Source organism: Hyaena hyaena, unplaced genomic scaffold, assembly GCF_003009895.1.
Source record: "Hyaena hyaena isolate Hyena2069 unplaced genomic scaffold, ASM300989v1 scaffold_82, whole genome shotgun sequence".
NCBI lineage: Eukaryota > Metazoa > Chordata > Mammalia > Carnivora > Hyaenidae > Hyaena > Hyaena hyaena.
In genome coordinates, this window is record NW_024080713.1 from 1,506,571 (window position 1) to 1,650,749 (window position 144,179).

At 40.3% G+C, this 144,179-nt stretch overlaps 4 protein-coding genes and 1 non-coding gene across 10 annotated transcripts in view; 4 read left to right on the forward strand and 1 right to left on the reverse strand.

Annotated features, from left to right (window-relative positions):
* Nucleotides 1-18,875, forward strand: part of UBN2 (ubinuclein 2) — a 66,982-nt gene extending 48,107 nt beyond the window's left edge. For both annotated transcript variants that reach the window (XM_039234039.1, XM_039234040.1), the window contains exons 12-17: nucleotides 217-267; nucleotides 2,397-2,439; nucleotides 6,823-8,373; nucleotides 14,422-14,653; nucleotides 15,091-15,180; nucleotides 18,407-18,875. In XM_039234039.1, coding sequence (XP_039089970.1) covers nucleotides 217-267; nucleotides 2,397-2,439; nucleotides 6,823-8,373; nucleotides 14,422-14,653; nucleotides 15,091-15,180; nucleotides 18,407-18,456 — 2,017 coding nt within the window. In that variant the 3' untranslated portion in view covers nucleotides 18,457-18,875. The remainder of the gene's footprint in view (nucleotides 1-216; nucleotides 268-2,396; nucleotides 2,440-6,822; nucleotides 8,374-14,421; nucleotides 14,654-15,090; nucleotides 15,181-18,406) is intronic.
* A 26,831-nt stretch (nucleotides 18,876-45,706) lies between these two features.
* Nucleotides 45,707-45,779, forward strand: TRNAR-CCU. Its single transcript has one exon. It is a non-coding gene; the product is annotated as a tRNA-Arg (tRNA).
* A 530-nt stretch (nucleotides 45,780-46,309) lies between these two features.
* FMC1 (formation of mitochondrial complex V assembly factor 1 homolog) lies at nucleotides 46,310-49,834 on the forward strand. The gene is made up of 2 exons (XM_039234013.1): nucleotides 46,310-46,515; nucleotides 49,544-49,834. Exons 1-2 carry the CDS (start codon nucleotides 46,378-46,380, stop codon nucleotides 49,745-49,747), a joined length of 342 nt encoding a protein of 113 aa, XP_039089944.1. The 5' UTR covers nucleotides 46,310-46,377; the 3' UTR covers nucleotides 49,748-49,834.
* Nucleotides 49,835-57,055: 7,221 nt separating this feature from the next.
* LOC120232966 (putative RNA-binding protein Luc7-like 2) lies at nucleotides 57,056-114,629 on the forward strand. 5 transcript variants are annotated; one of them, XM_039234008.1, is made up of 12 exons: nucleotides 57,527-57,608; nucleotides 60,578-60,661; nucleotides 70,433-70,503; nucleotides 72,090-72,184; nucleotides 91,201-91,299; nucleotides 92,301-92,411; nucleotides 96,420-96,563; nucleotides 101,705-101,881; nucleotides 103,392-103,483; nucleotides 106,369-106,398; nucleotides 110,002-110,193; nucleotides 113,734-114,629. In XM_039234008.1, the coding sequence occupies exons 2-12, from the start codon at nucleotides 60,624-60,626 to the stop codon at nucleotides 113,909-113,911; spliced, it is 1,227 nt and encodes a 408-aa protein (XP_039089939.1). In that variant the 5' UTR covers nucleotides 57,527-57,608; nucleotides 60,578-60,623; the 3' UTR covers nucleotides 113,912-114,629. The 5 variants fall into 5 exon arrangements, with proteins under 5 accessions (XP_039089940.1, XP_039089939.1, XP_039089942.1 ...); XM_039234010.1 differs by lacking the exons at nucleotides 57,527-57,608; nucleotides 60,578-60,661 and adding an exon at nucleotides 67,495-67,653; XM_039234009.1 differs by lacking the exons at nucleotides 60,578-60,661; nucleotides 70,433-70,503 and having other exon boundaries at nucleotides 57,056-57,608.
* Nucleotides 114,630-133,605: 18,976 nt separating this feature from the next.
* KLRG2 (killer cell lectin like receptor G2) overlaps nucleotides 133,606-144,179 on the reverse strand; it is a 14,624-nt gene continuing 4,050 nt past the window's right edge. Inside the window, exons 2-5 of the mRNA XM_039234041.1 lie at nucleotides 141,115-141,216; nucleotides 140,546-140,691; nucleotides 134,549-134,652; nucleotides 133,606-134,048 (exon numbers count right to left, since the gene is read on the reverse strand). Coding sequence (XP_039089972.1) covers nucleotides 133,928-134,048; nucleotides 134,549-134,652; nucleotides 140,546-140,691; nucleotides 141,115-141,216 — 473 coding nt within the window. The 3' untranslated portion in view covers nucleotides 133,606-133,927. The remainder of the gene's footprint in view (nucleotides 134,049-134,548; nucleotides 134,653-140,545; nucleotides 140,692-141,114; nucleotides 141,217-144,179) is intronic.

The window sequence follows — 144,179 nt, forward strand, 5'->3', positions numbered from 1 at the left end:
TTAAATCAGCAGAAAACATCTGTTGATCTGTTAAAAGATTTAAAGAAATATTCTATAAAACACCCCGTAAGACAGATTAGGGAATTTACTCTGTGCCGTTATAACTTTCATTTGATAAATAAGCAAGTAATACACTGTTGAAAACCATGTGAGTTAAACAAGAAAGTGCCTTTTATCTGTTATACAAAAATAATCGTGTCCTTTTAACTTTTGCAGAATGCTTTTTAAGGAAAGCCGGAGTGTACATAATCATCTTACTTCTGCTCCGTGAGTAAAACAGACTCCGTATTTCTTCACTTACTTTTACTCACATTATGTGCTTTAGTAAACAAAAGTATTAGTTATTAAATGCGAGGTGAAATAGTGTGCTTAAGTGTACATTTAGGCAGTCTCCATTTTACTACTGCCTTTTTAAAAAAAAGAATCCTTTTACTGTTGACTGTGTAGACCTGAGAACACATTTATCTGTTAAATAGTTCTCAGGCTAGCCTCCAGACACCTGAATGTGGGCTGGCCTGAGGTCTGGCAGTTAGGAGCCACGTGGACAGGAAGCCTCTGATGGTTCCCTTTGTTCCTGGGCCTTCTTCCCGCCAGTTCTTTTGTGTCCTTTTTCTTTCCTGCTTAATGACGATCAGCATAGCCAACCTATAGCTTTATGCCTTGGGAGACAGCTGTTGGTACATACCTACCCTGCCTCGTCTTGCAGAGTGCTTCATTCCACAAAATTAACTTATTTTCCATGCCCTGCCCTTCTGTTCAAAACTGGATATTTCCCTAGTGGTGTGATTACTAAAGAAAGGCCTCTTGTTATCCTGATAGGCAGTAGTAAAAAGCTGTTTTTTTTGTGGTTATATTTTGGGTAATTATTGGTTGACTTGACAAGAATTTTATTTTTACCTACAACTAAGAGCTATTTCTCTGCACCATAGAAGTGTAATAATAAGTTGAAAAAATATATAAAATTAGCAAGTTACTGAGACTTTATGGACCACTGTAATTCAGTATTCTACATGGTCTGGTCTGGATAACGTTACAAAACTCTCCGTCCCCGTGTATCCAATTTTAGTGGAATTTTTTTACAGCTCTTAGAAAGGACATTTTGTTAGTCTACTATCAGCGTTATGTTGAGTTGATTGTGGTTTTCAGTTCTTGCTATTCTTATTTTTTGAATAGAAATGTGGGATAAGTTTGGTTTCATACACATAGGTTTACTTTGTTGCTGGTGGTTTAATTATCCTGGGGTCCGGGAGATATCGATATGCATATATGTATTGGTATCAATAATATTTCTGGCCTTTAATTTCCCAGTAGTTCTAAAATCACAACTGTATTACAATTTAGGTGTAAATAATTCATCCCTTTAAATCTAAAGCAGATATTTACATAGATCCTCTCTCAGTTTTTTTATGTAGCTTTATTATTATGACTAACTTTGTGTTTTGTTTGATCTTGTTTTATGTCAGAAAGCACAAATTGAAGGGATGTTTGGGCCTGACATTTTTTTGCCCCAATGGTCTTTATAAAAAAAACTTTGAAAATTACTGTTACCTTAATGAAGTTGTAGATTGGTAGTTTTAATCAAGATATTTGTTAATTTAATGGATGACATTTCAACTTAATGAAGTGGAAATACTCAGTGTGAGGTATTTTAGCTTGTTAATCCTTTAGTCATTCAACAGACATTTAGGTACTTTATCCTACTATGGAACCTGTAAGGTTTCTTGTCTTCAGACTTTTTCACACTGGTTCCCAAAGGTTCCAGAGTTCTTGCCTTTTTTTTTCTGTCATTTTGACATTTTTTATTTGATTTTTCATAGTAACATAATTTCTTTAAATACGAGGGTTTGTTTTTTTAAATAATATCTTATTTACAAGTTCTTGGCAATGGTTTTTCTTAAATTATGGTTTAATTTGAACTTGAACTTTCTTGAAGATCTGTTTTCCTGTAAATAATTATTAATTCTTACCAGTTCTTTGAAATGAGTCTTCTTAGGCAGCTTTGTTACCCTGTCTTCAGTTATTTACATTTAATTTTTTAAAACCCATTATCATCTACAATTCATATTTTGCTAATAGTTTGGCCTTTCTTCCAGTTAATCGAAATTGGAGGAAATGTTATTGTATATGCATATGTAAACTGTGTGTGTGGGTGTGTGTGGGGGCGTGTATATATATATATATATGCATGTATGTGTGTATGTATACAAATATATGTGTGTATATGTATATATGCATATATGTGTGTATGTATACAAATATATGTATATATATATAGTTCTTTTGTAGAATTTTTCCAAATAGCATAAGAAATTATTTACCCATGTAACGAAAAGATAAGAATTTCCTGATGAGTGACCTGTTACTGAAATGACCTCCTGTTTAATCTGTTGTCTTAGGGCAAAGAAAAAGGTGATTCCTGCACCTAAACCCAAAGTGAAGGTAAGTATTGAACCAAATCTTTAATTGATCATAATTGGGAAATGTTGAAATAAATTCATAAGATGAAAAGGATATATGGTATTTGGCATAGATCAGTAGGTACTATATACTCTTAAGAAGAGTGTTTTTAAACTTTGTAAAAATCCTAGGACCACTGTATTTCAGAGAATAAATGTGTGGCAGTGGGAAATTTGAACACATTAATTCAATTGTAAGATTTAACCTCATTCAAGTTAGAAACTCTCTATAAAATATAACAAATATCCTTTAAAAGCATAGCTGAGATTGCAGATAAAATAAGAGAAATCCCAAGGGCCCAAAGCAAAGAAGAAGCTGTCAGAGTGTTACTGCGTCTTTGAAACTTTGGTTGCCTATAGGGGCATTTGCTGATTTTCATCCATCACTTAATGGTTTATTTTCTAATTTCTTCTCAAAGCACAAGAGATAGGGTTTTCTGGGGCTTATCTAGGTTAAGAATTAGACTGAAACTCATCATAAACCCAGACCTTCAAAGGGTAACCTCTTTGGTAAAAGAAAGGACTAGAAAAATTCACTCACCAGCACCAGCAGAAAGTAAGAAACGTGCATGTCTTGACCCGAGTCCTAGATTAGGGGAAGGAAGTTCTCCCTAGAATTTAAGGAGTTTAGGAGTTTAATTTACACTACCTGTAAGATCTGGGAAATCCTCAAGCTTTGAAATAACTTAAAGGTATTAGATTAGTATTAACCCAAGGCAATTGGCAAATCAAATTCTCGCTTCAAAGGCTTCCCTCATAGATACCCTATCAAACATGAGCTTACAATCTGAAAATACAGAATACACAAGGAAATAAATTACTGTGAGTGAGAGTCAGCAGAAACATCTGATAGATCCCTGAGAGAGGCAAGAGATAGACTTATTGGGTTTCGAACATAAAGGGATTTAACTTGTTTAATATTCAAAGAATGAGAAGACAGGATAAAAAATATCACAATAGACAAAGCAGAGTTGAAAAGAACCAAGTACAACCTCTAGAAGTGAAAACTATAATCATTTGAAAGTAAAATTATAAAGAAATACCACACGCTTTATTTAGGTTTTAGACTTTCCCCATGGACTTCATCTCTTTGAATGGATGTTTCTTTACTTAAGAGATATGGCCAGAAGGTCATCCTTCTCTGTGGCCTTCTTAACTTTTAATATTAGAGGCTCTGTGAGTACAGAGTAAATAGTCCTCTTTTTCTTAGATACCTCACTTATCTTCTAATCCAAATAATATTGAGCCAGTATTTCATCACATCTGTTGAATTCGTGCTTTGTTTTGGCACTTTATTTTTGAACTCCTAATGCTTTTCATGAAGTGTTTGTTAAATTTTGATACATCTATTCAAACATATGATTAATTTATCAGAATTCTAATAATCACAAGGATGGCATAGGGAATTACCTGTTTTTGCTTGTTTGTGGCTTTGTGATTAAATTACTTTTTCCTTTTCCCCAAATGGAAAAACTATATAGCCGATTTGTGTTTTTCCTACCCTACTGTCCCTCAAATATGTATTTTTGTTATAAAGATAATGTAAGGAAATACAGTAGAAATGTGGGGGTGCCTTGCTGGCTTAGTTGGTGGAGCATGTGACTCTTGATTTCAGGGTTGTGAGTTCAAGCCCCACATTGGGCATGAAGCCTACTTTAAAAAAAGAAAGAAAATGCAAACAATATGGAAAAGTAAGAAAGAGAAAAGTATAAGTATCTAGAAAAAAAAACTCTTACTTTGTGGTACAAACCTACCCTCCCTTTCTTGCCACCTTTTCTTCCTTCCATCCAAGCACCCGTTCATTTATTCATATGATTTAACATTTTATAAATGGGATAGCTTGCATTTTTTACTCAAATATATGCCAGGAACAACTATCTTTGCCAGTACAAATAATTTGGGGGCAGCTGGCTGGCTCAGAAGAGCATGCGACCCTTGATCTCAGGGCTCTGTGTTCAAGCTCCACATTTGCCCTAGAGCTTAACTTTAAAAATAAATAAATAGGGACACCTGGGTGGCTCAGTCGGTTAAGCCTTGGCTCTTAATTTTGGCTCAGGTCATGATCTCATGGCTTGTGGAGATCAAGCCCCACTTGGGATTCTCTCTCTGTCTTCCCTTTCCCCGCTGGTGCAGACACTCTCTCGCTCTCTCTTATGCGTGCAAGTTCTCAAAATGAATAAAAACTTAAAAAAATAAGTAGGTAAAAATACAACCAATTTATTCATTTTTTAAAAAAGTTACTTAAGGGGCGCCTGGGTGGCTTAGTCGGTTAAGCGTCCGACTTTCGCCTAGGTCATGATCTCGCGGTTCGTGGTTTCGAGCTCCGCGTCGGGCTCTGTGCTGACTGCCAGCTCGGAGCCTGGAGCCTGTTTCAGTCTGTGACTCCATCTCTCTCTGACCCTCCCCTGCTCATGCTGTCTCTCTCTCTCTCTCTCCTAGAAATAAATAAAAACATTAAAAAAAAATAAATAAATAAAATAAAAAGTTACTTAAAAAAGTAGTTTTATATTGGTAACACTGCCAGAATTATTCCAATACATTCTCCCCTCATCAGTTTCTATACATTTTTATAAAATGAAATTTTCACTAATGATAATTAGATGGATGGCATGTCAAAGCAAACGTGTTTTATATGCATTACCCATTCATATCTTAACAAGTTTGACCTTAATGCAGTTACGCTACAGAATTCTGAGTTACAGAATTCTGAGAGGCAGTGGGGTTTTCAATCAGGGCTTTTGGAGTAGCAGCTCAGGAAAATTGCTGTAGAAGTTAGAGTTTAACAGCATTTTTAACAGCTGCTTTACAGTAATACTGTAGACGGGGATTGATGGTAGAGACATTTCCTCTCCATTCTTTCCCCGCTGTAGTTAAGGTAAGTTGTTGTGGTGATATAAATTGATACACAGTTTAAGACTTTGGGTTTAGGTTTATTTGGGTTTGTTTTAAAGAAACTAATCGAAGAAACTTGGAAATGATTTTTATGTAATAGCTTTATTTCTTTTAAAAATTTTTTATGTTTATTTTTATTTTTGAGAGAGAGAGACAGACAGCATGAGCAGGGGAGGGGCAGAGAGAGAGAGAGAGGGAAACACAGCCTGAAGCAGGCTTTAGGCTCTGAACTGTCAGCACAGAGTCCCACATGGGGCTTGAACCCACAAACTCTGAGATCATGACCTGAGCCGAAGTTGGACACTTAACCAACTGAGCCACCCAGGCGCCCCAGTTTTATTTCTTCTTAATCTTAAAAATGACATGAGTCAAATACTTTATATTTCTTTTTTAAGGGAAACAAATTCTCTTATTTGTCTTTTTAATTCTTTTTAATTCTCTTGCTCTTTGAATATTTTACACTGTGCCATATGGGGTGACTGGGTGGCTCAGAAGGTTAAGCGGTTACGTGTCTGACTCTTGATTTCGGCTCAGGTCATGATCTCATGGTTCATGAGTTCGAGCCCCAAGTCAGACTCTGTGCTGTTAGCACGGAGCCTGCTTTGGATTCTCTCTCTCCCTCCCTCTCTACCCTTCGCCTGCACACGCGCATGCTCTCTCAAAGTAAACTAAAAAAAAATAATAATAATAAACTGTGCTCTAATTCTCTTTTCTCTTACTTGAATTTTAAGAAGGTTAATTTTTTTTTGAAAAAACAGACAATATTCTCTTAGGTATTCAGAATTTTAATTCCTAATAACCCTGTTTTCTTAGTATATGGCCTTGCTCATAGTAGACATTTAGTAAATATATGTTGAATAAATTACAAAAGATTTCTACCATAGTTAATAGAAGACATAATTTAGTGTGCTTGGATTCCAAGTCTTGGTTTGATGTGCCACTTCCTCTGTGTACTGGCTCTGGGTGGCTACAGCACAGGGCATGCAGAGGCAGAAGTACAAGGAAGCAGAAAGTGAGAGTCTGTATCCTAGTAAACCGTTCTAGAGACAAGGGTGGAGTCTGAGGATAAATGCAGAATTTCTTCTAGGTACAAGGAAAATAAAAAGAGAATAGTCTCTGAACACATGGATTTGGAATAGTATGTGAAGACCTGATGCCGGAGGGCAGGGTTGGGCGGCGGGGGGGGGGGGGGGTGGTTCACCAGTAACATAACTAGTATATGAATGTTCTTTGGCTTGGTTTTCAGTCTTCTCAGAAGAGCTAACTAAGGTATGACAGCTGTGTGCAGTGTATCAGATGCTTTGGTTTATGAGCACAGTTCGGTCAGGAGCTCTGTCCTCAGAAATGTTTTGGTTTTCACAATCTATAAAGATTTCCAGTAGAATTTTAATCATCGTGAGAATCTCTTAGTCCTTTAAAAACTGATACTTAATAATTCATTTAATTTTTTCCAACATAATGCTGTTTCTGGTAGGAGTGTAGTCCAAAAAAGGACCAGAAAACTACTGCATCCTTGGTGGCTTCAGTTGGTGGTCCTTCAACAAGCTCTAGCACATCTGCCGTGGCCTCTACCAGTTCTAGCTCTACACCAGCCCAGGAGACCATCTGCCTTGATGACTCCCTAGATGAAGACCTTTCTTTCCATCCACCTGCACTGGATCTTGTTTCTGAAGCTTTAGCCGTTATCAACAATGGGAACAAGGGCCCCCCAGCTGGCTCAAGGATAAGCATGCCAACTGCAAAGCCTCGCCCAGGACTGAGAGAAGAAAAATTAGCAAGTATCATGAGTAAGCTGCCACTGGCTACTCCTAAAAAACTAGATTCTTCTCAGACTGCACATTCATCAAGTCTTATTGCTGGTCACACGGGGCCAGTACCAAAGAAACCCCAGGATTTAGCTCATACTGGCATTTCTTCAGGCCTTATTGCTGGTTCTTCAATTCAGAACCCTAAAGTCTCCTTGGAACCGTTGCCAGCCAGGCTGCTTCAGCAAGGACTACAGAGGTCGAGTCAGATTCACGCTTCTTCCTCCTCACAGACCCATGTTTCCTCTTCTTCCCAAGCCCAAGTTGCTGCCTCCTCTCACGCTCTGGGAACTTCAGAGGCCCAAGACGCTTCTTCATTAACACAAGTAACAAAGGTGCACCAGCATTCAGCTGTCCAACAAAACTATGTGTCTCCATTACAAGCAACCATTAGTAAATCACAGACCAACCCAGTGGTGAAATTAAGTAATAATCCCCAACTTTCCTGTTCATCCCCGCTTATTAAGACTTCAGATAAGCCACTTATGTACCGCCTTCCCTTATCTACTCCCTCACCTGGAAATGGTTCTCAAGGGTCCCACCCCCTGGTTTCTAGGACAGTACCTAGCACCACTACCTCCAGTAACTATTTAGCCAAGGCTATGGTGTCACAGATGTCCACGCAGGGTTTCAAATCTCCCTTCTCAATGGCTGCGTCCCCCAAACTTGCCGCCTCTCCAAAACCTGCCACATCTCCTAAACCCTTGCCCTCACCTAAGCCTTCTGCCTCACCCAAGCCCTCTCTGTCCGCTAAGCCTTCAGTATCAACTAAACTTGTTTCTAAATCCAACCCAACCCCCAAGCCTCCGGTACCCCCAAGCTCTTCCAGTCCAAATGCACTAGTAGCCCAGAGCAGCCACTCCAGCAGTAACAACCCAGTCCATAAACAGCCCAGTGGGATAAACCTCAGCAGACAGTCTCCCACCTTGAATTTGCTGCCCTCCAATCGTACTTCAGGCCTTCCATCCACAAAAAATCTTCAGGCCCCTTCAAAGCTAACAAATTCTTCACCCACTGGAACTGTTGGGAAGAATAGCTTGAGTGGAATTGCAGTGAATGTACCTGCCAGCAGAGGTAGCAACCTTAACTCAAGCGGAGCGAATAGGACTAGTCTCTCTGGGGGAACAGGAAGTGGAACACAGGGTGCTACTAAACCGTTGTCTACTCCACATAGACCATCCTCTGCCTCAGGGTCTTCAGTGGTAACCGCCAGTGTGCAGGTATGTATGTTCCGTGTTTTTCATGTGATAAAATGTAAGCTTGTTTGGTCGTTCTCATGAGTCAGCTTAATAGCCATATAGAGAGAGAAGTTGCTTATGAGAGCTTCTTACCGCTTATGGCCAAGGCATGTTCCTGATGTTGACATCCCAGTAATGGGGATACTTGGATGAGGTTTCTCTTGGGGTGTGGATTTCCCCCACGCCCCGCCGCCCCCCCCCTGCCCCCCGGGTAAAGTAGCACATGCATACTTTCACAGTTTTTGAAAAAACACATAGAATGAATGTTTAAAAGTGTATGTTGTCAAAGTCGAGAACAAAGCAGTAACTAATGAGTTTAATATGCCCTCATTTGTCTCCCTTCTCCCTCTTTTTAGTCCCCCCCCCGCTAACTTTCTGATTTTTTTAATTTAATCAGATTTATACATTCATGGGTTTTTCTCCCCTTTAACCATTTGTCTTTTCAAGTAAAATTTTTATTTTGCATGAAACTTGTAGTTATTCATACATAATTCTCTCTGTCAAATTACTGTCAGTCACCCTTTTATATACCAGTTTTCCCATTCATGAGTTTTTCATTTAAATTTATCGTGCAGTTAGCAGAGTACCTTACTCAAGAAAAGAGGCTTTTCAAGAAGGCTAGCATGAAACCTAGTTTCCCTTAGCTCTAGCGTCCCTTATCATTTCTGTACCATCACACTTGAGGATATATAGACCTCTTGGGTCACTGTCTCCCTTCCGATGTTATAAATACTGTTCCACTGACCTTTGCTTAGCATTTAGGATTATGGAGAAGTCTGAGAGCATCCTGAGTTTTTGTTCCCTTATATGTATATTCTTTGCCTAAATAATAGTAAGATTTTCTCTTTTTACTTGAAATTCAGGTATTCTTGAATTATGACTAGATTTATTTACAAGTTTTTGTTAACTTTGTACCTAAAACATGGTGACTTCTTTCAGTCTTATACCTAGTGACTTTTTCAGCTCAAGAATATTTTGTTCTATTATGTGTTTCATTATGATTTCTGATCCATTTGGCCTAGGCTTTGTGAGAACTCTTTATCACTCATATATTTCATCTCTCTCCTTTCTGTATCATATTCTCTGTCATTGTTTTCATCTTTCTGCCACCTCTTGTATTCTGAGACTTTTTCAGATTTGTCCTTCATGTGACCAGTTTGATTTCTTTAGTATTCTTTCTCCCCGTCCCCTGTCCCTAAAAGTAATACAAGTATTCACTGTAGGCAAATTCAGAAAAAAGAAAAATCACTATCATCTCACCATTGTTTATATTTTCTGGGTACTTTTTTAGATTCTTGTCAAGAAAATGGGTTTTACATAATCTGTTTCATAACAAGCTTTGAAAAATACTTATATTTTATGATGTGTTCTTGGGTTCTTAAATGGTTTTTGAAAATATGACTTTTATTGATTTGTGGAATTCTGTTGTCTAAAAGTAAGCACTGCTTCCTGTTTGTGTGGAATAGGAACATCTAATGAAAGTATGTTTATGTTAGTGTTTGTAAATTTTTCTGCTATTCAGTACAAGCTAAGCAATGGCATTCATAAATTAATGAAACCCAAATCCTCACTCTGCCTTCACTGTAGGCTTAGGAATGAATTCATTCCAGAATTCTAATAAAAATAAAATTCAGTGAACTGATACTTAATTAGTTGGAAATCTTAGACTCACTGATGTTTTATCTATTAATTTTGCTTTTATCAGAAAATAACAAACATTGATTAGGGATTGATTGCATGTTAAAATTTAAGTTATAACTAAGGTCTGGGGAGTTAGTTCACATTCCTATTACATTTATTAAAATATTGACTGTTTTTGATATTAATCCTTAATTTGAGTAAAGGAGTAAATTATGACAGAAATACCAGTTCCCTGCCAAATGGGTCTTCCTTCTAGTATCAATTACCTTTAATTCTCCTAGCATTCTTTTGTGTTTTTAAGTATGAAAAATTGGATAAAGACACTTTATTCATTTTAGTATTAACTTTTTACTTCTTGTCATAATAAGGCTTTTAGCTCACTTTATACTTTGCTATTCTCCTAAAAGAGTTAAATTATAACCTTTGACAATGTAAAATATTGTGTCTGTTGAGCTAACTCATAAACTGTGGTTTCATTTGCTTTATTACATGTTTTTGGCTTTTTTTCTGAAGTTGAAAATAACCTTTTTTCCCCTTCACTTACGAATTTAAGGCTAAATCTTTCCCCATCCTTGGTCATCTCCAGTGTCTATCAGTTCTGTTCCCCACCCCACTCCCTCATCCTTCTCGTATTTGATTATTTATCCCAAGAGAAGCTAGATACTTGGCATACCAATTGGTTTGTCATTAGGGAACTGTGTGGCAGAATTTGTGTTTCCAAAAAATGACTGCTTCCTTCTGGTTGTCTTCCTTTCCGAAATGACTTTATGATTTGAAGACCTCGGTGTTCCTGCCTTCAGACCTGATCCTTTTTGTTCTGTCTTACTGGTTTGACTGAAGAAAAGGTCAATAATTGAATAAGGTTGTTTTAAGTTTGGGAGAACCGATGGCTTTTTGTTTTTAACGTAGCTTCTCATTGAAACCTTGTGACCTCTAGATCCTGTTTCTCTAGCTCTCTGATTCTAAAGAGAGACTCCCTCTCTGTGCCTGTAAAACACTGAGTTCCTGTCTGAAAGGCCTCTCCACCAGCTGTTTATCTGCAGAGTGAAAAGGACAGGTCCTGAGTTCAACAGAAGTTAAAATCTTTCTGGGTTCAGATTATTACCTCTACCTTCTTTCTGTTTTAATAACTTTCTACTCAAGGCTTTCCTCTTCTTTCTTACCCTTCAGCTTATTGATTTTCTATGAATCCTGTCTTTGCCACTTTATAATTCCCAAAATAATTTATTCCTTAAGCAAATGTTTATGAGGTGTTTAATATGTGCCAGGCACTTTTCTAGGTGCTGGGGAAATAGAGTGAACACCATACTCAAGGTTTCTCTTCTCATGGGACGTATATTCCAGGTAGAGACAAACAAAACACAGATTTTTAAAATATATGTTAAGTGCTCTGAAAAATTAAAACAATTATATGAAAAAGTGTGATTGCTGCTAACACAGATAAGGGAGTTGGGAAAAGCTTCTTCCAAGAGACAACATTTGAGCAGAGAATTGAATAAGCAGGCCAGTCATTTGGATATAGGTGGGAACGAACAGTCCGAGCCAGAGTGCAGACACTGAGATAGCAAGGAGCCTGATGCGTAGGCAAGCACGTCTAGACTAGGGAGAGATGGATAGGTGATAAGATCTGAGATCAACCAGATCCATGTGATGGAGGACCTTGTAGGCCACGATAAGAAGTTGGGGTTTTAATCTGTGTTCAGTGGGAAGCTTTTGAGGGTCTTCATCGGGGGAGTGGTATGGTTTGATTGATATTCCAAAAGATTAGGCTGGGCATTGTGGAGAATGGGGGGCCAATGCACTTACCAAAATAAAAACATGTGGTTAAAAAAATTTATATATATTTAATGCCCACCACAGGAAGAGTAAGGTTTTCCTTTATATTTTCCCCTGGAAATAAAGTGTGGGAGTCATGGCAGTGTTTCTGATCATGGAGCATCATCTTGAACTTCGCCTGTTTACATTTGCCTGTTTTATGTTGACAACTTCTCCTGTGTGATTCCGAACGATATCAGCAATAGGATACCCGACTTTTGGAATGTCTCCATCTTATGAGAGAAAGAGATTTATAAATGCCATGTAACACTTAGATAATCTGATGTTTCATTTTAGTTTTATAAACAGAAGTGGATATGGAAGTTTTTTGAAAGTACAAAATGTTATGGCATGGTATCATTTTCTGTTGCTCAGTTACTTAATTTGGGAAGTTGCCCTAATTTACATTTTCCAGCTATTTTAATACTTCAGTTAGCCTCCTCCAGAAAAGCTTGAGTTCTCCTTATTACCAGTATCTAATGTTCCTTACCTGGGGGGTTACTTGGAGCAAACAGTATTGGAGTATGTAGACCGTATTATCCTGAGATTACAATAGAATTATGATTAGAAAATAACTCTTATTAATTCTTAAATTGATGCAGGATCCTTTCTATCCAGATTGCTTCAAAGCATTATTTCTAACTTAGTAATTCTTCCAAATGTATCTGCTTTGTATATCATGGTTGGCTCAGTAAGGGAAAGACTAGAAAATAAGAAAAGTAGCCAAGTCTAAGCAAAAGTGATGAAGATTTGTACTTGTTTTGGAGGAAGTGGTGGTTAAAAAAAAATTTTTTTTTTAAGAAGACAGAATGAGTATGTTGACAATGAATTCATCTTGTGTTGTTATTTTATGGTGCCTAAAAACTAAGGTTTTAAGCCTGAGTGTTTGGAAAGAAAGAGACTGTTAATAATAGCAGTTAGCAAATGAGGTCGGGTCACGTGATTGGAGGAGCTGATGAGTTCAGTTGTGATTGATGAGTGTTCCATATCCAAGTGACATTCCTCACTGAGCTTTTAGATTCACAAGACTGAAACTGTGACAAAGTCAGAAGTATGGATGTAAATTTGAGAGCTAACAAAGAAGATAAGGGAAGGGAAGGCTATTGGAGAAGGAGTTGAAAAACTGGAATTGAAGCCTTCTTGAGGATATTCTTCATTTTTTGTTTAGCAGTTGCATGGACCCTTTGGTGTATAAATATATGTAATTGGCATATATGTATGGGAAGATCACTTACATTTTTCCATGGATTAAACTAAGAAATAAAATGATCAGCCCCTTTATTAATTATGTTTACTGGAAGAGTAACATTGTTTCCTGACTATAGTTAACATTGATTACTGACTAAAAAATATTCAAAGAATTCAGTTTTCTTGACTAAATTTAGAACTGTAAAATTTTTGGCCAGGAAAACTTAGAATTGGTAAAGATAAGACTACAAAAGAAAATTCACAGTTGCAGAAACTATAATTGCTAGTATCTAATACTGAAAAAATTTTATAGTAATTTTTGTTGATAAGTACATCTAGAAAAGAAAATCAAAATGGGGAAAGATTATTGCTGAATAGAAAATTGCTCAAAGAATTAAAGAGCTTAGTGAACTATATTTAAATAATTTCTCAGTGAAAGCTAATTAATGTCAGTGTATTTCAGATTTAAATGTAGTTTTTATAAACATGGCATCAAAACCAAGGTAGAGAAGTGTTAAAACACCTTTTTACCTTAAGGAGTCTTAAGTTGAGAAAAGTAGTGAAAATGGAAACCAGCTTTCAGGGGTTAAGGAGAAACAAAATAATGTGGAAGACGGAGGGTATCATTTAGTAAATTTGATAACAAAAGGAGTACAAGTAAGTCAGGTTGTGTCTAGGGGTGAGGAAGAGCCAGAGATAACTGTGGTTGTTAAAAAAAAAAAAAAAAAAAAAGAGGACTCTGTATGTGACAAGACAGAGGAAACATAGGAAAAGATACAATAATAATACTAGGTATTTGTAACAGAACGTTCTGCATAGGTGGGATTCATGGCATAGGTCAGATGGTTAGTCTTAGAGAAGAGACAGATAAGGCTAATGATGAGGAAGAACATCTGGAATGCCCTCATTTCTTTAGGGCTTTATGATGAAAGCAGAGGGTATTGCATTAGGGGCTCTGAGAGAGTCCTAGTCTGGAACAGTAACCATGGGGATTGTGTCAGGAAGGTGGTAAAACAAACAATGAAATTTCCAGGCATTTTCAAAGATCATATATTAATTGAATTAATGACTCGTGGCTCAGATCTAGGGTCTAGAAGCAAAAGTGGATAAGTGAAAGTCTGAGGTGAGGAAGAAGTGTTAATATAGGGCATTAAAATAAGGAGTCTAAACTGGTGATGAAGAGCAGAGTAGAAAATTACTTCCAAAACCAATATGGGTAGCTCTTAGAAATAGACTTTTCACCTCAGTCTTCATTTTCTGTCTCATGAAGTTTCTGTTAGAGTGGAGTTAGGACACAGTCTTGTGCCCATGAGGATATTAAATACAATAAATCAATTCAGGTTAAAGACTTGATTTCTTATGTATTTTGACCCCTGGTTTCTGCAGTCCACAGCAGGAGCATCATTATTGGCTAATGCCTCACCTCTGACTCTCATGACATCACCTTTGTCTGTAACAAATCAAAATGTGACTCCTTTTGGGATGCTGGGTGGCCTTGTTCCAGTGACCATGCCCTTCCAGTTTCCCTTGGAGCTACTTGGCTTTGGAACGGACACAGCTGGAGTGACAACCACCTCGGGATCTACCTCAGCCGCTTTCCACCATAGCCTAACTCAGAGTAAGTGGGGCTCTTGTAGTTACTGGCCTGCCTAGTTTGACAGAACGGGAAACCTCATGAATTTATACTCATTGAGAGTAGTCCACGTGGAGTTAGTGAAGATGACAGAACTGTTTTCAAGAAATGCAGTTTGATTTCATTTATATATAATAAATCAAATTGGTGGATTCAGAATTTATTTACAGTTCTTAAATGAACCATCTATACCACATTTCTATCTGAATGAAATTTATAATAAGAGGAGGTCCAATTTGCGGGGTTATTTGCATACATATTTATATATGTACATTTTTACAATGTATGTACTCTAAGAAGGACTTTGAAAGGAGGGGCTATGCTTTATAACATTAGATAAATTAAACTATTTTCATTTTTTATCTAAAAGGGCTTAAATCTTAGATTGAAGAAGATCACTAACAATTCTGTTTTTCTGTCAGATTTACTAAAGGGTTTACAGCCAGGAGCTCAGCATGCAGCAACACTTTCCCACTCACCTCTGCCTGCACATTTACAGCAAACGTTCAATGGTAAGAAAGCCACCTATTTTTCCATCTCATAATATTTATATAGATTTATAGATTGGATTATAAATCTCTGGAAATTGAATGGGATGACAAATTTGGAAAAAACAGATTTTCACATGACCAAATCCTCATTAGCAATAAACTTCTTGTTGGTGAAAAGAAATAGGTAAAGAGATCTTTTGTTAGATGTCAAGAAGTCTTTTTAGTTGTTGTTGACAGTGGAACAGCACGAGTGAAGGAGGGGAACAGAGAGGGGGACAGAGAGAATCTTAAGCAGTTCCACACCCTGCATGGGGACCCAACATGGGACTTGATCTCATGAACATGAGATCATGACTTGAACAGAAGCCAAGAGTCAGATACTAAACCAACCGAGCCCGCCAGGCACCCCTGAAGAAAACATTTTGAAGGCATTTGTTATATTGAAATGATGATGAAGAACAGGATTCAGAAAACAGTGTACAAAAGTCATGTCCAGTAGTTGTAATAGTACACATGTTTTGAAGGTTTACTAAGTAAGTGCCAGTTAGTCTTGTGACTACTTACATGTATTAGCTAATTTAATCCTTACAACACCTGAGTGAGCTAATAACGCTCCCCATTTTTATAGGTCAGGAAACTGAATTAGAGATAAGCACCTTGCCCAAGATGATGCAGTACTAAGTGATCTGAGATAGAAGCTGGGGCGCCTGGGTGGCTTAGTCGGTTAAGCGTCCGACTTTCGCTTAGGTCATGATCTCGCGGTTCGTGGGTTCGAGCCCCACGTCCGGCTCTGTGCTGACTGCCAGCTCGGAGCCTGGAGCCTGTTTCAGTCTGTGACTCCCTCTCTCTCTGACCCTCCCCTGCTCACACTGTCTCTTTCTCTCTCCTAGAAATAAATAAAAATATTAGGAAAAAAAAAAAAAGAAATCTGGGAAGTCTGACTTGGTAACTTTTCTGCCTTTTAGCAGTGCTTCAGTTAATGTATGCATTATCCAAACTGTATGCATTGTACACTTGCAGCCCAGCTAGATCACTCTGAAATTAGTGGACATTGGACATAACATATTGGCCTCTAGGTTACTGCTTTCAACAGCAGTTGACCTCAGTAGACTGCTGATACTATTGTTGAAGGCCATTTTCAGGATCTTTTGAAGAGAAAGAAGTGTTCAGCTGTTAACTTGGAGGTTACCTGGGATTTCACTATTGTTTCGGCCACTGCATTTAAAATGATCTTTGAGGGGGCACTGGGTGGCTCAGTCAGTTAAGCATCCAACTTGAGCTTAGGTCATGATCTCACTCACATTTTATGAGTTTGAGCCCTGTGTTGGGCTCTCAGCTGTCAGCACAGAGCCTGCTTCAGATCATCTCTCCCCCTCTGTCTCTGCCCCTTCTCAGCTCATTCTCTAAACAAACAAACTTTAAAAAATAAATAAAAATCAAATGATCTTTGAGGGGCACCTGTGTGGCTCAGTTGGTTAAACGTCTAGCTCTTGATTTTGCCTCAGGTCATGATCTCACGCTCATAAGATCAAGCTCCTTGAGAGAATGAATATAACTTCTATACTTTTTCTGTAAAGGCCTCAGTAGTAAATATTTTCGGCTTTGCAGGCCATATACTCTCTATCACAACTACTCAACTCTGCTATTCTACTGTGAAAACAGCCATAGATAAATATGGAGCATGAATGTGGCTAGGTTCCAATAAAACTTTTTGAAGTAGTGCTTGGCCACATTTTGTCCTTGGGCCAAACCTTGGTCTAGAGAATCTCACAGTCCAGTTAATATGAGTATTTTATTTTGTAGTTTATCAAAACTGCTTTGAGCACAATCCTACCTTGCCATTTTATGAATTTAATCATACCTTAGGTCAAATCATTCTACAAACACAAGCACGTAATATCTCATTATAAATGGAAAAGCCAACTCCTTAGATGTTGTCACCAAAATTACTTTAATAGTGTTCTATTTATACAGCTTTTGAAACAATCATCCTCTCTCATTGATATATCTTTTTTCTTCAATAGAGGCAGATTTTTGTTTTGTTTATGTTTTACCAATTTAGATATCATGTGAATGAACCTGGCAGTTGACTTGTGGTCTCTTCTGGCCTTAAGGTTGATCTTGTCATACAGCAGTTTGTTCCTTTTCACCTGTGTGTTTCTACCATTCGTGCCTCCCCCTGCCTTTTTCTCTCAGGCCTAGGAGTAGGAAGCTTCATCCTCCTTGCTAACCTGTTAAAACTTTCTGTATATTTTGTTGGCTCTTAAGGTCACTGGGTTCTAGTCTTGTCCATTTTAAATAATCAACTAACTAAAATTTAATAGATAAAAATTTAAAAGAAAGAAAGAAGGAAAGAAAGAAAGAAAGAAAGAAAGAAAGAAAGAAAGAAAGAAAGAAAGAAAGAAAGAAAGAAAGAGAAAGAAAGAATAATCAACATTTTCCCAATTTAAAAAAGCATATGTAAGGGGCGCCTGGGTGGCTCAGTTGGTTGAGCGTCCAACTTCGGCTCAGGTCATGATCTCACAGTTCGCGAGTTCAAGCCCTGTGTTGGGTTCTATGCTGACAGCTGAGAGCCTGGAGCCTACTTTGGATTCAGTGTCTGCATTTCTCTCTGCCCCTCCCCTACTCTTTCTCTCTCAAAAATTAATAAACATTTAAAAAAAATTCTTTTAAACATGTAAAACTAGAAACCATTGTTCCCAGTAGCTGACTTTTCTATCACTTATAGCTTCTGCCAGGTTAGGACCAAAACAAAGACTCAGCTGGATTTTTCACCACCAGTGTGTCCCATTTATTTACATAATAAATAATTGAGGATTAATTATCAAATTCTATGCCATGGCAAGGAATTTAATTTCACTAGCAAGAAAATGAAATTGACTTTGTCTTCTAAAGGGATGGAAAGATGTGGTAGGCGGGGATTATGTCTTCATGTTCCTTTATGATCCTCACAGCATTTGACACAGTGGCTCTGAGGTAGATAATAAATACTTGCTGAAATAGTATTTCAGCTGGAAATTAATTAAACCGCAGTCATTTGAGTTAAGAGGATCTTTTTTGTTGAGTTCTCTTTTATGTTTCTCAACCTCTATAATGCTGCACATAGCATGTAGTTATTAAAGGTTGTCTTTTTAGCAGTGTCATTCACATGGAAATTAAAAGTTAATTGTTCTCTTTGCTTTGTTTGCTTTTAATCTATACTTTTACAGTACACCAACACAGCCCAATTAAACATCTCTTTTCTCAGATGGAGGCCAAAGTAAAGGGGACACTAAATTACCACGGAAATCTCAGTGACTTCCCAGTGAGCAATGGAGATGAGACACTCAGCTGGCTGATGGAATCTACCTGAAGGGAAAGTACTCATGTGGTCATAGGGCTGCTGTTCTGTCGATGTTTACATTCTCTCGTCCCAAGCACTGTGGTGAGGAGGAAAAAAGAAAAAACATTACTTGAGTCAAGCCAGGTGCAGGAGGAAGAAATGGCTTTCGTGCAAAGTTAGTGACCCGTGGTCTCCTCTAAAGAAAGACAAAGTGACCATATTAACTGACTTGAAAGAGACTCAGTTGTCAAACCCACAGAAGTACAAATTTTGATTTTTTTTCCCTGGGGGAGGAAGAAGGAATCTGAGGATTTGGGTAAACTCCATCCATCCTGGGGGTTGGATCTGAACACTTGTAGACATAATCGCATAATAAAAGGCAGTCTATCTGGAATTAGGCCAGTTTGTCAGGAGTAACAATCATGTTTATCTAAGTGGACTATGCAGCAAATTTGCCACACAACAAAATTAATGACCCTGTGTTTGATCGAGACAGTAGCTGAGGAAATACTGTACTCTCACAAGTCCTGAACAAACTTGAATCTTCTCCAGTGTGTAGCAACCCCCCCATGTAAATCAGTGGACTAAAGATGTTTCAGGAAAGTTATTTTAGCACAGCGACATATATTATTAAATCATCAAGATTTTTAAAAGTGAAGAAATTGAGCCTGTTGCTCTTAACAGATAAAACTTAGATGTCCCCTTTTTGTAAAAGGGTCAATTTCATCTTCCATTCAGAAGCAGGTACTTAACTCTTCTTCAGGTGATTTGTGCATCTGGTATTGACTGGTTAATTCTTATTTCCATTCTTGATGTTAAAATGTGACTCTTCAGAAACGGGGATCTTTGACGTAGGGCTGCGACTTCGGTGCTCCTAGCGCTGCAGGCCCGACGCCCTGAACTGTCAACTTCCCAGCTTCACCTCGGTTCACAGTTGCTCCTGGTCTTGTAGATAGCGGGACTTAGGTGGCGCTCCATTGTTGACAGAGACAGGTGCAGGTGCGTACTGCACATGCCGCTTCGTTGGTCATTCAAATGGCATATCTATATTTTTGGAATTTTTAAGATAGTATTTTAAAGGGAGGAATTACATTAGGATCATTATGTGTATAAGGGATTATTTTTTATAACAGTCACAGTGTATTTTTACTCCCTGTATCCAGTGTAGTGAAATTGATTTGGAGCATTTGGGATCTTAAAGCTTTATTAATATTTACTGAGAATATTGATATGTGAGTAAACCTGCAGATAACAAAACTGCTTAGTTATTATAGTTTCCTTCTGCAAATACATGCTCAACAAAGGATGTTAAGGGAGGAATTTATGGTTCTTTTTGGATACATTTGATTTGAGGTTTTTTTTTTTTTTGTTTTTTGGCCTCACCTTTGGTCTTCTCTCTCTTTTTCTCCCCGTTTAGGCTTCTGAGTGTTTTCAAATTATACCCAAGATTGGTTAAGCTTGATCCATTTATAACAACAGACTAACCTAAAAGACAGCATGAGATTGGTAGTAACAAGATTTGCATCTGTTTTCATTACAAGTCATCCTATACCCTTAAATTTCCTCAAATAAGTGTATTAACCTGGCCCTTTTTTCCTTTTACAAGCACAAGTCCCAAATAGCCTATAGGACTGTGAATAAATTACCACAGATCTGTTCAGATCTGTATACCTATATTTTGACTCAAAGTCACATTGGCTTGCTTCATAGCAAAAAGTTAATAAGTAACTGAAAACTTTAGTTCCAAGAACTTGTTACAGCAAGGGGAAAGGATTATTTCAAAGCGACCATTGATATAATTACTTGCCTCTAAGAATTTAGTTTACCAGTAAAACAAATAAGAATGTTATATCAACCCCAGTAGATATTTTGGGAGGATGTTGGGATGTTGCAGAGAGGTTTGACTTGAATTGAATGTGTTTAATTAAAGGTTGTTTGGTTTTTTTAATTAGGGAAGCTTACCCAATTCTTGAGTTATTCCAGTGTAGTATATCTATTGGAAAGAGAAGTCTTTGCTAATACTCTATGGGAGATTTCCTTTGGGAAGTTTTACTTCCCACACCAGGAGAGAAGTCAGAGCGTATACTAATCTCTCTTCCTGCTGATGACTGTGCACGTGTGCATCTGTTTGTATGCATACGAAGATTTATTTATTTATAAATTGATTACTAATATAAGTCAGGGAATAATTTCAATTTCCCAAATCCATTAGTTCCGAATCATGCTACGTGAAGATCCCTGACAGTTCTTTGTTGTCGTTAGAGAACAGGATTATCAATTCTTCCCCCATGTATTATTTTATAACCATTAAAATCATCTGAAGGCTCTTGGCTCTGGAAAGGCCATATATATGGAGATGATATTCTATTCTCGTCACTCTTGATTCCTTGAGGACTGCTGCCAGATCCCTCCCTCTGCCCCCTACCACATTTTCACTAACTTACGTCCATTTCAGTCAAGATTACCCTTTTATGTTGTACAAATGAAACAAACATCCTCATATTTCTTAATAGATAAGTAAAATAGATGTAAATACAGAACTGTTTCTTTTCTAGATCATAGCATTGAAAATGGTGTCCATACTTGATGGGCACCTGTCTTTACAGTTTTTCTTACTAAATACAACCATATAAATTGGTTATTTTTTAGCAGAGACTTGTGACTCATACTGTATTTTTGCACTTAAAAGTCAAATCGTGTTATTTTTTAAAATGGTGAGTAATTGGAAAGGATATAGAGCAATGTGTATTTCTGAAGAGCATTAGCAACATCCCAATGCAAAAATAATCAGCACACTTAATTATGTCCCACTCAGCGGGATTCTTGATTCAGGAAAATTAAGCTGTTTTGTTTTCAACTGTCTTGTATTTTAAATTGCCTTCACTGATGTATAAGCTGTTACTGTACATACAAGTTACTCCTCAGTATTCACAAGCAATAACGGTCAGCAGGGTTGTCTTCACAGATAGCAGTGCTGAGCCTCAGTTGGAGACTGTTTGGGAGCAAAGTGTCAAGCTCATTCAGAGCCTCCAAAGTCAATGCAAGCAATAATTCCACTATAACTCAATTCTAATTCTTTCTCACCTGCTTCTCAAATCCGAGAGTAAAAGAAATCATGGTTTTAAAACAGCCTGAAGAAAAACGTTTTGGAAAAAGAATGAAGTTAATCCGAAGTCACAAAATCCTGATATTCTGAGGAAAATCAGAGGATTGTGTCAGCACATTCTGTCATGCCTACCACCCCTTTGATGGATGTTGTTAGCCCAAATTACATTTTTAATATCCTAGCAGTTGAATAGGGTTTATTGCATCACCGAGGTAGGAGGAAGAACCGGGCACATACATGTTTGGATACTGTGGGTTTGACACCTGTTTGAACACAACTTATTGGGAAAGATTTTTAACCCAGGATCCCCTCCCCCCCCCCAAAGCAGATCTAAATTGTTTACTACCCAGGGTTGGAGAGGGCAGGCATGTCTAGTTTGCTCTGGTTGCCCTTACCACAACTCCCCTTTCCACCTTTACCTGGTTCAAGATGTTTTCTGAAATGGAAATTCTGCTGTTTATCAAACTGCCATTGATTGTGAGAACTCTGTGTCCCTTGGGATCATCTCTTAGAACTCCAGTTATCTATCATATTTGCTGCTACATTTGTAAAATGAACTTTGCCTGTATTGGTCGATTTTAATCTAATTTACAGTTCTTCATTTCTAGGAGGTTTAGTCATATAACTTGACCCATGTATAGAGTTAGGATACTTTTATTTTAGGAGTGTACCATAAAAGCACACTGGTTGGTCCCTGTATTCTTTTTATTATCACTTAGGTTTTGAATTTATGTTTGCCTTTTTTGGTTCGTTGATGTTTTGTTTTGCTTTGTTTTAAATTAGAAAATAGAAGAGTGAGAAAAATCTATAATCAGGCCAAACTTGAGAACTTTCCCTTGTGCTTCAGCACTATAGTTTCTGCTGACCATATGTTCTCAAAAGGGGCACTTTTACTTTCTCTCATGCATGTATGACTGTTTTGTTGTGTTTTTTGCTTTTGTAATAATGAAGCAGAAGAAAAATGCAGTAGGTAAATGACTGATTACAAACATGTTCTGCAGTTTTGTTTTATAAAATTTAAGGGGAAAAGTTTAACTCTCTGTAAATCATTTCTTAGCTCTGGTATAATGCTTACTCCTCTAAAACACGCTCAATTCAGGCCTTTGTCTTCGTTAAGTGCCTTTTTTTCTTTCTTTTTCCCCCTCTTGAAAGTATTCTCAGATATCCTAAAGTACAGACTAATAAGTCAGGGGATTCAGGAGGAAGAATCTCATACTTGCCAACGTCATGTCATGCTGTAATATTCTTCCTTTTTTTAAATATGTGTAAGGATATATGTGTAAGATACATACATACATATGTGTATATATGTATACATATGTAATATGTATATATGATACATATATAATATATATTATACATATGTATGTGTATATACATACATATATATACATACATATATACATATGTATATATATATAAAACTAGTAGCTGCTGTACCATTGCATCTTTTCCAAACACACTCCTTTCAGTGTTTGCAAAACTTCTGGCTTGTTTATTCCATTGCTTTTAGTCAGTTCAAATGGGTAGATTGGGAAACTGTCTTCATGCAAGATGCTATCTTCCCCCTTTGAATATCTATTTGTAGAAGTTAACAAAAATACCTAGATATAATAAGTCATTTATTTCAAGGAAAATAAACTTCGTAGACTCATTGACTATTCATGGGTGTAACCCACTGCTCTGTGCCCTTCAAACTTGGCATGAGTAGTAGTGGGGAAAGCATTGGAATAACAAGAGTCTTTTGGGGGTCAAGTTGATAAGGAGCACTGTGGAGCACTATGGCAGGCAAGACTAAAGATAGGGAGCAGCTAGAGCCAGAAGCTTGGTGTTGTATCCAAATCAGTTTTGAAGAAAGGTAGCAACTTTGTCGACATTAAACGTGCATACTATTTTATTCTGGGAAATTATTTTTGAAGAATTCATATAGCTACATATCTGTGAAAAGGATAATAAACTTAGAAAGACTTCCGGGACTCACGTCAACACTCATATAACCTATAGCATTCCTAAGAGATCTTCAGTTTTCTTTTTATTTGCCAGATACTTACATTTGGCTTACTCTGATTTTATGGTTATTTAGATTTCTCCCTTGAACAAAATAGACTAATTTTTCAGTATCTAAGATTCACCTGTTTCTTGTTAAAAACAGATATGACACATTAAGGGAGATTAAGTTGAACCAATCCTCAAAGCCCAGTACAAATGCATCTAATAAGTGCCCCCTTTTAAAGACATTTTAATTGCAAAGAGGAGACTGGTGGCGAGCAAGACGAAAGCAGCGGCTCCTGGTGGTGTCACCTGATAGCAAAACGCTTATCAGGCAGTCTCAGTTCAGTTGAGTCACTCGAATTACTGTATTTAACCGGGGGAATGTCATTTAACCTTCGTGCCTCAGATTACCCATTCGAAAATTGGGTATAATAATATTCACCTACCTCCCAGGGATATCAGAGATTTTACTATTTCAAAAATACTTTGAGTTTTCTAAAATGTCCTATAGATTTAAAAAAGTGTCACCATCTTCCCGCAGAGGCTAAAAAATGTTTCCCCATGATGGGTATAAAAAGCACCATATGATTTTTAAGTTTAAAGAAGAATCACTGGAATTCTAATTTAGATACATATTATTTAAACATATATGTGGTGGGATTAAAATGGTTAGTTTCAGGTTAATAAGTGAGGCGAGGGAAATAACACTAAGTTTCTTAATTATGAATAGATTTTTTTAGCCTTTTATGGTGTTAATACATGTGTGATTTTTGCCAAGGTCATGGAGCTACAGCTAGGTAAAGCTTTGGATTATTGGAGTTGATAAATGATCCTGAAAGTTTTATCTGTCTCACTTTTCTATCCTCTCAATCTGCTTTCCTCATAGCACTTGTTTGGTGATGGATAGCTAAGCTTTTAGCTTTCTAAGAAGGAATGGGCATCTCCTCATTCTTGTAAATCAGAGATTGTGTACTATTCTGTCACTACGGTCTCCTCCTTCTGTGCCCTGAAGGGGCAGGCGCTACCCACAGTCAGCTGGGTAACCGCCAGCCCACCAGGCCACCTCTGTGTAGCTTAGGCTCCTTCCACCTCTGTGTAACTTAGGAGGTGAGGCATCAGCTGCCCAGGCTGCAGGAGAATGGGGAGAGGGGAGGCAGGATTCACTTCTTAGCTGGGACATGGGTGGGACAGGTGCGGGGAGAAGTAAACATGATTTTGCTCATCTCTGAGGATGGAATGAAGATCATTTTATCCCACCTGCCATCCCGGAGTGATACTTAGAATTTTCCTTTATCATTTAAAATAACAGCAACAACAGGAAAAAATGGATGTTGCATTTTTAGTTAGGGCTAAATGCTAAGCAACAATTGTTAGAGTGTGTGTAGATTTAAAGCACATATTCAGGGTCAGGAAAGAGAATGTAGACAGTAAGGAACAAATTACCCAGCTCAAGTGAGTCAAGAGAAAGCACCAGGCCCAAGCAGACCAAGCATATGGGTTAATTCCCACAATTGGCCAAGTCCCTTTTAATCTCTAGTGATAGGACGTTTTTCCTGAAAAATCACTTTTTGGTCGTTTACTGCTTTTTCCAGATAAGGCCTTAGTTAGTAACCTCTAAATATCAGCTATGCAGATAAACATACTCTTTATTTTCCACATTTCCCTCCTTTTCCATTCTTCGGATAACAAATGTTAAATGTTAAACTTCTACCCAAAGAAATAAGGCATAAGGGTTTTGTTGAATGTGTGTTTGTTCCTCTAGGGAAAATTAACAGAAGCAGAAAACAGAGATATTTTGTGTGTTCATCTATCCTGAAATGTGAACTTTATATTCAAAAACTTAAGTACAGATCCTTTTACTGGTGAAAAACTGTAGTTAGAATCATGCAGTGTCTTTGGGTTGTTAAGATAAACTCGTCCCAGTGTTCAGTTCTGAGAACGTTTTAGATTCTGTGGCCCAGTGTTCAGGTTTATAGAGCTGAACAATTGGTCAGACTCTAATTAAAAATGGCTTTGAATATTTAATGTTGAATCCCTTCTTTCCTCTTTCTTCCTACCTATAGTTTGAGCTCATAAGTTAACCATTTCATCAAGCTAGTTGCTCTACGAGTGCATGTTGTCAGGAGTCTGGAGCAGAAAGTTTCGCCTTTCAGCTCCTTTACGCACTCACTCGGGCCGTCTTGTCTTTGTCTCCATTGAATTCAGAAGTGAAGACTACAGGCATAGTCCAGGAGGCTGTTTCTGTCCTAGCACCGACTCAGACAGGGACTCAGAGAATTTTAATCAGACTACCTGTGAACAACAACTTGATAGTAAATTACATTTTTCTCAGATACTCCCAAAGTACCATTTGCTTGAAAGTAGCTATTTGTGACCTTTATTTCATTTCCTCATACTGTAATTCTTTGACTTCTCAGTCTTTCTTACCTATTTCCATTTAGAATGGGTTAAGAGTTTTCTGAACTGTTTCCCGAACAGGTCAAGAATACTTCCAGAAATCTCAGTACTATAATTAAAGGGGGTCTATGTGTCCAGGATTTGGAATTATCACTGGTGACTGGAATTTTTTTTTTTTTTCCTCTTCCCCCCTGTATTAAAAACTAGATTTCCCTACTACTATACAGTGTGGTAGCTACAATTCATGGCTTCCTCTTGATATTTTCAAGGTTATTCAAAAAAGATGCAGACTTTTGTTAAGGGCTCTTATTTCTCATAATACTCTGCCTTGCTTATTTTCATACTTCCCCTGGAATAAACCTACTTTGCAAAGATCTGAGTCACACAGGCCATGTAAATTCTTAGAACCAGTTTTATGTTTCTCAGAAAACTCTGCCCATTATTTGCTCTCATTTTGCTAATACTAATATAATTCTATTTTATCTTAAATCTAGTTTTAAAATAGTTTATAATAGAGCACTAATGGAAACCTAATTGAAATACAAAAAAGATAACTCTTCCTCAAGATAACTTGGAAATACTTCTGTTTTTGAAGTTAACAGCTCCACCTCCCCTCTAAGCACATTTGAGAGTCACAGCAGTAACCAAGACCAGCCACTTGCATGCTTTTCTGTGGGACGACCCGCCTTTAATTTGTCAGATCTTACCTACCTTGTATTGTGTGTCCTCGCAGCCGCAGCCGTAAACTTTCCTCATGTTTTGCTATCCTGTGCCGTTTGCAGGGTTGACGTGCCCTGTGGCAGCATGGAGGATTTTTCTTTCCCATACCTGCAAAATTACCAAGGATGACCCCAATTTTGGTGAGGGGGATTCAGAGACAAAGAAGTTATTCTCAGCTGATAAAAGTATTGCTGTTTTTATATAGTGAGTAGAAAGTTGGCCAAAGATGGCCAGCTTTTTAAATCCTGGCTATGCCTGCATGATGAATTACATATACCATCTGAGACCTTCTGATGAGTAAGCGGCCCTTCCACAGTAGAGGCAGGTTTTCAGCCCACCAACAATTTCCTCTGATCCGGGGCCAGCCATAGAAAAGATTCAAGCTTTGTACTGCCCTTTTGTTGGCTGTCGTTGAAATATTCTATTACAGAAAGTATGAAAAATATCGAGCTGTTGTTAAGGAGAGTATGTAATCCGGGGCTTGCCCTTGCGTTTTGCTCACTAAACGATGTTAAGCTTAAAAGAAGAAGAAAAGAAATCTCTGGCTGGTGAAAATTTTGTGCCCCAAATAATATGTGAATCAAAGTCTACCAAGGTGAAGGGTGTTTTCTCTCTCTCATTACAAGCAAGAAAGTTTATTTGCAGTTGTAAAATTATTGCGGGACTGCAGACCTATCTGCTGTAACTGATTGGAAATAAGGATTCTGATTTTTAGTCTGGGTAAGCACATACTTCCAACACTTGCGTGTATGCATTTTGATAAGGGAAAGACTTTTGTTTGGTAACACAAGGAAAAAACAGGACTTATTTATACAGTGAACATTCACTCTGTAGAGGAACTTCCCTCCCGGCACAGTTCTTCCTCTTACCTTAGCCACCTCCACGCTTGGTATATAGATGCCAACATGTTTCACAACTGATCTTGAAGGAAGGAGCGCAAAGAATTGCTGCTCCTCTGGCTGAAAGGCACTGATTACTGTATCGCGTTTGTTTGTAGGGAGGTGTGTTTTTGCTCACTTGAAGGGATATACTGTATTTTAAATAAGTGTGTGACTTAATATTTTGGGATTTTTTTTTTTCCTCCTTTGAAACTGGACCTGAACACAGCTTTGAGTTGATATTTGTAATAATCTCAGGACCTGAAAGATTGTAGCATTTAGTGTGTCTTAAAAATTATGTACTGTACCAGCCATGGATTTTTGTAAATATACCTGTCTCCCTTTTTTGTATTATTTTAGTAAAAAAAAAAAATAATAAATTTAAATAAAAGGGGGTGGTGATGACACATGTGAATGGGTGTGGGTATGTATGCGTGCGTGTTTGTATAAGGCTCTTTTGAGACGAACTGGTGCTTGTTTAATTTCCGGCTCTAAGGAGAGCAGGAATATGGCCAAACTGCTGCTACCGAACCCTGCACTGAGCTGAGGTGTTTCCATGTTGTCTTTCCCAGTGCTTGACTGAACACGGGCCACCAGGAAATGACTAAGAAGCTAAATTCTTCTTCCCACTGCCACCTTGCCTTTGCATTCGGTTCTACACGCCCTTTGAACTTTCATGGCAACGCTTTCCAAACTCTGGGTGGCTTGTTGGTCTCTGGTTTTTAGAGGGCTCTTGTCACTATTTTCTAAGAAGAAAGAAGGACAGGTCAGTTTTTTTAACCAAAAAATAATCACACATTTCATAAAACCCTGATGAATTTTGGATAAATGAGAGGGCTTAAACATTCCTAAATATGGATCTGTGAATTGATTAAATTAGCCCCATGGATATACGCCTTCAGTGCAGGGGGGAAAAATTTTTTTTCTTTTTTCTTTTTTTTTTTTGCAACAGCCTTGCTCATATTCCAGGTATAGCTAGCAAACCCCTGTTTTAAAGCAGGAGCCTTATTTGATTCAGTGTAGATGTCTCCTGTCTATCCTTTGTGACAGGACCTTTTACATGAGTGTTTTTTCTTTTTGTATGTGTTATGTGTTGTATTAAATAAAGAGGAATGTACATATTATTCTCGTGTCTGTTGTATTATTGGGCTAACTTGGATTTTAATACCTCATTCTTTCAGTAATGGTTGGAGTATCTGTTGTCTGTATTGTAGTGTGCTAACGGCTAGTGGATACAGAAGTAAAGGGCAGGGGCCCCCACCTTCGGGGCATTGGCAAACACTTTGCAATCTCATGACAGGTTAAAAGATAACAGTTCAAAATTTGTCACAAGGGTGTGGTCCATTGCTGCCTGACATATGGGTTCAGAGCAAGGAAGAAATTGGACTGGAGCGATCTGGGAAGACTTTGTCAGTTGGATGGCACTTGAGCTGGGTCTCAGGATAGTGGGATTTGGCTAAGAAGAAGGAAAAAGGAATGTCCCAAGCAGAGTCAGGAAGTAGACTAGGCTGGTGCGAGGTGTCCACTGGGATTGGTAGAAGCCAGACTGTGGGAGTCCTGGAGTGCAGTCCAGGTTCTTCTTCTGGGTTATAGGTGTGTGTGTGTGTGTGTGTGTGTGTGTGTGTGTGTGTGTTAGAGAGCAAGGAATGCTACTAGGGTCAAGGTTTGAAATGTAGACATGGGAATTCTGCAGAACCGACCATCTTTGGGGTGTCTGGCTGGCTCGGTGGTAGAGTATGCAACTCGATCTCAGGATCATTGGTTTGAGGCCCATGTTGGGGATAGAGAAATCTTTAAAAAATAAAAAGACCTCCAAAAAATAAGTGATCATCTTTTAAATCTTTACTTGTAGAAGACCTCTAGAAGAAGTATTATTAAGATAAAGAGTAGACGAAGAATTCAGTCTTAGAACTCTGGGGAAAGAGTGGGGAAAAGATGAGATAGAAAGCAACATGTGAGAGAAATTGAATAGTTTGTCATTTATAAATGTATATGTATATATACATAGAAAATACAGAAAAGGACATATACCCCAAAGTATAGAGTGTTTTTTTCCTTTTACTTACACATATTTTTGGTCATTAAGATGAAGAACTTTTAAAAGGTATGGTCCTCATGCATGGTGGAAGAGTCTGGGCTGCAAATGCCCTTACTAAGAAACCAATATTTAAGGACAGATTCGCCAGAGCGGGTTCTTAGGAGTAATAGTCCCTAAAGATATCTGTCATTATTCAACTACATTCACCTACGTTGTCACCATCTTGTATATTAACATGTTAAAGGTGTTATTGTAGCAAGATGTTTTTAAATCTGTAATTTCCCCACATTTCTTTGACCATGGAATTTTTTTCATGTAACTCCATTTAACATTAGAGATGTAAAGCACTTAGCATGGTGACACATAGCAAGCACTAGGTAAACGGTACCTTTTATCATCATTCAAACTAGTTCTGTAGTTTAGAAAAGTTTCTAAGAAGATACTTGTCTCAAGGAGTTAAGGATTTCAGAATAACCTTTAGAGAGCCAACAAGTCATCAGGTAGAGAAATGCACCCAGCCTTCCAGAGTTGAATGAGGGCCGGGTGTCCAGAAGGTGGGGTTTTTCAAAAGAGGATAGAAGAATATATGTAGCAGGAAGTATGTTTGACACCGTCCACGTAGGCAAGAAATTGTCTCAGGCTTGAGCTTTGGCACAGGAGAGTGGTTGGTTATGAAAAGGGTGCATGGAACAGTTACTAGTGATGGAGTTCAAAGGCAAAGTTACCCAGTTGGTGCTGGAGTTACTTTGCTTTTATAAGTTTATTCTCAGGGAGAAATGGATGGTTAACAGATTTCTGTACAATGATCTAAATGTTTGAAACAGTCTAATGCCATGTTAGGATTTGGTTAAGTAAAAAAATAATATTAAATTAAAAAATTTTTGAGTAAGAAATGACCAAGAGGTGTGGGCATTAAGAAAGAGCAGACATAAATATAAATGCACATTGACACAGAAGAATATATAGAAAGACCAACACTCCAAGGTACAAAGGGGGTGGGTGGTGTGCTTGTTCTGTATTCTTTTAATTAAATGTATTTTCAGTGAACATGGATGACATGAGAAAGGGCTTTTGTTTGTTTTTTAAGAAGCAAACTGGTGGACTTGGTTGAAGAAAGGGAGAAAGAAACGGGAAAGAGGCTCTTCCCTGTCTCATCACTGGGAAAAGGGAAAAGACCTTATTTCTTCTACTCAGATCCTACTAGATCCCCACATTGGCTCTGTTTTGGAGGGAAGATACAATGAACTGCTTGATTTAAAATAAAAATTTTCACAGGCGCCTGGGTGGCTCAGTCGGTTGAGCATCCGACTTCAGCTCAGGTCATGATCTCATGGTTTGTGGGTTCGGGCCCCACATCGGGCTCTGTGCTGACAGCTCAGAGCTTGGAGCCTGCTTCAGATTCTGTGTCTCCTTCTCTCTCTGCCCTTCCCCCATTTGTGCTCTGTCTCTCTCTGTCTCTTAATAATAAATAAATGTAAAAAGAAAAGAAAATTTAAGTAAATAAAATAAAATGAAACTTTTCTTTGGAAAAGATTATCCTTGTACTTGGTTCAAAAAAAAAAAAAGTACGAAGTACATGGGTATACAGAATGCAAACCATGTCTTTCCTAGCTATACTACCTGTTTTCTTTCCTCAGAGCAACCACTGCTACAAACTTTTCCAGCTAGAAATATAAATGTGTACCTGACTCTTTAATATAAATTCAGCATACACACCTTGCTGTACAATACCTGGCATTTTTTTCAGTTGTCTCGGAGATCAGTCCACATCAGTACATTGGAGTCTGTTCTTTTTTGACAGCTTACAGAATTCCATACTTGTGGTATCATCATGATTTATTGTATTTATTTTTATTGATGAGCATTTAGATTACTTTCACAAGGCAAACTGTATAATAGCCTGCACAAAAGTTCATTTTGGCATGAGTAACAATGACCTAACATCCTAAATTTGAAAGTCAGTGTCTAGAATCTCCGACGTTGCTTCTTATTCAAGTAAAGCTTCGAGAAATGCCTAAGGAAATCAATCTCTTGTTTAAAGGAATCTTGAAAATTGGAAATAAAAGCAGAAGAGCTGACTGGGCACACCACGGGTTGAGTCACACTGCATATGAGATCATGAGTTTCTTCAAAGGACAGCCCCTTCTAGTGTGTCATGAGTGTCCTTGCCCCAAAATCGATGGCCCTTCCTCATCAATGTGTGCCTTGACATTGCTTTTTTTTTTTTTTCCTGTCTGTATATTTGCCTCTTCTGTGTGCTTGTAGACACAGAAGGGACAGAAATGTCCCTTTACCATTTCCCCACTATCTTTTTTCTAGTAGGTGGCATAGCGTGAAGGAAAACAGGCTGACATTAGACAGACGGGTTCGCAAGTCCCCATTCTGAAGCTGTAATGCTAATTTAGACAAGACGCTTACCTCCTTTTAGCCTGTTTCCTTATTTCTACAGTCACGATACCCAATGGTGGGGTTTGTGGTTGAATTAAGAGCCTAGATGTGGAAAGCACCTAGCATAGTGCCTAGCACATAAGAGCTAATTGATGGTGGCTACATTATTCTCTCTCTTTTCTGCCTTTTTCTTCTTAAATTCATGCTTCCTCTTGCTCTCCTAACTTCCCAAACTATAGAGGTGAAACCATCGTGTTTTTAAAAAAATCTTTCTTTTTTCAAAAACTTACAGTACAGAGTGGATAAATATCAGAATTCGTTGATCGCACATGTCAAACCCCTGGCTTAAAAAGTGAAGAGAAACTTGTCTAAAAAATAAAGTCTGTTAAACAAAACAGTAAAGGGAATCTTTTGGTTCATAGAACTGAGTAGTCTAGAGGGGGGCCTAGAGTAGGTGACGCTTTATCCAGTGATTCAATGTCATCAACGTCTAGCCGTGTCTCTGCCTTGGCATTCAAAGTATCAAGATTTCACAGATATCTTCTGACAGCCTCAGGCTCTCCATTTGTGGCCAAATGGCCGCTGCAGTTCCAAACTACATGTGTGTGTTGTATGTATGTGTTTATTTTTTGCCTTATTGTACCTCACATGCAACACAATGCATCAATCACGTGCCTCCATTCATAGTACATGGTCACCAACACTCAGTACAAGAACTCATTCCCTCATTTTATTATAAAAATTCAGTTTCTCCTTCCTTAGTCCCCAGCCCTCTGTGTCTCATAGGTGCCCACTTGATATGTGACCCTCGTTATGCATGTATACTTCTAAAATAGTGTTATTTTGTGCGTATACAAATTTCATTTATACAAATGGTCTGGGGCTATAAATTTTGCTGTTTCCTACTTTTCTCACTTTTCTTAAATTTGTCCGTGTCACTATTTGTACAGTCTATGCATTGCTCATCACTGCATAGTATTCTATACTATGTATCCACCACGTTTTATATACCTGTTTCTCTGGAGGTAGATACCAGGGTTGCCTCCAATTCCCTATTATTACAAGAAAGGCTGGAGGCCATCTTCTGCAAATTGCCTGTTCATCTCTGCTCATCATTCAATTGCGTTGTATCCTTCTGTTGTAGATAGTTATCTCTTACCAGTTTTAGATGCTTGATATTTTAGCCTGTAACCCCACTTTTAACTTTGTGGAGGACTTCCTATATTGAATGGAAAATCTTAACTTTTAATAGTCAAACTGATCTATTTATCTACATGTATGTTGAGGCGTTTGTTAGGAGATATTTCCCTACTTCTACATCACAAAAAGATCTTCCTACACTTTCTTCTATTAACTTTATAGTTTTAAATTTTCTCTCTAAACGTATCATTCATGTATTGATTTCTAGGTACTTTATAGTTGTTGCTTTTATGAATGGTATACTCTTCTCCCTTAGATACTCTAATGGTTTTTGTGGGTATCAAGGAATGTTGTTGATTTCTAAAAGTTGAGTTTGTGTCCAGCAACTTTGCTAAACTCTCTTATTCAAATAACTCATCTGCTTATTTTATTAGCTTTTCAATGAAGATGGTCATATAATCTACAAAAAATGACAGTTTAAGGGCGCCTGGCTGGTTCACTTGAAGAGCATGCGACTCTTGATTTTGGGGTCATGAGTTCAAGACCCACATTGGGTGTAGAGATTACTTAAATAAATAACCTTTTAAAAATGACAGTTTTGGGGCACCTGGGTGGCTCAGTCAGTTAAGCATCCGACTTCGGCTCAGGTCATGATCTTGCAGTTTGTGGGTTCAAGCCCCGCATCGGGCTCTGTGCTGACAGCTAGCTCCGAGCCTGGAGCCTGCTTCCAATTCTGTGTCTCCCTCTCTCTCTGACCCTCCCCGCCTCAAGCTCTGTCTCTGTCTCAAAAATAAACAAACATTTTTAAAAACTAAAATAAAAATGACTGTTTAATCTCCCCAATGCTTTCACTTTCATCTTATCTTAGAGCATTAGACTGATCCTTTAATACTGTGTTAAACAGTAGTGGTGAAAGTGACATCTTGTTCCTCTGTTCTTTATCTCAATTTTCTCAAGTGTAGTGTTTATTCTAGGTTGTTGGTATATAGATTTTATGAGGTTAAGAAAGTTCTATTCCTAATTTTCTGGGAATGTTGATCATAAGTATGAATTGGATTATATCAAGTACATTCCCCCTAACCCTGATACATGATCAACACTTCCAGAAAATTTCTTAGAAATGTATTCATACATTTTTTATTCTTATAATTTGTTTTGTTTTCCTCTTTCATTCCTCTTTCATTTATATGCATCTTCTCCCTATTTCTTCTTCAGTCTTGCCAGTTTTCTTCAGTCTTTACTAAGTTTTCAAGGAATCATGAATTTTATTGGGTGAACATATGTTCGCTATGATTATATCTCTTTGATCTATTGTTTTTCCGCCAATATATAATGTCCCTCTTTTTTTCTTTATGATGTGTTTTGCCCTAATATGAAGTTTGATATCGCAGCTATCTATATTTTGAATAACATCCCATTGTATGGATATATCACATTTTTATTTATCCATTTATCGGTTGATAGACACGTAGTCTGTTTGTACATTTTGGATATTACGAATAATGCTGCTATGAACCTTTATGTATTGTAGTTCCCCACCCCACCCCTTATCCAAGTGGCATACATTCCAAGACCCCCAGGGGATGCCTGAAACCATGGATAGTACTGAACCCTATAAATTCTATGTGTTTTCCTATGCATACGTACCGATGATAAAGTTTAATTTATAAATTATGCATGGCAAGAGATTACCAATAATAACTAATAATAAAATAGAACAATTATAATAATATACTGTAAAAAAAGGTAGGTGAATATATCTCTCTTAAAATATCTGCCCTCACCTTTCTTCTCGTGGTGATGGGGGATGACCAGATGCCTGCGTGATGAGATGAAGTGAGGTGAATGATGGAGTCAGTATAGCATAGCAATAGACTAGGACTCACCTTCTGACGCAATGTCAGACCATGGTTGCAGCCCATGGTTGACTGTGGGTAACTGAAGTTGCAGAAAAGGGGGACTATTGTGTAAGTTTTTGTGTGAACGTATGTGTTCACTTCTCTTAGGTACGTACCTAGGTGTGGAACTGTGGGGCCATATGGTAACTCTCTGTTTAACTTCCTGAGGAACCACAAAGCTGTTTCCCACAGTAGCTGAAACATTTTGCATTTCTACTAGCAATATGCGAGAGCTTAAATTTCTCTGCATCCTTGCCAACACTGGTTATTTTCCATTTGTTTGATGATAGCCATCCTGGTAGGCGTGAAGTGACGCCTCATCTTTTTGATTTGCATCTCCCTAATGACTCATGGTGTTGAGTATCTTTTCATGTGCTTATTAAGCAGTTAGTATATTAGTATAATTATAGTATATAGCTTAGTACATTAAGTATATAAGTACTTCTTCAAGGAGAATTTCCAAAGAGACTGTGTGCTGTAAATTCTCCAAGGCCTTGCATGTCTGAACATACCATCTTTGCATTCTCACATTTAAATAAGAGTTTAGCTGGATATAATAATCCAGGTTATTTTCCTTCATCACTTAGAAAGTATAACTTGATTGCATGTTGTCTTCAGTGTTGTTAGAAAGGCCAATGTCCATCTAATTCTTACTAAATTTCACTATAATGTGTCAAAGTTTTAGTTTTTCCATATTTATCCAGTGTGGTGCACCATGAGATCTTTATATTAGAATCTTTTTTATTGTTAATTTTTGAAAGTTCTGGGGTGCCTGGGTGGCTCAGTTGGTTGAGTGACTGACCCTTGATTTCGGCTCAGGTCATGATCTCATGGTTTGTGAGTTCAATCGGGTGCTGCCCTGACAGTGCGGAGCCTGCTTAGGATTCTCTCTCCTCTCTGTTCCTCCCCCACGTGTGCTCTGTGCTCTCTCTCTCTCAAAATAAATAGACTTAAAAAATTTTTTTTTAATTTTTTTACATTTATTTATTTTTGAGAGACAGCGAGAGACAGAGCATAAGCGAGGGAGGGCCAGAGAGAGAGGGGGAAACAGAATCCAAAGGAGGACCCAGGCTCCAAGCTGTCAGCACAGAGCCTGACGTGGGGCCTGAACTCACAAACTGTTGAGATCATGACCTGAGCCGAAGACGGACGCTCAACTGACTGAGCCACCCACGCGCCCAAAAAAATTATTTAAGGTTCTTAGGATTTCTGTAAATATTCTCTTTCCTAAATCCATTTCCTCTCTTTCTGGGACACATACCATACAGATATTTACATCGTCGTCATCATCATCATCATCATGTCTTAAATGTTCTTTCATATTTTCCACCTCTTTCCAGTACCTTCTGAGAAAATGCCTTGAGCTGATCTGGATCATTATTCGTTTTACGGCTATGTAGCCATTCTTGTTTTTATCCAATCTATTGACTTTATTCAGCTGTTACATATTTCGTACCCACTATTTTCTTTTGATTCTTTATAGCTTCTCATTTGTTCTTATTGTCCTCCTATCTTAGTAAGGATCTTTATTATGCGTCTTTTAAGTTCTTGATTTGTCTTCTTCCATTCTGACTTGTCTACTATGGTTTGTTCTAGTTATTGTCTTTTTTGTTGTGACTGTACTCCTCAAATGATTTTCACTTGTGAGTTTGTTTTGTCCTGGGCTTATAAACAGCTGTCTTAGCTGGTGGTGTACATACCAAGGGGAGAGGCCAATCACCCTAGCATGTGCTTTTAAAAAGTGGGTTGGGAGCCTCAGGGGCATTTCCCAGAGCAATGACCCAGGTACCAAGAGTCAGATTTTGACCCACACTGTGGGTGCAGTCTCGTGGGTCATTGTTTTCTGCAAACTTGCTCACAGTGGCTTATTTCAGTGTATTTGGTTATTTTTTTTACTATATATCCCTGCACTTTATAACTTCAGCTATGGGTATTCTTTGAGGTATAGATTTTTATAAAGTATGTTCCTCTAAAGAGCATTTGAGTTTGCTTCTTCAAGGCTCCTAGGAACATTACCAACCCAGGACCATTTCAAATTAAATGTTAGCTTAGGGATTTCAGGAACTCAGAGATAGGATGAATTTCAGCTATAAATCCAGGTGAGTGGTTATTGCTAGTGGTTAGGAACTCTAGAAGGCGGCTCTCCACGCTGCTACCCCACCCTGAGCTGAGATTAAAACAGAAGGGTCTAGGGCTCCTAGCTGGCTTAGTCAGTAGAGCATACTCTCTGTTTTAGGGTTATGAGTTTGAGTCCCACATTGGGTGCAGAGAGTACTTAAATAATAAAATCTTAAATACACACACATAGAAAGAGAGAGAGAGAAAAGTCTCTTCTTGGTGAAGTCAGGGATTATTTTTTCATTCCCAACAATGAGGCCAATCTTGGGGGTTCCATCATTTTGTAAGGGGTTTTGATCTGACTCCCACCATGCTAGCCTGAGGCTTTTTTCCCTTCTGACTGTCTACAGCAAATTGAAATCCCGACTGTAGGCCACCCAGGGATCAGCAGAGATCTTCAGGGCAAATCAGTGCTCATTTTCCCATTCCTCCTCCTTCCTCACCTCCGGTTATTCTGGCTCCCTTTCTTGTCAGCTCTGCCGTGCTCTGAAAAAGTGTTTTTATGTATTTGTTAAAATCTACTTAGCGCTTAAGATGTTTTATATTGAGAGATTCCTCTGCATATCTAATCTTTCATAATGTCAAAAACAGAAGTCCTACAGATGTTTTGTACAGTTATCGCTATATGTAAATATAGAATTTGTAAGCATTAATATTTAATATGAAATTATAATATATATGCTACTTAGTATTTAATTCTATGTGAACTGCACATTCGCAGTCCAGTTCTTAAGTCAGACTATTGCAGGTCGCCCACAGTGTATCAGGTGTCCTGATGAAAGAACAGAAGTTCCATAAGGAGGCGGGGTTGACAATGGTGACTTCATTTACTAAAATGGGACTCTTTCTGTGTCAGTTTCACCAGAAACCCCAAAGGCTGAGAACAAAACCATAGGCGCCGAGTCTGTCCACATTCTAAAGGGAGGAGGAGCTAGCTCACCTATGCACCCCATGCTAAGAGATTGTGAACCGGACCCCGGAAAGCACTAGCTCAACACTGGGAAGGATTAGCTCGACATCCACCTCAGGCTGTGTAAGCGAATGGGAGAGGATTTCTTTGGAAGTAGCTGTCTGTATGCTGGCCGTTCCCCTTCTCCCGAAGCAGGGGAGCGTGGGGGGGGGGGGGCTTCCTCTTTGCTTCGTGCCAAATGCAGGGCCACTTCAAGAGGATCACCTGGGGAGCTTGATGTATCTTGCAGAGTTTGGGGGACAGAGGGACTCGCGTCTGACTTACTCCTAAAAGTCTAAAGACAAACGGTCAGTGGCTAGCTCCTGGGGGAGACCGAAGAGGAGAGAAGACCGTGTTCGGAATGGCTTGCACGCCAGAAGTTCCTGAGTTCCCGGGGGTTCCTGTGCTTCCCAGGACAGGGAGCCAGGTTTGGGCATTTTAAGAAGAGGTCCAGCCAAAGCGAACATTTGGAGGGTGGAGATGACATAGTGGCGGGGAGGCTGCTGGAGACTGGGGGGCTGGGGCAGGAACCCTACGGAACTAGAGAAGGCATGGCCCCCGGGGAAAGGCAACAGGTGAGAAATCCCCAATGATGGACAGAGACTTTGAGAACCTGTGAGGAAGCGCCTGTGAGAAAAGCAGCCCTGGCTTCTGCTACTCCCAGAGGATGCCGGTGCCAGCTTACAACTCGGCCACTCGTGTGACACCTTACCCCCCGCCCCCCCGCCCCGTGGCTGCACAAGAGCAGGCCCAGAACGGCCACGTGTGGGAAGAGGTCCTGTGTGAGAAAGCAAAATGATGCTGACCGCGACCCCCATGCTCCCTCAGATTTCTGGGCCGGGGAAGGGGAGACGTTTTAAAATTAACTGACATTTGAAATTTTGATCGATCACTGGATGAGACTTGTCAATAGCCGGAACGAGACACGATTTCTGAAATGATGACGATGACAACTCTCCAGCCTGTTTGTTTCTTTACAGAGCCTGGAAAAGCTCTCCATTTCATCCAGGCCCACGGAAGACCCAACCACGGCCGCAGGTTTGGCGGGGCACTCGTGAGAAAATAACGTTCTTTCTGTTGATACTTTACACGTCTAGCTTGTTCTGCGAACAGGTTGCGTTTGAAGAGGTGAAGGGCCCGTCAGGGGGATGCAGAGGTTGGGCCGGGTCCGCCAGCCCTCGCGGCTCATCTTCCAGCCTTTGGCAGCCTCCTCTGACAACGAGGAGTCGTATTGGGTGAAGTTTGGGCTTTTCATATTTTACAGACTGGATTTTTTTTTTTAAACCAAAGAAAAATGGCCAATTGTCCTGTTATCTCTTGGAAGAGCTGTGTGAACCGCCCACGATCTCAGGCTGGAAAAGGAAGAATTCAGCCAGGAGGTCCACAAGCTGCGGTGGGGAGAGGAATACATCACGGCTCTCTATGCATCTACGAGTCGGCTCGCTTGTTAACTACATTTACTTCTGAGTATTATAACATGCTGAGCTTATATGCTGTGGGATGTCACCAGTTGGGTTAATTTCATTAAAAGTAATAATGGGGGCGCCTGGGTGGCTTAGTCAGTTAAGCGTCCGACTTTCGCTTAGGTCGTGATCTCGTGGTTCGTGGGTTCGAGCCCCGCTTCGGGCTCTGTGCTGACTGCCAGCTCGGAGCCCGGAGCCTGTTTCAGTCTGTGACTCCCTCTCTCTCTGACCCTCCCCTGCTCACGCTGTCTCTCTCTCCTAGAAATAAATAAAAATATTTACAAAAAAAAAAAAGGAATGCCTTTAAATAGAAGAAACTATTATGTAATGCAGAGCCATGAAAATCCCGTAAGCCACAGAGACTGATAAATGAGTCTCTTGCTGGAAAGTATTTAGCAGTCGTCAAACTTAAAAATTAATTGCTATGTTTCTTTTTACAAAAGTGTTTCGCAAGTGCTCTCCTCCTTTTCTGTGACAGCGGGCGGTCTGCAGCCTGCTTTTGGACAGCCAGCATTCATTCCCATATCCCCCTGTGTTACGCTTTCCGTGTTACAGGGACTGGAATTTCGGGAATGACATCTCTCAAACTCCTTTGCCTTCAAGGTTCTGGATGTCAGTTCTTTCTGCCAGAGTATTCATGTGAGATTTCGGTGGGCAGGAGGAAAAAGTGGTGTTATTTTTTTCTCGGGCAGCACCAAGCAAAATGGGTAGATCCCAGGAGACTGGAAGCTCTGCCCTAGCCTGTAGGTGATCCATCAGCTGCCATCTCTCAGTAGTTGTTAGCTCTGATTAGCAAGGGGGGCGCCCTGCACTCTTCTGACCTGGGTGAGAGCAGCGACCTCCCTAGTAACTGCTTAGAACTGCTGAACGTTAGTGGCAATTTCCCCTAAACTCCGGCAGTGCTAACAGTGCCGCAAGCTCTCCATGCCCTGCACGCCATTCCTGTTTGCTCAAACAGCCTGCAGTGGGTTCTGTCTTGCTGACTGACCCTTGATGGTCACAGCGCCTACCGAGCTGATATTGTGAAAGAAACGAACATGCTTGATGGGTCTCTTTGAGTTAAAAGTAAGTTTTTAAAGCGATAAATGAGGCCCTAACTGCCTCTTTAAAAGAAATTCATGCTACGAGGAGAGAAATTTGAAAGTCGATTTTTAGAAATATTTATCACCATGTGATTCTGTTGCCCCAAATAATGTGTTAAACCAACATTTTCAAAATATTGAAACGTAGTGAATTACATTGTTTTCAATAAAATAAACAATAATCTTTCTTTACTGAGAGAAATTAGGACTTTTTTTACTGCTAATAAAAATATTTTCCAAATGTTGCATATTTCATTTTTAAAAGCATCCTTTTAATTCTGTTTTGTGCATAGTTTTAATGTATGTACTACATCCATTCAGTAGTGCATGTATATAGTTTAAAAGTAAATACAAATACTTATGGCGGAGGGCACAAGATTTTTACCACTATGGATACACAATCAGAAAAGTTTAGAGGGGTGCCTGGCTGGCTCAGTCAGTAGAGTATGCGACTCTTGATCTCACAGTTGTGAGTTCAAGCCCCGTGTTGGGTATAGAGTTTACTTACTTACATGAATGAATGAATGAATGAATGAATGAATAAGGTACCCTCATTAAAAAATTAGGAATCACTTCTTTGGACACACATTAAAGTATCACAGCTGATGGAAGCCAGCGCCTACACAGAGTATATTCTCTTGGATATACCCTCTTTCTTTAGTCCTGGCTCTTTCCCACCAAAAATTTCCCCAGATTCCCATGTGACCGGCTGGCTTGGCTACCCAGCTATAGTTGCAAACTTAAGACTGAACCCTCTGGGTCTGTTCCCACAGTTTCACTGGGAACAGAAAATGTCCCAGAATTCCTTTTTTTTTCCTTCACAGAGCTTGAAGGACCAGAACTGATACCCTCACAATGATTGAGGAATAGAGGTTGGGTCTCTACTTAAAAATATGGGCACTAGGGTGGCTGGGTGGCCGACTCTTGAGTTCACCTCAGGTCTCCATCTCATGGTCATGAGTTCAAGCCCCATGTTGGGCTCCATGCCGGGCATGGAGCCTACTTTAAAAAAAGTATGGGCACTGTCCCACCCCAACACATGCGCGCACACACAAGCTGAAGTTGCTTATACCACCTGTGTTTCTGCTCTAATGACACCAAGTTACTAAAAACATCCCTGAACACATTATAAGGCAGCAGGTTCCAATCCCCTGCCCCCAGCTTTACTCTTCTCCATAGCACTCATCACCACTTGATAAATTTTGATTTATCAAAATTTGATTATTATTTATTTGATTATTGTCTGTCTTCCCCTTTCTAGAATGGTAACTTCATGAATATCGAAGTTTTACCGACTCTGCTTGCTTTTGTTTCCTTATCTATAGGAGTGCCTAACTCATGGCACATGCTCAATAAAAATTTAATGAATGATAAAATATTTGCCTTCCCAGCCAACCTTGACCAAAACATGGGGACATGACCCAGGCCATGTTAATTAGAAGTACTCACCCCAGAATGGGACTCTTAGGAAGACAGTTAATCCATTCTGGCATAAGTAAGAGCAGAGAAACCAGCCCAAACCAGTGTCCTGGAGCAGCAGCTTCGGTGCTGATGCCCAGTCCCTGTTCCCTGTCATTTTGTCTGCATTGTGAAGCTGTAGCAATTGTGGCTGGTGGTGTTTTCACTGGAAGCAGCCCTGGGGCAGGACACTGGGTGAGGTTTCTGAGCCTGGTCTCTGGCCTTACCGGGAAATTCTGAAAATTACCCAGCATCTTTTTAATAAAAATTCTTTTTTTGCTATAACTTTAAAAATTTAATATGCTTTGGGGTTAGATGGCCTGGGGCCAAATATCAATTTTCCGCAGACCAGTTCATAATGTTGACTAACCCACGAAGTTATTCTGAGATTGTTCCCACATTTGTAAGTGGGTAAAATCAGGGTACTACCTCATAGGATTGTGGCGAAGGTCCAATGGGTTGTTGCCTGTGAATTTTCCCGGGACACAGTTCACACACTTGCAACCCTAGGCTACATAAGGCCAACAGAAGTGTTCTGTTTGATACATTATTGTTTTTAGCTTGATTGCTGACATTGAAAAGGCAGGGCACTTCATAAAAATACTGGATTTACAACTATTGAAAAATCAAAAACCCTGGCAACACAGGGACCATGTGCCTACTTGGCACCAATGAGACTGAGCTGCAAGTGTCCAGCTCCTTTGCAGGAAGTATGAGCCCACCTGGCCTTACTTATTCTTGCATTACCTGCCTGGTCTCTGCTGTAGGGTTTCAAGTTTGTAGCCCTGAAACTAGGAATAGAAAGATTTTCTAAAGCTGCAAAACTGGGAAGTTGGACTAAATTGTCTCTACAAACTTTTTCAGACTGATGTGGTGTTTTGTTGCTGCATGGAAATTTCAAAACTTGGAATCATTCCCAAACAACAGCCCTCTTATCATCTTTAATGATTCTTTGGGTTAACAGGGTTTAGCAGGGCAATTCCCTGCTCCAGCTGACAATGGCAGAAGTTGTGGACATCTGGACATCGAAGACGGCTTATTCACATGGTTGGCAACTGATGCTGTCAGAGGAGAGCCCACCTGGGACTATCCCAGTACCCCTCCCTGTGCCTTGGGGTTTTCATAGCACAGTAGCTAGATAAGAAAGAAGCAGGAAGTGAAAGTTGCTGGTCTTAAGACCTGGTGTTCTATAGAAGCTCCAGAATGTCACTTCTGCTACATTCTATTGGTCAAAACTAGTCGCAAAGACCACTCTGATTCAAGAGAGGGAAGGGGCAGGAAAGAAGCTTCACCTCTTGACGTAAGGAGCAACAGATGTATAGAAAGAGAAGACTGCTGGAGGGCCATCTTTGGAGATTAATGGCTACGTATACATAACATTTCATGATTGTTTACCCCTTCCTAGTGTAAGAATGGCCTAGAGCAGAAGAGTCTCTTGGCCGTTCAGTAGAAAGGTATTCACAATTACTTACTGCCCTGGACCACAACATACCAAGTTTTTGAAGACCTACTTCCAATAAATTCTCCCAGTTCCTCAGAGCTGGCTTAAATTTGCTACATCTTAGAAGGCTGGTTAAACAAATTATATTGTGAAATAAAAATTCAGCCTCATAAATTTTTTTCTTTTTTTTTTTTTAATGTTTTTATTTATTTCTAGGAGAGAGAGAGAGAGAAAGACAGTGTGAGCAGGGGACGGTCAGAGAGAGAGAGAGTCACAGACTGAAACAGGCTCCAGGCACTGAGCTTGAGCTGGCAGTCAGCACAGAGCCCGACGCGGGGCTCGAACCCACAAACCGCAAGATCATGACCTAAGCGAAAGTCGGACGCTTAACCGACTAAGCCACCCAGGCGCCCCTCAGCCTCATAAATTTGAAAAGATCTAATCAACTTAAGAATCAGGCAGCAACCCATCTAGCAACTATAGAGGAGCTCCAAAGGACTATTGAAAAGGAAAGGTTTTTAAGGTAGAGAGTTGAAAAAAGGAAATTATTAGCTAAGAATCCATTGTTTTAGGCAAGGTCACCTTCCTAAGGGGAAAGAATGGGGTCTCTCAGTAAATGCCCTGGTGCTGACCGAGAAATTTCCGCATTGACTGGTTATAGGTTCCACTTTGGGGGGCTTATTACTGTAGTCAGGTTAGGTGTTAATTCTTGGTTTACTGACTTGGGCTCTTAACCTAAGTGACACCATTTTCGGCCTGTGGTTTTTCTCTTTAACAATATTATGAGGAGAAGAACTGATAGGATTCTCCCCAACTCCTCCTGCAGATGTACCTTTTAAAATCAGATACTTGTGAATTATAGGTTGATAAACATTTTATGAATGCCACACGGAGAAATTAATTCACTCATATGAAGTCATTCTAGTATGGTTTCCTCTAATGTCGATTCTGGAAGTGTCAGGATTCCAGCCAGAGTATGAACCCTTAACTTAAAATGGGCCACAGATACAGCTGATGGGCCCTAACAGGGACCCAGGAGGAGGGACCTATTAAGAGTGGCCAGGTAGGAGTCTGTGCAGTTGCATCCTGGCTCATGTGGAAGATAATGGAACAGAGACACAGGTAATCTTCATGTAAAAGGAAAGATTAATGTCATCTAGAGAATCGAGAGGAGTGCAGAGGTGAAATAAATCGTTTTAGCTTTACCATACTGACCACAAAGGCCTAACGCAGTGTCTGACCTAGACTTCTCAAGGAAACTGGAAGCCCAAAACTTAAATAAGAATATTAATACAAATGGCCAAACTTCAGGCAGAGGAAATAAGACAAGGGGAGGAGAGGAAGAAGAGAGAAGTAGAGATACCTAGTGCGAAAAAAAGTGGGAGGAAACAAGTAGTGAGAGATGACGGTTACGATACATGCAAGTATCCGGGGCAATGGGGAGCCACTGCGAGATTTTAAACGAGGAATTAAGATCGCTGATAACTCAAGGCACATTAAGTTATACAATTAGGAACAGAAGCAGAAAAATAACTATTATTTCTAATTAACTAATTCCTAACGAATTAAATAATAAATCCCCGCTGTCCTCCGTTTCACTCTGACTTGACAATACAGGCGGCAAGGTACACGTTCGCAACTCGCCAATGGCTCTGCCGGAAATGGCCTCACCCCTACAACCGGAAACAGAAAGTGACCGCTGCGGACGCCACCTAACGGCGTGTTGGAGCCAAGCTAAGTCCGGACAGCCGCAACACCGGAAGGGGCCGGCTGTTTCCGGTAAAAATCCTACACAGCAGCAGCTCAGAGGGCGAGTCTCCGAGATTCGGCCAATGTGCCCAGCGCGCTCGGCTCCACGACATCGCATGCCCACTTTTGCGCAGGCGCGGGGTTACCAGGCAGGCAAACGCGTACGCAAAACCGTGCGCGCGCCCGTCCTCCGTCCGGCGCATCGGTGCTGTTTCGAGGGTAAAGCCTTTGGAGCTGGAACGCGAACGCTTGTCCTCTGAACTACAATTCCCAGCATGCCTCACCCCTCACAGTGGTATTAGGTGTGGTTTCTCAGGATAGGTTAAAAGGAGACCTAAGTGACGATGACGTACCAAAGAGGAAAAAAAAAAAAATTGAATACGTTGCTGGAGCGCTTCGCTCGCAGAAGCCCCAGTGGCCTAATGGATAAGGCATTGGCCTCCTAAGCCAGGGATTGTGGGTTCGAGTCCCATCTGGGGTGATGAGCTTTTTACCTTGATAAAAGACTTTTGCCATTCTTAAAGAACTTTACCGAAATATGCGAAATTAATTTTACCTTTTAAAAATGCGAAGTAAATGTGTCGTTTCCCTAGGTGATGGGCTACTGTTTGCAAGAATAAGCATATTCTGTTTCCTTCTTCTGAGCTGCCACAGTGCCGTGGGATTTCTAGGAACTCCGTGCTCTCGATATCTTTCGTGTTCTATTTCAAATCAACACCTATTCCTACCAGGCCCACTTATTCTCGGGACTCCGCGGTCAGTTAATGACGTCTTAAATGACGCAGTCACCAAAGACCCTCCTTTCCCCTCGCCTGGCCCTTTCTCAAGTGTTTCTTAAGGACCTGGCGAGGCAGTTACACTCGGCTTTCGTTTACTTCTCTCTTAACTCCTTAAGCCGCCGCTCGGCGTTTGATTAGTAACGCTGTGCGGAGAAGGGAAGTGAGACACTCCACTACTCGGTAATTGAAGGGGGGATCCGGCACTGTGGGTCGGACCGTACCACTAAGCAGCTGGGCGGGTGGGGAGCGAGTAGGAGGGGCGTAGGGCGCCGTTGGGCACCGCGCTCCGAGGACGGGAAAATGGCGGCCTTGGGGTCGCCGGTGCGCACTTTACGAGGCCTTCTACGGGAGTTGCGCTACATGAACGCGGCCACTGGCCGACCCTATCGTGACGCCGCGGCCTATCGGTACCTCGTGAAGGCTTTCCGTGCGCATCGGGTACGGCAGCCCGTGTCCGGGTGCTCCGGCGCCCGTTCCCCGGGGGAGGAAGGAGGAAGAGGGTAGGGCCTGGCTGCGGGTAGGGAGCGTCGTCCCAGCGCCTGCATTTCTGAAACCAACCCTCCCAGCCCGCCGTGGTTCTGGCCAGGCAAACACAGGCCCTGGACCTTAGGCTATGGCCTAGGCCCGGGGACTAGCCAAGGACCAGGGATTTCATTGGCTGGCCTTTCGCAGGTGCGGGGACAGTCAAGAGAGTGAAGTGGAGGAGATGGGGGGCGGGGAGGGGGCAGGAGGAGAAGAAATGCAGTTGGTGGAGCGTGGAGGGTCACTAGCGGCAGCATCTATCAGTCACTCTTCCTCATCCTTCCCATGGTAGTTATTCTGAAAACCTGGTTTTGAGGCAGAAAAGAACTGTAATAAGATGAGGACTATTAAGAACTTGGTAGGAACTGTGTTTCACTTATGTTGTATTTCATACCCCATTTAACGGACATGTGCCGCTGATCTAGAAATCTGTAATGAGGTTGTGCTATCACATTAACGTGATTATCTGACCAGATATATTTTTTCCTTCTATAGCAGATAAATATGAACACATGGGAAGCTTTCCTTGGGAAATTCCTTCGTGAAATCCACACTCCATATTCCTCTTAGGCAAGAGCGGGTGGAAGAAGTTTTATTTTTCAAATGGGGCAACTACACCCAACGTGGGGCTAAAATTCAGAAACTTTTATTTTTTAAATATTTATTTATTTTTGAGAGAGAGAGAGACAGCATGAATCAGGTAGGGCAGAGAGAGACGCACAGAATCCAAAGCAGGATCCAGGCTCCGAGCTGTCAGCACAGAGCCTGACATGGGGCTCGAAACCATGAACCGAGAGATCATTACCTGAGCTGAGTCGGGCACTTAACCGACTAAGCCACCCAGGTGCCTCTAATTCAAAAGCTTTTTAAAGGCCACGGTGTTCGGGACTTCAAGGAACTTGGCTAAAATGAATGAGATGCACATGGGTCCTGGAAGTTTACAGTCCAACCAAGGAGCCCTACAACAAAGCACTTAGAATAAGTAAGTGCTAAGAGCCTAAACAACGGGAGGTCCTTGTATGAAGAAGGATTTCTGGAGGAAACTAAGCAGGGACCTGAAGTGTAAGAGTTTGCAAGCAAATGGGGGTCGGGGAAGATGAGGTCCAGGTAAAGAAGCTGTACAACTGGAAGCCCAGAGGTGAGAACAGACATTTGAGACTGGTTAAAGATTAGGGGGTGGAAGGTGAAGTGGGAGATGTGGTAGGCAGGAACTTAAACTTCCTTGTAAATATAATGGAAGGTCATTCTAAGATTTTAAGATGACATGATTATGGGTGTACCTTATGGGGGCATTATTGCCCTTAAGAGAGGCTCTCAAGTTTCGTGGATGTTCATACTACAAGTTCCAGAAACACAGCGAGGATATGGAGAATGCTTTGTTTCCTGCTGGTTCAGAACTAACTCAATAACCATCTATGCTCATTTTCTCCATCCTTCCCCTAAATGGAAGAGGTTCAGTTAGGGAGGAACCTCTGCTTTCTCCTTGGAGAAAATAACCCGTTTTTTTTTTTGTTGTTTTTGATCTCTTTGTGATTCATATACTGTTTATATATTGCTGACTCTTCTCCCCTGACTTATGATTCAGGCTTAGCTGAATCATGGCCTACACTAACAGAATTTGTTTCAAATCTTATCAATTTTGGGGTTTATAATAGAAATGGATGTTACTTGTTTTTAATGTTTCTCGTTGGTGTTGGTCGCTCACAAGTTTTTACTTATAAAAAGTTAATTGGGGCACTTGGGTGGCTCAGTTGGTTGAGTCTGACTTCGGCTCAGGTCGTGATCTTGCGGTTCGTGGGTTTGAGCCCTGCATCAAACTCTGTGCTGACAGCTCAGAACCCGGAGCCTGCTTAGGATTCTGTGCCTTCCTCTCTCTCTGCCCTTCCTCAGCTTGCAGTCTCTCTCTCTCTCTCTCCAAAAAAAAAAAAAAAAATGTTAATTGATTAAAGCAGAGGAGTTCCTTTTTTGAGCAGCTCATGAGTGTCATTTTCACATATGTGATCTGCAGCTCTTTTTTTGTATGTGTGGTGTGCAGATCTTAAACCACGCTTTCTGGTTTTCAGATCCCACCTCTACATATTCAAGTGAAAAAAGGTCAAAGGGGTTTACATAGGCAGTGGTGCACAGAGGTTAATCTGCATTTAGACAAACAAAGGGCTCCTTAAGTGTTTTAAGCTATGTATACATCTCAGTCTCACCTATTCTCCCAAGTTCAGAACCCAAAGCTAGTCAAATAAAGGACAGTGTGCTAAATCTGGAAATTGGTTGTGATGAAGAAAAAACAAGGTTTGCAATTACTGGGGACTTGTGAATGGATATCGCTTCTAGCTATTTACAGTCGTCAGAATATGGATTTTTCAGATGGACAAGTAAATTTTAAGTAATATTCTATGAGTATATGGATATTAACTTTATATATAAAGCCTTCATTTTGTTACTGTTGAGGACAAAGCTATTCTTTTTCCAGACAATATGGTTTTGCTTTTCATTGAAATGACAGATCTACGACATTAACCAAAGTCAGAAATATAAAAATTAGACTCTCATTTGTTTGAAGGGGAGAGAGTTCTATACACCTTAGGCGACATTAATTATTATAGTTTCCCATCTCTGCCAGTAACCAACTACTGAGCCTCTCTGGGCTTTAGTTTCCTCATTTGTAAAACAAGGGAGTTGAAATGACTTTTTCTGTATTAAAATGTAAGGACATTCAATGAAGCTCCTCAGTGAAACTCCTTGTAAAATTCCTCTTCAATTAATTAGAGGTCAGCTTTCCTAAGCCACAATTAGAGTGTCTCTACATATATAATTAGTATACACATATACATGTTTTTATTCCCTCTGTGCAATTTACTTCCATGCTAGAGAATGCTTCTTGAATCTCTCTGGCTCTGTATCTGTAGCTGGGCTGTTAATAAAGTATGTGACCTTGCTACTTCTCCAGGTTACCAGTGAGAAGTTGTGCAGAGCCCAACATGAACTTCATTTCCAAGCTGCCACCTACCTCTGCCTCTTACGCAGCATTCGAGAACACGTGACCCTTCACCAGGAATTTCATGGCAAGGGTGAGCGCTCCGTGGAGGAGTCTGCTGGCTTGGTGGGTCTCAAGTTGCCTCAGCAGCCTGGAGGGAAGGGCTGGGAGCCATGAGAATGGAGATTCCTTGGAAGCTGCCTTCAGACAAGAATTTAATCATTTCTATCTGTATATTTATCATTAAATTTTTTTGCAAGTTTAGGGTTTTGCTATGTAATTTTGTCAGCTGAGTGTTTCTTAGGTTTTATCCTTACTCAGTGAATTTACTGAACTTCTCATATTAGGCTGATTGATGCTCTTCATTGACTTTTAAGCTTTATTATTTTTATTTTAAATGTATACAAACATTGTTTTAAGTAATTCAAATGGTATAGAATATAAAATAAAAGCTTTCTTTTCTTTTCCCTTGCCCCTCCCCTTTCCCATCCGTGTTACCAGGGGAGAACTTTTTCTAACAGTTCGGTGTGTATCTTTCCAGCTATTGGAAAGCATATATATCCTTATATAAGCATACTATTTATTCTCACTCTCTCACACACACACACACACACTTTAGTACAAAACACACAGATATGATGTGTTTAAATTCCTGACAGGAAAACAGATGGTATACTCAAATAGGGTTGCTGAGGAGAGCTAATGAAGGGATATATAAAGATGTGATGCTTCTAGAGGCTAGCAATAGTTGGGAGCTATTACCTCCATAGGCTGAGTTGACATTTAGGTATAGGAACATGACCATCACTCAACCGCAGGCTGTAGGGAGGAAGTCCAGGGACAGGGACATGGAATGAGCATAGTGACTTCTTCTGCCTTTTGTCAAATTGTTGTTCCTCTTGAATTCTCTATCAGGGTGAAGGGCTCTACCATGCACTTGGCTGACCCAAGTAAAACACTTTAGCTTCATTTTGTATTCCTGACTCTTAGTCTCCATGTCTAGTCAATCAGCAATTTCTGCTTCTGCAGTGGCTCTAACATCCCTCCCTCCTCCCTGTCTCTTCATTGCCTCTCTTCTCATTGAGGCACTAACAGACTTTTGCCTGAACTACTAAACTAGTCTCCTAAATGTTCTTTTTTGCTTCTAACATTCTCATATACAAATTACTCTTTCGGTGAACCACTAGTGGTTCTTTATCTGTGACCACTTTGTGGCCTAGGTCAGTTTCTTGTAGGCACGTCTTACAGCTTCTTCCCTGCACTGCAAGCTCCTGAAGAGTAAGGACCAGGCCGCATTCATCTTTGTAGTCTCCAAGGCACCATCCCTGGTGACTTACACGTAGCATTATTCCACATTTTGAACACATAGCTAAGTTAGCACTACTTGCTAGGAGTACAATCTGAACAGAACTGGTCATAAAGCACTCCACACACCATTTCTTCTAAGAGACCAACATGGAAACAATTGTATTAAGAGATCAAACAAGCATTTATTCAATTAATGGATCAACAAACTAGAAACATTTAACATAGTTCGTTTCCTGTTTTATTTCATGGGCATAAGTATATTATTAGTTTAATGTTTATTTTTGAGAAAGTAGGAGTGGGTGAGGGGCAGTGAGAGAGAGAGAGGAAGGGAGAGAATCTGCAGCAGGCTCCATGCTGTCAGCCCAAAGTCTGATGTGGGGTTGAAATCACAAACCACAAGATTTGGACTCTCAACCTACTGACTCACCCAGGCGTTTCAGGCAGGAGTAAATTACCTGAAGATGTCTTACTTTGATAAAATAAAGAAGGCAAAAGGATTAGGGTAGGTTAAGTTTTTATTTCTTTTGTTGTTACAATATTGCACATACAATAAAATTTGAGGCAGAATTGCCTAACCAGGGTAAAGTATTTATTATGGGTTGGAAGTGATAGAGACCTAGGTTTTAATCCACTTTTCTGATTCACCAGCTGTGTTATCTTGGGCAGATTAGTTGGCCTGAGCTTGTTCCCTCTTCTGTAAAATGGGAATGCCAACAAGGTGGTTGTAATAAATATAGAAAATACTTGCACAGTAAATAAGGAGGACTTGACAAAAAGAAAATCTTAACTTTTCATCATTTTACTATACTTTCATTCTTTTATCATGAACCCTTCTCTAAGCCCTATTGCCACCTATCTTCTGGATTGTGGACAGGTTTTTTTTACTTTAAATAATTTGCTCAGGACATTTCTTTTTTAAATAGATTTTAAGATTTTACTTTTAAGTAATCTCCATGCCCAACATCGGGCTCAAACTCACAACCCCGAGATTAAGAGTTGCACGCTCTTCTGAATGAGCCAGCCTGGGGCCCCTGCTCAGGCCATTTCTATCCGTAAATATTCAAACCTGTGCTTCTTACTAATGGTCTTACCAGAAAGAATTAGTTGAACTCAGTTTTAGAAATAGAAGGAAATGATTTTGGAACACAAACTACTGAAGATAAACTTTCTGTCCTAAGAGTTCCGAGAACTGAGGTTTTTTACACTGTGTTAATTTGCTGCTCTAGTTTTTGATGTGCTACATGCTTTGTCCTGTTCCTTTACTTTGCTGTCTCTTACCTTTGCTCCTTTATTTTCAACTGCTTCCTCTCACTGCATTATAGTAGCATTTAAATATCCTCAAGGTTCTGCCGTCTAAAAACAAATACTCAACCTCTTACACAAATGCCTTTTTAGTTACTACCTCTTCATTGAGAATATGAAATAAGCTGGAGCGCCTGGGTGGCTCAGTCGGTTAAGTGTCTGACTTCAGCTCAGGTCATGATCTCACAGTTTGTGACTTCGAGCTCCACGTTGGGCTCTGTGCTGACAGCTCAGAGCCTGGAGCCTGCTTCCCATTCTGTGTCTCCTCTCTCTGACTCTGCCCTGCTCCTGCTCTGTCTTTCAAAAATAAATAAACCTTAAAGAAAATTTAAAACATGAAATAGGCTGTATTGAGGTATGATTTACACATAATATATCCATTTTAAGTGTGCAGGCCAATGAATAACAAGTGAATACATCTGTATAACAGCAACCCTATGAAAACTAAACATTTCCGTCACCCTCGAAAGTTGCCCTCTGAAGTCAATCCAATTCCCCTTCCCCACACCTGGTTCCAGGCAACCACTGACCCCGCTTGCCGTGAGCATAAATTAGTTTGGCCTGCTCAGGAATTTAATCCAAGTGTGGTCATATAGTATGCACTCTTCTGAGTAGCATACTGATTTTGAGGTTAATCATGTTGTTGCGTGTGTCCATTTTCTGTATCTTTCACTGCCCAATTATCCTTAACCCATTATAGTCTGGTTTCTGCCCCTCCACTCTACCAGAACTGTCTTGCAAGGTTACAAATGACCTTCAGGTCACTAAACTCAGTGGGTCATTACTTATCTTGCTTGATCTCTAGGGAGCATATTTTTTAAGTAAACTTAGCTACCCTCAACACCGGTCTTGAACTCATGACCCTGAGATCAACATCCCCTTGTTCTACTGACTGAGCCAGCCAGATGCCCTTCTAGGAAGCATCTGACACTACTGACCATTATTTTCTCATGGCTTTGATGACATCACATTCTTGTTTTCTTCTCTTGCTCTAGCCAATTTTCTTCGGTTTCCTCTTCTGCATATCCCTTATATACGCTGATGTTCCTCGGGTTCAGGTCGTTATCTCACACTTGATATAGTTTCCCTGGGTGAGGTCACCTCTTTTTCCCAGGCTTCAATTATCACCAACAGGCTAACTCCAGCCAAGCCCCTCTGTAAACCCCTATGTCCAACTGCTTCACAGACAACATGACTTAGATGATTCAAAGGCATCTCAAATCCGATGCATTCAAAATAGTACTTCATCATCTTCCCCTATAAATCTTTTCTCTGGTAATGAGACTTGTGCCAGTCACTCAAGCCAGAAAATGGAGTCATTGTTGATTACTTCTGCTCCTTCATACCTTCAGTTAAATAATCACTGAATTAATTAGATTCTACCTCCTAAGACTCTCTTGAATCTCTCATACTCTAGTCCAGACTTCTTACTTACCTCTTGTATCTCTTCCCTGAACCACTTTTGTCCCTTGTAAATGTAGCCCAAAAAGACACGTATTTGGCTGCAGGGCATGTGCCAGTTTTGTAATAACTGCTTCAGTAACAAAACTGAGCTGCACTTTTGGGGGGTTTGTAGGGTTAGGGATGCAAAAGGCAAAGTCTAGGGCCCATCAAGGTAGGCACTCTAAAAAGCCACACCCACTTCAATCTAGAACTCTGAAGTTCAGCCTCAAAGATGATCTGTAAGCAAAAAGTCCTTCCCAGGTTTTCAGCCCAGGTTTTTAGCCCAGATTTTTGTCATTTTGGTGGTCAAGAGGAATTGAGACCTTGAACCTATATTATGGTAGTCCTTGACTTCAATGACCTATCAGAAAAATAAAAATCTTCTCTGGAGGAAGATATTATTAGATCTTACTTAGGCTTATACTATTCCCCTACATGTTTTTTCAAATACATGTTCAGCACATAAAGATAACCAGACACACAAGAAAACAAGACTCCATTAAGTGAAAAACTGCAGAAAAATAGACAACAGAAACAACACTACAAAAAAACTTCAGATAATTAAATTTAGCAAACTCTGATTACAAAACAATGATGTTAACTAAGGTCAAAGAATAACCAGGCTTGGAAATTTTATCAGGGAACCAGAAACTAATTTAAAAAAATAAAAAAGACACAGAGGCACAGAAGACTTGAAAAAGAACTCAATAAAAACTCTAGAATTGAAAAAATAATTCAATTCATGGATTTAGCAGCAGACTAGATACAGTTTAAAGGAGACTAGTGAACTATAAAATTTGTTAGAAAACAAAAGTACCGGAAAGGTAGAAAATGCAGAGAGTAAGAGATCTAGATGATACAGTGAAACTTGTCAAATTGTCATTTATTTGGAGGTCTAGACGTTGATGAGTGAGAAACAGTATTTAAGAACAGCTAAACATTTCTTGGAATTGATGAAAGACAAGTTCACAGGTTCTAAAAGCTCAATGAATCCTAAAAGAAAAAAACAAATCCACACCCAGATACATCATAGTAAAACTGCAGAAAACCAAAAGCTTAGTAAGAACAAAATTTCAAAGCAGCCAACTATCTGCAAAGGGCTAATGGACTGAAAACTGACCTCATAGGAGCAAAGATAAACAAGCAGAAAGACGGAGTGTACATGCTGAAAGAAAGTAACTTCAAACCTAGAATTCTATACCCAATAAAAATACCTATCTAGAATGAAGAAAAGCAAAAGAAAGAGCTTTTAAGATCAACAAAAGTGGGACAGTTCCCCATGAGCAGACCAACAAAAGCAAACTCTGAGGCAGGTTAGGCAAACTTCGGTTTTAAGCTAGATAGTAAACACTTCAGTCTTGCTGGCCATACAGTATGTTATCTTTCACAACTACTCAACAATGCTGTCGTAGTGCAAAAGCAACCATAGACAATAGGAAATGAATGAGCCTGGCGGTATTCCAATGAAACTATTCAGAAAAATAGGCAGTGGGCCGGATTTAGCCTGTGGGCCAAACTGCTGACTCCTGTCCTAAAGTTTAGACTTCAGACAAAAGGGAAATGATTCCAGATGGAAAGGCAGCGATTCCAGAAGGAATGAAGAGAAAAGAAAGTGGTAATGAACATCACATGAAGTGAAAAGAAAAGTGGTAAATTACATGAAGTTTAGCTTCAAAAAACACAGAACTAAAACACATGATAACAGGCATAAAACTTCAGAAGAGGTTAAAATGAGTTCGTCTTCTTTGTGTTATCTGGACAAAGTGAAAAGGTATTAAGAATGACCATTTTAACTTTTCGGGTAACTGTTAAAAGAATAAAAATAAAATGAAACTTCCAAATTACCAGAAGGGGAAAAAATGGAATGATTAGAAAGAAAGCAGGGAAGGAGAAAATTAAATAGATGAGACAGATAGGCAAAACAGAAGAGCTTTAACACCAAACATATGAGTAATTACACAAATACAAATGAATAGGATTATTAAATTTTAAAAAGCCAATTATATGCTGTTTATGAGACATATTTAAAATGTGAGCAACCACTGGATGCTGGGACACTGGATAGTTCCTCCAGCTGTCTCAGTTCCTCAATGAGTAACATAAAGAAGTTGAACTGTAAAAAAATAAAACGTAAGCAACCAGAAAAGTAGAAGGTAAAGGATAAAAACTAAATTCTCATTAACACATAAATTATTCAACATGTTACTATACTTGCCTTCCAAGTTTTTCAAAGGATCATGCTGTATATAGAATATGCCTCCCACTAGGACATAATAATTTGTACACTCTTATTGCAAATTGTTTTCAATGATATTCTTAGTATTTGGAGTTGTTGGAATTTTGAATTCTTTGAATAATTGGAGGGAAACTATTTTGTCAGTTACAAAAGACAGCATAATTTAAAATTTTTTATTGGCCCAATATTCATTCAAAGGGATCTTGGGCCTATGACTACTATTTTATGTTTTTTTTACTAATCTTTCTAATAAGTTCCAAGCTAATGCATATGCATTTTTAATGAAAAAATTTTACTGTTATCTCTCTTCCAAGTATCTAGGAAGTACCTATATCTCATTTTAAGGAATTAATATTTTACAAAAAAAAGTTTACAAAAAAATACCAGGCTAAGCATTTTCTGCTAGCTCATTTAACCCTCACAACAGTGCTGTATGTGTTTATATCCATAAACATGAGATTACGAAATAAACTGCTTAAGGTCCCAGTTAGCAATCAGTCGACTAAGATTTTGAATTCAAGGTGATGGCAAGCTTTGAAAGCACAGGCTTTCTTTGCCGTCGTCAATGCTGCCGATACACTGAAAAGGCCTAATTCTTCAAACTTACCTCTTAAACGGGACAAAAAAATTCTCTAAAAGATCACCTCCTTTCCTTTCTAAAAATACTGCTTAACTTTTATAGTTCCAAATTTAAACTAACAGCTTCCTGTTATAAACAATGATAATCGATCAGAATGCGTTAGATCACCTGTTTCCTAGTATATTAAGTTCAGGTGTTATCAAGTTCAGGGGTGGGAGGTTAGCTTCCCTATGCATAGATGAAAGACTCAGACATCAGTTCTCCACGGTTCCTTTTATAGAAGGTCAAGGCAGCAGTGGGGAAGAGGTTGGGTGTACAAATTCTGGGTGGGCCCCTGAAAGCGAGTATGCGTTAGAAATACGCCTGTATTAACTACTAAGTCTGCTAACCTCAGTAGAACCGATCCGCAAGGTCTCCACTTACTTTCGACTCGGGCTAACTCTCTGGCACAATTGCTAATTTGAGTCCGGTTCGCCAGCACAGCGTGCCTCACGGCCTTAGCCCACTTGGAGACCGGTGCCCGCAGTTTGGCGCCTCGGGCGGATCTAGCTCGAGGGTCGTTTGATAACTAGTCTCGCGAGATCTGAGGGGAAAGGGGCGGGAGAAGCTCGCGTGCACGCGCCCGAGAGCCGTTAGGGTGGAACCTCTCCCGGGCGGGGCGGGTGGAGCAAATGCAGTTGGACGCCAGTTGGTGGAGCCCCCGCGGGAAACAACTAAGCGCGAGGAGCGTGCGCGCTCACGTCCCGGCGACGGTGGCGGCGAGCGGCGTCAGAGCTTGAAGGGGGGGCTGACGGCTTCTGGCGGGTGGCGGTGTTGGAGGCAAGAGCTTGCTTAGCCCGTAACGCTTCTGTCCCAGGACCCGACGGAGAGTGAGGGAACGAGGGTTGCTTTCGGGGGCTGCTGCCTTCCACTTAACGCATCGTCGTGAGGACCGCAGCCCGGACTCTCCTACAAGCCCTCCAGCTCCCTTTCCACACGCCTCGAGGCGGCGGCGGCGGCGGCAACTGAGACAGCGTCTCACCTTCCCCCACCCCTTCCCCTGTCCCCCCCGCCCGAAAGGGCCCGGTCTGCGCCCCACCCCCGCCCGTCCGCTCGCTACGCCGCCGCCATGTCGGCGCAGGCCCAGATGCGCGCGATGCTGGACCAGTTGATGGGCACCTCCCGGGACGGTAAGTGTCTGCCTGTGCCCTGGGGGTGGGGGAGGGGAAGGGGTTAGCGAGGGGAAGGGGCTCCGCGGGCGTACCTGGGCTTGCGTGTGTGGCTGAGTAAGGGGCTCCCAGATTGGTAACACGAGGTCCCGGCTCCCGTCCCATCCAATCAGGGCTGGGCAGGCGGGCCTGGGGGGCGGTGACCGAGCGGATTGGCGGGAACTGCTGCCAATGGGGTCAGACGGGGCCTGGAGGCAGAAAGGAGAGTTTGAGATTCAGTGTTGACTTGTCTGGGATGGGGGAGCCCACGTCTCTCTCGGCGTGGTGGGGCTTCCCGTCGTGTGGCTGGTTAGGTACCGGTGGACCGCTAAAGCCTCCGCTCCCTGAACTAATTACCTAACCCCGAGCTTTGGGATCGTCCCTCGCCGCCGCCCTCGCGAGCATCCAGGGACAACTGCCCTGCCCCCACCCCAGCTCCCGCCCCCCGCCCCTTACCTGGGTCCGGAGAAAACCTTCACAGTGATTCCAGTCCCAGAAGTGCACTCTCGAGCCCCTCAGAAACAACCATTCTTACGGAAAAATCTGACCCAAACCATGGTTTCTTGAAGTGGGTGTGTTTGGCCCCGTTTTGTGAAGAAAAAAAAATGTTATGGCCTGTTTTTTCCGAGAGACCTCCATCTTGTTAGAGAATTTAATAGCAGCTTCGTTCAGTAAATATTGACAAGTCTTGCATGTGCCCCAAATAGAGCCATTTTGAAAATGTGGTGCCCAGTGAAATAGAATTGAAGGAAACAACAATCCTTTTAAGCACTTAGGTTAGGATTTGCGTAGAAAATCAGTAATTGCTGGATATCTTTTTGTCTTAAGGAATTTCTAATAAAAACATGAAATGCTGTTGCTTTTTTGGTGATGATAATTAGTAATGTATTCTCAAATTGAGCTCAAATCCATGCTGTTTCCGAGGAAAGGTCTAGTTCAGTATTATCTCTTAACAGCAAACCACTTGCTCATTTTTTTATGCTGCTTGTCTAGGCAGATCGTTTCTTAGCCATTAAAGAAACGATTTTTCCTTGAAAAGTTATTTAAGTTGCTTGACGTAAGAGAAGAGGCACACTCCTCTTTTTTAACAGTTGCTTTTCTGATTTTCTTGAGTACTTTGCAGCAAAATATGTGAGTAGATTAAAATATATACTGAATTCATATATTTTTTGCAGTGCATACTGAGTGACTTTCAGTGTTCACATTTGAATTTTAATAAAAACCCACATTGGGAACTTGTCTTCATAGGACGTATAAACAGGTGGAGGTGGCAGACCTATTTGTGGTTGTGTAGGGAGGAGGGGAAGATTGGGAAGGAAATGAATTTTGTATAGTAAACCCTTGAATATTGACATTGATTAAAAATGCCCCCGGAGAAACTTTTACCTGTTCATTTTTCACTTTTAGATAAGAATGGCTATTTTATAACTGCAGCATGTTTTAACATTGCTCCTTTTCCATAATGAAGACAGTATTGGGAAGAGACCTAATTCAGGATATTGGCTGATAGAACAACTAATTTTTGTAATAAAAATTTGGAAATCATTTAAGATTTTACATGACTTTTAATCCTAGATGGATACCATTTTTGGTACCTTCTGCATGGATTGAATTTTTAATTTTACTGGGAGGGTAGTTGGAGCAAAGTAACTTAATCGCCTGATAAATTTCCAAACTAGGTAGCCAATCTAGTATTGCAAAGCTAAATAGAAAAGTACTTCTCTTTCTATTCCTGTGTGTGTAGACAGCAGAAACATGGGTTTCTTAAAAACCCATTCTGCTTTGTATACAAATAAACTTACACTTTTCATGTGTCTGTTACTGGATTTTTTTTTGCCTTCAGACTAAGAGGATTTCAAATGAATTCATGTAAACAAGTCCACAATATTATTTAGCTGAAATGACTGGATTTTCACTGCTGTGTTGGGCCAGAAGTAAGAAAGCTACTACTTTCAAGGAAAAGGATTGAATGTTTTTTTAGATATCCAGATTAATTCTTTTATGCATACAAGATAAGAATCAGAACATTCTTTTCCTTCTTACTAGATAATGAGTTTACATATTTCATCTTATGATTCAGGACCTTTAAATAATTAGGATTGTTCTTTTTTAGCATACAGTCAACTTCAAGTTATCCAGGGGTAGGGGAACATGGATACGTTTCTGAATAACACCATATAATTTGAAACCACATAATGGAAAGCTTTGTGTTGGACAAAAGAACAGCTTACAGGGAATGCTGTTGGGTGTCTTTGGCACTAAGAGGTGGAAATGGGGATCCAAGAGGTGGGAGAGAGATGGAAAAGGTAGGTAGGGGAGGGTATTTAGTTAAGGCAGCTCTGTCTCTCTCTCTCTCTCTCTCATTCTTTTTCTCTCTCTCTTTTGTAAAATCATCCCAGAAACAAACTAAAACAACCAGTCTTCTGGGATAGTGAGACTCAAAGTTCCAGTAAGGCCCTTCAGCTCTTAGTGTCCTGTCTCTGAGGGAATCTGAAGTGGCACAAGAGGCCTAGGGCACTGGGAAAACCTTTCGGTTTCACCTCCCCCTCTCCACCAAAAAAAATATTTCTTCCTTCTTTCCCTCCCCCAAATCAGTGTTGATTAGTTCCTTTTTAAACTCCTTGGAGATGGAAGTCTATTAAAAGTAGATCTTACTTTGAGTTACTTAAATCAGTTAATCATTTAGAGTACCTAATACCTACACTTCATTGAAATTCTCAGAAATAGGAATTTTAGTGTCAGGGAAATGGAGAGGTAATTTTGGAACACGGGGCACTTCCAGAAAGGTCAGTCCTTGGTGAGTGGTGGAAGTGGGGGGCTTTGGACAACCAGAGGGCAGCATGATGGCGCCGGGAGGCTGGGCAGGGGGATGACCAGGAGGTGGGAGAGGAATGCATAAGGGTGGTGGGAGGGCCAAAGACAAACTTTGCCTTCTTTGCAATTTTGCCTAGGGCCCTGGTGGTGGCAACCGCCTGTGTGCCACTGAAAATCGTGCCGATGCCTGGCATACTGCATAAATGGAAGCAGGGTACCGCGTGAGTTGAAACATTGGTCACACTATATAAAGTTTGTATATGTGAATCAGTGTAACTCATACCCATGTAACTGGGGGTCTGACTGTATTTGGATTTTTCTGATAAGGCATCATGGGCTAAGGAAAAGAGCCCTGGGCTGAGACTCAGGAGACCTGGTTTCTAGCCCCAGCTGTACCTCTAATTATAACTGTGGGTAAGTCACTTAACCTTTTTTGCCTCAAGTAAAATCAATAATTTGTTAAATGGGAAACCAAATAATTTCCTATGTTACCCTCAAGAAGTATTGCAAAATAAGTATATTTTAAGCTTTTTAGAAGAGAGGAACCATAAGTAGATATAAATTAGTATGTTATTTTATCTGAAGTTTGAGATACATTAAACTTTATATAAATACCTTTCTGTTTTAGTTGTTAGCATTAATAGAAGGGAAAGGGATAATTTATTTTCCCTGAACATAGTCCATTTGAATGTAGGGAGGAGCAGCAAAGGAAAATTCGAGCAGCAGTTTGAGAACTGTCTTTGTCACAGTTGGAGGAACTCTGTGTCCTTGCACAGACTGTCGTCATTTTTTGGGAGTTGGGTTAATTGCAGGCATGTCCGTTAGCTAAAGCCCTATTGCCAATACATACAATTTGGTTATAAGTCTCTGACCCTAAAAACGACTGGCAAGGTGCAAGGGATAGGAATTAAAATTGAGGATATGAATTTAGATTATGTCCTAAGTTTAGAAACTAGGGAATTTACAGTAAGCAGTTTTGAGGACTCCATATATTTTAATTACTTACAACCTTTAAATAGCAGAAATAATCTCTGAAAGATTAAAACATGCCAGGAATGGCAATCACCCGTCTCCGTACTACCACACTCCTTACCCGAAACAACCAGTAGACCATTAGAATGTAGAACCCTGAATAGAATTTTATAGCATCATTAAGTTGCCCATTATTATTAGGAAATGTTTAGGGCAAGTTAAAGCTCTCAGATAATTTTATCTACTTTCGAGGGTAATCTTTCTAACCATAGAATGATGTATTTCCTCAGTTAATAGAGTACATTTAGTCAGAGTTTAATATTTTTGCTCCTGTACAGTAGTTTTCTGGAATGTAAAATTAAAAGGACACTACTTATCCTAGGACATAACTAGGAAAATAAAGTTCAGAAAATTATTTACTTGTTCCTAATAGAAGTTTAGTGGTACATAACTGTTGAACCCGTAGGACAGTATGACCTTGCTGCCTTTCTGCAAAATAAATAATTGAATTGAAGATTGAAGTAGTGCTTTCTTCAGTGGATTTTCTTCATAAAATCATTTTTACTGTAATCTGTGTCCCTTGACTTGTCATCAACATTGAATTGAGAGCATTTTTTTAAAATTTTTTTCATTAGCATAATGAACCATATTTATTTCTTGGTCAGTTGTAAGCCATTCTTCTATTCTCCTTGGATTGTTCATTTTAAGTGAAGGAGGCATAGCCTTTGATGTACAAGCACACATTTTAAAAAATAATGGGGTATATCTTAACCCAGAGCTTGTAAAGTCTTTTAACATAAGAAATTTTAGGAGGAAAAAAAAAAGATTAAATAGTTAAACATAAGGCTAAATAAGAGTTTTAGTAAATATTTGGCTTCATCAGAGGTCTAGGCATATCAAAATACTGAAATCTCTCAACATTCATACAGTGAATCTGTTTTAAACAAACTTTAACTCATTTTGCATTTTAAACTCTGAATATTTCTGTCTGCAAAACAGCCCAGAAAATAAGAGTAGTATCATTTCATATAATTTTGTATTGTCCTTGGATTATCTATAGCTGTTTAGCTCTCTTCAAGGAAGCCTATGCAAGAGAGCCTATACTCTCTTTTACTTTAGGTAAATAAGTTGAAACCGAAGAAAAATCATTTTGTCTATCGCTGCATAAGCATCATAAGCAGTAAGTAAATGATTTGGTTTGGATAAGATGTCAAACAAGGAGAAATGATGAGCTGCATGTTCAGGATAAGTAGCAGGAACTCAAGGGCAAGTTGATGTTATGGATCATGGTCATTCATTGAGTCAGATGGTGTTCAGTACCAGGTGATTTCATGCACACATTAAAGCTTGAAGTTGCTGAGAGTTCAGGCAAGTGGTGGGGTTAACCAAAGATTGATCACTTTGAACTGAAGGTCACAAAGTGTAGACAAAACTATGATAAATGAGGCAGATGCTTCTCAAGAATTAAATTCTAGAAAGGTGCGTGAAATGGGTTGAATCCTAAGAGCCCTGGGCTGTTAGTATAGTCTGTGAAGAAATCTCCACTTAATCATTCTTAAGAAGTGGTAGACTAAGAAGATGATGAAAGTTGGGACATTTTGCTGGAGAAAGAATGAGGGACTGAGAGAGGGTATATTTCTGACAGGAGTCTTAAGAATTCAGCACCTGCAGAAAAGTCATTCTGTTCCTTTTGGTTTAAAATCTCATGCGCTAGTAGCTGCTAGGGTAGAAATTGGAAGGCAAGGCCAAAATATTATCAGTTAATCAATATTTATAAGTTTATTGAGGTAATAGAAGTACTTTGTAAAAACTGAATAAATGTCATTTTGTTGTTTAACATGGGCTAGAGAAAGGAGTCTTTAAAATCTTTTTCTAAAAAAAAACCTCTCACTAGATATTGATCCGTATGTTCTAATTTAGTTGTGAACCATGTGCAGTGATGTTTGACCTGTGTGATTCAACATGAAAAGAATTTAACAAGCTGCCTTTGCTGAGTCTTTTGTCATGTCTCCTGAGTGCATGGTAAATTGTTTTGTTTTACTTTCTTGAGACCTCCGTTTTCTCTTTCAGAGTTAAACTTTCCAAAGTTTTGCCTTTCAGATAAATAGGTTGGATGTTTAGTGGATAGTATCTTTGTTATATTTAGTTGTTCACTGTTTCTTTGTTCTGTCCTCCTATTAGATTACACAGTATACCCTTTTCAGTTATATTTTCGGGGATAGTTTAGGTCAGGATTGCCACTGTGGCCCACTTACTTTTTGTAAGGAAAGTTTTATATAAACATAGCCATGCCCGTTTGTGTACATACTGTCTGTGGCTGTTTTGCCTTAAAACAGAGTTGAGTAGCAAGAGACACATGGCTGGCAAGCTTTAACTGTTTGCTATTTGGCCCTTTAAGAAAAAGCTTATTGATCACTATTCTAGATTAGTGATTTTTAAAATGTGATTCCTAGACTAGCAGTTTTAGTAATACCTGGGAGCTTGTTAGAAATACAAATTCTTGGGCCCACCCCAGGCCAACTGACTTTGGGATTGGGACCAGTAATGTGTGATTTAAGAAGCCTTCTACATGACCCTGATGCACATTAAAGTTTCAGAAGCCCTGTTCTAGATAAATGTTTCCCAAATGTTAGTCAGACTACCATATTGACTATTTTTTACTCTATTTTCTGTTTTTTAATATTTTTTATTTCAAGTCACTTTCTAAAGTTTAAGTTAATTTTAAAATGAAAATTCATGTCGGCAGAAAAAGAGTGAGAACAACATGGTGTTTAAGAGGTAACTTAGACTCACACAAAAAAGAGATCACTTAAACTGTGTTGTCACTTGTGCTAAACATTAGAACTTGTTGGATGTTAAGCACCAGATGGACTTCATGTACTTTTTAAAACTTAATCATGATAATCACCACTAAATGATTGAGTAATGTTTAAAATGTTGGTGAAATCTTGTTGGGGTGAAATCGTACAACAGCTAAAATCATCTTTTGTACAGATCTCCTACTCTGGAATGAAAATTGTAGTTCATGTGAAAGAAAAAGCTGTTTGAACTGTACATACCCAAGGCCTGAAGCAGAAATAACTGACCAGAAGAAATACATAACCTCTGAGATGGAGCGATCTAGGAGTCCCTAGAGAGGTTCATCTAGACCTCTGGGGTGAAATTACCTCATTTAGTCTCAATTCTTACCTCTCCAATAGTGTTTTGGTCTATAGTGACCAGTGGTTTTGCAGAATTTCACCAACCTGTTCCACAGTGGGAATGTGAAAAGGTGCCTGGCTACGGGAAAAGTTGCTTGTTAAAGATAACCCCTGGACTAGAAACTGGGGGTGGGGGAGGGGGGATGGCTGTGGTTTTACATTGTGGACAGGAGAATAGTGGGACATGCTTGCTTAGAAAATAGTGGATTCATCTCAGGTTCTAGAAACCATGTGTTTGTATTTTGAGAAATTCCCATGTTATTTAATTTGCCCCTTATTATTTAGAGGGGTACTTCCCTAGGCATGGTGTTCAGTATATTTATTGGCTGATGTGCTTTAGGGTATAGTAATTGTTGATAGGCATAGAATCTTTCTTTCCTGAGTTGCTGAGTTGCTTTAGTTATTTCTTCCTTTCTTTAGAGATTATGGACATACTTGTTTTATCTTTTGTCTCTGCAGTAAAAGTAGTGATCTAAGACTCTAACCTCAGAGGGACTGAAAGTCTAGTAGGGAATGAAGATTTACAGTTAACGTTTATTTTTAAGTGATGAATTCTGTGATGCTGATTATAGGGGCCTATTTTTTTGCAAATACTGTTTAAAAATACAAAAGAATAAGACACTTACAAGAGTAAACAAATGTTATTTTGTATAGTTTCTTCAAATTAAAAAAACAATAAAACATTACAAATGAAGTCCCTTCTCTTCCCCTTTATAGTCACAGTCCTTTACCCAGAGGCAATCCTTGTGAATTTAGTGTATATTCAACATGACACGGTTTCTGCTGTGTTTTTTCAGTAGTTAGAAGGCTCAGTCTCCTTCATGGTAATCTCTGTTTTCCATTTTAACTTCCTTTATCATTGAGATGTTTGTCACTTCTGTCCTTTGATATTCTCATTTCTTTTCCTTTTTTATTTCTTAACTTCATTATTTTTTGATTTGGGGAGGCTCTGCTTAGCTTTTATAGCGATAGCCAACCAGTGAGAATTTATCTTTTTGGTAAATCAGCCAGTTGCTTTTTCTTTGGTTCTTTTCAGCTGTTTCTTCATAGCCAGAGATAGCTTTCCTTACTTCTAATTTTATGCATAGAAAGTTGTGGATGATAGAAGGCACCAGACATCCAGAGTACAAGTGTTACTGTATCAGAATTGCAGCTCTGCAAGTAAGTATCAAAATATAAAATTTAGCAGGCTGCAACTTTTTAATGACTAATTTTTCTTTATGACCTATATCATAATACAAATTCTGTATAATCAACTTCTAGAACTTAATAATTAGGTAACAATTTATTAATAAGGCTTTTCTAATGTGTTAAGATCTTAAGTCTAAAAGGAGAAATCTGTTGATAGATTTTATAAAGTATGTATTCTACCATGACCCCTGCCAGTGGCGGAGACTCTGCTTGTGTAATGAGAGAAGATATGGTGGTGGCAGGGGGTGGAATAGAGCCTTTGGAATGAAACTACTTTAGTATTTCTGTTCTCACATTTCCATCACCATTCTGTTAGCTCTTAAATATCCTGCAAGCTCTTTCACCTAATACCAAGGTTATTTCCCTGTCTCATTCTTTATAGTTTGTTACAGGGATTTTTATAGACAAGTAGGCAGGTAGATTTAAAAAGTTATTGTAGCATTATTGATCTTTGATCACATTCGGTAAGAATGAACTTGTTCTAGAGATTTCTTCTGCAGTAGTGGGCATTGCATTTTTTAAATGTAGGGGTTGTCTTGGGGGTTCTGGTAGGGGTAATAGTAGTACTATTTGTGATTATAAGCCTGTAGGACCATGTGAAAAGATGAAGAGGGATAGACTTCCTGAACCATAGAGCGCCCTTACTTTTGCATTTTCTGGGGGAAAGGAAATTTGTTGTTATTTACTTAGTATAATTTTATGAGTTCTGTCAGACAGAAGTGACTTGAAACTACATTTGGGAGAGAGAATGCCATAATTGGTTTTTCCCACTGCCACCTTTGACAGAGTACACTTTCTTTCCTTATGTAATAAATATATTCTTGAAAAGTTTGACATGTATCAAGTCACATTATCTGTTTTCAGAGTATCTGTAATCATAATATGTTAAGACATGGTACAGAGTCATTTTCTAAAACAAATTCTATACTTGGAACTATGTAAACATACAGCGAATTAAACTGAGTGCATTAACAATTACATGGAATAACAGATTTTTTTAAAAGAATAATAGGAGTTCTTACAGATGAGTTTTAGGCCGAACTCTAAAGGAACAGCAAAGGTAGGTGGGAGAAGTTAGAGTTGATGAGAAACTTCAAGGAGGGTGTAAAAGTAATCAAATTGGTTTTTCAGTGTAGTGGGCACTGTGCAGCAGTAATCATCTGCTTTAACTTCTGAACACAAGGATTTACTGGGACAGGGCAAGTTTCTTCCTGCCCTGGACTAGAAATTGGCTATAGGTCTCTATATAGTTTCTTTGTTACTGTGTGGACTCAGTAGCTAATACAAGAAATGGTGATGAGAAGGTGAAACATTTCTCTGTGTTTGAGGATTTGAGGGCACAGGAATATAAGAAGCTTTTAAGCTTTTGGTTAGATGCTTGTCTTTCTTGCTCTGCTTTCCTTTCACTGAAGGGGTATGGATTTTATTTCAGGGGGAATGTGCCTACTCTGTTCTAAGCCAGTAGTGACATTTGGCCCCTACAAGTGTACCTGTGGGGAGGGCTTTCCCTTTCTGGCCCCATGTATAAACCAGGGGTTGCTTCCATTTGCTTTGTGTACGGTTGAGTTTTATTCTCTCTGGTTTCCCTAAGCTAAGCTCTAAGCTAATTCTATACGAAAGAAATACTAATTAGTTGTTTTTATAAATTGCTTGCCATTAATGCCTGATAATATGCAGTAAAATAAGGATTCTGCATACCATTATATATGTCAAATATTACAGACTTTAAGGTTCTTTTAATTACAATACTAAACTCAGTTCACTTTTGCTTAGCCTTCACAGTTGTTGATCACATAGCATGGTCATCCACTCACAGCTTAAAAAAATACAGGGAGCATCGGAGAGAATGGGTAAAGTAAAATTTTGATGTTTTTAAAATAGCACCTAAATCTATGAAAGTTTATTTGATTTATTGTTTGTATGGGAGGGAGAAGGTGGGTGGCGCTGGGGGAAGGGTGGGGGTGGGCATTGGTAAAATAGCATGCACCATGTAAAACGATGTCAGATATGATATAGGCTGAAGTTTTCATTGTTACTAGTACAGTTTAAGACTTAAGTCAGTTTCAGAAAAGGCAGGACCGTAAAATAGTGGTGTCGGCATTTACAGTGGGCTTATTTTTCCCTCCCAACAGATTGAAGGGGATTTTTGAGAATAGCAGTATTTGACTACAGTTTGGATAGGAGCCTTCTTTTTAGAGCAGCCTATTGGCATTCCCCAAGTGAAACCACCTCAGTACCATGTTAGGCCCTGTTAACTTGCTAAGAAACTTTTGAGAGGAATACTAGGCATTCTAGTTTTTATTGTACACTTGCAATCAGGTGTTCCCAAATACAAATTACAATTCATGAAACTCATGAAGGGGTTGAATCAGAGAGGTAAAATAAATTGTTACTCTGAAGTTAATTGCTTGGTAGGAAATGATGACAGAAATTTGATGCTTCCATTCAAATGAAAGGCACTTTGCCTACCAAAGTTCTGAATCAAGTTTCTTATTCTACAAATTTGGCACTGTAGTTCTGTACAGAGCCTAATTAGCGTAGAGGTTATAGGGCAGAGCAACCTCCATGCTTTTATGGATAGGACACTGTGTTGCTGTTAACTCAAATTACTTGATCTAATCTCTGCCTCATAATTTTTAAACAATTTTTTCTTTGTTTACATACTAAAAATCTAGATTAAAGAAAAATGAAAAAATTAAGAAATCAGATATTACCCACGAAATATTCTGGCCCCTTACATGCAGCCATTTGCCAAAGTGAAGGAAGACTTGCCGTGTTTACCATTCCCTAAGCCTTTCTGTCTCTATAAGCTTTGTCAGAGATAATACTCCAGTTTGGAATGTTGTTCTTCTTCCCTGTGGTTTAAGTCCTATCTTTTCTTTAAATTTTGGCTTCTGCTTTTTGCACAAAGCCTTTTCTAACCTCTCCATCCTTGGTGGCCATTCTATAGAGTCTTAGAATTCCTGAAATACTACTGTTAGTGACACCCATTTGGCACTTGGGTCATGCTACCTTTATTTATGACTTGTTAAATGTCCTGTTTCTCTCTCAGAATCATGGACTCCTTGAGGGTAGAGAGTTTGTAATTATATGCCTATTTGTAACCTCATTGACTAGCACAGAGGAGATACGTTCAGTAATAAGTTTGATTCTGATTTGGATCCAGTGTTAGTGTAAGAGGGTTATTGTTTTTCATAACTGAGGTTATTTTTATGTGAATATAGGCCCAGAAGATCCAAAGATAAAGTATATTGAATTCATAAAGTAATTCTTTGTATTCAAAGATTTGATTCATAATTGTTTTCTGTTAATTGTAATGTGCCTCCCCCGCCCCCCCAAATGGGAGCTGTTTTACCTAGTTTCTTTTGAAAAACATGGTTTGGGCCAGATACCTTGACAGAAACCAAAATTACCAGTATTTCTATTTTTAAAATTCTTTGTTGACTTAGCCAAATTATACTTCCATGGCATATGTCCACATAAATTAATTGAATACTGCATGGTAGTGTAACCAATTCATTTTAAAATAATAACTTTAATCGCTTCTCAGCCTTTTGGCTAAGATCAAGTGTAAAATATTAACCTTAAGACTCTTAAGTAAAGCTTTAAAAATACCAATAAATACTTAGTTGCTAGTCCTTCAGGATATTTCTGTATCTCATATTATTAGGGGTTCTATTTCATTATCTTAAAGGTTTCTGTAATGTATAGGCTGATATTTGATAGCTGTATTTATTGTGTTTGCAGTTATCAAATGTTTATAGAGCAACCGTTCTTAGGCAGTGGGAAGTTACTTTAAAACACTTTTTGGCATTCATAGAAATAGATTCTTTTCATAAAAGCTCATCAGGGATAATGTTTGCTAAATTCATATTTGGAATTGTTTATATTTTATCTGATAGCTGTGTCTTCAGGGCACATATATCTTAATATTAGACTTAATATTGTGATTTCTGAAGCAAAAATAGTCGCCCTAATTCACAAATGTTTGATTAGTAAAAGTCCTAAGAACCTTGGTTTTATTCTAAAGTTTGGTTTATAATAATCTTGAGCCATTAGTTTGACATAGCGTTGAAACCATACTCTTGCTTCATACTAAAAAGCTTAGAGATTGTAGCAGGGAGAGTCCTAGATATGTAAGGGCTTTTTTCTACTTAAAACAAACCAACTACATGATCTTTAAGCTTCTTAATATAATTTAGGTAGAGATTTTAATTAAGACAGTTTTTCTTACATGACCGTAACCAAAAAATGTCTAATATATAGCATTGCCATTCTGGTGCAAGTTTACTTATCATAGTACCATTCAAGTGTGAACTTAGGCCTTCACCAAAGTCTCAATGAGGTAAGATTTTTAAAACATTTTTAAAAAACCCCATTTGGCCCACAGACCATTTCCTGTAGAATTCCAGCATTGGACCTTTTCCTGTGGTCAATCATATTCTTTTGTAGGGTTACACTTGTTAAGACAGTATTTTGAAAAATAAAACACCCTGATTTTGTTCACTTTTGTTTTCATATACAAGAATCTTTACAGTCTACATGTACTTCTAGATGCTGTATTGAAATTGCTGGCAGAGTCTATTCTATACAGACTGAACAATCTGGCCCCTTGTTTTATTTGTAAAGGTTCAATGTATCTATGCCTGCCTACTTCAATCTGCAAGGGAGTGTCAGAAAGGCCCCGCATTCGCCGAGCCGTGAGTTATCACTAACTTTTCAGATGTGTTAATGAATGTGGAACAAAAGCAGTTGTGTTTAAAAGGAAAAAAGGACCATCAAAATAACCTTTATTATAGTAGCAGGCTCGTGAACACTAAATGATTTATTCCAAATTGTGGTGTCAAAAATAACCTACTTTAACTAGAGACTAGCCTCTAGAAAACCTATTGTTGAACTACTCTGAAGCTATCATTGTAGCTATAAATTACTTTTCTTAAATTTAATATACCTTGATTGCAATTAGAATGTTGTCTTTTTAACAGTTAAAACAATTTGAACAAAATCTTACCCCACCTAAAAATGACATATTTAGTTGACTGCATTAAGCTCTTCAAATAAAACCATGTGAAAGGGGTAATGGCTTAACCCTTTTGTTATTCACATGTAAAAAACAAATTAAATAATTGAATCACTTCCTAGATGAGTGTTTGGAGTGCCCCAGGCATTACATGAAGTACGGAAGTTTTTATAATTTCTTTTGGTACCAACAGTTCTTGCTTCAGTAATTCATCAGTAGGTTTTCATTCATCAATGATGATACCAATTTAAGGCTAAAATAAAACACATTTCTTAGGGCTTATCATTCTACATAGAGGAAACATCCTTAAGAGTTTTTTTTTTTCCCCCAAAGAGATTCTAAGCAAAAAAATTGTAACTAACATCTGTATTTTGTTATTAGAGTTAGTTACCTTTCTTTTTCTTAGACTCTTTAAAATATGAGTTAGATAGGCCTATTTGATTAGCAGGTTGGATGCTTCTGTTGCTTAGGAGGTGTATTGTGTTATATGAAGACAATAAATTTAAATGTATCCAGTTTGGCCATATATAGCACAGACCACCTAAAACTTGAAGGTATGGTACCTTTGGAGGCATTAAAGTTAACGCCTAAGTTTCATTTAGGCAATGTGCCTTTGTTTGACTGGTGTGTAAGTCCTTCTTCCAGGTTTGTACACTCTTAAACACGCTATTCTACCCTCTCTAACTCATCCCAGCAGCAAATGGGAGACTTCAGCTGGAACAAAATAGTGGAAGAAATGGCGTCTGGGGTTCAGTGGGGATTCGCAGTGTGTATGCAATGTTTGCAAGATTATTTTTATGTTTTTCAATTAATGTAAATAATTTCAAAATAAATCTATGCTTAGTATCAAGTAGGGAACATCGTATACCAGTAGAAACTCTCCTAGTGGGTCTGCTGCAAGTCGCTTAACCTCTTGGGGCCTCAATTTCCTCATCTGCAGTTTAAAGGTTTAAAGGAGTTGGACTCGATAATCTTTAAAGTCCATTCCTGCTCTGTACCCTATGCTTTTCTGAAGTACTCTATTTAACAATGCATTGCTTTCCCACTTTGACTATTTGAGTTACATTTGCAGTACACATACTGCAACTGCATGTCTAAAATAGTGTTTTTATGGGATATTATATAAAAAACTAATCCCTCTTGAGCTGATTTATAAATATATGTGTGTATAGCCACACAGAAAAAGCTAGTGATAGTAGGGCTCTCAGAAAGTAAGTATTTTCCAGTTGTCTAACCTTGAATGTTATTAACTTTCCTATATTACAGGAGATACTACTCGCCAACGAATCAAATTCAGTGATGACAGAGTGTGCAAGAGTCACCTTCTCAACTGTTGCCCCCATGATGTCCTCTCTGGAACTGTACGTATTTATTAAATCTATTGTTGGATTATTGGTATCCTTCAAAATGAACTACTTGATAAAGACTTAATTCCTCGTCAGGTTATTATGCAATGTTTTTTTAAAACACTGTTACAGGAAGGATTTGCATCCCTTACATTGTTTATTTGGGTTTCCCATCTGCAAAAATGGGATTCCTCCCAAAAGTAATTGCTGGGCTTTATCATTTTTTCTATTCTTCAGAGCAGTGTTTGGAAAAGCATTTCTTATTTGGAATATAGAGGCAATTACTACAGTAGAGTTGCACTTGTAGCTCCAAAATAATACAAATGATTTTTAAAATAGTTTTCTTTATCATTGAGCAGAGTAGACTTTTATCCAAAGCATTATATGTTAAGATCTGTGCACATGATATTGTGGAAATCATAGTGGGGAAAACATACTGGTAAATACTTAAGTTCACATAGCTTAGTTTGCTAGTAGGGTTGTCACTTAAATTCATTCTGTATTGCTGACTTCTAATACTGTAAAAGCTCACTTAATTTAGATTCTATACCTAGTGATATTGGTTGACCTTGGAGTATCATCATTTTAATTTGAAAGATAAACCACATAATGATGGACCTATTTAAATGGAACAAAGGATCTGATTTCCTGACTTGATTTGGTTGAAATGGTTACTCTCAGTAAGAGCTTCCCTTCTCTGGCTACATGTGATGGCAGAGGGGGGCTAGTAGGCACTAAACATTTAGCTGGCTTTATTTCTCATTTGCTTGAAATGATGAAAAGCTTTCTGCTTCCAGTTTCAGAAGTGATGAGTTCCTGTAGTTAAATTAGTCTGAATGGTTTCTTCTTGATAGGAAGAATTAAATACCTCTAACAGATAGATATCAAGGCATATAGAGTAGGAAACACTTTTGTCTTATTCCAGTAGGAAAGACTGTGGAAACTGTATCATGTTAAAAGGAAAAAAAGAGCCTACATTTAAAAACATACATAATATTTGAAATTTTTTTAAGTATAATAATATAAGGCAAGAAATCAGATTCTGAGCACTTGAATTAGAACGATGACAGATCATTAACCCTCACATCTACTGTTCAGAGTTTCCATAATGTATTTTCTAGTGCGCTGTATAACATTTGAAAAGTGAAAAATTGATAATTATCTGTAATATCCTTTGGTTCTCCATTACTGTTGTAGTAAATTTAACAAAGTCATTTTATGTAATGGCTAAATTAATCACTTCAAATAGTTTTTGAGAACAGGATTACCAAAGTGACAGATTTAGTTTGTTTATTTTTTTTAAGACTTAAAACCAGCCGTAACAAGACTTGGACATAGTATTATATTCTTCAGATATGCCATTAATAAGAATCTGACATCATCGTTGTGCTTTACATTTTATAATGTACATACGCAATTATGCTCATTTCTTAAAACTATTTTGTGAGGTATGTGATTCACAGTCAGCCTTAATGAGAGTAGGTGAGTTGTTCAAAATCACATAGTTCTGTTGATTTAAAGTAAAACTGAGACCAAAACCAAATTTTATTCAGCATGTTTTCTACTCTAAAGAATACTTAACTTTTCATTATGTTAAATAAAAAAAGATGAGTGGTTGGTCTTGGACTTTTTTTGTAAAGTTCTTGCCTGATAGCTTTATAAGATGCACATTTTCTCAAATGTTAACATCTCTGAAATACATTTTTTAAGTTGATGATAGAAAAAATATGAATTGGTTACTTTTTCTTTTGGTACAGAATTGAATGCTGAGGCTTAAAATTGATGGTGCTTGGGTTATATTAAAAACAGTTAACAAAAGCCCTTCTACAGGTACTTGACAGGGCAACTCTGGATGGAAATACCTCATTTTGTCAGTGTAACAGACAAGAGATTGTCTTCTGTAAGGATTAGATTAAGTAGTTGTGAACCTCTTTAAGAATTTAATCTGAACTTTATAGATTGGCTGTAGGACTTTGTGAGAATACAGGGTTATCATAGAGTGGTCTCTTTGAGAACTCAAAACTACTCATAGTGTGACTTTCTCGTGACCCTTATTAGGAAGAAGAGCTATTTATAACAGTTCATCCTGTGCACAGATGGTTTGTAATTACAGAGTTATGACTTCTTTAGCAACCAGCCTCTGTAGAACAACTCCTTTTCTGGGGTAGTGTAACAGTTCATACCTCTTTACATTGAAATGGCTGTATCACTTTTTCTCCTTCCTTCCTCCCACCCTCCCTCCCTCCCTCCTCTTTCTTAACAGATTAGATGAAAAGAACTGAATTGTAACTGCTTATTTTATAATGCTTTTTCTTTGTTGTATGACAGAAAACTTTGCCTTTTTCCTCACATCTGCCACTTCCAGCAGAATATGACTCAGCAATATTCTAGATTATTTAGCAGAAGAATACACAGAAATGTCTTCTCATTTGAAGACCATGCCTTCTTTTTGAAGGTGGAGAGAGTGATTTCTAAAAATGTACTCATAACTGACTATTTGAATGGAATATTTTTGGAATTGAGTTTGGTGAAAATGCTCTGTAACATTCTACCTTTCAGTAGTCTGATACTTTGGTATAACTAATTCATAAGCTAATAGGAGGAGGTCACATGTACAACAGAGAATCAAAATAATTGTATATGTGTATTTGGATTGTGATTTTTAAAGAAGCGTGACTTTATAACTGAGGAAGCTGCTTTATTTCAGAGGCTTGGGTTATTTTCCTGTTCTTCTATAATATTGTCTTGATTTAGTCTCATTCATTGCCTCCTGTATGCACACTTGGATTCTTCCTGTTCTAGTCACTGTGCAAACAGTAGGCAGCATCTGCTTTCAGATCAGGCAGAACAAAAAACTAAACAAAATTGTCCTTTTTCCCTGGAAACATTATTTCTGGTACATACCTTCTCTGAAGAAAGAGAAGAATATTGAAGTGCTTAAAAAATACCTTTCAATCTGGTTCCTTGTGATCTGGGGAAAAAGATGTTTAGTAGTAATAATTTATATAAAAGCATTAAATCTAAAGCAGAGATGGTAACAGAAGCTTGAAATTAAGATCTGCTGAGATGAAAATGTACACACTCATGATGTGCCGGTCCTAAAATCGGAAATGGCCACTACTAATTATGGCCTTCATCATAGTACAGTTGTAGGATTGACAGGCCTTCATGATTATAGGAGAAGGTTGTTATTTCATAGATGGGGAAAATTAAGGATCAGAGAAGTTGTGCTTGTCAGATGTCTGACAGAATTACGGAAATACATAGGAGTCTTAAGTTATTTAAATCTACTTTTAAAAATGTTTCTGTTAACTCTTTAGATAGCGCATTTACTTAAGGCAGTGACTTTCAGATGTTTCTGAAACGTCCTTGGAGGCATTTCATATGCTAAGAGCATGGGGACAGGCCAGTCTTTATTTCAGCTAGAATTTTACACATTTTAAGTATGGGATTTTCCATGAAATTTTAAGAAAAGAGATTCTACTGCTCAGAAATGGAATTTTTAAAAATGTTTTATTTGATTTTTGAGAGAGAGAGAGAGAGACAGACAGACAGACAGACAGTGTGGGCAGGAGAGGGTCAGAGAAATGGGAGACACAGAATCTGAAGACCGGCTCCAGGCTCTGAGCTGTCAGCACAGAGCCTGATGCAGGGCTCTAACCTATGAACTGTGAGATCATGACCCGAGCCGAAGTCGGACGCTCAATCGACTGAGCCACCCAGGAGCCCTGAGAAATGGAATTTAAAGTTTAAAGTTGAGAAATACCAAGAGACAGGGATAAAGTAAATATTTTCTCTGCCTTTTTAAAGTGATGAGGATTATTTTCAAAAATTTTGAGTTGATTTATTAGTGCCCTAGGTTCTGGGGCTTTTTTTTTTTTTTTTTTTTTTTTTTTTTTTTTTTTTTTTTTTTTTTTTTTTTTAATGTTTATTTCTTTTGAGAGAGAGCATGCATGTGAGTGGCGGAGGGAGAGCAAGAGAAAGAATACACAAGCAAGCTCCACACTGTCAGTGCAGAGCCCAAAGCCGGGCCTCGATCCCCATGAGCCACAAGGTCATGACCTGAGCCGCAGTCAGGAGTTAGACGCTTAAATCCCTGAGCCACCCAGGCGCCCCTATCTTAAGTGTAGTTTTTACTAATTGAAACTCCTTTATTGCTTCTCTGAACGATTGTGTTGAAGGTCTGGTCTAAAATCAGTTACTTGGATACATACAAACCTGAACTTTAAAACTGCTGCAGTCTTTGCTAGTACATATGTAAGAGACCCATGAAAGTATGGAGAAGAAGAATAAGTGATAAGAAAGAAACCACAAAATTTTCTCAACCAGCCACTAGAATGTAAGTTTCTTATAAGAGCAGGAATGTTTTGTTGAGTGCTGTGTCCCCAGCATCTAGAACACTGTCCCTCCACTGTGTTGAATAATCTACCCAAAGTAGAATACCAGATAAACCTGTTACAGAACTAACTTGAGTTTGAAAAATTAACTGTTGTTAGTGGGAAATGTGTTAACTTGTAAACTCGTAAGGAACTGGAGAGTATCTTGGGTTTGTTGAGCTGCTTATCAGAATAGGACAGCAGTAGTTCCACACGCAGATGTGAAAAAATTGGTCTGTAGACATGTTAAATAACCACAAATAGTTTGTTTACGGCTGCTTTGGCATTTAAAAAAATTTTTTTAACGTTTGTTTATTTTTGAGAGAGAGAGAGACAGACAGCACGCACGAGGGAGGAGAGGGGTAGAGAGAGAGGGAGACACAGAAGCTGAAGCAGGCCCCAGGCTCTGAGCTGTCAGCACAAAGCCTGGTGCAGGGCCCAAACCCACAAACTGAGATCATGACCTGAGCCGAAGTCGGATGCCTAACAGACTGAACCACCCAGGCGCCCCTGCTTTGGTATTTTTTTTTAACAATTGCTTTTTGCATTAGCCCACATTATGTACTTAATTTCTTTCTTTCTTTTTTTTCTTAATTTACGTGACACCCAATTTGCAAAAATGCCAGTTTTTGCAGCCTAGGTTTTACCAGTTTTGGCTTTTGAAGTTTATTATATATAATGTCTGTTTGCAAGTTCATTGTTTGTGTTTTCTTTCTGTCAGTTTGTTAAAGAAAAGTATGCAGATTTTCTTCTCATACTATTGCAAAAATGTGCATTCCTTTAACAAGCACTTGAAGAGACTGCCTAAACCAAAAATGCCTTGGTGCCCAGGAAGTCAGAGGCATGTTAAAAGCTTCCCACTGAATAATTAAAACTTTAAAAACCAAGTTCTCAGGGCACCTGGGTGGCTCAGCTTGTTAAGCGTCTGACTTAGGCTCAGATCATGATCTCACGGTTTGTGGGTTTGAGCCTCATGTTGGGCTCTGTGCTGACAGCTAGCTCAGAGCCTGGAGCCTGTTTCAGATTCTGTGTTTCCCTCTTTCTGACCCTCCCCTGCTCACAGTGTCTGTCTGTCTGTCTCTCTCTCTCTCTCAGAAATTAAAAAATAAAAACCAAGTTCTCTATTGTTTATAGTGTGCTGGCAAATTAGCATATGAATATCCTGAACTATTCAATTTGGTGTACATACGCACTTTGCAAACAACCATTTTTTTCATATTGAATAATATTGGAGTCATTCCTTCTATATACTTAATATACCTGAGGCTTATTGAAGTGAGTTTTTTAACGTGACCCAGAGATCATGTATTCTAGAATCTTGTTCTCGTTTAGTATGTTTTTAGTTTAAGTCACTCAGCAAATTTGTCTGTTACTTAGATTAATGGTTAAATACAAATACACATTTGACCCCTGAACAGCTGAGCTCCAGGTCTAGGGGTACTGAGCCCTTTGCAGGCATAAATCCCAAAAACTAAACTACTGATACCCTGTTGTTGACTGGAAATCTTACCAATAATATTAACAGTCTGTTGGCAATATTTTGCATGTATTATATATACTGTATTCTTAAATACAGTGAGAAAAAATATTAATAAAATCATAAGGAAAATACATTTACAGTACATATTACAAGAAATCTGCATATAAGTGGACCTTTGGCAGTTCAAATCCAGGTTTTTCAAGGGTCAACTGTACATGTAGATAAGATGAACTGCAGTGTTGATGTTCAGTCTTTATAAGTGAAATGTCAGATTAACTTCTTTTCTATAATGAATCAGTCTGAAGGAAGAATCTTTTTTATTTTATTTTATTTTTTTTTTTAATGTTTTATTTATTTCTAGGAGAGAGAGAGAGAGAGAGACAGCGTGAGCAGGGGAGGGTCAGAGAGAGAGGGAGGCGCAGACTGAAACAGGCTCCAGGCTCTGAGCTGGCAGTCAGCACAGAGCCCGACGCGGGGCTCGAACCCATGAACCGTGAGATCATGACCTAAGCGAAAGTCGGACGCTTAACCGACTAAGCCACCCAGGCGCCCCAAGAAGAATCTTTTTTAATTAAAAAAATTTTTTAATGTTTTGTGGTTTTTTTTTAAATTTTTTAATTTTTATTTATTTCTAGGAGAGAGAGAGAGAGAGAGAGACAGCATGAGCAGGGGAGGGTCAGAGAGAGGGAGATACAGACTCTGAAACAGGCTCCAGGCTCTGAGCTGGCAGTCAGCACAGAGCCCGACGCGGGGCTCGAACCACGAGATCATGACCTAAGCGAAAGTCGGACGCTTAACCGACTAAGCCACCCAGGCGCCCCTTTAATGTTTATTTTTGAGAGAGAGCACAAGAAGGGGAGGGGCAGAGAGAAGGGGAGACACAGACTCAGAAGCAGACTCCAGGCTCTGAGCCGTCAGCATAGAGCCCAGTGCAGGGCTTAAACCCATGAACCGTAAGATCATGACCTAACCCGGAGTCAGCACTCAACAGACTGAGTCACCTCAGTGCCCCCTTTTTAACTTCTATAATAGAAAATTCCAACTATAAATAAAAGTAGAATTGTGTAATGAATTTTATGTACTCATACAGCAGCTTCAATAAATCTTTTACCACATAGTTGCCTTATTTATAATCACTTATGTCTTTTTGTTTTTTTTTTGAAGCAAATTTTAAATCTTGGACTTACCTGACAGATGAGTCTTGAAACAGTGTTAAGGAGTAAAGACCCATTAACTCCCAAGGAGTGTATAATGAGATCTGAAAGTCGTTGTGGAAGCAGGTGGTTTTGAGGGCACCCGGGTGGCTTAGTCAGTTAAGCGTCTGGCTCCGGCTTGGGTCATGGTCTCACAGCTTGTGGGTTCGAGCCCCATGTTGGACTCTGCGATGATAGCTTAAAGCCTGAAACCTGCTTCGTTTGGAATCTGTCTCCCTCTCTCTCTGCCCCTCCCTCGCTCATGCTGTCTGTCTCTTTCTCAAAATAAACATCATTTTTTTTAATGAGATTGATTTTCATAGCTTGGTACATAGTTAGCATATTTTAGTGTCACCTCTTTTTTTTTTTTCTTCAATTGTTGTCAATAATGCTTATTACCTGAGAACCTTGAATCATCCTCCCAAGCATTTCCTGAATTTGTCAGGTCTGTTTTAGAGATCTGTAGTTTCGTAAACTGTGTTTTAGCAAGTCTGAGGAAACTAGTGTGTCTTTGAAGCTATTTAATGAAAAAGAGAGGATGGAGTTAAAAATGCATCATTTGGAGGATGATGACGATGAACACAGAATGGAGCAAGCACAGGATAATAAATAATGAAAACTTGAAACAAATATTTGTTGTACAGGAGATTAAACTACAAATATCAAGCAAACTCCTAGATTATCACTGGAAGTACTTTTTTTTCTTTTTAGTTTATTTTCAGATAGCACGTGTGCACATGCAGGGGGGTGGGGGCACAGAGAGGGAGAGAGAATGGCAAGTAGGCTTTGTACTGTCAGGATGAAACCCAACGCAGGTCTGATTTCACTGAAGCATGAGATCATGACCTGAGCCCAAATCATGATTTGGATGTTTAACCAACTGAGCCACCTAGGCACCCCTAGAAATATTCTTTAAGTTGATGAATTATACCTTGATGTACAGAAACAATTGACTAAAATCCTTCTTAGTTTGATGATTCTCATTAAGGCAACTTGTAAAAGCATTTTTTGGGTATAGAGTAAAACATCTTGAATGTATATTGTCCTATAGACATAACTGGTTTACAGGATCAAAAAATACAGGCATAAATATTAATATGTTCGGATAATGTAATTTGTAAAATTTCCAAATTTAGGTTTTTCTGTTTTTTTCCCTTTTATGGTCTTCATTACAGTGTTTGGAGTAATAACATTTAAGTAATATTGAACTTAGGAGAAGGAAGTAGAAAAAAGTGAACAAGAGATATTAAGTTAATGAGGGCTGAAGGGAGAAGGCAAAGAGAATTAACACCAAAGATTAACAAAAAAGTTTCTCCAAAATACGATTTTTTTCATTTCTTTGGGAGTGGTACTGATTGCTGAGATGAGCATTCATTCATTCACCTAACAAGTACTTATTGAGGACCTACTACATGCTGTGCTGGGGATACAGAAGTGAACACAGTTTTCTCTTTTAGTGATGGGAGCTTGCATTCTGATGTGGGAGACACATACTATGTGAAAAGAAATTATGTGATTTCAGGTAGTGATTGAAGTTGCCAGAGAGAAAAAGCACGGTTATATAATTTAGACTGAGACAGTGTCCAGGAGCTACTGAGACAGCGTGGTTAGAGAAAACTTTTTTGATGAAGTGACATTTGAAGAGATCTAAATGTTAAGAAACTTAAGCCAGTCATTTCTGAGTGGGAATGAACTTAACATGTGTTGCTTCCCCACAGAAACTTTGGGTGTTTCCCTATTATACATACACCCCAAATATAAAATCCTTAGCCCGGTCTACCTCTTCCTTGAATGGATAAATCAGTTTGGTCCTCTTTTTACCAGACTGACTGATTCATTATAGTCTCACTATTTTCTTTCCCTAGCACACTTCTCATTTTTGCCTCTCTTTTTCTTTTCCTGGAATAACTTTTCTCCTTTACACATTTGAATCCTGCCTCGCCTAGTACATGTGATTGCCTGAGCCTATAGCTGTTTAGACTCTGAACCTCTGTACAGCATATGCTCTCCATACTGCTGAATAGGCACTTGTTAATTCATCTTGTTACATATGTGCTTGCACGCCCTCTCCCTCTTTCTCTCTCTCTCTCTCTCTCTCTCTCTCTCTCTCTCTCTCGTCTCTGATAGTATAGTCTTTGTAGGGCAAAGACTTTTAATGTTACCTAGATATCTTTGCATATGTTCGTTTGAAATGAATAAGAAAATGTTGTTTTCTTTTTTTTTTTTTAATGTTTGTTTATTTTTGAGAGAGTATGAGCAGGGGAAGGGCAGAGACAGAAGGAGACACAGAATCTGAAGACAGGCAGGCTCCAGGCTCTAGGCTCTGAGCTGTCAGCACAGAGCCCAATGCGGGGCTTGAACTCCCGAACTGTGAGATCATGACCTGAGCTGAAGTCGGACGCTTAACCGACTGAGCCACCTAGGCACCCCAAGAAAATGTTTTCTGCTGTGTTCTTCAAAAAACAGTATTAAGCCTGGGTGGCTCAGTTAAGTGTCCAACTCTTGATTTCGGCTCAGGCGATGATCTCACAGTTTGTGAATTTGAGTGCTGTGTTTGAGTGTGCTGACAGTGCTGAACCTACTGGGATTCAGTCTCCCTCTCTCTGCCCTGCCCCTGCGCACACATGTGTGCTCTCTCTCCAAAAATAACAAAAAAGAAGACCAATATTAAGAAAAGCTAGAAGAAGAGCTTTATTTTTCTTTATCCCTAAAGGGAAAAATGGACTTGGAAGTGGAACATATAGTGGGAACAGGCGGTTACTAAATGGGAAGCGGTAAAAAGCAGGAACTACTCTGTATGCACAGTGTGCTTCATCCCTCTTCACCCAGCCGTCATATTGGACTTGGTAGTTTGAACACCAGGATTGGAATTAGGAAAGAAATAATTTTATTATTTATTTATTTCTTGAGATAGAGATAGATTTATTGAGAGAGACAGAGTGCTAGCAGAGAGAGAGGGAGACACAGAATCTGAAACAGGCTCCAGGCTCTGAGCTACCTGTTCAGCACAGAGCCCAGTGCGGGGCTTTAACCCACGAACTGGGAGGTCATGACCTGAGCTGAAGTCAGAGGCTTAACCGACTGAGCCACCCGGGTGCCCTGATTTTTATTAAACAGTATGGCATAACGTAAACTCATACCCAGGTTTTGTTATTTCAAGGTTTTTTCCATAATATACGGCTTTCTCTTGTTCTTGAGCTGGGGCTTAACTCAAGCATTGGACATATATGCAAGAGAGATTTTACAGAATAAGAGGAAGAGAGAAAGTGAAGGTGCAAGAAGAAAGACTCAAAATGTAGGTGATTTGTGTCGTAGAAAATAGCATTGGCATGGGAAAGTACATGGAAGGGTTCATGTGGCCAAATGGTTGGCCACAGTGCTCTCTATATGGTCTTGTCGTTGTTTCACTTGTTCTCTAGCTGACGTGTATTCCTTTAAGCACTTGACCACTGTTGCTATCTATTCTTTGGTTCCTTGCTATTTTTCTACTATATCTGCATTATCATTTATCATATTTCTGTGTCTTTCACCCTTATCTTGAGACTTATTGAGAATTATTATTTTAAACTGACTAAGCAGTATATAAATAAATGATAGAATTAAAAATAGGTTAGATATCAGTGAAACTGTTGCTCTTATGAACACACAGTCGGGTTTGATTTTAAATCTTAAGTATGGTAATAGAAATTTATACTGTTAATTCCCAAGCTTTCTTCCCCACCCTCATTCAGTTTTCCTGTGGTAGTATACTATTATCTTCCAGATGGTACTGTTCTTTAGAAATACTTTTCTGGGACGCCTGGGTGGCTTAGTCGGTTAAGAGTCTGACTTTCGCTTAGGTCATAATCACGCGGTTCGTGGGTTCGAGCCCCGCGTTGGGCTCTGTGCTGACTGCCAGCTCAGAGCCTGGAGCCTGTTTCAGTCTGTGACTCCCTCTCTCTCTGACCCTCCCCTGCTCACGCTGTCTCTCTCTCTCTCTCTCCTAGAAATAAATAAAAACATTAAAAAAAATTAAAAAAAAAAAACTTTTCTGAATCTTATTGTGAATAAATTGAGTTAGGGAGGTCAGATTTGGGTTTCTATATAATTTATTTAAAGAGGTCTCCTAGAAGAATACTTGAGCTGTAACTCTAAGGAGAAATACGTAAAACTGTCTGCTTGGAAAACTTAATTGGATAAGGAAAGCCTTTAGTATTATATCTGTCCCATACTGGACACTGCTACTTAGATTTCCTATTATATTACATTCAACATGTCCAGAACAAAACATTTTCCATCACAGACCAACTCTCCCATTTTATTTAGTCATTTCTTTTGGTGGCATCATTGTTTGCTCATGCTTGAAATACTTGAAGCCTGGATAAGACTCCTGGCCTTTTCCTTTCTGCACTTCATTTCCAATTAATTGATTAGGTGATCCATTTAATTAGTTGTTTGAGAAATATTGTGTTACTGAAGGAACGTTGAGCTATATTAAGGACTGGACTTATATTTTTACTCCTGCTAGCTTATAATCTAAGTTTATGATTTTAGGACTTCTCTGAGCCTTGATTTCCATTTTTGTAAGAAGGTAGTCATGCAATTGATTACAGAGATCCTCCCATCTTTAAAATGCTTTTACTCTTCTTTAGTATCCTACTTTACCTCCGTTACCAGCTTTCTCTTTTCTTTTTTAATTTGACACTAGGATTTATTTCTGGCTTGTTATATTAGCTTTTCCCACCCTTGATCTTTTTCTTCTGGTCAGTCCATCTAGTAGTGTGGTGTTAATGCTTCTAAAATACACATTTTATCGTGTCCTATTTCTGTCCAAGTAGTCAAGCATTCTTGTTTGCCTAATTGAGCAAATTCTACATGTTGATTTGTATTCAGAATCTCCCACAAGCTAGTCAAAGCCCGTAATTGGATTGATAAAACAATCCTGAAGTGTTTGAGAAAAGACAGGTTCAGACAGACTAAGTTAGTTTATCATCGTTAAATGGAAAATGAGATGTAAAGGGAGGTCATGTGAGTAGCTAAGTATCCAGTCTGTCTTATTTTGTTAATTACTTAGACAAAATAGTCTTCAAGTATTAGTGGAAAAAACATTAAATATGAATATTTGCCATTAGATATAATCCCCCATTCCAAACCTAAAGCTGTCTACAATTTAATGTACCTTTTTCACTTTTCTGTACATTTACAAGTATGTGTGAGTGTGTTTCAACAAATGGCATTGTATTTGAGTTTGTTGTTTTTTTTTTAACTTGGAGAAGTTTCCAAATTAGTGGTCTATATTTTATTTATTTTTTAAATGTTTATTTTTGAGAGAGAAAGAGCAAAAGCGGGGATCGGGGGGACAGAGAGGAAGGGAGGCACAGAATCAGAAGCAGGCTCCAGGCTCTGAACTGTCAACACAGAGCCTGATGCAGAGCTTGAACCTATGAACTGGGAGATCATGACCTGAGCTGAAGTTGGCCGCTTAACCAGCTGAGCCACCCAGGCACCCCAGTGGTCTATGTTTTAAAAACATGCCTCTGTAATATTTCATTATATGTCTGTTTCCTAAATTATTCAGTGATTATTAATATGTTAATAGTTTTTTGTTTTGGTGCACAGTGTGACAATGAAGTCTTTGTATGTATATCTTTGTGTACATTGCAGCTGTTGCTTTAGTTTGATGTCTTGAGAATATAAATTCCTTGATAGAAGGAATGATATTCTCGTACTGTATTATAACTCTCTTTAGGATCTAGCTCATTTACCGAAGCAAATGTACTAAATACAACAAAGCAAGAATATTGCAATTCTTGAAGTAGTTACTGTGCTTAATTTCTATCACTGATTTATTCATTAACTTATTAATGCCATTAGTTTATACCTGGCTGTACACTAAAATGTATAGGCCAACCCTTTGATTTGTTCTACTATATTTGTTGACTTTGATGTATAATTTCCACATGCCTCTGTTCCTGTTAGATTTTGTTTTGTCCAAAACTAAAGTGGCTTGATTTTTTTTTCTGATTGTAAGAATAATGTTAGTGTATTGCATTTTATTCAGCCAGTATTAAACCAGCCTCACAGTAGTGTCTTACATGAATTTACAAAAATGGTTTATTACATTTTTCTTTGCCATCTCTTTAATCCACTTAGCATCAACATCTTTATTTCTCATGGCTATATCATGTATTAGATAGTTGTTCCATAATTCAGTTACTCAAACAACTGTTGCTGGGCTTTTAAAATGTTTCTTATTTTTTATATCAAAAACATCATTGTTAAGCTTTTGTCCATTTACCTTTGTGTATTTACTTCTTTGTTTCTCCAAGTTCTTAGAATTCCTTATGTTAAATCGTCAAGTTTATATAGTAGTTGTGGGTTGTGTAAAATCTGGTCTTTTACATAGGAAGGGATAAATAAGAGAAGCCATTTTCCTCATGAAGCTTAAAGTCCATTTAAGGAGGTAACCTTCATTTTTGGAATTTCAAAAGAACACTTAAAAAGCACAGAGGGGAGGCTGGTGGCTCAGTAAGTTAAGGGTCTGACTTCAGCCTCAGGTCATGATTTCATAAGAGGTTAGCTGTGCTGACAGCTCAGAGCCTGGAGCTTGCTTCAGACTGTCTCCCCCCTCTTCCTTCCCCCCCCCCCAAAAAAGAAAGAAATATTAAAAAATTTTTTTTCTTAAAGCACTTAACAGAATCAACTTTGTTAAACAGTAAGAGGTAGTACAAAATGTTGAGAGGTTGTAAGAGAAGTTACCAGAATCAGATACAGTTATTTGGTCAAGATTTCATGGAGGAAGTAGATTTAAGATGAAGAGATAAAATGCAGAACTGAATTTATCCAATTAAAAAATAAGCATTTTGGAGGACCCAGGTGGCTCAGTCAGTTGAATGTCTGACTCTTCATTTCCCCTCAGGTTGTAACCTCACAGTTCATGGGATCAGGACCTACATCGGGCTCCGTGATAAATGTGGAGCCTGCTTGGGATTCTCCCTCCCTCTCTCCCCACCCCTCCCCCACATGTGGTCTCTCTCTCTCTCTCTCTCAGGTCATGACATCAAAGTCGTGGGATTGAGCCCCGCCATCAGTCTCTGCACAGTGTGGAGCCTGTGGATTCGCTCTCCCCCCCTCCCTTCCCTCTCCACCGCTGGAGTGTTCTTTCTCTAAAATAAAATAAATAAATAAAAAGCATTGTTTTTTCATTTAGAATCTGAGAATTTAGATGCCTTTTAATTAAAACATCAAGAGTAATAAACTTGTGGGAAGAATTTAATTATGAAGTCAATTACTTGTTAAATTTAAGACTCAAATCTCTTCCTATGGCTTTCATCACAAATGGAACCATTATAAGTTAAAATAACCAAACATTTTGTTTTTTCAGTTTGAAGCTTTATTATGTCACAAGAGAAAGAGGGGGAAATATCTGTGCACCTAATGTTCAAAGTACTCTTGAACCATCAGTGAAGAAGTCAGGATTGATTTGACTTTTTTTTTTCTTTAATTTTTTTAAATGTTTTTTTGTTGTTGTTTATTTCTGAGAGAGAGAGCGTGAACAGGGGATGGTCAGAGAGAGAGGGAGACACAGAATCCAAAGCAGGCTCCAGGCTCTGAGCTAGCTGTCAGCACAGAGCCCGATGCACGGCTCGAACCCACAAACTGTGAGATCATGACCTGAGCCAAAGTCGGATGCTTAACCGACTGAGCCACCCAGGCACACCAGGATTGATTTGGCTTTTGAGGTTGGTTCATAGTGGGTCATAGCGTGGTTCTATCATAGTTCCCTTTTTGGTGGCTTTTTAATTAGATGACTGGGGTCATGGAGAGCATTAACATGGGCATACTTGCCTCTTATTCACTTTTACAGTAGCAGGTACTTGTGTTTGTTTTGGCTTGCTTATTTTTCATTTTAAATATTCTGATGTACCTGCTCAATCATGATGACATAGGTGGAAAACAGATGACTAGTATCTAGAATTCTGAAAATTCTGCCTATACCTGCTGTCGTGCTAGATCCCTGAAGAATAAGCACTGAGGCCATATACATATGTATAAATATAAATATATAAATGGAAGCCATTCCTCCTAGGGCTTTGGCCCCTGAATCTATTGTAAGCTAGCCTAGCCTCAGGGCTCATGGCCCTGATGGTCTACCTCCTGGAGGACAGTAGCACATAGGAAAAAAGAAGAGTAGCTTTAACTACTTAGGATGGAAAGGAGTCCCAGCCAAGTTGCTAATTCAGGGAGAGGCAAAGACCTTCCCCTCAAGAGCTCAGACCTGGAACTTTTGTGTCCTGGGTTACATTTTTTTTTTGATATTTATTTTTGAGAGACCAAATACGAGTGGGGGAGGGGCAGAGACCAGGAGACACAGAATCTAAAGCAGGTTCCAATCTCCAAGCTGACAGCAGAGAGCCCAGTGTGGGGCTCAAAATCATGAACCATGAGATCATGACCTGATGCTGAAGTTGAATGCTTAACTGACTCAGCCACCCAGATGTCTGCATCCACCCTTGTTTGTTAAGCTCAGGGCTCCCTGTGCCAAATGTTCTTTGTTGTCCTTTTTACCAGTTTGTTTCACTGAAATGATATTTGTTAAACCTTCTTATATACCAGGCACAGGTGCATAGTACATAAAACAGCTAAAAAAATCCTTGTTGTGGAGCTCACAGTCTAGTGAGGTAGCAAAAAATGTCCCCCTTTCACAAATCCTCCTCCAAGGCATACATTACCCCCAACTCTCCTCCTCTTACCAAAACTCCACCCTTACTACAGTGGTATAATTGTGTTCATTTTGTTCTTGACCGACATAGTTGGGTTTTTTCCTTTGGTTGGTTATATGATGTCAATTTAAAGATAAGAGTGGAGGAATGCCTGCCAATATTTAGTATGGGTGGGTAGCAGAGGTGTTTAAGTAAAACACAGTGAGACAAGATTTATACACTACTTTTAGATTGTTGTGAGAACAAATTGGGAATATAGTTAAGCAGAGGATAAAGATAGGAAGATAACTGGAGGAAAGGCAGTGTAGACAACTGCTTTGAGTATCTACAGTGTGTTGAACCTTGGTAGAGGTTGTGGGGAGTGATTGTTACCTAAAAATACTAAAAGATAAGTTAGTACTGACTTATTTGGAACTAGCATGGCAAAATACAAGTATTAGACTAGAAATCAGTATAGCCAGATTTTCTAGTAAGTACCTGGAATAAAGCCATCTTTCTACGCCTCAATTCCTTTGTAGAATGGGAATAAAACTAGATCAGTGAGTGGTTCTCAACACTGTACATTAAAAACACCTGAGAATCTTTTACAATTCTGTCTTTGGAGGGTAGGGGTCGGACCTCTTTTCAGATGCTTGGATCACTATTACCCTGGGTCTAGATTAAGAACCACTGCATTGAATCATTGGCATTTCTAACTGTGACTTCATAACATCTTAGGAAATAAGCATAGCATCCCATTAACCATTATAGCTATAGAAATATGCATATAAAAGGAGTTGTTGGAGTGATTAATGTTAAGATATCAATTAAGAGGGGCACCTGGGTAGCTTTGTCGGTTAAGCGTCCGACTTTCACTTAGGTCATGATCTCGTGGTTCGTGGGTTCGAGCCCCGCATCGGGCTCTGTGCTGACTGCCAGTTCAGAGCCTGGAGGCTGTTTCAGAGTCTGTGACTCCCTCTCTCTCTGACCCTCCCCTGCTCATGCTGTCTCTCTCTCTCTCTCTCTCTCTCTCTCTCTCTCTCTCTCCTAGAAATAAAAAAAAAAACCTAAAGTATCAATTAAGAAATACATAGCAAAGATGTAACAGTGTTCTTTTGCAATTAACTTCTTTCATTTATTTTCCTGCAGTTTTTAAGAGTATTAAATTTTTTTCTATAGGTATTTAAAAATGCCACTTAATAAGCAGCTTTGAATTTCCACATCAGCAACACATTTCAGTTGCTGTTTATTGTTATTGGAAGATTTCTTTGCTAACCCGTAGACTTATAAATGAACATAACCAGTGGGGCCTGGAAAAATCTGAGCATCCTCATCAATGCAGTGGTACATGCTAGCCTTCAGGAAGTGTGATGAGGACTTTTATTATACTGGTGAATATTCCTTATTTCCCAAAGGATTGCTTCTAAGATACTGTCTGTATTTTCCCTTCATTCTTTTATGTAATTAAAAACCGAGGTAATAGAGGTTTACAGAGGAGCATGTTGTTTTTAGTTCTGAAATCTTACTTGGAAAGAAGTTACCTGATACTTGAATTCTTTCCTCAGTATCCTAGAAAAACAGTTGTCTAATCCATATTCGAATCTTTCCATTATCTGGGAACTCACTCTTGAATAAGCTACTTTTAATGTTTATTTATTTTGTGTGTGTGTGAGAGAGAGAGCATGTGTATAAGTAGGGTCGAGGTAGAGAGAGAGAGAGAGTTCCAAGCAGGCTCCACCCTCCGTCACCTGAACCATAATATCATGAGAGAGGGAGAGAGAGAATCCCAAGCAGGCTCCATGTTCTATCATCTGAACCATGAGATTGTGACTTGAACCAAAATCAAGGGTCAGATGCTTAACCACCTGAGCCACCCAGGTGCCTCTTGGGGAAGCTTATTCTATCTTTGGAAAGCTTTGATCATTAGAAAGTGTCTTGCTGTGTTCTGTTTTTAATTTGAGAAAGAGTTAAAATCTGATTCGTCTCAAGTCCCTTGGGGCCATAGTAATACCTGTTTTTTTTTTCATTCTGAAAAATTCTTCAGTTGATTGATGACAAGGCTCACATCTTGGTTTTTCTCTGGCTAATTACATCTGTCCTCTGGCGCTTTTTGTGTAACTTGGTGTTGAAACACTATGTCTAATTTATTTATATCCCTTTTGAAATGTATTAGCATACAAAATGTATGGTTTTTTAAAAAAATTTTAGTGTTTACTTACTTTTGAGAGAGAGAGAGAGTGTGAGTGTGTGGTGTGTTGGGGAGGGGTGCAGAGAGAGGGAGACACAGAATCTAAAACAGGCAGGCTCTGAGCTGTCAGCACAGAGCCCCAACACGGAGCTCAAATTCAACGGACTGTGAGCTAAAGTCAGATGCTTAACCAACTGAGCCACCCAGGTGCCCCAAAATGTATGTTTTAGAAGAGAGGGGTTTGCTAGCATTTAGCAAGAGATTTCTGTCTTTGCTCTCATACTACATCCCATAAGTTGATTTATCCCAGTCACTCCACACTGTAACCCTTTTGGAGTTTTATTTATCTTGGGGGAGAGAGAAAGTTACTGTGCGTGCATATGCACGTGCACATGAGCAGGGGAGAGGCAGAGAGAGAGAGAGAGATCAGCATAGCTGACCAGCATTCTTTTAGCATAGAGCCTGATGTGGAGCTCAAACCCACAAACTGTGAGATCATTACCTGAGCCAAAACCGGGAGTCAGACACTTAACCAACTGAGCCACCCAGGTGCCCCTACATGCTTGTTAATAGGGTTAGATACTGGTTCTTTGTAGACTTATACTGAGTCTTAATAAATTTCTTTTTACTAGTTCAACTACAGTCTTGTCTGGAATCCATATTGAGGTTACTAGTCTAATGTTTTGAGGACTCTATCTTTATTCGAAAATCAGAATGTTCTTCAAAGAATACTGACTATAATTCAGCAATCTGATTTACATATTCTTCTTTATTTTAAATTAATGTTATCTCTTCTGTGTAAGTGGGTAAGTGAAATAGGTTTTGATATAGAAGCTAGAAGGTTTTTTTAGATTCTGGCAGTTATCCTTGTCTGTTTGTTCTTAAGTACAAAAGTGATCACTTCTTCCATCTGCTGGTAGACGGAATTGATGTGTTTTTTTTTGTTCCTGGCACCAAGTTTATACTTGTCTATGAAATTTTGTAATTTGGAAGTCTGTAAATAAAGAAGCACCTGTAAGACTTAATATGTCATTTGCAGAAAACTGTGGTATTTAATGAATTTTTGCAAAATGTGATTACTCTTTTAATAATATGACTTTTTCTTTCGCCTAGAGAATGGATCTTGGAGAATGCCTGAAAGTCCATGACCTGGCTTTAAGAGCAGATTATGAAATTGCATCCAAAGAACAAGATTTTTTCTTTGAACTTGATGTATGTGATTTTGCTTTAATGGGCTAGATTATTTTTTGCAGTAAAATATTTTGAATATGGATTAATATCTCTACAGGAAAAGGTTCTTAGCAAATTATCGTTTTGGTTATACGAAGGACAATGCTAAATTAAGATCCTGTGCTTTCTTGATTAGCAACATTTCTTTTTAAGACTTTTTATTTTTTTTTTTTTTTTTAAGTTTATTTATTTATTTTGGGAGAGTAGCACAGGCAGGGGAGAGACAGACAGAAAGGGAGAGAGAGAATCCCAAGCAGACTGTGGTGCCACTACATAGCCTGACGCAGGGCTCAAACTCACAAAACCATGAGATCATGAACTGAAACCAGGAGTCAGATGCTTAAATAAGAGAGCCACCCAGGTGTCCTGATGAGGAGCATTTTTTTAAAAATATAAAGTGAAACTGGGTTTTAAGAAAATGTGTAAAAATTATGCAGTGCATATATTCTTTTGAAAAGTAAACTATTCTTTCCAGTAAATCCATAATGATTACAGAAACATCAATTTGAACATGAAAACCAACACATTTTTGATGTATATAAGGCCCTTTAATAATGTATAGAATTTTTACATTTTTATTTTTGTGTCTGTAAGTATACATATAGAAAGAGAGAGGGAGGATATTAAATACAGTGTGGATTTTTTAAAACTTATTTAGTTTGAGAGGGAGGGGGACCAAGAGGGGAGAGAGAATCCCAAGCATGCTCCATGCTGTCAGCGTGGAGGCCAACAGTGTGGCTTGATCTCACAAACCAGAGATCATGATCTTAGCTGAAATCAAAAGCTTTTCTTTTCCTGGGGAATTATTTAGATTTATTCCTTGCCAATTTGGTAGATGATGAATAGTATTTTTAATATTGAATCTTCTTTTGTTATTTTTTTAAATTCTATTTTAGCATTTAAAAATACACTTTTTGAATAAAGATATTTCTTAAGAAAATTGTTTTTTCTGGCAGTAATTATCTTTTAATTAAACTTTGCAGGCTATGGATCATCTGCAGTCATTCATTGCAGATTGTGATCGAAGAACAGAAGTGGCCAAGAAAAGATTAGCAGAAACTCAAGAAGAGATTAGTGCTGAAGTGGCTGCAAAGGTAAGAATTTCAGTAATATCATTAGTACAAAGTATAGTTTCATCTCACTAATTTTAATTTTTTATTTTGAAATCATTACATGCACAGATAATAGAGACATATATAGGGAATTCTCTGAACTCTTCCTCTAGCCTCTTGTATGTTCACATCTTACACAGCTATAGTATAAGATACTCACATTGGTCCAATTACGACAATTTTTTCAGATTTTACCAGTTATGTGTGCTCATGTGTGTATGTGTAGCCCTGTAATTTTATCACGTGTGTAAGTAATTTGGGTAACTACCATCATAATTGTGTTACTTCACTGTAACATCAACCATGAGACTCCCTCATGTTACTTCTTCATAGCCACATCTGTTCCTCCTTTCCCCTGTCTTCTCCATCTCAATAGTTATGTTATTTTACTGAATATTATATAAATGGAATTATATATCCTTTTGAGAATGGTTCTTTTCATTCAGCACAGCTTCCTTGATGCCAACAGGGTATTGTGTTTAGTAGTTTATCCCTTTTTATTTCTGAGTAGTATTCCATGCTATGGATATATTACAGTTTAACCACACATTAAAAGATGTTTGGGTTGTTTCCAGTTACTGGTTAACACCAGTCAGACTGCAATAAGCATTTCATTTCTCTGGGATGAATGCCCAAGAATGCAATTCCTGGGTCATATGGTAACGTTCATTTTTAGTTTTGAAAATAGGTGCCGAACTTTTTTCTTTTGTGGCTGTACCATTTTATATTTCTGCCACCAGTGTGTTAATGATTTAGTTTCTTCACATCTGTATCAGCATTTGATGGTGTTGCTAATTTTCATTTTATCCTTTCTCAAAGATATATAGTGCTGTTTCTTGGTTTCAGTTTGCTTTTCCCTGATATCTAATGATGCTGAACATTTTTATCATGGGTTTATTTGCCATTTGTGTCTGTCTTTAGTGAAATATTTGTATGTCTTACACTCATGTTCCAAATGGGTTGCTCATTTTTTTAATGTTGACTTTTGACTGTTCTTCAGATTTTCTGTTACACCCACTACTTTAAAATAATATTTTGTTGTGAACTTACATGCAAAAAGTAGAAAGAAGGGTGGCTGGCTCAGTCGGAAGAGTATACACGTCTTGATCTTGGGGTTATGAGTTTGAGCCCACATTGGGTGTAGAGATTACTCAAATAAACTTTAAAAATGCAAATAAGAAAAATGAAGAAAAGTACAGTAAATCTCAGTGGACTTGTAGTCATGAGTTTTTTATTCATTTCGTTATTTTAAAAGCAAATTCTGTATGTCATATGATATCACCTCTAAAACATAACCGTAAAATCACATCCACAAAGCTAAGGATAATATTTTAATATTCTCTAATAACCAGAATGTGTTCATTTTTCCTATATAGAGTTGGTTTGTTTTAATAAGAATCCAGAAAAATTCCCTGTATTGCAATTTGTTGATTTGATGACTTAACTACTTTGTAACGTTCAAGAGAGTTTGTACATTTTATGAAAATGTAGAATGGAGGCAGAGTTACCCAGATAGTTTGGATAACAGCATTACATACAGTTCTTAGAGATGTTCATACAAAGGGAAATGCATTCCCCTCTTTGAGGAAAGGTCTTTTATTTATTTTAAGTAATCTCTGCACCCAATGTGGGGCTCAAATTCATGACCTTGAGATGAAGAGTTGCATGCTCTGCTGACTAAGCCACCCAGGAAAGGGTGATTTTTAATCAACTTTTTCTGAAAAGTTCTCTAAAGATACGATCCTAAAGTGCAAAGATCTGATAACTCATGGTTGAAAAAGACCCATCAGTGCTATCTTGGTTTATATGGCACTGTATTGGTTATTGATCACTACAGAAATGCTCCTTAACAAATTACCTCAAAATTCAGTGACTTGAAACAGTAAGTATTTAGCCCTTGAGTCTTTGATCAGTGATTTAGGCTTGGGGTGCCTGGATAGTTCAGTCAGTTAAGCGTCTGACTCTTGATTTCTGCTCAACGTCATGATCCATGAGATGGAGCCCCACCTCAGCCTTCATACCGATAGCATGGAGCCTGCTTGGGATTCTGTGTCTCCCTCTCTCTCTGCCCCTCCTTGCTCGTACTCTTTCTCCTTCTCAAAATAAATAAATACATTTTTAAAAGATGCTTTAGGCTGAGGTTGATTGGGAAGACTCACTCACATGTCTTCCAGTCATCCAGAGGCTACTTAACCCAGAAGCCTAGCCTAGCCGTGTTCTCATGGTAGTAGTAGAGGTGCAAAAAATGTCATAGCCCTGTTATACAAGTGGTTTACATGCCTTTCCTTCTCTCCTGTTTGCTGCTGTCCTATTAGCTAAAGCTAGTTCTGTGGCCAAATTAGAATCAGAATATGCTATTAGTAGTTATATAACAAAGAAATGGGTATAAGGAAAAGTGAAGAGTTTGGGGCATAATCCAGTTATTCTATGATGGATATTGAAAGGAAATACCACCTTGTCAAAGAGGTAGGAAAATGATAATAGCATTGAGAATTTCTTTTAGGGATGAGTATTTTGGATTGAAAGACATTTGAGAAGTTAAGATTATTGACATACTACTAGTTTGTTGGGACTGGATGTCCATATCATATTAAAATCTTTGCTAATATAATTGGCCACATGGCCTGAATACTTTGTGGCCAAAATAAAGACTGTACATGTATCATACACCAATAAACTAGTAGGAGTGAACTAACTACATTCTTAGGATGATGGTGAGGAGGAGGAGGACACGAATCCCAAGGAAAGAATTAATCCCAGTGGAAAGACATTTGCTAAGCCTAAGGGGGAAGGAGTGCTGTGGTTGTAAACTGAGTCAGTAATGTGCTGTGTAGTATATGTGCAAGACACATTTTCTCATTTCTCACAACTTAATGAGGTAGTAGTAGTCCTGGTTCTCAGATGAGGAAGTGGATTCAGGTTAAGTAATATGGTCAAATTTCCACATGTGATAAATGATTTGGCTATAAGCTAAAACTGTTGGACTAGAAAGTCACATCTTTGCCTTAAAGCATATGCACCAGTTCACTCCTATAACTCCTTTTTGAGCCTATGCTATTTTGGGGCATTGAAAATATATATATATATATTTTTTTAAAGTAGTATGATATGTATATAAAAGTAGTTGTTACAGAAGATAGAAAGATGATACTAAGGGCAGTTTGGTTCTCTCTGCTTATGATTAAGTGGGGTGAGATATGTTGATTGATCAAGAATGCTTCACATAGGGGCACCTGGGTAGCTCAGTTGGTTAAGTGGCTGACTTTTTTTTTTTTTAATTTTTTTAATGTTTTATTTATTTCTGAGAGAGAGAGAGACCTGGCATGAGCAGGGGAGGGTCAGAGAGAGAGGGAGATACAGAATCTGAAACAGGCTTCAGGCTCTGAGCTGTCAACATAGAGCCTGATGCCAGGCTCAAACTCACAAACTGCGAGATCATGACCTTAGCTGAAGTCGGCACTTAACGGAGCTACCCAGGCGCCCCAACTTTCTCCCTCTCTTTCTGTCCCTCCCCCTGCTTTCGCTCTATTTCTTTAAATAAACAAACAAACATTAAAGAAGAAAGAGGAATGCTTCACAGAATAACTGGATCAGACAAGGGGATGTAAGGGATTGTATCGGATGATAGCCCTCTCCAAAGTCACAGAGGCAGAAATTAAGAATAAATTTGGGAAACTAGATATAACTAATAGATTGTGTTATGAAGTGGGGAAACAGCAAGAGATGGTTCAGAAAGGTACATAGGGCCAGATGGTAGGAAGAAAGGTATTTTATAGTTGGAATACACTGACAAAGCAGAGGTTTGAAAGTAATAGTTTTTAAATTGAGATCATTTGTATTCCTGACGTCACTGTATTATATGCTCAGAAAGCATTATTTATACTCCTGTTACATTAGATAACTTAAGTTCTTTTCTGAGCATTTATGAAATATTTTGAACTTGGATAATTGTGCTTTTTATTCATGATTTACTTTTCTGATTCTTTCTAGGCAGAACGTGTTCATGAATTAAATGAAGAAATTGGTAAGTTGTTGGCCAAGGTGGAACAACTAGGAGCTGAAGGAAATGTGGAAGAATCCCAAAAAGTAATGGATGAAGTAGAGAAAGCAAGGGCAAAGAAAAGAGAAGCAGAGGTAATGGTATTCTTAATGGTATTATCTAGAGTCTTACTGTCTATACTTCTAACATTTAATTAGAAATTACTGAAAATTAAAGACAATTAAAAACTTAATTAGCTGCTAGTGGATTGTGTATCAAAAGTTGTGGATTTGTTTGTTTTACTTTAGAGCCATTGATATGTTGAAATTTGTAACTAGTAAATTAAATGAACCGAACTAGCTAGTCATACACAAGTCACACACACATAACACAGAGTGTATAAATGTCACGATGATACCTTCCACTCCCACAACTTAACACCATGCAACCATTGCATTCTCTTCCCATCTTAGTACAATGTAGTATTTTGGGAGCCTCTTCTCATGCTTTCTTCACAGCACAGGTCAGAATCTAATATCTGCAGACAAAGTTCTATTTTGTTTTGCCCACCTGAAGTTTTTTTAGAAAGTTGGATGCCTTCAGATTGGGTTGTATTCTCCAGCTTTACCATAGTCTCCATTGTTCTAACTGTATCACACTGCGGTTTAATTTTTTCTTACTCTGTCCTTAGCTTAGATAACTGTTTTCAGCCCATTTAATGCTATACATTTTCTTCCACACATCCCACAGATTCATATGTTATATTTTTATTTTCATTCAGTGCAAATATTTGCTGATATTGCTGTGATTTCTTCTTTGACTTACGGGTTATTTAGGAATATGGTTTTATATATTTGTTTTTTCTGAATATTTTTCTGTTCTCATTTTAATTTAGTTCTTTTGCAGTCAGAGAACATTGGTGTGATTTTAGGTCTCTTATATATGTAATTGCTTGTTTTGTGCCCTAAGTTTAGTCTTGATAAATGTTCCATCTGCATTTTAAAAGAATGATATTCTCCCTTGTTAAATGGAGTATTCTATAAATGTCAGTTGAATCAGGATAGTTGGTTAATTATTAGGTCTTACATATCCTTTTGATTTTCTATTTATTTACTGAGAGGATTATTGAAGTCTCTACCTCTAATCGTGGATTTGCCTGTGCTTTCTGTTTTGTCAGTTTTTTCTTCATGTATTTTGAAAGTCTATTACTAGGTTAATATACCTTTAATTTTGTTGTGTCTTTTTGAGTAATTGAGCCCTTTATTATTTTGAATTGTTTTAGTAATGTCTTTTGCTTTGAAATCTTTGTCTGACTTATAGTCTTTTTAGCTTTCTTTATATGTTAGAGTTGTATACTATAAATTCTAGAGAAACCACTAGAGAGGAAAAAAGCGTAATAGTAGAAATAAAACGGAATCCTAAAGAATACTTAATCCAAAAGAAGGCAGGAGAAAAAGAACAAACAAGATTAGACATAGAAAAAATAAGTAGCATAATGGTAGACTTAACCTAGTGTACCAATACTTATGTTTAATGTAAATGGTCTAAATATTCCAACTGAAAGGCAGAGGTGGTGAGACGGAATTTTTTTTAAAAAGGAAGAGCTAGCTATAAGAAATCTACTTTATTATTTTTTTAAGTGTTTATTTTGAGAGAGAATGCATATGAGTAGGGGTGGGCCAGAGAGAGAGAGATCCATGTAACCTTTCTTGGTAAGTTTGAAGTCTTAGTATTTAGGATTTCTTTATTTTTTTAACTTATATTTTATATTTTTATTATTTTTTTAATAGAATTGTCAAGTTATCTAACATACAGTGTATATTGTACGCTCTTGGCTTCGGAAATAGATTCCCATTATTCATGGCATACATAAAACCACCCGGTGCTCATTCCCAACAAGTGCCCTCCTCAGTGCCCATCACCCATTTTCCCCTCTCCTCTGCCCACCCCTGCCATCAGTCCTCAGTATGTTCTTTGTATTAAGAGTCTCTTATGGTTTGCTTCCCTCTTGGTTTGAAACGTTTTTTTTCCCTTCCCTTCCCCCGTGGTCTTAGGTTAAGTTTCTCAAATTAGGATTTCTTGAAATGTAATTAATATCAATCCAGAAAATAAACGCTATGAATTTTTAGTTTTCAGATGTTTATTTTGAGAGAGAGCACACACATGAGCAAAAGAGGGGCAGAAAGAGAGAGAGAGAGAGAATCCCAAGCGGACTTCTCATTGTCCTCACAGAGCTAGATGCAGGACTTGATCTCATGAACTATGAGAACATGACCTGAGCCAAAATCAAAAGAGACCCTTAACTGACTGAGCCACCCAGGTGCTCCAACACTGAATTTTTAAATGCAGAGTATTTTATTTTTTTAATTTATATTTTATTGCAGAGTATTTTATAGCTCATTTCCTCAAAAGACTCCGATAATGAATGTAGTGACATTATTACTTGCATATTTTGTTTTCATGAAATTTCGTACATATGTTATTTGAAGATTTTCTAGTATCATACAGTGGCTTAACATCTTTAACCTGTTATCTTTTGTCTACAGTTGATTTTTTACTAAGGACAGTGCTTTAAAAAATGTGCTTGCCTGTTGTAGATTGTGTTCGACTGCACATAATAGAAAACTCAACGGTGGGTTAACCAAAAACACGGTTTTGTTTTTCTCATCTAGTAAATACTCGTGGTTGGGGAGTCTAGGGCTAGTACAGCAGCTCTGTGATTCCATCTAGTATACAGGCTACTTATAGCTTTATGTTCGGCCATCCTTACTATATGGATTCATCTTTATCTTTTTTTGATGGCAATATGGCCACTATGCCTACAGCCTCTTCTTTGCGTAGCTAGAAAGAGGAATAACAAGGCACAAAAATTGAGTGGACTTGCCTCTGTGTGTCTTGCGTTTGTGTTTTTCTTTTTTAAAAACTTGTATTTTGAGGGGTGCATAGTTAGCTCAGTTGGTTAAGCATCCAACTTCGGCTCAGGTCATGATCTCACGGTTCGTGGCTTCAAGCCCTGTGTCGGGCTCTGTGCTGACAGCTAGCTCAGAGCCTGGAACCTGTTTCGGATTTTGTGTCTCCCTCTCTCTCTGACCCTCTCCTGCTCACACTGTCTCTATCTCAGCAATAAATAAAAAAACATTAAAAATTAAAAAAAAAAAAAAACTTTTATTTTGAAATATTTCCAGGAAAATAAAAGAAATAGTGTAAGGAATTCCTCTAGATCCTTCACCCAGACTCCAGATACTAACATTTTACCACATTTGCTTTGTCTTTTCTCCTCTTGTATGTGTATGGACTCTTCTACATTAAGTTATAGATGTGATGCCTCTTTATCCCCCAGTACTCCAATGTGTATTTCCTAAAAACAAGGATATTTTATTACATAAACACAATACCATTATTTGAATCAGAAATTATCAATAATACAACACAGTTAATCTGAAGACTTTATTCAGATTCTTCTGAATTGTCCCAATAATGTTCTTTCTTTATTCAATTTTTTTTTCTTTAGGGGGGTCCCCTAGATGTCTCAGTTGTTGGTTAAGTGTTGGACTCCTGGTTTTGGCTCAGGTCATGATCTCACGGTTTGTGGGTTTAAGCCCTGTGTTGGGCTCTGTGCTGATGGCGCAGAGCTTGCTTGGGATTCCCTCTCTTTTTTTTTCTCTCTCTCAAAATCAATAAATACACATAATTTTTTTTTTCTTTGTTTAAGGTCCAGTTCAAGATCTTATACTGCATTTATTTGTTCATGTTCCTCTAGGCTGCTTTAATGCGGGGCTTCAACCTTTGACATGATCTACACAGTTTTGAAAAGGATAAGCTAGTTATTTTGTAAAATGTTCCTCAGTTTTGGTTTGATTTTTCTTCCTAGTTAGATTTTTGACAGGAGTACCACCGAAGTAATGTTATACTCCATCATAAGGCACATGCTAGTGATTTGTCCCATTTCTGGTGATCTTGCCTATTTTTCCACTGTGAAGTTGCAGTGCTTTCCTTTTTGTAATTAATATCTTGGTATTGACACTTTTTGTTTAATGTTTATTTTTGAGAAAGAGAGTGTGAGCGGGGAAGGGTGAGAGAGGGAGACACAGTATATGAAGCAGCCTCCAGGCTCAGAGCCTGATGCGGGCTCAAAGTCATGAATGGTGAGATCATGACCTGAGCTGAAGTCGGATGCTTAACCGACTGAGCCACCCAGATGCCCCTTGTATTGACAGTTTTGAAACTAAATATTGTTTCCCATCACTTCTCATGTGCAGGTGATAACAGACATTAGTGATTTTTTTTCTCAGCTTCCTGACTCCCTTTGAAAGAAATTTTCTATATATTCCCACCAGCAATGTCCAAATATCTCTATCTCTGAAGCAAGAGCTCCATGGAGGCTTGGAAATAGAATGCTTTCGTTTTTAAGTTTTATTTATTTACTTACTTATTAACTTATTTACTTATTTATTTATTTATTTAGAGAGAGCACACCTGCATGCTCAAGCACAGGTGGGGATCAGAGAGAGGGGGAGAGAGAATCCTAAGTAGGCTCTGCACCGTCATCGCAGAGCCCGATGTGGGGGCTCTATCTCACAAAACATGAGATCATGACCTGAGCTGAAATCAGGAGTTGAACACTTACCCGACTGATCTACCCAGATGCCCCAGGAAATGTAATGTTTTTTTAGGTGGCCATGTGGCTGCATCAAACAAAAAGAATATTTTCAGTAAGGAAAAATGGTTGGTTGAGTATAAGACCTCTTACTCTCATTAAGGTACCTCCTCTCATTGTTTATAGAACTATTCCTCCTAGTGGGAAGTCTTATCATTTATTTGCCCTGTCCACATTTCCAAAGGGGAAAGAAATGGCCTGTGGGGAAGAGGGGAGTGGAGGGAAACTGTAATAATACTGAAGACATTCATTCCCTCTCTGCCAGTGTGGGTGACTTCTTCCTTGATCCTTCACTGATGTATATAGTTTTGGGGTTGCTGCATCTCATTTTTAACAAAAACTGCAGAAAACAAAACCCAGAACACTGAGAAAGCCTTTCCAAAAGTCATTTTCTGTGTCATGGTAGAATTCTTACAGTGGTTCTTAGCAAAATACAGTTCAAGCTCTGATCTTTTACCTCTGTTGTTGAGGTCCTGAGAACAGAAGATGGAGTAATGGGGAACCCATGACTTTCATGACAAAATAGCCATACTTTTGTGTGTTCATTAGAAAACTTTTTTTTGTATGTACCTGGTATATTTTGTGTAATGGTATGACTCTCAGGTTTATATGAATATTGTTTTTCTCACTTTTGTTCAGGAAGTTTATCGGAATTCTATGCCAGCTTCCAGTTTCCAACAACAGAAACTTCGAGTCTGTGAAGTCTGCTCTGCCTATTTAGGTCTTCATGATAATGATAGACGACTGGCTGATCATTTTGGGGGTAAACTGCACCTGGGATTTATTGAAATAAGAGAGAAGCTTGAAGAATTAAAGGTACATTGGTAAATTAATATCTTGCACTTTTGTTTTGATATGTATTAGTTCTCATTTTGCAAAATATCCTGGCTGTAATTGTACTAACAATTCCTACTGAATAGAGAGTATTGTAAATGGAGAGAACAGTTGGTTTAATGGATGATGTCTGAGAAACAGACTTTAAATACTGTCCCCTTATTTTGGGGGATAGTATTTTGTGTTGGATATGACATTGAATTAGGAATCTTGCAAATTGGGTTCTAAACTAATTATATAAACTCCCCTCAAATTTTTTTCTTTTCTATAAAATAAACAGTATAGTATTTCCTTTAAAGGAAGATTGAGAAAATGAGTCTAGTATTTATTTGAAACATTTTGCAGTTCTTCACGTAATAGCAAGCTAGCACCTCTAGTTTTATTTTATGCTCCTACTCCCATTTCAGAAAGAAATTAGAATGAAACCTATCTTTAAAAAAAAGACAGTAACTATCATTTACATATATATACATTCTTATGAATATACACTTACTCATGTTCTTACTTATGGGCTGAATTCTTTTGAGAAGACAGGCAAACAGCAAACATGAGGGTATTTCTAAAGAGGTTAAAGATCAGAGTAAATGAATATAGTGAACTTAGTTTTGAACAATCTGATGCAGCTAGTTTTTTAATTGTGGCACTATAACATTTTGTTATAAGTGGAAGACTGGATCAAGGGTGGCAATCACTGGATAGTGACTTTTATTACTGAAATTAACCCAAGATCTGTAGTTTCATATTTAAAATGTGGTGTCAGAAACACTTAGGGACATCTCCATATTTGTAATTAACAGTGAGCTCTTCGAAGTATTTTGAGTGGCTGGATGATTTTGGGCAAGTTTTAATGACTTTCATTATTTCAGATGGTTACTGAGCTCTGAGTTAAAAATAAAAAATAGTACTGTTTGGGAATCTTTGCAGATACAGAGCTAGCAACAGGACTATTTAGTGTTATATTGGTACTTTCTGAAGCAGCAGAATTGAGGTGGTAATAGGAAGTGACAGAAGACATTTTTATTTTGAAAATTATAGAGAATGGGAGCTTATAATGATTTATAACGCTTCATGTTCTTTAAAAAATACAAAATAGGTGGACCTAGCTGGCTCAGTTGGCATGGTATATGCCTCTTCATCTCAGGGTTGTGAGTATAGAGATTACTGAAGAAAAAACTTGAAAAAATGCAAAGTAATGCTTGAAAATATTCAAAGGAGAAAATTCTTATAGAAATGATTTTGAAATATTAAGTCCTGAAAAAACATGAAATTTACTATTGTTCTCCAAAAGGGGGAAAGACACATTTTGGAAACTAGACTTGCATAATGATTTTACCCAGTAAAACTTGTCATTGAATTGTTATTAAACAGATTTTGATGTTACTTGTGCTATATTGGGAACCACATATCGTAGAGTGTAGGATAATTTTTATTAAGAATGGACTCAGTAAATAATACTACTCATTTTATATTTGAATTGTCATTGTCTTTTAAGAGAGTTGTAGCTGAGAAACAGGAGAAAAGGAATCAGGAACGCCTGAAACGAAGAGAAGAAAGAGAGAGAGAAGAAAGGGAGAAGCTGAGGAGGTATGGAGTGATTAATTGAATAGTCCAACTATCTGAAGTTGAATGTCCCTGGCTCTAAAAAGAGATGTGATTAATACAGGACTTTCAGTGTTAATAAATCTGGACATAGGAAATTTGTTGTTCTAAAAATATTATCTTGGAAACATGTTTATAAAAATGTTAACTTATGGCCCTTTAAGTCAAGGTGATTTCCTTCAACACGTGTGGAAGAGTGAATAAAGAGTCACATCCTTATTTTTTATAAGATTTATTACAGAGTTCTTTCTAGCCCTCTAGTTTTCATAATGGCTACGTTTGAACCAGATTGGTATAAAACTATTATTATTTTTGTGATACACTTTATTCTTGATAACAGTTTGGGTTTTGTTTGTTTCATTGATTTTCTTATATCGTGCTTTGATCCTATATTTCTTCAATTCTAGGAGCTATAAAACTCAATAATAGCTAAATGTATACAGTTTATATATTGGTATTCATTAGTTGATAAAATCATATTCTTCATATTTAGTGAACATTTAAACATTAATGTTCTGAGCCACTTTTACCCATTGGCAACAAATTGTGTGGCATCATGGTGGGAACCTTCTTTGAACTCAAGTACATAACTTTAACAATTTTAGGATGGACAGATAAGTCACAAAAGAATTATCTGTAGTTTAATTTATAGTGTAGTTCTAATTTATAGTGTTCCCTTAATTGTATTATACATCTATGAAATTTAAATGCTTTCCAGAAGATTTTGTGCCTAATTAAAACCCTTTATGGTATGTGACTCGGTCATGCCACCTTCTCCCAAGCTTTGAGCATGTTTTACGTGGTCTATTTAAACTAACTTTGTGTTATATGGGTTGTAGCAGGTAATATTTTTGCACTGTAGTGAAGAAATGAAACAAACCTACACTTCCCTTTTTAAGTGGAGTGCTGTCATACATCTGTTAATATAGATGTTCTTCATTTACCGTAAAATTTACCTCATAGCTCTATCACTATTTTGTGTACACTGAGTCTCTGTGGGATTATTGCTCAGCATTAGAAGACCATATAAATGCCATTAAAAACAACAGTTAAAGTTCTGAATATCGTGCCACTAATTTATATAATTCAACTGAAGTGATAGTTGAATGAGAAAAAAAATTCTTTGCCATGACTACTTTTTCACTTCTGTAGGTGACAAGAAAGTTTATCACATCTTACTCCTTTGTTGCCAGCTGGCAAATTTCTTTTAACATTGATGGTAAAATGTAACGCTATTTCAGAAATGTGTTTAAATTTTTCTTTTTTTTAATCTGTGAGCTTGAGGAAACATCAGAACTAAGAATGAAAGATGAAGAAATTACAAGCAAGTTTGGGGTTATACAAGATGGGATTCCAACTATGGTACTGAAAAGGATAACGATAAAAATTACTATTACTTACTGAGCGCCTGTTAGGTACCAGGCACTGTGCTATGAATTTGCCTACATTCGTTCATCTAATCCTTAAAACTCCCTGTGAAATTTATATTGCTTGCTTCTTTTGCAAATAACAAAGCTGAGGGAAGATATATAATATCTGTCCGGGTCACAGTTAGTGGTACAGCTGAGTTAAAACTTAAATCAGGAGGAGTCCAGAGCCCTCCTTCACTTGTGCTGTGTCTTCCCCACAATACTCATGGTTTCCGAGTAACCACAGTACTAGCTATTACTATTGCTTGAGTGTTAATTAAGTGCCAAGAAATGTGAAGAGTGCTTTAATAGTATCGTGTCATGTTAGGAAAGATGTTGTAAGATTGAATTGGGTGTTTTAGGGATTATACTATGTATGAGGTTGTAGTTCAGAAGTGAATATATCTCAGGGGCGCCTGGGTGGCTTAGTCGGTTAAGCGTCCGACTTTCGCTTAGGTCATGATCTCACGGTTCGTGGGTTTGAGCCCCGCGTCGGGCTCTGTGCTGACTGCCAGCTCAGAGCCTGGAGCCTGTTTCAGTGTGTGACTCCCTCTCTCTCTGACCCTCCCCTGCTCACGCTGTCTCTCTCTCTCTCTCCTAGAAATAAATAAAACATTTTTAAAAAAAAGTGAATATATCTCAGATTATAGAAATTTTACTCTGTTCCCAGAGGGAAAGAAGAAATGACAGAGAGATAAATAATGAATTTTTTCCAGGTTGTGGGAAATATTTTCTGGGGAATTAGTGAATGGTTATTTACTGTGTTTACTCCTAGGAACACATTTTTAAAAATTTATTATTGTTACTTTTTAATTAAAAAATTGATGTTGATGTTTATTTTTGAGAGAGACAAAGCATGGGTAGGGGAGGGGCAGAGAGAGGGGGACACAGAATCCGAAGCAGGCTCCAGGCTCTGAGCGGTCAGCACAGATCCTGCCACAGAACGATCAACGAGATCATGACCTGAGCTGAAGTTGGAGATATCACTGACTAAGCTACCCAGGTGCCCCTCCTAGGAGCCTATTCTTTTAGAAAGCCAGGTATCGCAGATAGGGGATCTCTTATGCTAAGGTGGGGAAGTCTGTACGGTTTGTTGTGTATTTTGGAAAAATTTGTGTGCATTCATACGTGCCTTATATTTATAGGATTAATAAAAGGATTAGAAATCGGGGTGCCTCGGTGGCTCAGTCAGTTGAGCATCTGACTGTTGATTTTGTTTGGCTCAGATCACGATCTCATGATTTGTGGGATAGAGACCTGCATCGGGCTCTGTGCTGACAGTATGGAGCCTGCTCCGGATTCTCTGTCCTCCATTCTGTCTGCACTTTCCCTGCTCTCTTTCTCTCTCTCAAAATAAACATTTAAAAAAAGAAGACTAGAAAACAGGAAGAATGTAATTTTAACAGTGCGATGTACTTTGTCCTCAGTCTATTTTTCTAAAAATAGATACTCTTTTTTCAGGTCTCGATCACATAGCAAGAATCCCAAAAGGTAAGTTTTACACAAAATATACATAAGTAGTGAAGTTGGATTTTTCCCAGAGGTAGTTTTTTTAGGTTAGGTATCTTTTTAAAATGAATGAGAATTAATAGTTTGGTACTCTTAATTCTTTTGTAGGTTCAAGTGTGGGCATTTTGTTTTAAGATGAAACTGGTCAGAACAACAACCTGATTTTATTGAAGTTAAAATTATATACAGTGCCCTGGAGTTAAAGAGAAAGCTAGAAATATTGGGGCACCTGGCTGCCTCAGTTGGTAGAACATGCAACTGTTGATCTTGGTTCAAGGTCCACTTTGGGCATAGAGCCTCCTGGACAAAAAAAGGGGGGAAAGCTAAAAATATTTTAGAATATTTCTTTAAAATCCTTAGAAGTGCAGGCTAAATATGCGACAGAATATATTTTTTAAATAATTTTGGGTGGTACATGTAAGAAACAGCTCTAAGTAAGGAGGGTGTAGGGTTTACCTCTTGAAAATATAAGGTTGAAGGTTGAATAAATACTTGTTTTTGTTTTTTTTTTTTTAATTTTTTTTGTACTATTTATTTTTGAGACAGAGGAGACAGAGCACAAGTGGGGGAGGGGCAGTGAGAGAGGGAGACACAGAATCCGAAGCAGGCTCCAGGCTCTGAGTTAGCTGTCAGCACAGAGCCTGACGTGGGGCTCGAGCCCACAAACCCTGAGATCCTGAGCTGAAGTTGGACTCCTAACCGACTGACCCACCCATGCACCCCATTAAATACATTTTTGAAAGAGGGATCCATAGTGAGTTATTGAAGGGAAACTGAAACGTTTATTAGTTTATACCCTCATCTTCACTTTATGTGTGTATTACTTATAACTTTGTACTGAGATCAGAAAAATCTTTAAAGGGACACTTAAATCTTTCAAGAGGACAAGAGAACACTTTTTTTTTTTTAACCTTTAGCATTAATATTTGAGAGCTTTTTGAAGACCTGATTTAAAATTTTTAGTAGTTACTAATTTTCTAACTGAGAAAGGTGGGGAAGCATGGTGTACGTCGTAATTTTTAATTTTTTGTGTGCAGTTCTCATTCCTCTGCTTGAGCCATTCCTGAGTCCATTGCCACCTAGAATGCCCTTTCTCGTTCTTTGTCAGATCTTCGGATTTTTCTTGTTTAGATAACTTCCTGAAACCTTTTGAGTACGTTTATTTCTCAACAACTTTTTCCTGTAAACTAGAGTATTCGCTCTTATGAAAGAAAAACCTACATTTCTTTTAGATGCCCCGTAGTATTTTTTAAAGGATCTTTCAGTGATGTTTCTGTTCAAAACACTAAAAAACTAATAAAGGGGACCAAATGTGTTAGCCAGTTTATATTGTTATTTCTGAAATCTAGGATGAGAAGTAGAAACATTAAATGGTGATACTGTTCTTGTTTCCCCGTTGATTAATGCAAATTAGTCCTTTTGTTGAAAAGATACTTAAACTGTTTGTACATAGAACATCTTCAGATACTGAGGCCAGAAAGTTAGTTTCTACCATTGTACTCCAAGGCACTTTTCTGTACTTGCTCAGTCCTCTTCTCTGCCTCAATCTGTTTTTCATACATCAACCAGAATGAGTCCTTTAAAAAGTGAAATAAATTATGTCAGCCCTCTGTTCACATGCTCCAAAGGTACTCTGTTTCACTTACAAGAAGTGGAAATCCTCGCCATAGCTTTTAAGTAATCGATCTGAGACTGGGGTAGGTAGGTATCAGTTTATGTCTTGTGTCAGCAAATTTATTAAAAGTTCCCCCCTTGCTTTTTATATAATTTACCTTTGAGAGCATCCTAGTTTGAAGGATACGGTACTTGGTCATTCTGCCCTTAAAACCCCTGAATTATTCCCCTTGCTTTCTTCATTCCAGCCAAACATCTTTTAGTTCTTCAACATGCTAAAGTTTCCCCTGCCTCAGAGCTTTTGCACCTGTGTTCCTTCTACCTAAAACACCCTTCTTTGAGATGGCTGATTATCTTATTTCATCTTTGCTTAAGTGCTGTTTTCTGCCTGTTCTGTAAAAAGATTACAATCTTCTCTGTCCATCTTTACCTTTTTAATATAACCTTTCTTTACTGGCAACTTACCATTATTTACTGCTTACATATGTGTGGAATTCTTTCTGGAATAGAACCTTTGGAATTTTTTAAAAGAAATGAAAGTATGCATTGAAAGACAAGTTATTAGAGCTCAAAATGCATGACTAAACTAAATACCATTTAATTAAACTTGCATTGAATGAATTTTATGTTCTTCTCCCTATGCTGCTTTTCAGAGAGATTTTATTCAGTTGTATAAATACTCATTCAGCCATAGTTGATGTTGGGTCCACTCTGTATGCCTCCCTTTGACTATAAATGTTAAAATAAGTTGAATGCTTTTAAACTTGATTTAACAAAATAATCACTTGAAAATGAGCTCAGTTTGTAAATTGTATCAAATATACAAAGCAGTTGAATAATATGCTTTTGAATTTATTAAATTATGAGAAAACATCACATTTTTAAAGTGACTTTAACAGCTTTATTAAGGTATATTTTATAGAAGTTCACTCATTTTAAGCGTACAAGTCAGTCCTAAAAGTGAAGCCACAGTTGTGCAATGTCAAAGTCAAGTTTAGATCATTGCCATCACTCTGATAGTGACACTTACAACAAAGTTTCATACCTTTCCTCCTGCTTGTTTTCCCTCAAATGTTTTATGCCCCCTGCATGTGCCATTCCAACCCTTACCACGCACATGTTGGGAGTTTTGTGACCTAGTGGAGGTTCCAGAAGTGTTTTTCCTTCTCTGTACTCCTGTGTACTCTTAACATGGGAAAAACCATATATAATCTTTTGAGAGCTTTTTCTCCCAAATTAAGTAGTGCTTAAGAGAGAATAGTCTTACTGTGTTGATTACACTGTGACTAGGCATGTTGTGAACATTAAAACTTATTTTGATGGTCATATAATCTTTTTAATTCAGAGTTAGTAAATTATCCTAAACACTGTTCTTTCTTAAGCCTCTCCTCCCTTTTTTATTCATGTCCATCAGATACATACTTTGTTTCTGAAGTATACCACAAAGTCTTAGAAATTATTTAAATAGGGGTGCCTGGGTGGCTCGGTTAAGCGTCCAACTTCAGCTCAGGTCACGATCTCACAGTTCATGGGTTCGAGCCTCACGTCGGGCTCCGTGCTGACAGCTAGCTCAGAGCCTGGAGCCTGTTTCACATTCTGTGTCTCCCTCCTTCTCTGTCCCTCCCCTGCTCACGCTCTCTCTCTCAGAAATTAAAATATTATTTAAATGAACTACCAATCCGGATTATAAGTTATCTAGATAATACAATCCCTGGCATATGGTAGTGGTATAGATTGTTTTCTTAATTTTTATGATATTTATATATTGACCTTTAAGAACTAATGTTGCACTTTGAAGTTGTAGTATATAGTTATTTAATAGGTTAGCATTTTCTTTGGGTGTAGATTTAGCTGACTTGAAACAGAACTAGCATTAAGCTTACTAAGAGACTGTCTCTCTTTAAAGAGGCTTTAGCAAATGAGAAGTGCATTGCAAAGAAAGCTAGAAACTAAAGCAAATGGGTTTTGTAGGTCCAGGTCCAGAGAGCATCGCAGACACCGGTCTCGCTCCATGTCACGGGAACGGAAGAGGAGAACTCGCTCCAAGTCTCGGGAGAAACGCCATCGCCACAGGTCCCGCTCTAGCAGCCGCAGCCGCAGCCGTAGCCACCAGCGAAGTGGGCACAGTTCTAGAGACAGGAGCAGAGAACGATCCAGGAGGAGGTACTGAGGTGTCCATAAGAGGCTTTGGAACTACCTTTATTAAAGGTTTACACTTGGAATACTATTGGTTTGAAGCTTGCATCTGGTAACATGTACACATTTGTGTGTGAGTGTGTAACATTTTTTTCCCCTGATGATATGGATGAGTAGTTAAAAGAATATACTTAGGAGCCAGAGTAGGATATTGGAACCAGTATGGGCAGAGGTTATTGCTTTTTCTCTGCTTAGTGTGGCTTGGGGGAAAAAAACTTTATGGACAATTTTAGGTACCAGTACTCAGTTTTTTCAGTATGTATTGGCGAATTAAGGGCTTTAAGAAGTCCTTTCATTTAAAAAGTTTAATCTTTGTTTGACTTACTGTTTTCCAAACTTCTTTTGAGCTGGTGCACTTTTTCAGAGCAGACACATTCTGGTATATTGTTTAATCTGCGCTATAGGTATGCGTTGCTATGTACAGTTAGTTTGGTGGGGCAGGTTTAGAATCTTAAGGAGGTTAGACTTTCTTGGCATGGAAATTTAAAGGTTGCAAGGAATGTGGTATGTTTAAGGACCTGAAAATCTATTCAGGACAAAGGATTAGAATGGGGTGATGGAGCCTTAGCATACACAGGCTACATCGACCAAGCTCCCAAAACTTCTCAGGTCACAAGGTGGTCTTTAAAAGCCTGGTCATTTCTACGGCATATAAACCATGCTTAAAATTGCTTTTTTCATGACAGCTCTTAACTATATACGCGATAAATCTTTTTGAGTGCCTAGCACCTACTGGTCTTAAATTTTCTATTGATTACTCTCCATAAAGCCCATGAGAGAACCCACAAAAAGTGGTAAAATTTTTTGTTAGGGTTGGGAGGGAGGGAAGCTTTTCCTTGAAATCACTCACAAGCAGAGATAAATAGGCTTTCACTGAATATTTTCTTATATCCTTATGTTGTTCCAAGTAGGTCCCCCCGCTTCAGTGAGTTATGATTGACAAAATTATAAGATATTTAAGATGTACACTGTGGTGATTAGATGTATATACACATTATAAAAGGGTTCCTACCATTGGTTAATTAACCTTTTCTTCACCTGAGATGTTTGGGGTTTTTTTGTTTTGTTTTCTAAGTTCTCTTACTAGGAAATTAAGTAGTTCTTGAGTTAACTTTTAATCAGTAAGAGTTGTGTACTTGCTTCTTTACTAGGACTAGTTTAAAAAGTGTAACAGTTGAGCAACTTTATTCAAGTTAGAACACAAGACTAACGTCTTGGACGATAGACTGATCTCTTAAATAACAAAGAGTGCTAAAGTATACATCAAAATAATGGAGGAGTTTAGATGAGGAAAATAAAAAATGGGTTCAGATAGTAGGTAGGAAAAAGGCACATGCAGAGAATGAGGAGGGACATAGTTCCATAGTTACTAGAGTGATGTGCTTGCTGGCCATTCATCTCACACTCTTAAAATTGTGGACCCACAGTGCAGCGCCCAAAAAATGCATTAAAGAAAGGAATCACCCTAATGGTTGTTGGAAGGTCTAGAGGGTTTGTCTTGTGAACCTGCCCACCCGTCATTGTTTCTGGTATCTGTGATCTCTTTAATGTCTGTGTTGGGGATGGAGGGGAGGGGCGTGTCTCCTTACTGGGATTGTGTTATCCTAGTCTTTAATGGTTCCTGCATTTATGAAGTTGTATAGGACACTTTTCCACTATCCTACATGCCGCCCGTTATTTTCAGCATGTTCATAAACAGGTTTATTTTTGTAAAACTATTAAAAGTTTTTGCTTTTCTCAAAAGCACTTCTAATCTTGACAGCTTATTCTTTCAAAGCAACGTTGTGTTTTTACCAAAAATTAGCAGCCAATTGCTATTCAAACCTACATGTTAGTACATAAAACATCAAATTATTGCTATATATCGAAGTTAAAATTTTAAGGTAAAAGTCCTAATTAGAAGTCTGATGATTTGCTGTTTCCCCACCCCAACTGTGAAATACTGGTCTGATATGATTCTGTTAGTGACATTTCCCTGGCAACAGTTACCTTAATAAATGAGGACTTGGCTTGCATTTTTCTACTTCCTGGTCTCTTCAAACACATGGTGCGGACTTCACAGATTAGTGGGGTTCAGTGGCTATGCCCAAGTAACCTAAATCCTTAAAAGATGGGAGAAGACAGGATAATTATTACGATTATTGGTAATTTGAATGAAATGTTGAGTGTAAATAAACTGCTTATGGATGGGACATTGTAACCTCTCACAAGATCCTAGTTGATGCTCATCTCATGGTTATTTTCCAGTTACTACTGACCTTTAGAGACTTACCTACAACTGTGTCTTTAATTCTTAGGCATCTTCTCTCCATGTTGCATTCTTACAAAGATTCTGGAGAGGAGGAATGTAACCAGACATGCGCTGTGATTTTTCTTCCCCCATCTTTTAAAAATTAAGCTTATTCTAACCTTAAGTAGAATGCTCAGAGTTGACATTAATCTTTCAACCTTTTTGGTTCAATCCTCCCTAACTTTATTTCTAAAACAGTATTTTCCCCCCTACATTAGAAGCTCAAAGTATCGCTTAACCCATGTTCAGAATTAGGATATGAGGTCTGGATAAGTGAGATAATTACGTAAAAGTACCATGTCACCTGTAAAGAACCAGATATATGTAATATATATTACTAATTCATTCTAGAGATTTATTGATTTCATATTCTGATCCCATAATATCTGATCCCTTTGGTGCTCCTTCTGATTGAATCTCTCATATGGGCTTATGATCACGTACCTTTCTCGTTGAAATCAATTATCGGAATGGAGAGATGGTATGAAAAAAACCATTATGGTTAATCAAGATGTAGCATGATCATCTTTCTCTGTCTTCCGTTCATTTTTTCTGTTGGTTGAATGAGCTCACTCAGGAGGAGTAAAGATTTTAAAAATAATAAATGGTTTTCCGAAGCCGTATCATTAATTGAGTATTTCTCTTATCTAAGTCAAGTGTTGGCAAATTGTTGCCTACAGGCCAAATCTGGTCCCACAGCCAATGAGCTGTGGGTGGTTTTTACCTTGTTAAAGCGTTGATAAAAAGGAAGAAGAATATCTACGTAAAATATTTACTCTCTGGCCCGACAGCAAAGAAAATATGATTTTTTGATCTAAGTCTTTAATTTCCATCTCATTTGGAACCTATGTTCGGTTTATAGGTTTTTTAAAAATTGATTTAACACTTCCATTTTTAAGATATTGTCTACATACTATTTCCTTATTAAATATATTTGCCATGGCCATTTGCCATGTTTTATCATTGCCTCTGAAATAATGAGACTATCCTAGAAGTCATCATTTTAGCTTATGGTTTTTGACCCTTAGCTATTTGTTTCCACCCGTCTCCCTTGTCAGCTTGGGTAGTGCTCTTTTCAGTCCGAAAACTGGCTCCTCTGTCTTTCTTGGATGTAGTTTGTATATCTTCAGCTATCAGTACCTTAATATTTATCCGATTCTTTCATTTGGATATTGGGTTTCCCAACACATTTTGCTCCTCAAATTAATATTTTTCAGATCCTCAAAAGAAAGATTCAGAGACCAAGACTTAGCATCACGTGACAGAGACAGGAATTCAAGAGACAGATCACCTCGTGACAGAGACCGAAAAGATAAGAAGCGGTCCTATGAGAGCGCTAATGGCAGATCAGAAGACAGGAGGAGCTCTGAAGAGCGCGAAGCAGGGGAGATATAATTAGCTGTGTACATATCCTCAATCCTTAAGCTTCCTATGGAGTTACATACTATTGTTTAGTTTACAGCTGTTGGGGGTGACAGTGAGCAGTTCCAGACTCTGATCCAAATAGGCTAGATGCACAGTATCTAACTCGATCTGAACTGAACTTGTTTTCCCTGATGAAGCCTAAAACTACATCCATAGTTTCTGGTGAACCTGTAATGCGATTCTGAAAGTACAGTTTTATATAATAAGATGCCGATATCTTTATTCTTTCTAGTAGGAGTGATAGTGAACGAATTGTGTTGCTTGCCTTGGGAATTTTTGAACATTTGTAAAATGCTGTCTTCCTTTCTAGTCCACAAACAACAGCTATCAGAATTTTTCTTTTTAATTCTTCTTCCTTTGACTTTTGTATTCCCTTATACCTCCACCCTCTAATTATAGGAGAAAGGGGGACCAGGGAAGCAATATAACTTCTGTTCTAAGGTTCTGTTCCATTATGAGCTGACTATAGAGCATTTATACTGGAAAGTGTGCTGGAGAAATTTAAATACTGGGAGCTTTTGTTTTATGGTGCCTATTTAGAGTTGGAAGTTGAACAGCTGTTGCATTACATACTTTGCTTTTTTATTGAACTTTTGAAATCCAACATGTCTTGATTTTTCTGTTCTATTGAATTGCTATGTTCAGGGTGTTTTGAAAAGGGGGGTGGGGCAGGGACTCTTTCATAAGCACTTGTTTTATTTTGTGTGTGTGTGGAGTATAAAGGCTACAACCTTATTGTAAAAAATAATAAAATGAAACAATCACCACCACCATCATTAATCTGTAACTTGTCTAGTAAATTGTCACGAACTATTGGCTGTGGGCATTTCTTCTGTTATATCATTATTAGTGCCTTACTGTGCAAGGCACCAAAGGAAATAAACACATACTTGTCAAGATGAACTGTTGCTCCACCTGGTGCACCCAGGCCCCTTGCTGACTGGATCCCAGCGCTTTTAGGGCTGCCTGGGACAATGGCCACAGAAGAGGACTAGACCTGCAAAAGAAATTGGGTTTTCTGGTTTTGTGTTTTTCATTCCGCAAACCAAAATAAAAACATGGTGTCATCAATGTAATGAGCATAACAATTTCTGCACTGAAGAGCTATGTACCTACCAGTGATTTTAAACAGTAGTGGGCAGGTTTCGCTTGTGATTCTTGAAAATCAAGGAACAAAAATACTTCAGTGAAATTAGGGTCTGTGTTACAATTAATGAACATTACCTTCCAACAACTGTCTTTGGTCCCTTAAATGTGACAAATTCAAGATGATTGAGGTATGTGTGCCAAAGGGGAAGTAGCAAATTTGCATCTGAAAGAGACACTCACCAGGTTTACCATGTTGTGCATCTGTAACGAAGGTTTTCTACCACACTTGGTTCCATGTATTCCAGTTTCTGTAGAATTTAATCTGAGACCCATCGCTGTCAGTGCCCCATTCTCTTTTATTCTTGGTTCCTAAGAAATTGTTTTCTATCTACTATGTTCCTAGTTGTCTGCTCTGTTCTAACTCCTTTTAAGCACCGTGGATTTAATACCTTGGGGTATGTAATAAGACCAAAGAAACCGGTTAAGCTGGTGGGTGCAAGAATATTGTGACCAAACTCCAAAACGTTGGAAAATAGGTTTTAGCATTGTTTCTGTAGCTGGAATTTACTACCTGGTATCTAATTGTAGAAGTGTGTGTTAGCTGTTAATGCACTTGTGATTTGTAGGCAGGATAGGCGACACAACCATCCACAGGGCAGCAGTAGTCCATAAAGGACATCCCCATCCCAGGCTGGGCTGCCATGGTGGATCACGTCAGTTGCAGGACTCTCTAAATGAGCAATCCCATTTTAAAAATCCTTTTAGAACAATTCTGTTGCTTAGGTACTTCTCGTATTTGGACTTTGGGGCGGGGGGAATCTACAGTTCTTATCATCACCCTTAAGTCAGAGCGGCCTCTCTGAATTAGAATAACCCTAAACCTCAGTACCTTTTAGAATACTGTTATGATTCAGGTTACTGAGCAGATGTCCTCCACCCCTGTTTTCTAAGCTGTATGCCCCACAGCTACACAGACCTTAATCCCCACATTTTCTAGAGCAAGGAACATGATGGGGAAGTCAGTGTTCTCTTAAGTGGCACCACCTGGTGTGGGGGTGGGGGAGATGGTAGCAGAGTTGTATTTGCCTCGTCCCACAAATACAACTAGGTAACTAGTGAATCATCTCCAAATACCCCAGAAATCAACCTCGAGACTGGCCAAAAGAAAAAAAAAATGCTAAAGATAAGGAAGATACCAAATCGAAGGTAGGAAGCACAGAGCTTAGTTTGGGGGAGAAATGGATCCTGGCTGCTGTGGAGGGGAGTATGAAAACGGAACATTTCCTCATAGCTATTGGTTTGGTAAGTGAGAGGGGATTAATCTCTCGACTTCTTGCACTGCTTTGGGGTTTAAAGCCTGAAGTTTTTGAGTGTTGGCAGGCTGGGCTCCTGGGGAGTCCAGTCCAGTGGCATCAAGGCTACTCTTGGAGAAGGCAGGCAAACAGTCTGGGGACATACAGCTTGGAAACAGCAATTTGAAGAGCGTCAGTGGAAGCCAGTGGGAAGATGATTTGTTCTTCTCAGAGTGGGCCCAAAGGTAATGTTCACAGAGACCTCTCCAATAACAAAGGAGCTGGCTGGTGCTGTTACCCTCCCGTGCCCCTCAGTATAAATACAAGAGTCACCTGCAGGAATGAGTGAAGTATAGTCACTGGCTGCGGGACTTGCTCATAGTCCCATCCCTCTCGTGCTCCAGTAGAACTGCCCCTCTCAGTCAGGATTGTTTCATTCCCAGGCTCATCATGGGCTCCCTCGTCCAGAAGACCAGCACAACGCCCTGCCCACACCATGTGTCCCAACCACAGTTTTGCAGGGTCTCAGTTCCACTGCAGGTGGTGACAGGTTTCATCTCACAAGGAGACCGGAACACATCTAACTGAAACTCGACGGCTAAAACATTCAGGTCAGGGACCAAACACTGTCCACAGCAGACAAGGAAGCTTCTGCAGATGATGGGCCCCAAGAACAAAGGAGCCAGAACACCAGCAGAACACAGTACATGTGAGAGACACCCTGAGGCACCAGTCCCCGGAAACTGCATGATCTCTTCATAACTCCTAGTATTCTCAGCAGCCGGAGACCTAACAGGCTAGTCCACAGAAATGAAAGACAAATTTATCACAAATGAATGAACAAGTTATGGCTATGGCCAGAGATTTAAGCAAAATAGATCAAAGTAAGACACCTGTTGAAGAATTTAAAGCTGTGATCATTAGGGTACCCACTGGGCTTAACAAAAGCATGATAGAGATCAGTGAGACCTTTATGACCGAGATTAAAAAAAAGTTTTAGAACAATCAGCAATGCGTTAATGATTTAGACTAATGGAAAGTAATCAAGTTAAAAGAAAAAAATTCTGGAAAACAAGACTAGACATAAGGAACTCAATGACTCCATCAAGCGAAATAGTCCCAGAAGAGAGAGAAAGGGAGGCAGAAAATTTCTTTGAAGTAGTGGCTGAAAACTTCCCTAACCTGAGGAAGAAAACTTACATCTAGATCCAGGAAGCACAGAGAGAGAACTCCCATCAAAAACACAACAAAAGCAAGCCAACACCAAGACATACTGTAATTTGCAAATTAAATTTGCAAAATGTAGTGATAAAGCAAAATATCTTAAAAGCAGCAAAGGACTCTTAGTTACATGGGAAAACCCATAAGGCTATCAGATTTTTTTCATCAGAAACTCTTCAAGCCAGAAGGGATTGATGGTATATTCAAAGTGCTGAGTGGTACAAATCTGCAGCCAACAATGCTCTATCCAGCAAGGCCAACATTACAAGAGAAAGTTCCACAAAAACTAACATTCATGACCACTAAACCACCCTTGTGAGAAATACTAAAGGGGACTCCGTGCATAGAAAAGACCCAAAGTGACAGTATGAAGGTAGGAAATACAAATGTAGTAAAAATGACTGTTTAAAAAAAAAAAAAAAGACCCTGGGTGGTTCAGTTGGTTGAACATCCGACTTGATTTCAGCTCAGGTCACGAGGTCACAATTTGCAGGATGCGAGCCTGTGTGGGGCTCCACACTGACAGCACAGAACCTGCTTGGGATTCTCCCTGTCCTTCACCCCTACCCCCACTTGTGCTCTTGCTCTCAAAATAGGGGCGCCTGGGTGGCTCAGTTGAGCATCCAGTTCTTGATTTTGGCTCTCTCCCTTTCTGCCCCCCCCACACTTGCTCTCTCAAAATAAACAAACTTAGTAATTAAAAACTTGAGAAAAATGAGTCAAGGAATTCACAAAATAAAAGGATGAAAGAATGTAAAATATGACAGCATATATCTGAACTATGTGGAGGACTGGAGTCAAGAACAGGTCGGGGCGCCTGGGTGGCTTAGTCGGTTAAGCGTCCGACTTTCGCTTAGGTCATGATCTCCCGGATCGTGGGTTCGAGCCCCGCGTCGGGCTCTGTGCTGACTGCCAGCTCAGAGCCTGGAGCCTGTTTCAGTCTGTGACTCCCTTTCTCTCTGACCCTCCCCTGCTCACGCTGTCTCCGTCTCTCTCCTAGAAATAAATAAAACGTTAAAAAATTAAAAAAAAAAAAAAAAAAAACAGGTCAAACTTAAGCAGCCAGCAAGTTAATATAGACTACAGTATGTGGAAGATGTTATGTGCAAACCTAATAAAGATGCAAAGAATAAAGAGAAATCAAAATCATTGAAGCAAACCATGGAAGAAAAGGAATCCGAGAAAATCTCTACAACCCCAGAACAAGTAATGAAATGGCAATAGATTCTTAGTAATAATAACTTTCAGTGTAAATGGACTAAGCACTCCACAATCAAAAAAGACATGGTGACTGTTCAAAAAAAAAAAAAAATACACAGCTATATGCTGCCTACAAGAGACTGATTAAACATTTAAAAAAAAATGTTTATCTTTCGAAAGAGACAGAGTGCAAGCAGGGCAGGGGCAGAGAGAGAGGGAGACATAGAATCCAAAGCAGGCTCCAGGATCCGAGGGTCAGCTCAGAGCCCAGCATGGGGCTTGAGCTCCCCAACCGTGAGATCATGACCTGAGCCAGAGTTGGACACTTAGCCAGCTGAGCCACCCAGTCGCCCTAAGGTTTTTTGTTTTAAGTAATCTCCACTACCCAGCATTGGGCTCAAGCTCAACCCCAAGCAAGATCAAGAGTTTCGTGCTCCACTGACTGAGCCAGCCAGGTTCCCCAAGAGACTCTTGCAGACTTAAATATATTTGCAGATTTCAGAGTGAGGGTGTGGAAAAATATTTATAATTAAAATGAATACCAAAAGAAAGCTGGAGTAGCAGTACTTACATCAGACAAAGTAGACTTTAAAAGAAAGACTGTTGGGGTGCCTGGGTAACTTAGATGGTTGAGTGTCTGACTCTTGATTTAAGCTCGGGTCATGATCTCACAGTTTGTGAGATCGAGCCTTATGTCCAGTTCCATGTGCCTGCTTGGGATTCTCTCTCTCCATCTTAAATAAGTAAACTTAAAAAAACTTAACAATTGTAAATCTTTCTGCATCCAACATGGGCACACCCAATTACATAAAACAAGAATATAAAAGAATTGATAACAATACCATGTTAGTAGTTAACACTTCACTTTTATCAACGGACAGATCATTTAAACAAAAAATCAGTGTAACAACGAATTTGAATGACACACTGGACCAGATGGACGTAACAGACATATTCAGAACATTCCATCCTAAACCAGAATACACATTCTTATCAAGTGCACTGGAACATTCTCCAGAATAGATAACTTATTAGTCCACAAAACAAGCCTCAACAAATTCAAGAAGATCAGAGTCCTACCATGTACCTCATGTTTCTGACCACAACACTATGAAACTACAAGTGAACCACAAGAAAAAATCTGGTAAAACCACAAACACATGAAGGTTAAATAGCATGCTACTAATGAAATAGAGGTGGCAAAAACAATGAATGGGTCAGCCAGGAAATGAAAGAGAAAAAAAAAAAACCATGGTAACATGAAAATGAAAACAATGGTCTAAAACCTTTGGGATGCAGCAAAAGTGAGCGGCAAGTATATAGCAATTCAGGCCTGCCTCAGAAAGCAAGAAAATTTCCTAAAGAAGCTAATAAAAAGAACAAAACAAAGCTTAAAGCCAGTAGAAAGAGGAAGATTAGAGCAGAAATAAATGATAAAGAAACTGGAAAAAAAGAACACATTAATGAAACGAGGAGCTGGTTTTTTGAAAAAATTCATTAAAATTGGTCAATATCTAACCAGACTTACTAAAAAGGAGAAAAGACCCAAATAAATATCACAAATGAAAGAGGAGAAATAACAACCAACACCACAGAAATACAATTTTAAGAGATTATGAAAAATTACATACCAACAAATTGGACAACCTTTAAGAAATGGATCAATTCCTATAAATTACCTATAGGTAATGTATAAATTCCCAACACTCAACAAGGTTTAGAAAACTTAGACAGATAATCAGCAAAGAAGTTCAATCAGTAATCAAAAAGTTCCCAACAAACAGAAATCCAGGGCCAGATGGCTTGACAGGCAAATCTTACCAAATTAATTTAAAAGAATTAAAAGAACTGTTAAAAAATTCTAAACAAAAGAATAGTTTAAAAGAATACCTATTATTCTCAAACTACTCCAACAAATAGAAAAGGAAGGAGAACTTTCATATGCATTCCATGAGGCCAGCATTATCCTGATCCCAAAACCAGATGAAGACATGGCTAAAAAGCAAAACAAACTATAGGCTAATATCCCTGATGAACAAGGATGCAAAAATCCTCAACAAAGTACTAGCAAACCAAATCCAACAGTGTATTAAAAAAATCAGTCACCACAAGTGTGATTTACTCCTGGGTTGTAAGAGTGGTTCCATAGTCACAAATCCATCAGCGTGATACACCACATTAACAAAAGGTTAAGAACCATATGGTCATCTTGATAGATGCAGAAGAAGCATTGGACAAAGTACAATTCAGGATAATGGGGACAAGGCAGGTTTAGAGGAACATAACTCAATGTAATAAAGGCCACATGTGAAAAGCCCACAGCTACTATCGTAAATAGGGAAAAACCAAAAGCTTTTTCTCTATAGTCAGGAACAAGACAGGGGTGTCTGCTCTCACCACTTTTATTTAGCATAGTACTGGAAGTCCAAGCCACAGCAACCGAACAAAAAGAAAAAGCATCGAAATCCATAAGGCAGAAATCAAACTCCCTATTTACACATAACATGATACTATAGGTAGAAACCCTGAAAGACTCCACCCCAAAACTCCTAGGACTGATAAATTCAATAAAGTCACAGGATACAAAAATCAGCATACAGAAATCTGTTGCATTTCTATATACCAAAACAAAGCAGCAGAAAGAGAAACTAAGGAATTAATTCCATTTACAATTGCACCAAAGATAATAAGATACCTAGGAATAAACCTAACCAAGGAGGTGAACGACCTGTACTTTGAAAACTAAAACACTGATGAAAGAAATTGAGGATGACACAAGGAAATGGAAAGACATTCCACAATTGTGGGTTGCAAGAATAGTATTAAAATGTCTGTACTACACAAAGCAGTCTACAGATTTAATGCGATCCCTAACAAAACTTTTTTCACAGAACTAGAACAAGCAATGCTTCAATGTGTATGGAACCATAAAAGACCCAGAGTAGCCAAAGCAATCCTGAAAACAAAAAGCAAGGTTGGAGGCATCACAATTCCAGACTTCAAGTTCTATTACAAAGCTGTAGTAATCACAATAGTATGGTGTTGGCATAAAATAGATACACAGATCAACGTATCAGAGTAGAAAGCCCAGAAATAAACCCACAATTATTTGGTCACTTAATCTTCAATAAAGGAGGCAAGAATTTGCAATGGGAAAAAGACCATCTCTTCAACAAATGTTGGAAAAACTGGACCACTTTCTTACATCACACCCAAAAACAAACTCAAAATGGATCAAACACCTAAACGTGAAGTCCTTGAAGAAAGCACAAGCAGTAACACCTCTGACATCAGTTGTACCAACTTCTTTTTTGATAAGTCTCCTGAGGCAAAGGCAACCAAAGCCAAAATAAACCATTGGGACTCTTTCAAAATTAAAAGCTTTTGTACACCAAAGGAAACAATCATCCAAACTAAGAGGGAACCTACTGAATGGGAGAAGGTATTTACAGATGGTATATCCCATCACAGGGTTAGTATCCAAACTCTATAAAGAACTTATTAAATTCAGCATCTAAAATGGTAATAAACCAATTAAAAGTGGGGAGAAAACATGAACAGACATTTCTCCAAAGAAAACATCTGGATGGCCAGCAAACACATGAAAAGATGCTCAACATCACTCATCTTCAGGGAAATGCAAGTCAAAACTACAAGAAGCTATCACCTCCCATCTGTCAGAATGGCTAAACTCAGAAACCCAAGAAACAAGTGTTGCCAAGGATATGGGCAAAAAGGAACCCTCATGCATGGCTGGTGGAAATGCAAACTGGTGCACTGTGGAGGTTCCTTTAGAAATTAAAAATAGAACTACCCTACCAGCAGTCACACTACTGAGTACTTTTTTTTTTAATTTTTATTTATTTCTAGGAGAGAGAGAGATAGCGTGAACAGGGGAGGGTCAGAGAGAGAGGGAGACACAGACTCCGAAACAGGCTCCAGGCTCTGAGCTGGCAGTCAGCACAGAGCCCGACGCGGGCCTCGAACCCACGAACCGCGAGATCATGACCTAAGCGAAAGTCGGACGCCTAACCGACTAAGCCACCCAGGCGCCCCAGACACTACTGAGTATTTTAACCAAGGAATACAAAACACGAATTCCAGTGCATCTGGAATGAATACATGCATCTCATGTTTCTAAGAGCATTATTTACAATGCTCAAATTATGGACAGAGCCCAATTGTCTATTGACTGATGGATGGATAAAGATGATGAGATATATATAGAATATTACTTAGCCATACAAATGAAATCTTGCCGTTGCCAACAACATGGATGGAGCTAAAGAGTATTATGCTAAGAGAAATAAGTTAGAGAGGAACACATACCACATAATTTCCCTCATATGTGGAATTTAGGAAACAAAACAAGCAAAGGGAAGAGAGAAAGGGGCAGACCAAGAATCAGACCTTTAAGGTACAGAGAACAAAGTAATGATAACCAGAGGGGAAGTGGGTGGGGGAATGGGTGACATAGGTGAAGGGGATTAAGGAGGCCACTTGGGATGAACACTGGGTGATGGATGAAGTGTTTAATCACTATCTTGTACACCTGAAACTCATACTGTGTGTTAACTGGAATTTAAATAAAAACTTAAAGTGTCACCACCTGTGCACCAGAGGGTAGAACAAGATGGAAGGCTAAAGATGGAGCTGGAGTCTCAAACTCCTGCACTCCTCTGCCGACACCTTTATGGCCTATATAACACTTACGTGCCATTCTCCCTCTGTGACCCTACAGCCAGAGGTTGGGAAATCCATTGCAGCCCTAAGATACAGCAGCAATATAAACAGCCAACAGGAGATTCCCAGCCACCTTTTCAAGAGGTCCTTTCCTCACCCAACAGTTGGGGGAATTGTGAACTTCAGCATAAGTGGTGATGGTCCAGGACAGGAAGACATTTCCTGATGCAAGAGGAAGGAATATTAGCGCAAGGCTAGGGGTGATAAGACTAATGTTTTACAGACAATAGCAAATTTTTCTTGAGCTGTATTTGGTCCTCATAAGCTAATAACAGCCCTGGCTTTCAACATTCTTAATTTTTGAGGAATAGGGGCTATGAACACTCTAGCTACTTCCTGCTGAAAAGGGACGCAGATAGCTTTGACAAATGAAACTGCCTGGCATCTAATTGCAGACACTCCCTAGTACTAAGTTGAATCCCCATCCTTCATAGAGCCATTATTTTGGAACTCTGGCGTACTGACCTAACCTCTTACTCTGCATTTGTAATGAGGTCAGTTAAGTTAGTTCATTTACACAGTGGTGTCTTTTCAGGAGGCTGCCCTGCCGGCGGGCTTTCAAAGTCAAGCCTATGACATGCATTCGAGTAGAGAATTAGCCAGATACGCAAGGAAACCAGAATTCCGGATACAGCCTAGTTTTATAGGTAAACCATCATTCATGGGTCATCAGAACTAGAATCTAACTCCCGTAAAGGCGGCTACAAAAACAATTTCCACTTTTCCTCTCTAAAATCAGTCTGTCAAAGGTAGCCAAATTAAGAGTCGTTTGTAAAGCAATGCAGTTTTAACAATGGCCAAATCGTTTACATAAGTGCAGCAAGAATAGTGATTGATTGGGTTCTTTTATATTTGCTTTGCTAGAGCTTCTCATAAGGAGTTTCAGACTGAGCCTGCACTAGCTTTTCAACGCTAAGAGCCAAGCCAGATACTTGCCGTCAGACTTGCCTACAATACCTTTAGGTCTACGTTACTTCTTTCATGAGGCTCCCCAAGAAATCCTGAAGCTTTGAGCCTGCCAGGAAGTGACACTCCTTACTCACCTGGTAAGCCTCCTAGGAACACTTGTAAGCAAGGCCCAAGGCAGTTATTTCCAAAGGGCTTCATGGGCTCCATAAAATCAACCTTAGTTCCTTAATGCTGTCTGGTCATATCTGAGCCAATACAGGTCTCTCTCAAATAAGGCATTGCGGTCAAAGCCTTGACAATATAACCAGTATTTCCAACGGTATCCTGTCACACGGAGGACAGATTCTTCCTGAACTTTTTCAGGTAGCTTTGATTTCCCATGTTGTCGTTGCTGCAAGCCCCAGCCAAACCCTTCTGGGTAAGAAGTTCCCTCAGATTCACAACTCCCATCCAGCATTAAGACCCCTAGGTCCCTGGGGGCGCCTGGGTGGCTTGGTCGGTTGAGCGTCCAACTTTCGCTTAGGTCATGATCTCGCGGTTCGTGGGTTCGAGCCCCGCGTCGGGCTCTGTGCTGACTGCCGGCTCAGCGCCTGGAGCCTGTTTCGGAGTCTGTCACTCCGTCTCTCTCTGGCCCTCCCCTGCTCACGCTGTCTCTCTCTCTCCTAGAAATAAAATTTAAAAAAAAAAGACCCCTAGGTCCCTGTACTTGTTTTACTATCATTTGTCCTTTAAGAAAGCTTCTTACTGGTTAGCAACTCAGTCCAGTCCACTTCCCTTCTTAGCCAAGGCATATGAAGGGTATTTAAGGCTTTTTACTTTTAAGATCTCTACATCCAACATGAAGCTTGGACCCACAGTCCCAAGAGTCACATGCTGTACTGACTAGGCCAGCCAGGTGCCCCTTAAAGGTCTTGATATCTGGATTAGATGGGAAACAAAAAGGTCTTCAGTAACCCAGTAAAAAAAAAAAAAAAAAGCCTGTAATCCCTTTCCCGTTTTAGAGATTGGGAAGGGTTTTTTTGTTTTGTTTTTTTTAATCAGTAACTACCTTAGCATCACTTTTGGCTTACACAACCAGATGATGCCCAGGAACTTGACCAATTGAGCCAGGCTTGGATCTGGTAGGTATTTCCCTCCCATCCTCAAGGGAATGATGGTTTATTAGGTATAGGGCTGCCTGAGGCGGCGGATAAATCACAGGTTAACACCATCTACTTAATGAGGGAGCACCATCTCCTCAGGCCATAGTCCTCTTTAATGCTCTCTGGGACCAGCTGTATTGTATAGATACCCATTTTGCGTGACCCACGAGGATAGGTTTCACTACTCAGCTACACAACCTGAATTCACCTGTTGTAATTAGTTAGCTCCAGATCTGGTAGATCTCTATGCCCAAAATACACTCCAGAAGGGGGGAAATATGCACCAGGAAACAGGAAGCCTGCTGACCTGTGGATAGAGACTAGTTTGTCTAATCTTGATAATTTGTCTCTCATGGCTATCAGTAGCCTTTATTTCTCCCCCAAATTTTGAGAGGTTTCCATAGATCATTGTGCATTCAGCCCCATTTTCCATTAGAGCTAGTACAGTCTGTTAGTGGGGCACCAATAAATGGTTAATTCAGCCTGGGTCCGCTGCTTGCCACCTACTGCACAAACTAGAGAGCAAAGCACTAGAGGGCAATGTTGGCCTAACCCCCAGTTCACAGAAGGGCCGGCAGTGACACACCCGGCTCTTTTGAGCCTCCCTTCAAGGCAGTAAACTACTTTCCCTTGGGTGATGTCTTCCATAGGTCTAGCAAGACTGAACTGGGTTGTATTTTCTCTTGGGGTCCCAGATAATATTAGATCTTGCCACAGTTCACAAGCAACCTTGATGGGCCCCCCTCTCCGCCATTTTGCCGTGGTCGGAGTCCTTGGATTTTCAACCTATTTCCCTTCTGAGGGATCCTTTCAATTTCACTTAAGTCAGTCAACATGAAGCCAGTGGAGAAATGGGCTGATCGATAGGGTCCAGAACAGATCCTGAAGTCCTATTCCACACCCTTGGGGCTGACTGTAAGACAGAGTTCTTCGTACCAGAGCAAAATAATCCTTCATCTGGGCCTCTCATTTATGCTGGACATGTTTCGTTCCCACTTCACGTATAATTTCTTGGAGTCCTTCTATAGAGGCCAGGTTATCTTAATGCTATCAGTTATGCAGTCAACCAACCGAGCTAAGTGCCTGCATCTCTCACCGACGCTTGAGGCATATAACCCTTGTTGCAGTGACTGTGACTATTTTCTTTTTATGTCGCACTTAACCCATTTAACATAACACCATCTCCCCCGGTACCCCACAGCTGTAACACCCAAGCTGCCATCCCTTCAGCCCTTTCGCTTCCCCACCATGTCAGGTAGGATACCTAACAGCTCTTTGGGCGTTTTTAAGGCCTCCCCATACTCACGCACTGGTCCGAAACGCTCCAAAGACCTGGCCAAGTCTCCCCATGCAGCCAGGGCTGGCCAGCTTAGGCTGGAACCCCAGCGTCTGGCTCCTCCCCTCACCCCCATGTGCTTACCCCCTCCCCCAGACAACCCACTCTTCCCCGGCAAGGACCCTTTACCCAAACTTGTTTTATCTCGGGTATCCTGTTGACTACACCAATTGTTAAAAGGTAGAGGAGCCTTAGAGCGAAAACCGAAGCAAGCCCCTCCACCTCCGAGTGACTTACTGACACGGGCCGGCCGGCCAGGGCGCTGTGCTGGGATCCTCCACTGGTGCTCTCTGCGCCGTATCCACGGAAGCCACCCAGACCTTAATCGCCAGCTCCAGAGCGAGAGGCAAGCTGGCAAGGTCCCAGGGTAGTTACCTTGAGTGGTGTCACCTGTGCACTAGAGGCTGGCCACCGTTACCTAACGAGGGACCACCTGTGTGCCACAGGGAGCACGGATGGGAGGGCCCAAGATGGAGTCAGCGCAGTCTGCACTCCTACACCATCTTCCTCTCACACGGTTCTCAGCCCTGTTGTGTTAGCTGGGGACTGTAGCGGAGAATAGTCACAGCTGCAAAAACATTTGGTCCTCTGGGGACATCGTGCTTAGCGTTTCCTTCGTGGGGGCCTTGGTTTTTGCTGTCATCAAGCATTTCCCCCAAAGCTGAAATTCAAGGGAAAAACCTCCACTTCTAAGTAGACTTGTTTGTATTTTCAAGACAGACTTTCTTGCTCCTCCGATAACCCTAAAAATTAAGGTTGACTTTTCTTTATCGGTTCCAAGTTCTTGGCTTTTTCTCTCCAAGTCTCATTTTAAGAGTCTGCTTTTATATAAACAACTTTCCGCATGATCCCATTATCCCATCGAGTCAGAGCCAAGCGTGTACCGCGGTGTGAACACTTCTGACAATTAGTGTGATCATTCAATGCGGTACCTGGTAAAATGATAGTTGTAGGCAATGGCCCATTTCATAAGTCACTTGTGAAAAGTTACTTTTTCATAAGTAAGTTTTTATAAATATTGGTGATGGTTTTAAAAATCAGAAACCTTTATAGGATTTTCCACATTAAAAGTTCAAGTAAGGGGCACCTGGACGGCTCGGGTCATGATCTCACGGTTGCTTGAATCTGAGCCCCACGTCGGGCTCTGTGCAGACAGCTTGGAGCCTGGAGCCTGCTTCAGCTCCTGTGTCTTCCTCTTCCCTACCCGATTCATGCTCTCTCAAAAATAAACATTAAAAAGGGGCGCCCGGGTGGCTTAGTCGGTTAAGCGTCCGACTTTCGCTTGGGTCATGATCTCGCGGTTCGTGGGTTCGAGCCCCGCGTCGGGCTCTGTGCTGACTGCCAGCTCAGAGCCTGGAGCCTGTTTCAGAGTCTGTCACTCCCTCTCTCTCTGACCCTCCCCTGCTCATGCTGTCTCTCTCTCTCTCTCTCCTCGAAATAAATAAATAAAACATTTAAAAAAAAAATTAAAAAAAAATAAAAATAAGCATTAAAAAAAATCTAAGTAAGTATCATATAGTTTAACAAATGTGTGTACACATCCAAGATGGATACTCAGTTGGCATTTACTGGTAGGACAGTTAAACCACTCAAATATGCCCTTCCAACCGGTAATTAGGTAGGTGCCGCCCTGAAGTTGAGCACCTTCCTCCCCACCCAAGTCCATGCCCACATCTCTCAAGGTTGATGTCTGGCACACTGGTCCACCACAATATGCTATACTGACTCAAGTATTTTGAAAGACATTCTTTGGGGCGCCTGGGTGGCTCAGTCAGTTAAGTATCCAACTTCCTCAGGTCGTCATCTCACGCACGGTCTGTGAGTTTGAGCCCTGCATCAGACTCTGTGCTGACAGCTGAGGGCCTGGAGCCTGCTTTGGATTCTGTGTCTCCCTCTATCTGCCCCTCCCCCGCTTGCACTCCATCTCCATCTCTCCCTCTCTCTCACATATAAACAAAAAAACCTTTAAAAAAAGAAAAACATTGTCTGTTTTCCCCATCTGAAAAAAACAAAAAACAAAACAAAACCAGCTGTTTACATCATGATTTTACCATACCTTGACTGTTGAGATTTAGATTTTCCCAGAGTATAAGTAAGGCAATACGAGTTCCCCCTTGTGTTCTTTTCCATTGCTTTTTCTAATTTGGAAAAAAAAAATGTTTTTTTTTTTTTTAAATAAAAAATCCCAGCTGCAGGGTAGGTAGGAGAGGCAGGAGAGAGCCGAGAGGTCAGGGTTTCACAGCAGAGCAGTGCAGCGGGGCCGTGCGGGGGTACCGGCACCCACAAACCCCAGGAAGTCAGATGTTCTGGGTGTACAAGTAGATATGAAGACCAGACCACACTCACAGCCAGCATGGTAGCGCTTAGGCTCAAAGCAAGGCCCTCAGCCTCACAGAACTGGGCTCCCAGGCATGGACCCAGCAAGACACAGCCACACAGGAGCCCAAAGCTGGCAGCAGCACCGCAATCTGCCTCCCTGCTGCCTTGGGAGAGTGGCTCTCCTGGGTCCCGATCTGTGCACCTCCGTATCTGGGTGCTATTCACTGCCGGTGATAGAACACTCTAGGAGAGAGCTGGCTTTGTCTATTCAAAGAGTCAGTGTTGGGGCACCTGGGTGGCTCAATCAGTTAGACGTCTGACTTGATGTCAGCTCAGGTCTTGATCTCAGGGTTGTGAGTTCAAGCTCCACACTGGGTGTGAAGCCTACTTTAAAAAAAAAAAAAAAAAGCCAGTGTTACAAAAAAAAAAAGTTCTAGGTTTAAAGAGATTAAAGGAACCAATAACAGTGCTTAGACCCTGACTAGACCTTTGTTTAAAATACATTGGTGGAAGAACCAGAAATATTGGAACATGGATTGAATGTGAACTTAACATTCATTTATTTAAGTGTAGTAATGGTGGAGTTGCGATTACATAGAAAAGTGTGCTTATTTCTAGCAGGTGCATGCCAAAGAATTTAGGGGTGAAGCATCAAAGTGTCAAAGTCTACAGCTTATTTTTAGATGGTTCAACAAATTGATATATATACATATACACACACATAAGTAAGGAGTAAATATGGCAAAATGTTGTCAGATCTAGGGAGAGGGCATAGAGCTGTTGAACTTATCTTTTTTTTCCCAACTCTCCATTTTGAAAATTTTCACAAAGTTGAGGGATATCTTAGATCTTCCATGTAGGGGTGCTTGGGTGGCTCAGTTGGTTAAGCGTCTGACTCTTGACTTTGGCTCAGTCATGATCTCACAGTTTGTGAGATCGAGCCCTGCGTTGGGCTCTGTGCTGACAGCTCTCTCTCTCTCACTCTCAAAATAAATAAATAAACTTAAAGAAATCATCACTTTAAAAATGCTCTGTCCGCCAGGCACGTAGGTCTTTCAGGTAGGGTTTCTCCATGTATAGTCTCTCACCATCAGTATCAGAATCAACAGAGAAAATACAGGAATGGCCCACGAGCACATGAAAACAGACTCCACATCCATCATCAAGAAAATGCAAATACAATTATGGGCTTGTGGTGTCAGTGCTATGCACCTGAAACTAACGTAACATTGTCAACTACATGTCAATGGGAAAAAGTACAGAGGGAAACCACACAGAGAGCAGCACACACCCACTAGAAGGGCTGAAAAACATCAGTGTCAGTGAAGACGTGGAGCTGCAGGAACGCCTGTATTTGAGGGACAGGGGGTTCTAAAATGGTACAGCTACACTGGAGAACAATGTTCCAGTTTCTTACAAATTCGACATAACCTCGGTTAAGAGTCCGACCCTTGATTTCGGCTTGGGTCATGAGCTCACAGTTCATGCGTTTGAGCCCCACGTCGGGCTCTGCGCTGGCAGCACAGAGCCTGCTCGGGATTCTCTCTCTGCCCCTCTCCCGCTCACGTGCACTCTCTCCTTCTCTCTCTCTCAAAATAAATATTTAAAAAAATAAGAAGTTCAGCGTATCCTGCCCATACAAACTTCCTCTCAGGTCCCAAGAGAAATGAAAACCTACATCCCAACACTGGTATTCCAACGTTCCCGGCAGCTGTATGCACAACAGCCAGACTCTGGAGACAGCCATGCAGGGTGTCACCAACTCGAGCGCAGATAAAGTGAGAGACAGCCCTGCACGGACAGGTGCAGCACCACGAGCAAGTGATTGAAACCGATCACAAGAGTACACGCTATACGATTCTCTTCTTACGAGAGTTCCTAGAACCAGCTGAAGCTTCCTGCAGACTGAACAGACTTGCCTGGGGCTGGAGGTCAGAGAGGATCGGCGGCAAAGGGACACGAGAGAACTTTCTGGGGCCTGTGGAATGTGTCTTGGCCGGCAGTGGTCACATGGGTACCTACATCTGTTTGAAAGTGCTCCTGAGAGAAGTGCATTTTCTTTCGGGCAAACTCCCATCTCCATAAAGTTGACTTAAAACACATTTACACAACTTTTTTCCCTGCCCCGGTGGTGAGACGGGCTCTTTCAGACAAGGTTTCTCAAAATGTGGTCTCTGGACCTTGTGCATCAGCCTCACCAGGAAGTCTGACTCGCTGAGTCAGAATCTCAGGACTGGACCGGGGAGGAGTCGTGTGCACCTGCCTCGCCTCAGGGGCCGGTTGTCACAGCTCGGGGACACAAGCCAAGGCTGGATTTCACACGAGAGCGCTGGGGGTCCCTGGCGGGAAGAGAGACGTGAGAAATTAACCAAGAGGAATTCTGTGCCGACCGACCGGTCGTGTAACCTTCCTGCTTCTGTTCTGGAGGAAGGGAAAGGCAGCTCCAAAGGCCAAGCCGGAACTTGTGACAAGGGCCCCCAGCGAAGGAAGGCTGTGAGAAGGGGTGGCCACAGGACTCCCTTCCGAAGCCCCCGCTCTCCAGCCAGGCTGCGCCTTGGAATCTTGTGGACCTTTTTTTAAAAAGTCTAATTCCTCTCTCTCTTTTTTTTTTTTAGTTTATTTATTAAGAGAAAAAGAGTGCAGGGGAGGGTCAGAGAGACAGGCAGAGGGAGAATCCCAAGCAGGCTCCACGCTGTCAGCACAGAGTCCGATGTGGGGCCAGAATCCACGAACTGTGAGATCATGACCCGCTTAACTGACTGAGCCACTCAGGCGCCCCATCTAATTCCTCTTTTAATCACAGTAGTACATAAATACAGGCCCTTAAAAAAAATGTGAATATGGCTTTAGTAATACTAAAGTCGGCATGTTTAAAAAAAGAGACTGGTCCTTCTGTAAACTTCTTCCTGCTTCTTGGAGACACAGACGAGCTTTTTACTCTTAAGTGTGCAGCCTCATGAATATTTACATGCATGCCCCCCCCCCTCCCCGCAACGCCCGCCCAGACCAGGACCCTGACCATTTCCAGCACTCTAGAATGTTCCTGGCGCCCCTGCTCTGTTCCTACTTCCCCAGATAACCACTATTTTGACTTCTGCCACCACTGATAAGTTTTAAGGCAACCACTTTAAATTACTTTTGTATGGGGCACCCGGGTGGCTCAGTCACACTTCACGTCAGACTTCAGCTCAGGTCATGATCTCAGGGTTTGTTTGTTTTTTTAATGTTTTGCTTTTTTTTTTTTAAATTTCTGAGAGAGAGAAACAGCGTGAGCAGGGGAGGGTCAGAGAGAGGGGGAGATACAGAACCTGAAACAGGCTCCAGGCTCTGAGCTGGAGCACAGAGCCCGACTCGGGGCTCAAACCCACCAGACTGTGAGATCATGACCTGAGCCGAAGCCGAACACTTAACTGACTGAGCCACCCAGGCGCCCCTGATCTGCCTACTTCGGACAGGAACTTGCAGCTGCTTAGGAGGCTAGATCCCAAGTTCACTCTTCTTCCCCTTCATCACCAAGAGAAGCTAAAATACTTTCCAATTTCCAGGCCCCGCCACCAAACCGCCATACCCCTGGGCACCTGTAAGCCTGTGTCAGCGGTGAGCCGGGCGCCTGACACCACGGACTCAGGACCTTTGCAGAGAAGGGCTCCGCCTGTTAACACGGAACCTGTGACCAAGCTGCGTGTCCCACTGTAGCTGGAGCAAGCAAGCCACGAGAAAGCCCAGTGTTTCTCAGACTTCGTTTACTGCCTCTCAGTTGCCCCCTTGGGACTCTGCCCCTTTCTGCCCGGCGCCCCATCCGCGTCGCACCAACAGGTGATCTGAACAGACCCTCAGAGGTTTCTGTTCGCCAGGAGCCTGAATGCACGCCCGCCTCCGGAGAGGAAGGTCGGTCTGCACGGGGCGGTGGTGCCGAATGCTCAGCGCCAAGATGCGATGAAGGCACAGCCTCCTGTCACTGGGAGAGAGGTCTGTGTGGCCGAGACACGACCCACCCTGCGGCCACTCCCTCGGGCCCCAGCTGAGACCTCTTCAGGCCCGTGTCCTCACCGCCTGGCTCCCTGTCTCAGCGGGTCCCTGTGCCGTGCCGCCCCCTTGGCTTCTCCAGCCCGGACGCCACAGACCTCACCCCTGCCAGCCTCTGCCGGCTAGGAAACCTCTTCCCTCCCCCGGGGGCGCCCACTTCTCACGTGCTGTCCTCCAGACAGGGCTGGTCGGACGCGGCCGCCGCTTACGGGGACCGCACTTCGGCGGTGCTGTTACCGCCGCCAAGGCCCAGCGCCGCAGCACCCGGGAGGCTCGCTCTGTGCGCTCAGGTGAGAGCGCACGGCAGCACCTGGAAGCCTGAGGCCCCTCCTGGTCCCGAAGGCTGCAAGGGCGTGCACGTGTGACCAGACAGGTGCAGGGACAGGGTGCGGAACGCCATTTTAATGAGGGAGAAACCCAGGCTCAAAAGTGCTCAGAAACCATCCCAAGGTAACCCAACGAATCCACTTCGGAGGCTGGAGGCTAAAATACACACTCTGTCCAGGGCCCCAGAAAACCTCCGTTCCCCTGGACGTGATCTGCTCGCACCAGAAGTCCAGTCCCGGCTTCGCTCAGAGAGGGCCCCTCAGCGCCAAGCAGGGACACCCCGAAGCCTGGGTCCAGGGAGGGGAGTGGCTACCCCAGCCGGCCACCTGGCCTCCGCTTGGGGCCGCACGCCCCCGAAGTCCCCGGACGGGCAGAACCCCAATCACTCGGTCCGCTTGGCGCAGACCCAGGGTCTTGGAGAGGCACAGTCCCAAGCCACAACCTTGCCTTCCTCCAGGCCCCCGCACTTGAGGCCGGGCTGGTCCTCATCTTCCTCCGGGAGTCTGGGGATGGGGAGAAGAGGGGACGGGGCTCAGGGTGACGGGCTCTGCCAGCCTGTGCGCCCGATGCCAGTGCCGGCGTGGGTCCTGCTTGACCACTGCTCAGAGCCAGGAGAGTCTGCAAAGGGCTCTGGCGTCGGAGTCATGAGGATGCCCCACAGCTTGGGAGAACCACCCACCCTCCTGTGGGCGGGCCCCTCATCTACCGAACAGGGGGACGGACAGTCCGGCTCCGGCGAGCTCTGGGAGCCCAATAAGGGATGGGGTGACTGGGACTAAATGAAACCAGGCCCTGAGCGGGGCAGTGGGGGAGGGGTGTCTCCCAAGAGGTACCCCCAGGCTGGTGGTGGAGCAGGGGCTGAAACCCGGAACGAAGGAGGCTCCAGTGGGGGAAGATGTCAGCGGAGGGGAAGGCCCGTGACCCCTCGTTGGTGCCTGCTGTGATGTCATCCCGGTCATACTGGGGACAGAGGAGCCACCCACCCAGGCCCGTGGTCACTCACAGCTGGGGCGGTAGTGGGGCCCCGTCGATCCAGTGCCAGCCCTGGGGGCCTCGCCGGGCCCCCAGCCAGGAGTGTTTGGTGAGCGGATATCTGCTCAGGAAGTCCTGAAGGAGAAAAGCAGCCGGTCACCCTTCTTCCGACACTAGACACCGGTACGGCTGCCCGGGGGGATTCTGCGCCCCACGCTGCCCCACCTCCCGCAAATTCCCAACTCACCCAGCCAGAGACCAGACTCGGCTCAACCCGGCTCTCCCGAAACACCAGCAAGTGGAAAGCTGTATCGGGCCCTGGCTGGTTGCCAGACACTGTGTTCAAGACTGGGGACCAGAAATGTTTCCATGGATATGAGCGGCCAGACAAGGGGGAGAAAGCCGGGAGGCTACAGAGCACATCCAGGCAGCAGACGGCCTGACCGGGCGGGAGGCGGCCTGGGAGCAGATGGTCAGCAAGGGCGCACCTGTCGGCGACAGCGTAAGGGACCCTGCAGCAGCGCAGCACCATATCACAGCCACTTACAAAAAGAAGACAAGTACGAAGGCCACCGAGCAGTATGGGGAAAGCTCTCCTACGTGAGGGGCTACTGCACGCTCGAAGGCGGACTCCGCCGGGGCAGGATCGGGTCCTGAACTCGGTGTGTGCACCAGCGCAGACACAGGCAGCACCAAAAACCCAGAGTGCATTGGAGAGCTATCAGAGGTGATTTTTCTCTTTCTTTTCAATATTTGTCCTTGAGGTCACATTGTTTTTGGCAACGGAATGAATGAAAAAAATGTGCTTGAAAAGTTTTAACTTGGACAATGAGGGTCCAGCTCTGTAAGTCCCGGTGTGGGGCAGCGACGCTGGTGCATCTTCCAGAACATACCTCAGTACCACCTGACGGGAGCAGCGACATCCTTCCTACCACTTGGGTGAGTGATTCCACTTTGGAGAATAAATCCAAGGCCATAAAGGGGGAGAAAATGAACTTCCCCAAAGATAGCACAGTGTTATGTTTAAAGAAAAAATGGAAACCACCCAATGCTCAGCAATCAGGAAACAGCATAAGCAGGCATGTTATGGGACAGCAACCCCATGGAAAATTACAATGCCATTAAAGATGACAAGTACGCAGAAAATGTAATGCAAGAAAATGTAAATAGAACAGGTAGAGCAGACCGACCACACCAGCAAGGACGCATTGCTCACAACACCCACAAGCATATATCCATTAGTGAAAATTAGAAGTGGACTCTTAGGAGTCTGATGCATGTGCAGCTTTTCCCTAGAAAACTGAGAAAGCCAAAACCTCTACACTTGCCCCTGGTTATTAGAAAGTAAGCACTAGGGCCATGACCGTCCCCTGTTTGTCCATCAGGTCTGTTTAAAGGTCATTTCCTGTAGGGACACGGTGCTGACTGTTCTCTCCTCTCCCACCCCCCACCCCCCCGTAAGGTGGGCTCCCTCCCCTGTGCTGTGACCATAATTTGGAGCTTGATGCCCAGAACTAAATAGCTTGTCAGTTTCCAACATTGGGCAGGGACCGTGGTGAGGACCGGGGGCCTGTCTGATTCACACCGGCCCTGAGAACCCAGCACACAGTAAGCCAGCTCAACAGAACTGGCTCCCTGTGCTCCCTGCCAGTATACCCAGCAAGGACCACAGCTCACGCACGTGCCATCAGGCCACCCATGGGCCCAGAGGCGCCAGCACAGACCCAGCTCCTCTCAAGGAAGCGCCACCAGTCAGCAGCTGAGAGAAGCCAGAAACAGCTTTCTGGCTGAGGGCTGCTAACCTGACCCCTTCTGAAACCTTAAAGGTCAGACTGCATATGAAAGAGGAGAGTTGGCGATGACAGGCCACACCTTGGCTGGACCGCAGGCCGGGAGCTTTGGAGAGGATGAGGAGGAGCCTGGAGCCAGCTCTGAGGGGAGTCGGAGGACAGAACAGCCCAAAGCATCTCAACAGTGGCTGCAGCAGACCCAGGACCCCTTCTGGCCAGCACCCCCTCCTGGAGGACACACCAGGGCCAGGAGCTTCTCCCGGGGCCCAGAGGCCACTATCACTGTGGAGAGCAGAGTTTTGGGACCGGGACACCCCACATTCAAATTCTGGTTCTGTGACTTTAGGCAAGTTCCCAACCTTTCAGAGCTTCAGTATGGTCCTCTAAAATGGGGGGGGGGATTTGTGGGGTTTTAAAAAAATTATTATTAAGTTTGTTTATTTTCAAAGAGAGAGAATCCCAAGCAGGCTCTGAGATGTCAGCACAGAGCCCGACACGGGACTCAACCTCACAAACCCTGAGATCATGACCTGAGCTGAAATCAGGAGTTGGATATGGGGTGCCCGAGTGGCTCAGTCGGTTGAGCATCTGACTTAGGCTCAGGTGATGATCTTACTGCTTGTGAGTTCGGGCCCCCTGTCGGGCTCTTTGCTGACAGCTCCAAGCCTGAAGCTGGCTTCAGATTTTGTGTCTCCCTCTCTCTCTGCCACTCCCCTGCTTGCCCTCTGTCTCTCTCCAGTATAAATAAAGATTAAAAAAATAATATTGGAAAAAAAAGAAAGAGTTGGACGCTTACCTGACTGAGCCACCAGGGCCCCCCAAAACTGAGGAGACATTTGTAATGAGGCCTGTGATAATACGTATAAAGCCAAGGTCAGGTCGTATGTACTCACTAAATGAGAAATCTCCAGTCTGTGCAGGGTGGTGTGCAAACATAGTCCCCAACACAGGTGACCTCAACTGATGTCTCCAGCGTTGCCACGAGGCTCCTGCCCTTCGTCCAGGCCTGGCCCCAGCCCGCCCGGCCCTCCCCAACTTCAGTCCCCGGGGCCTCCCATGACAGGAAGCAGGGCCCACCCCTGCCCAGGCACCCCTTTCCATCCTTCTTTCCTTGCAGCTCTGACTACATTGCTGTCACCACTAGCAAAAATTATGGCATGGGAAAAGTAACATCCATGGATTAAGTTCCAGAAACTTCTGAGTCATTTACGGTCCAAAGAACTTCTGTGTATGATGCCACCGAAATCCCGGGGCCTCCACGGTCTTCAGCTGGTGCTTCTCCAACTTTGCCACCGATGCGGGGACATGTGGGAATATGACCCTGAGCAGAATTTCCTTGAAATCCGGTATTTTCCATCTTAGAAGTGAGCTAAGTTATCCGCTGTGCCTTCAAACATTTCTTTTTTAAAAACTGTGGATAAAATACGTATCATGAAATTTGGCTTTTTCACCATTTTTAAGTGTACAGGTTGCTGGCATCATGTGCATTCACACCGCTGTGCAGCCATCATCCATCCCCAGAGCCTTTTCCTCTCTCTGCACGCAAACTCCAGCCCATTAAACGCCCTCCTTCCCCGCCCCCCGCCGGCAGGCACCACTCTCCCTTCTGCCTTCACACATCTCTGCTTTACTATTCAGGTGCTCCCATTAGTTAGTCTTCGTAATCCTATGATGGAAATTTCTTCATGTTTTTTTTCACCTTTCTGTGGTCGAGTGTGGCTCCTTGCTCCCTCCGCCCTACAGAACACAGCCATTCTCGAACTTTCTCCTTGTCTCTAAGCCCAGCTCTTGGGGAGGCCGAGACCCGCTGGTCCAAGGGCTGTGCGTGTTACTGGCACCTTGGAATGTCCCTGGGCATGTGTGTCCAGCTCCTGGAGCCTGGCCTTTGCCAGCTCCCTCTGCCAGCCTGTCCTCAGCCGCTCCTCCTCGCCCGGTGCCTCCTGGAATTTCTGGCCGTCATGCAGCGCTCCACAGTCATCACATTCCAGACGTGAAATCTTCACCTTCGTCTTTTTGCAAGGAGTTTACCCAGACTTTATGGTATGTTTTCTGTACACTTATGTTTCAAATAATTGATCCTGTATGCTTAGTTTTAAAAGAACTCTTGGGGCGCCTGGGTGGCTCCATCAGTTGAGCGTCCAGCTTGAGCTCAGATCATGATCTTGCGGTCCAGGAGTTTGAGCCTCATGTCCGGCTCTGTGCTGGCAGCTCAGAGCTGGGACTGCTTCAGATTCTGTGTCTCCCTCTCTTTCTGCCCCTCCCCCACTCACGCTCTGTCTCTGTCTCTCAAAAATAAATAAATGTTAAAAAAAACATCTTTTAAAATTCTTTATCTGAAGCTTGAAATTTGGTTAAGCCCATCTCCCCCTTGGAGGACCCACCAGCCACAGGGAAGTTTTTGCTCAGAGGGCTAAGGTCATTCTCCACTGAACCTGTCTGCTTAGAGGCTGGAGGGCAGGGACAAGTCTTTCGGAGGAGACTTGCTGTGCTCAGTGGGTCACTGCCCAGCTCGGTCCCCTCCCCAGCTCCAGTCACTCTCTAGGGACCGACCTCCATTCCCACTGGCCTCCATTTTGCAGACGCAACTAGGGGCCTGAGAATGTTCTTATTTGACAAACATAAGAAGAACTCAGGGCCTGACGCAGGCGCCCGACAAAAACCCTTATACACCGACGTCCTGCTTAATGGGCTACTGTCCCACTAGCATTTCCTCCTAATTATGTAGCACACATTATTTGCAGAACATTTAGAAAATTAGAAAAATTAAAACTTTAAAGAAGGAGAAAAAAATCACTCGCAGTCTTCAGTGGTATCCACGATTAGGATATTACTATACATACTTCCTTTCTGTTTTTTCTTTGTATATTTATTGTTACTATATTGAGATCACAGATTTCATGGTTTTCAATCTACATTGTATCTTTTTCATTTCTCCATGTCTTCTGAAACCTAAGTTATTCCTGGCAATGAAATAACTCCTGTTCACTGTAAACCATTTTCTCCAGCATGGTCTTCTCTCCACCTTCAGGGACCTCTCCCAGAGAGAAAGGAGGCAGGAGCCACCTTCCCTGTTGTGAGGCACAGAACAGCTTTGTGTCAAGACTGGGCAGGAACAGTGCAAGAAAACAAATTCATGGATGTGAAATCTTAAGTAATATTTTAACAAGTCAGATCCAGAAGTATTTGGGGCAGAAGAAAATCACGGCTAAGCAAACTATCACAAGAGGCCTAGAATAGTAAAAAAAAAAAAAAAAAAAAAAAAAAAAAAAANAAAAAAAAGGCGGGGGGGGGTGTGCCTGGGTGGCTTAGTTGGTTAACCGTCTGACTTCGGCTCAGGTTATGATCTTGCGGTTCGTGGGTTCGAGCCCTGCATCGGGCTCTGTGCTGACACCTAGCTCAGAGCCTGGAGCCTGTTTCAGTTTCTGCGTCTCCCTCTCTCTCTGCAGCCCCCCACTCCAGTTTTGTCTCTCTCTGTCTCAAAAATAAACTATAAAAAATTTTTTTTAAAAGAAAAAGGGGGGGGTGTAGGGAGGGAGAGGGTACCTGGGTGGCTCAGTCAGTTGAGCACCTGAGCCTTGATCTTGGCTCAGGTCATGATCTCAGCTCAGGTCACGATCTCACGGTTTGTGGGTTTGAGCCCATGTCAGGCTCTGTATTGACAGTGCAGAGCCTGCTTGGGATTCTCACTCTCTCAAATAAATATTTAAAAAGAAATAAAGAAGTAAAACAGACCACTGTAATTCACCACAGAGATTAAAGAGGAAACAAAGGTATCATTTTGATATACACACAACAAAGCAACCCATGAAATTAAACTCATTCATGTTGAAACCTCTTCAAAAAATAGGAATAAAAAGGAACTTCCTTAAATGCTAACATTTAAGGAAGGGGCTGTTCTCATCATGGACTCTCGGTGACAAACACAGTTAGGTGATCAATAAATATGTTATCAAATCGCTGACCGGAGGAAAGCTCACTGTGAAGGGCTTGGCCACGGGCAGGCTGGGAACATGCCCCACACATGCTCCCGGCTCTACTGCTGCGTCTTGGAATCAAGAGTAATTGAAGACCTTGGGAGCCCTGATGTCTGGTCCTCCCTCATGTCACTTTATTTCCTCAGGCCTAGGTGACTTTTTCTGCAATGCAGAGTTGGACTAGATCTTTGAGATTCCTTCTGGCGCTAGGAATGGGTGATCTGCAACGCTGTGTTCATCCCTGACCGCCCGCCTCCTTCTCACCTGGGTGTGGTCCGGCAGGGGGAGGGTGGCGCGGTGAGCCAAGCAGAAGGCCTGGCTGGCCTCCCAGGCCCGAGCCTCGGCAGAGACGTAGTAGCAATGCTCCTCACGCCACATCCAGCCCGGCGGGCACGGCCGGCACGTGGCGCCTGCAAGCAAGCACAGAGACCACTGTCAAGAGCTGAACGGATGCGCAGTAAAAAAAAAAAAAAAATCAAAATCTGGCCATGGCCTTGACGGAAGGGACAAATCTGGAGCATGGAAGAGGTAAGCCTTGGGCCGGGCAAGCAGGGTGGGCAAGGACCTGGGCAGGCGGTAGAGTCTGCGCAACGCCCCAAACTGCCCAAGGTGGGGGCTGTCCACCCACTGCTCATCAGAGCACAGGCTGTGTCCAGCGGGAGGAAGGTGCTCCCTTCCCTCTCTGTGCTCAACAAGCCAGATGTCTTCACGCTGCCTCTGCCCGGGGGGTGGCGAGGGGGGTGTTTTTTTCGGATTCTCACAAAGCTGCTGTAAGGACTAGACACCCTGGTGGTGGCCAGAGGGCGAGGGGGGACCAGGAGGCGGCACCATACCTGTTCTAGAAGCCAGGGCCACAATGGCGACCGCGGACACCGCCAGAAACACAGCCATGACCGCTAGGGCCCAGCGCAGGGACTTCATGTACAGAGGCAGCCCTGGGGGAGGGGATGGCCGGGAGAGACAGGTCAGAACCCAAGTCAGAACCGCACAGCCTCGCACGCCAGCATCACGCCCGCCCTCGCACCCCACCCCCTTGGCCCAAGACACCACAGAAACCCACTCAGTTTAGGTTAGAAAATTAATACTGGGGAGAAAAACACTAGAAGATATTCTGCTGCTTTAAAAAATAGAAGATGTGAGAGTCCATTCAAGAAGGAGAACAGACGGTTGGCTGACAACCATTTGCTGAGCACACGCAGTGCATGAGACACCAGGTACAAACACCACGAGGAACAGGGCAGGACCCCCACACTCACGGGGCCCAAGGACCCAGCAGATAAAGCTCCAAACAGGGGAGGGATGGGGGTTCGGTTTAAGCATCGACAGACCTGGGTTCCAGTCTCGGCTCCGTGGGTCCCCCAAGAGTTTCTGGTTCTCCCCCCCCGCCCCATCTCTCCAGGCCACAGGAGGCCACTGGTGAAGCACTGTGCTTCCGGGAACAGATGCGAGCTGTCAGCAGCTCACGGGCCCAGGGGACCAGGTAGCTGGAATGAGGCCGCGGAGGGGAAAGGGGCTCCAGAGACAGGCAGGAGGAAGAGAGAGAACATATTCGAATCGTCCCGCCCTGGTGACAGAGGAACCAGGGAGGCCAGAGCGGAAACGTGGGGAATAAAACACAGTAAATGGTTCATTGTGGCCACTGACAGCTCACAGCAGCTTTCCACCCAGAAATATCTAAACTAACTGAGCACCCCTGGGGCGCCTGGGTGGCTCAGTCGGTTAAGCGTCTGACTTCGGCTCAGGTAGCGATCTCAAGGTTCGTGAGTTCAAGCCCCGCACCGCGTTCTGTGCGGACAGTGTGGAGCCTACTTAGGATTCTCTCTCTCCCCTTCTCTCTCTTCCCCTCCCCCACCCTCAAAATAAACAAACTTAAAAATAAATAAATGAGTAACTGAGCACTCCTGAATCTGCTCCCTGCCAGGACACAGAAGCATGAAATCAATTAACACAAAAAGAGGCCTCTCCTCTCCCAGACACTTCTCGGGGACGAGGGCTTCGAATGCTACATATTCAGCGTAAGGGTCTCAAGAGCTCAGCCACCATATTTGCCAAAGCCTGAAAGAGCAGAGGTAGTTCTCCAGCAAATTTCCTATTTTGAAAAGACTAACGCCATTTTTAAAACCACATGCACAGTAGGATACACCGCCCTCTGAATACACATTCGTGTGTATGGTACACACAACACATACACAGCATTGGGGCACATTTCCAAGGTTTTTAATAAAACATGTTTTCAATCATAATTCAACTTTAAAAGTAAAGGCACTTTTGAAATCCTCAAGTTCCCTTTTCTGTTAGGAAAAACACTTGCTTCAAAGACTGAAAAGGGATGCGTGTTACTCTGATCTATGAAGAGTCACATTCCATCTATGACCTTTTTGGAATTTGTTCCCCCCACCTTTTTTTTTTTTTAATATTTAACCTGCTTCTTAAAGGGATGTGACCCAAATTTTCATCAACTGATAAATGGATAAACAAACTGTAGCACATCCTTACAAGCGCAATATTCAGCCATGAAAAGGTATGAAGTGCTGGTACAGGCTGCAATTTGACCAAGCACCCAACAGTTTATGCAAAGTGAAAGAAGCTAGTTGCAAAAGGGCACATATTATGAGTCCATTTATGAAATGTCCAGAATAGGCAAACCCACAGGGACACAAAGTAGCTTAGTGGTTGCTTGGGGGCGGGGTGTGTGTGTGTGTGTGGGGGGGGTGATGGCTAAAAGATACTGTGTTTCTTTTTAGGGGGTTGAAAATATTCTTTTTCTTGGTAAGGTTATTTATTTATTTTGAGAGAGGGACAGAGAAAGCAAGCAAGCAGGGGAGGGGCAGAAAGAGAGAGAGAGAGAATCCCACGCAGGCTCTGTACTGCCAGTGGGAGCCAGATGCGGGGCTCGAGCTCACCAAGAGCGAGACCATGACCTAACCCAAAATCAAGAGTCGGATGCTTACCCAACTGAGCCACCCAGGCGCCCAGAAAATATTCTAAAGCCAAGTGTAGTGATGGTTGTACACCTCTGTGAATATACTAAGACCACTGGATTGTACACTTGACATGGGTGGATTGTATGATATATGTTACCAAAAAACGTGATTTGAAAATGCTTGGAATAAAAGATACATATGTATTGACAGTTTTAAAAGCAGAACTGAAAAACCTGGAGAAAAAAAGGAAAACAAATCTACCAATCACCCCGGTCAACGTAACTACCGACCTTTCAGAAAAGAAATACAGCGGGTTACATAGTCTCACACACCTTCCACTCAGGACTGCACGGCTGACCTTGGGAATGAAGGGGCCTCCCAAATTTCCAGGCAGAAGTCCCACCTACCCCCCTTTCAAAAGCAATTCTTATTTTTTTTTTTTTAAGTTTATTTATTTGAGAGAGAGAGAGAGAGAAGGGCAGAGAGACAGTGAGAGAGAATCCCAAGCAGGTTCCACACTGTCAGTGTTTAGCCAAAGAGGAGCTCAAGGCAGGGCTCGAACTCATGAACCACGAGACCATGACCTAAAGTGAAATCAAGAGCCCAACATTTATGGATGGAGTCACATAGGAGCCCCTCAAAAGCAATTCCTAATTACACAGGTAACACAAATACATTCTCCCTGTTAAAAAATGAAAATACAGATCAAGCGGGGCGCCTGGGTGGCTTAGTCGGTTAGGCGTCAGACTTTCGCTTGGGTCATGATCTCGCGGTTTGTGGGTTCGAGCCCCGCGTCGGGCTCTGTGCTGACTGCCAGCTCAGAGCCTGGAGCCTATTTCGGAGTCTGTGTATCCCTCTCTCTCTGACCCTCCCCTGCTCATGCTGTCTCTCTCTCTCTCCTAGAAATAAAAATATTTAAAAAAAAAAAAAAAAAAGAAAATACAGATCAAGCTAAAGTCCCCTCTTGCTAAAAT

What these genes read in the sequence shown, in the direction of transcription:
- FMC1 (XM_039234013.1), top strand. Translation starts at nt 46,378, where the DNA reads ATGGCGGCCTTGGGGTCGCCGGTGCGCACTTTACGAGGCCTTCTACGG. An exon ending in AGGCTTTCCGTGCGCATCGG is followed by an intron (nt 46,516 to 49,543) that starts GTACGGCAGCCC and finishes CTACTTCTCCAG; the next exon opens with GTTACCAGTGAGAAGTTGTG.
- LOC120232966 (XM_039234008.1), top strand. Translation starts at nt 60,624, where the DNA reads ATGCCTGGCATACTGCATAAATGGAAGCAGGGTACCGC. An exon ending in ATTTTTTCTTTGAACTTGAT is followed by an intron (nt 91,300 to 92,300) that starts GTATGTGATTTT and finishes TAAACTTTGCAG; the next exon opens with GCTATGGATCATCTGCAGTC. An exon ending in CAAAGAAAAGAGAAGCAGAG is followed by an intron (nt 96,564 to 101,704) that starts GTAATGGTATTC and finishes ACTTTTGTTCAG; the next exon opens with GAAGTTTATCGGAATTCTAT.